The 139,436-nt window shown below is 49.5% G+C and overlaps 6 protein-coding genes and 1 long non-coding RNA gene across 14 annotated transcripts; 3 read left to right on the top strand and 4 right to left on the bottom strand.

Annotated features, from left to right (window-relative positions):
• Positions 1 to 2,724: 2,724 nt before the first annotated feature.
• Fam187b (family with sequence similarity 187 member B) lies at positions 2,725 to 25,626 on the top strand. The gene is given in 5 exon segments (XM_004659913.2): positions 2,725 to 2,904; positions 2,907 to 3,094; positions 3,096 to 3,259; positions 3,262 to 3,433; positions 25,254 to 25,626. Coding segments are annotated over 5 exon segments (1,077 nt in total).
• A 34,295-nt stretch (positions 25,627 to 59,921) lies between these two features.
• Positions 59,922 to 72,299, bottom strand: Fxyd5 (FXYD domain containing ion transport regulator 5). The gene is made up of 10 exons (XM_045154925.1): positions 72,232 to 72,299; positions 71,629 to 71,695; positions 70,289 to 70,357; positions 67,915 to 67,971; positions 66,361 to 66,471; positions 65,044 to 65,124; positions 63,647 to 63,676; positions 63,498 to 63,572; positions 60,182 to 60,227; positions 59,922 to 60,091 (listed from the first exon to the last, which is right to left on the bottom strand). Exons 2-10 carry the CDS (start codon positions 71,693 to 71,695, stop codon positions 60,025 to 60,027), a joined length of 603 nt encoding a protein of 200 aa, XP_045010860.1. The 5' UTR covers positions 72,232 to 72,299; the 3' UTR covers positions 59,922 to 60,024.
• Positions 72,300 to 72,639: 340 nt separating this feature from the next.
• On the bottom strand, positions 72,640 to 82,096 carry Fxyd7 (FXYD domain containing ion transport regulator 7). 2 transcript variants are annotated; one of them, XM_045154797.1, is made up of 6 exons: positions 81,927 to 82,096; positions 77,980 to 78,009; positions 75,194 to 75,268; positions 75,055 to 75,088; positions 74,910 to 74,950; positions 72,640 to 73,035 (listed from the first exon to the last, which is right to left on the bottom strand). In XM_045154797.1, the coding sequence occupies exons 1-6, from the start codon at positions 81,955 to 81,957 to the stop codon at positions 73,013 to 73,015; spliced, it is 234 nt and encodes a 77-aa protein (XP_045010732.1). In that variant the 5' UTR covers positions 81,958 to 82,096; the 3' UTR covers positions 72,640 to 73,012. The 2 variants fall into 2 exon arrangements, with proteins under 2 accessions (XP_045010732.1, XP_004659969.1); XM_004659912.2 differs by having other exon boundaries at positions 75,046 to 75,088; positions 81,927 to 82,089.
• On the top strand, positions 81,668 to 86,651 carry LOC123462178. 2 transcript variants are annotated; one of them, XR_006638143.1, is made up of 4 exons: positions 81,668 to 81,719; positions 82,479 to 82,920; positions 83,191 to 83,527; positions 84,719 to 86,651. It is a non-coding gene; the product is annotated as an uncharacterized LOC123462178 (long non-coding RNA). The 2 variants fall into 2 exon arrangements; XR_006638142.1 differs by having other exon boundaries at positions 82,479 to 83,527.
• Positions 82,250 to 86,261, bottom strand: Fxyd1 (FXYD domain containing ion transport regulator 1). 5 transcript variants are annotated; one of them, XM_045154792.1, is made up of 8 exons: positions 86,142 to 86,261; positions 84,955 to 85,019; positions 84,468 to 84,500; positions 84,050 to 84,124; positions 83,639 to 83,675; positions 82,689 to 82,738; positions 82,490 to 82,544; positions 82,250 to 82,388 (listed from the first exon to the last, which is right to left on the bottom strand). In XM_045154792.1, the coding sequence occupies exons 2-7, from the start codon at positions 85,013 to 85,015 to the stop codon at positions 82,522 to 82,524; spliced, it is 279 nt and encodes a 92-aa protein (XP_045010727.1). In that variant the 5' UTR covers positions 85,016 to 85,019; positions 86,142 to 86,261; the 3' UTR covers positions 82,250 to 82,388; positions 82,490 to 82,521. The 5 variants fall into 5 exon arrangements, with proteins under 5 accessions (XP_045010727.1, XP_045010728.1, XP_045010730.1 ...); XM_045154793.1 differs by lacking the exon at positions 86,142 to 86,261 and adding an exon at positions 85,943 to 86,027; XM_045154795.1 differs by lacking the exon at positions 86,142 to 86,261 and adding an exon at positions 85,893 to 85,979.
• A 5,332-nt stretch (positions 86,652 to 91,983) lies between the features above and the next one.
• On the top strand, positions 91,984 to 105,397 carry Lgi4 (leucine rich repeat LGI family member 4). The gene is made up of 9 exons (XM_004659911.2): positions 91,984 to 92,168; positions 92,528 to 92,599; positions 92,863 to 92,934; positions 95,981 to 96,052; positions 96,163 to 96,234; positions 96,457 to 96,626; positions 101,607 to 101,771; positions 101,855 to 102,360; positions 104,313 to 105,397. Exons 1-9 carry the CDS (start codon positions 91,984 to 91,986, stop codon positions 104,625 to 104,627), a joined length of 1,629 nt encoding a protein of 542 aa, XP_004659968.1. The 3' UTR covers positions 104,628 to 105,397.
• Fxyd3 (FXYD domain containing ion transport regulator 3) lies at positions 105,390 to 115,041 on the bottom strand. Of its 2 annotated transcripts, XM_045155612.1 has the most exons (11): positions 114,985 to 115,041; positions 114,181 to 114,282; positions 113,274 to 113,485; positions 110,480 to 110,533; positions 109,036 to 109,068; positions 108,919 to 108,942; positions 107,715 to 107,789; positions 107,591 to 107,627; positions 106,976 to 107,013; positions 106,783 to 106,844; positions 105,390 to 105,440 (listed from the first exon to the last, which is right to left on the bottom strand). In XM_045155612.1, the coding sequence occupies exons 3-10, from the start codon at positions 113,395 to 113,397 to the stop codon at positions 106,825 to 106,827; spliced, it is 405 nt and encodes a 134-aa protein (XP_045011547.1). In that variant the 5' UTR covers positions 113,398 to 113,485; positions 114,181 to 114,282; positions 114,985 to 115,041; the 3' UTR covers positions 105,390 to 105,440; positions 106,783 to 106,824. The 2 variants fall into 2 exon arrangements, with proteins under 2 accessions (XP_045011547.1, XP_045011548.1); XM_045155613.1 differs by lacking the exons at positions 105,390 to 105,440; positions 113,274 to 113,485 and having other exon boundaries at positions 106,634 to 106,844; positions 114,985 to 115,021.
• Between the last annotated feature and the right edge of the window lie 24,395 nt (positions 115,042 to 139,436).

The raw sequence follows: 139,436 nt of genomic DNA, 5'->3' as shown, positions 1-139,436 counted from the left end.
ACTGGAAAGGTCACAATCTGAGGGTGGGGGCGGTCAGGGAAACATGGGGATGTCCAGGTAATCTCTTTGCCTCGTGACCAATGGTGCTTCCCAGGCTTCGCAGGAAGGGCCTTAACCACTAAGCCATCTCTCCAGCCCACATCCCTTTTTATTTCGGCTCCTGTCTTTACTTTCTCACTGTGGCTAACAGTTTCCTGACAGACCTATCATTTTAGCACCCCCCCCACACACACACTCCATAAGCCCCCAGTCACCCTGGTCCTACCTCTACGGTCATGAACAAACTCCCACTTCTTTGTGCTTGTCTTTGCTCTCTTCTGGAGCCTTTGTCAATGAAATCAAGTGGCGCACACGCGGAGCCTGCATCTGCCCTCCTGGGCTGTGAGGAGGGACATCTGGGAACTAGGGAGGTGGCGGAAGGGGCATCCTGCTGCCAGACTCACTTGAGGAAAGAGCTTGCTTCCCCTCCCTCCCAGAGTGCACATAGGAGGCGATGGAGGAGGCGGCCCTATGTCAAGCAGACTAGCAGACTGGACATCAAGCAGACCAAATAGAGGGATACTTACACTCCTGCAGATGAAGGGAAGATCCTTGACAAGAGGGACCAATAGGAAGACAAGAAACTAAATCCATTATTTGCATAAGGAGAAGGATCCTGGCCCGGGAAGATGGCTGAGTCAGTGAGACACAAGCCCCACAAGCTGCGAGGACCTGAGTGCAGATTCGCAGACCCCACACAAGAGCCGGGCTCAGTGGCTCATGCTGTAACCCCAGTACCTGTCCCAGTGTCACACTCCTTGCGTTCCAGGCAGAAACAAGTGGATCCTTTTTGACTAGCAAGACTAGCTGAATGGTGAGCTCTAGGTTAGGTGGGAGACCCTGTCTCAATAAATAGGTGGAGAACAAGTTAAGATGACACACGACCCTGACCTCTGGCCCCCATGCACATATGCGCACACACCACACACACACTGAGATGGGATGGTACAGACCAGGCAGTTCTGCATGTCTCCCCTTCTTTATAAATTTTTTTTTGCATGTCTCCCCTTCTTGTTTCTCATGGGATGAAGCCACTTTGTTCCCCTCCTTTTATCTGTGTCAGCCATTTGTCACTGTGACACATACTTAGCCAAAACTGTTTGAAAGAATGAGAGATTTGCTTTGGCTCATGGGGTCAGGTTTCCACTACTGGTTGGGTGGCTGCAGCCACATCGTTTCTGGGCTTGCAGTGAGACAGAATCATGGCAGAAGGTGGAGCAAAGCTGCTCACTTCATGGCAGCCAGGAAGCAAAGAAACAGGAGGGTCCAACCCCAGGGACCTGTGCCCAGTACCTACTTCCTCCACCCAGGCCCACCTCTGAAGACTTCTAGTGCTACTAAAAATAGGGTCACTAACTGGGCACCAAGTGACTAACACATGAGCTCATGGGGATCATTTCAGATTCAAATCATAACATTAGTGTATACTGGTTATGTGTAGGGTAAGTGAACTTATTTAGTGTGTGTGTTGTGTTCATATGCGTGTACACGTGCATGTACACGTGTACATGCATGTGGAAACCAGAAGTCAACATTGGGTGTCTTCTTCAGTCACTGTCTTCCTTTTTTTTTTTTTTTGAGGTAGGGTCTCACTGTAGCCAGGCTGACCTGGAATTCACTAAGGAGTCTCAGGGTGGCCTCATACTCATGGCGATCCTCCTACTTCTGCCTCTCGAGTGCTGGGATTAAAGGCTTGTGCCACCACGCCCGGCTTTCTTCCTTATTTTTTAAAAATATATTTTATTTATTTATTTGAGAGAGAGAAAGGGGCAGAGAGAAAGAAAGCAGGAAAGAGAGAATAGGTGTGCCAGAGCCACCAGCCACTGCAAACGAACTCCAGATGCATGTGCCCCCTTGCATCTGGCTTATGTGGGTCCTGGAGAATCAAACTGGGATCCTTTGGCTTTACTGGCAAATGCCTTGACCGCTAAGCCATCTCTCTAGCCCCATCTTTCTTATTTTTTTTGAGATAAGACCTCTCACTAAATTTAGAGCTCACCAATTCTTACATGGGACCTGGAGAGTCGAACATGGGTCCTTAGGCTTTGCAGGCAAATGCCTTAACTGCTAAGCCATCTTTCCAGCCTGTTTTGTTTTTGGAGGTAGGGCCTCACTCTAGCACAGGCTGACCTGGAATTCACTATGTAGTGTCAGGGTGGCCTTGAACTCTCAGTGATCCTCCTACCTCTGCCTCCTGAGTGCTGGGTCTAAAGGTGTGGGCCCCCACGCCAGGCTCAGAGCTCACCAACTCTGTTGAACTAGCTAGCCAACAAGCCCTGGGGACCCTTCTGTGTCCACCTCCCTAGCACTGGAATTTCAGGCACATGCACTACTACATCCATTCTCTTATGGGGGGCTGGGGATCCAAACTCAGGTCCTCATACTCGCACAGCAAGCACTTTACCCCTGAGCCACCTCCCCAGCCTCTTAGGATAAATAACTTACTTGAGTCCACTTATTCGGACTTAAGCCCACTCATTTCGTTTCCTGGGCAGCTCCTGGGTGCATTTGTGGTTTATGCCCTACATAACCAGCCATTTGACAGCATGAACCAAACTGTGTGCTGTCCAGGGAGCACACTGGCCCACAGCTCATCACAGTGCCCAGGGCTGACCCTCGAGTTCTGTGGGTGACTTCACGGTGCCCAGTGAGGTTCTGAGGTTCCTTGTGCTGTCTCGGTCAGCCATGCTGGCCCCTCTGTGGATGGTTAACCTTTCTTTCCCCACTGTGTGGGCCCAGATGCTAATCAGCAGTCCCTACAGGAATGTCTGCAGGCATGCTCTGCTGTCAGACAATGACATTGTCCTGGAGCATAGCTTCCACAGGGCCCACTGGTATTTCTCTTCCTCCTGGAATGGGGGTGGGGGGAAGATCTCTTCCTGCTCAAGTCAACACCTAACATAAAAACCCTGCCTGGGGGCAGCCTGCTGCTGATCAGCCTCAGCCCTCAGCCCTCCCAGACAGGGCTCTATTGCTGTCTGGATGACAACACTGCCCGCATCGCAGAGGATGAGATTGATTTCCAGTATGTCACCACACTGCGCATCACTCACAAAGCCCCTAGAAAATGAGACCCTGAGTCTGAGTGGCAAGGTGCACATCTTTGCTCAGTGGGAACCCTGGCAAGACCGTAACCACTGTGGCAAGCCGGGAGAGCACAGCCGCCTGGGCTACTGCTACATGGAGATGGCCCTGGAAAGACACATGGCCTGCTGGCTCTATCTGAGAAAGTGGCCTATAGCTGCCTGAGACCTGACCTCCAAGTGGAAGCTTATCTGTTCCCCTGTGACTCCGCCAAGGAAACCAACCAGCCATATTTTGTCTATGACTTTCACCAGCTCAGCCAGTTCACCAGGGATAGGTGGCTCATCTGCTCCTTGGCTTCCATTTACAGGTAACAGGACAACCAACCTTCCTGTGGCCTCGCCAAGGTGTTGTTTCTTACGTCCCGCTGTGCTAGGGACCCAGTAGGAAACTGGGCCTTTTCTCCCACCCCATAGACCTTCATGGTTGGTTTGTGCCACCACCGATGAAGAGGGTTATAGTCACAGGCTTGTTTGTATACATTCATGCAGTAATTCCCTCCTAAGTGGGTCCTGGGCAGATGATTTTGAGAACAAAGTTGTGACTTAAAAAGACCCAGCCCTGTCCACACAAGCATCTGTGATTCAAGTGTAAAAGTTCGAGGCCTAGACTTTTAGGCCAAGACTCCTGCCAACATGGCCGATGGGATGGTTCCTGTCTCCTGACTGGACCTGATGGACGTGGTTTGTCCATCTGTCCATGTACCAATTCCATGGTGATTTATACCTTTTCTTTTTTAGTTGAAAGTTATTGACATAAGTTAATTCTATAAAAATAATGGGTCTCGTTATTATGTTCTTCAATGGTGTTCATCTCCCATTCACTTCTCTTGTCCTCTGTCACCTCTTCCCAAATCATCCCTCTTCTATTTCCATGTCACACACATAAAAATCTAGATTCCACATATGAGAGAAAGCATGTTTGTCCTTCTGAGTTTTTATTTTGCTAAATGTGATCTCCATTCCATCTATATCCCTCCAAATGATGTAGTTTTGTACTTCTTTATGACTGAGTAAAATTCCATTGCATATGATACATCATATTTTCTTTATCCATTCATTTGTTGATGGGTACATAGGTTATTACACCCTTTCACTATGTAGTCTCATGGTGGCCTCAAACTCATGGCAATCCTCCTACCTCTACCTCCTGAGTGCTGGGATTAAAGGCATGCACCACCATGCCCAGCTCCTTTTTTTTTTTTTTTTTAAGACATTTTAATTTATTTATTTGCAAGCGGAGAGAGAGAAGAGGGACAAACAGAGAGAATGGAAACACCAAGACCTCTAACTCTGCAAATGAATTCCACATGTATGTGCCCCTTTGTGCATCTGGCTGCCCCAGCCAGCGGGGAGTTGAACAAGGACCCGAGGGAAGTTAACCTGAATGGGAAGAGGCAAACAGACACAAGGAAGGAGACCAAGCCGAGTTTCTGGTCAAGGCCTCGAGAGTTTATTCTTACATGTAGGTTTATATAAGGTTGTAGGGAGAAGGGAATGTAATCAGGCCAAAGATCACAGAGTTACTGGCTAATCTCTCTGTTTCTTTATCAGTTACCAGCAGCACGGCGGGGGTATCATCCAAGCATATGATTTCTTCATTTCTGGTAACTGAGTACTTAGATGAGGAGATAGAAACTTAACTTGCTAGATGCAGCATTCCTTTTTCAAAACAAAGCAAGTCAACAAGACAGTGGAAATAGCTCAGACCCTGCTCACAGAAGCAGACTAACTCCTTGAAGAGAGTAATCCAAGGTTCCTGTGATCATTGAAGGACTCTGCTTCCAATGAGCTGTGTGTTGATATTTGTACGTTTAGATTACCAACCAGAGCAGGACTCTAAATGTCAGAAAACACACCGGCCTTGCAATCTTAAAACTGCAGACTGCCAGGTCAGTCCCTTACTCCCCGGGGGACCTGGGTTAATCATTTAACCCCATTGAGCCATAGGCTTTTCCTATCACACAGAGCTGCCAATCTATAAATAAAAATAAAAACACATGCACCAGGAATTTACAGAAGGATCTGGACCTGAGAAATATTCTGTGTCAATCTTTGGTTTTCTATTTTCTATGAGCAAACTTAAACAAAGGGACATTAATCAAGTTTACCAAGGTCACCTAGTGTTAAATCTCCAGAATTAAATTACAACAAAATTGTAATGTTCTGATGAGTTTGTGGGGTGTATGTGTGTGTGGGGGGGGGTGCGGGCGTGGCTCTTTCAAAAGTTCTCACTCTAGCCCGGACTAAACTGAAACTCACTTGATAGTCCCAAGCTGGCCTTGAACTCACAGCAATACTCCTACTTCAACCTCCTGAGTGCTGGAATTAAAAGCATGTGCTACCATGCCTAGTGGGATAATGTTATGTTATTATCAGTATTTATGTACTTACGTAAATTAAAACAAAGAAATAGCATTCATCCTAATTATACCAAAATCATACACTTGCAATCATATACTATACATAGTAAATTGTATTTATAACATATTTCAAATCTCTCATGATGGTTACCTTACAAGATACTGGCTGAATAAATAATTATGTTTTCTGGAAAAAAAACCAAACTTAACTTGCTATATGGCAGTTTCTGTCAACATGGCCGAGGTTAAGCTCATAGCTCCCAACATCTCCTCCCTTCTTTTATACGAAAAGAGGGGGAGGCCCACAATGCAGCCGTGGGCATTAACCAACTGGGGGAGTAGTGACCTCACTCTTCCCGTGGGATGTCTTTTTCCCACAATCTTGGCCTTGGTACCTTTTGGGGAGGACAGGCAGGGCCTATGTGATAACAGTTATGGTACCAACCTCCATGCAAGTCAGGTTTTTCTCTCAGGGAATCCAGAAGCGGTCAGAAAGGGACCTTCCCCTGCGGTGCTTTGCCTCACACCCATGTTGGTGACCATATCGCACTCACTTTATTGTGAGCTGATATGCATAGGTCTGGATCCTATGCAGCTCCTAAAGGAGGGGTAGCTATTTGGTCATAAGACAGGTAGACCGCAGCAATAGCAGAGGTGTAGAGGACAGTAGCATAGTAAACAAGTACAGAATGCATGATCAAGGGAGAGTGGCCGCTGCAGGTGGTAGATCTTCAGTGGCAATGCCTTGATCCGATAAGGGTAGTGTAATACTATTTGATGGGGCACTCCTTTACATGAAATTCCCACTGAAGAATGAGAGTGGTAGTTAGGGGAATGATGGGCAACAAGGGGCAGAGGAGTAGAAGATGTTGGGGGTCAGTCGTTTTCATCTTGAATCTTGGGTATTGGAAACCTGGAGGAGAAAAGAGGGAGTTGCCTCAGGAGCAGGGTGTTCTTGGGCGTACATTACTGAGAACTTCTAGGCTCACTGATTTGTTTGACCAAACGTTCTGGTAGCCATCATGCAGCATCATTTTGAGTATCGAACACACAAACTGATCCACGACCCCAAATAAGGACTGGGTCTGGGCCTTTCCATTTTAGAGTCAAAGGATCTTTCCACATAGCTTTGGTGAAGGTATTTTTTGTGTTTGTGTGCCAAAAGCGATCAGCAGCTGAATTTCCCTCAGTATCAAGGGTTAAAAAGTTTAGGACATGGGCTAGAGAGATGGCTTAGCTGTTAAGCGCTTGACTGTGAAGCCTAAGGACCCCGGTTCGAGGCTTTATTCCCCAGGACCCACGTTAGCCAGATGCACAAGGGGGCACACGCGTCTGGAGTTCATTTGCAGTGGCTGGAGGCCCTGGTGTGCCCATTCTTTCTCTCTTTCTCTCTCTCTCTCTCTGCCTCTTTCTCTGTCTGTCGCTCTCAAATAAATAAATAAAAATGAACAAAAAATTTAAAAAAAAAGTTTAGGACAAACAAGGCATAATGAAGGATGTTTCTTGGGGAGCCTGTTATGGGACATAAATACCCCGTTTTTAATTTTTGGAGGGTATGTTTAATAGTTTGATGGGCTTGCTCAATAATTCCTTGAGCCTGGGGATTGTATGGTATGCCTGTAATATGTTTAATTTGTAATTAATTACAGAAATTTTGGAATTTTTTTCCAGTATATCCAGGACCATTATCAGTTTTAATAATCTGAGGCTTTCTCATGACACCAAGGCAATTGAGCACATGAGCAATGACATTTTTTGAAGCTTCTCCAGCATGGAGACTGGCAAAAATGAATCCACTAAAGGTATCCACAGTAACATGGAGGTACTTAAGATTACCAAATGAGGGAACATGTGTACATCCATTTGCCAGACCTCATTGGGAATTAAACCTCCAGGGTTTATGCCCAAGTGGGGGGCAAGTAGGAGGGTGACACAGTTTGTGCATTGTTTGACTATCTGGCAAGCTTGTTCCCTAGTGATTTTTTTTTAAATTTTTTAATTTATTTATTTGAGAGCAACAGACACAGAGAGAGAGACAGATAGAGGGAGAGGGAGAGAGAATGGGCGCGCCAGGGCTTCCAGCCTCTGCAAACGAACTCCAGACGCGTGCGCCCCCTTGTGCATCTGGCTAACGTGGGACCTGGGGAGCCGAGCCTCGAACCGGGGTCCTTAGGCTTCACAGGCAAGCGCTTAACCGCTAAGCCATCTCTCCAGCCCTCCCTAGTGATTTTAAAAAGAAGACACAAGGTTTGAGCATTAAGGTGATGTACAGAGTGAGCTGCTTTAGCCTGGGCCACAGGATCGAGCTTAAAAAGAAAGGCAAATTGGGTGGCTTTGTCAGTTATGGCACTGCCTGTGGCTAGAGGCCCAGGGAGTCCAGAATGAGCACAAATATGGCCTATATAAAAAGGGTGTTGCCTAGAATGTATGCATTGCTGGATGGAGAAAAACAGAGGGGTAGCGTTTGTGGTGGGTTTTATGTATGGCACAGTTTCTAACAGGGGGATGGATTGAGCAATATAAGCACTATCATATAAAGGGGGTATTTGGAAGTTGTTGAAAAACTTGTAAAACAGCAAAAAGTTCCATCAGTTGAGCAGAGTGGAATGGGGATTGTAGGGAAGTGGTTTGATTGTTTACAGTGAAGGCTGCCACTCCATTAGAGGAGCCATCAGTGAAAACTAGGGGAGCATGGGAAAGGGGTCAGGGGAGGTCAATGTAGAAAAAACAAATGGTTGAATTCTCAGAAATTGGAGAAGCTTGTCAGCAGGGTAGTGGTTATCAAGGGATCCCTGAAAAGAGGTGCAAGACATTGCCCAGTCGTCATCATTTTGTATTAACCACTGCATTTGGGTAGTGGAATAGGGTAGAAAGATTTTATCAGGGTCTTTATCAAATATTTTTCTGCTTTGGTCACATCCAATTTTTATTAATTCTGCCACCCATGAGGTGTAAGGGGTAAGGACTTTGGGTGGCGAGGCGGGTAAATGGACCCAGAAGAGGGGCCCCTCCTTCCAGAACACCCCAGTGGGTGTAAAGCCAGTGGCACAAATGACCAGGAGAAGAGGCTTCTCATAAGAGATAAAAGTGACCCTTTGGCTCAGAATTGCGGCCTCTACTATCTTCAGAGCCTCTGGGGCGGGGGGGGGGGGCTGTTAATGAGCAGCCTGAGGCAGGGTCGGGGTCTCCTTTGAGGATGTCAAACAAGGGTTTAAGCTCTCCAGTAGTTAGCTTAAGATAAGGCCTGAGCCAATTGATATCTCCTATGAGTTTTTGAAAATCATTTGAAGTTTTTAGATGATTAGTTTTAAGTTGAAATTTTTGTGAAAGAATTTTGTTATGAAAAAGTTCAAAGCCTAAAAATAAGTAAGGGGGTTTTAATTGAATTTTATCAGGAGCTATCTGAAGACCAGCTCCAGTAAGGGCCCTAGAAAGCTCTTGAGAGCAAATAAGGAGTTCAGTGGGATCAGATCCGGCCAGGAGAATGTCATCCATATAATGAATGATGTACAAGGAAGGAAGGCCATCTATGTCTAAATGGATCTATAACTTGGGCCACAAATTTTTGACACAGCATAGGGCTATTGGCTATCCCTCCCTTCTTTCTTTTCTTCCTTTTTTTTTTCTTCTTTGAGATAGAGTCTCAGTAGATGGCCCAGGCTGGCCTCAAACACCATATACCCCAAGCTCAAAGTTACAATCCTCCTGCCTCAGCCTTCTGAGTGCTGGGATTTCAATCTATCACACCTGGCTATATCTTCAGTAAGTAATGATATATCTGATAGTATTTTCCAACTTTAATCCCAGCACTCAGGAGCAGAGACAAGAGGATCACAATGAGTTCAAGGCCAGCCTGAGACAACATAGTGAATTCTGGGGGTCGGTATGGGGTAGAGAAAAACCCTGCCTCAAAAAACCAAAAACAAACAACAAAAAAATCTTGAAGAGCAAAGCTGGGTCTCACTCTGGCCCAGGCTGACCTGGATTTCACTTAGTAGCTTAGGGTGGTCTTGAACGCACAGTGATCCTCCTACCTCTGCCTCCTGGGTGCTGGGATTAAAGGAGTGTGTCACTATACCTGGCTAGCAAGATTTTTTAAGATTTTTTTTTTATTTATATGATGGAGAATGGAATTTCAAAAGGGAAAGTGTTGGGGGGAGGGAGGGAATTACCATGGGATATTTTTTTTATAATCTTGGAAGATGTTAATAAAAATTTAAAAATTATTTGTCAGAGAGATAAAGAGAGAGAGAGAGAGAAAGGGAGGGAGAGAATGAGCACACCAGGGCCTTCAGTTGCTGTAAATGAACTTCAGATGCATGTGTCATTTTGTGCATCTGGTTTATGTGGGTCCTGGGGAATTGAACCTGGGTCCTTTGATTTTGCAGGCAAGTACCTTAATTGCCCAGCCATCTCTCCAGCCTTTTTTTAAAAAAAATTTTTAAAAAGATTTTTTTTGATAAAGTATGTCATCTTTTTTCTTTGCTTGTGTATATGTGGGTGTAGTGTGCATGCATGTTGTGTATGTGTGTTCACATGCATGTGGCTCACGTGTGTGCAGGTGTACATGCCCGTGTGTATGTGTGGAGGCCAGAGGTTGATGTCAGGAGCCTTTCTCAATCACTCTCCACCCTATTTACTGAGGTAGGCTCTCTCACTTGAGGGCTCTTGATTCAGCTAGGCTAGCTAGCCAGCTTGCTCTGAGGAGACTGCCGCCACTTCTCAGGAGCTGGGATTATAGGTGGGTTGCCACATCCACCTGACATTTATGTGGGTGCTTAATCTACTGATCCATCTCCCTGGTCCCCTATTGTTATCTTTTGAAGTTAAAATACTTTGTCTTTTCCATTGTTTCTCTTTTGATACATTGGTTAGCAGACATTATATTGCATGATTTTCAGATATATGGAAATATTATCATTGTCATTTAAAAATTTTTAATCTATTTTCATTTATTTGAGAGAGAGAGACAATGGGCATGGTAAGACCTCCAGGTGCTGCAGACAAACTCCAGATGTAGGCCCCACTTTGTGCATCTGGCTTTACAGGGCACTGGAGAATCAAACTCAGGTCATTAGGCTTTGTAGGCAAATGCCTTAACCACTGAGTTATCTCTCCAGCCCTTGTTTTTTTTAATATTTTATTTTATTATTTTAATTATTTTTAGTTTTTCAAGGTAGAGTCTCACTCTAGCTCAGGCTGACCTGGAATTCACTATGTAGTCTCAGGGTGGCCTTGAACTCTCGGTGATCCTCCTACCTCTGCCTCCTGAGTGCTGGGATTAAAGGTGTGTGCCACCACACCCCGTTAATATTTTTATTTATTTATTTGACACACACAGAGAGAGAGAATGGGCATGCCAGGACCTCCAGCGACTGCAAACAAACTCTAGATGCATGTGCCCCTTTGTGCATCTGGTTAACATGGGTCCTGGAGAATTAACCTGAGTCCTTTGGCTTTGCGGGCAAATGCCTTAACTGCTAAGCCATCCCTCTAGCCTGTTTTATTTTTTTTAATTAGCATGCAGAGGGACAAATATTTTCATATATTATTTCATATATTATTTTCATATATATATTTGCTTCAGTTGGATTTTTTTCTCTTGCTATTTTCTCATGTTGAGGTCATTTATTATTATTACTCCATTCCCTCTCCTTTGCCTTGTTATACATGAATTAACTTGTTTAAATTTGTATTAGTCAGGGTTCTCCAGAACAGGACAGACAGAATGAATCTATGTTACAGAGGACATTTGTTAGATTGGCTTTCACAATGCATGCTGGATGTTCAACAATGGCCGTCTGCAGCTGGGGAGTCAGAACCTGGTGGCTGCTCTGTCTATAGGGTTGGATGCCTTGGCAGTCTGGACGTGGTGCTGCAGGCCTGGAGGACTGATTCCTGCAGAGCCCGCTGTTCTCCAGCAATATTGGAAGACTGAAGAAGTTGGGTTCAATGTCCATGAAGGACTGCACTGACAGGGTAGATGTATGTGCGCCCAAGCAGAAGGGCAGCCAATCAAAGGCCCTGATTCTTCCTGGAACCTCTTGCTGTGTGTAGACTACCACCTAGAAGGGCTGCACACTCTGGGGTAGGACTTCCTCCCTCAGTTCATCCTACCTGGAAAAGCCTTCACAGACCTGCCCAAGAGACAGGAATTAACCATCACAGAATCAACCTTAATTCTTGAGTCAATATTACATAACTGCATTTATGCCATTCCCAACAATGCAGCAGCCTTTTGCTCCACATATTCTCCTATATGGAGCAATCTTCTTGTCAGTTATTTTAATTTTATAGAGATTTTTAAACCCCACAAAAATATTTTCATGGCCGGGCGTGGTGGCTCACACCTTTAATCCCAGCACTCAGGAGGCAGAGGTAGGAGAATTGCTGTGAGTTCGAGGCCACCCTGAGACTACATAGTGAATTCCAGGTCAGCCTCAGCTAGAGTGAGACCTTACCTCAACAAACCAATATATGTATATATATTTCTATGGTGCTCAGGTTAGATAGATCCCAGGACCTTGCACATGCACATACTAGGGAAGTGCTTTATGCCACAAAGCTACATACAATCCCCAATCCTTGGATACTTTTTCTTTTTTAAAACATATTTTATTCATTTATTTATGAGAGAGAAAGAGACAGATAGAGAGAAAGAGAGAATGGGCACACCAGGGCCTCTAGCCACTGCATACTAACTGCAGACACATGTGCCCCCTTGTGCATCTGGCTTATGTAGGTCCTGGGGATTGAACCCAGGTCCTTAGGCTTCACAGGCAAATGCTGTAACCACTAAACTGTTTCCCCAGTCCCCACCTTTTACTTTTTTGTTTGTTTGGTTTCCTAGCCCACACCGACCTGGAACTCACTCTGTGGTCCCAAATTGGCCTTGAACTCACAGTGATCTTCCTACTTCTGCCTCCTGAGTGCTGGGATTAAAGGCATGCGCCACTACACTCAGTGGCTTGTTTTTGTTTTGAAACAGAATCTTTTTTTTTTTTTTGAGGTAGGGTCTCACTCTGGTCCAGGCTGACCTGGAATTAACTCTGTAGTCTCAGGGTGGCCTTGAACTCATGGTGATCCTCCTACCTCTGCCTCCCAAGTGCTGGGATTAAAGGCGTGTGCCACCATGCCCGGCTGAAACAGAATCTTAATACGTGGCCCATGCTGGTCTAGAATTTGCCATCGGCCTGCTTCCCCCTCCTGAGTGTTGGAATTAGAGGTGTGGCCCCAGGCTTCTGGCCACTCCCACGCTCTGCCCCTCTTTCTCGGCTCTTGTGTACATCCTCATCAGTTGTAGTCATTTGTCTGCCCATTGGCACTGATTTGTATAGCTCCAGAGTCCACACCACAGAGCATCTATTGTCATTCACAGATGCACATCAAATGATGAGAGATCAGTCTCCCCAATCGCACATCCCCAGGGAGGTGCCAGCAGCCAGCTAGGGCTTCCAGCTCCAGGGCCTGCACCAGTAACAGGCAGCCTCTGTGTGGTCCAGGCAATGCCGCAGTATGTGGGTTGTTGCCTTGTGTGTGTGTGTGTGTGTGTGTGTGTGTGTGTGTGATGATTTTGCTGCATAAAATGATTTGCACACAGGGTGCTGACAGACTAAAGCTCCTAAGTGCAAGGAAGCACAAAGCAGGAGTTATGGAGCTGGGGGGTGTGAGTTTACCACTCATGAATCATCAGCCTTAGCTTGTGGATTACATGGGTGTCGTACGAAATAAAGTGGTGTTCGGTCGGAGGCTGTGGTACATACTCGTAATCCTAGTATTCAGGAGGCAGAGGCAAGAGGATTGCCAAAATTCGAGTCCAGCCTGGATTACATAGAAAGTTCCAGGCCCGGGCTAGAGGAATATCTTAGTGGTTAAGGCGTTTGCCTGCAAAGCCAAAGACCCAGGTTCGAGTCTCCAGGACCCACATTAGCCAGATGCACAAGGGGCGCATGTGTCTAGTTCATTTGCAGTGGCTGGAGGCCCCGGTGCGCCCATTCTCTCTCTCTCTCCCTCTTTCTCTGCCAAATTAAAAAAAAAAAATGCTCCAAGGCTAGGCCTGCCAGGGTTACATGGTAAGGCCCTGTCCTAGAAAACCAAAATAAACCAAAGAGGTGGAAGTATAAGGTAGCTTTAAACAAACAAACAAACAAAGTCATGTATGAACTAGCCAATAAATATGTAATAACCAGCCAGGCGAGGTGGCCCACACCTTTAATCCCAGCACTCGGGAGGCAGAGGTAGGAGGATTGCCATGAGTTCAAGGCGACCCTGAGACTACATAGTGAATTCCAGGTCAGCCTGGGCTAGAGTGAGACCCTACCTGAAAAAAACAAAACTGTAATAACTGGAGGCTTATAGAATAAGTTGTCAGTAGCCTAGGAAGCCTGTAGGACATAACCCTATGCGGGGCATAAATTGATTATATGTGGCACTGTGTTACATGCTTTTTTACTGTTTGTCTCTTGCCTTCATAATAAATATGTTTACTTATGTATGTGCATGTGAGAGCGAGAATGAGCACTCCAGGGCCTCTTGCTGCTAGAAACAAACTCTAGACACGTGTGCCATTTTGTACATCTGGCTTTACATGGGTCCTGTGGAATTAAACCTAGGCAAGGAGGCTTTGCAAGCAAGCCATCTCCCCAGCCCATCTTGTCTTTTAATTTAACTTTATTATTATTATTATTATTATTATTATTGTTATTTGGGTTTTTGAGGTAGGGTCTCACTGAAGCTTGGGCTGACCTGGAATTCACTGTGTCATCTCAGGGTAGCCTCAAATTCATGGGCGATCCTACCTCTGCCTCCCGAGTGCTGGGATTAAAGGCGTGTGCCACCATGCCCCGTCAGCATTTTTTTTAAAGAGAAATATATTTATTAGGAAAATAAAGATGGTACTATATCTTAGGTTGTAGGATCTCAAAATTCCTCCGTTCATGTTCTGCCCATCTTGGTTCCTCAATTAGATTAACAGTGGTCAGTGAATACTCATGAAATTAGTTAACAACAGAAAATCAAGCCTGAACAATCATTTGAAATCTCATGCCTGAGGAGTTTAGGAAAAGGTTTGGGACTGGGGAAACTGAGAAAAAAAAAATCATTTATATAAGATGAATTGAGTTTTGCAGATACACTTAACCAGAAGTCTAGGAATGGCATTTCTTGTGAGGTTTTGGTATTGGACTCTGGATTGGCCCAGCTTGGGCACCAGACTCCAGCTCTGCTGCTCTTTGACCTGTGCTTACTCTACGGGCTTCCTCTTCCTCTTCCTGGTTTATAGTTGGCATAGGTAAGAAGCGTCCTTCCAAAAGGTGCATTCCTTGAAGCCTTGGCTGCCAGCTGATGGTGCTGTTGGGAAGGGAGTGAATCATGAAATCTCTGACCTCAACAGTGGGGCAGTCCACTAAGGGATTCATAATCTGATGCATTCTTGGAAAGGGGCAGAAACTTTAGGAAGTAGAGGCCTAATTGGAGGAAGGATTTGCTGGGGGAAAGGGGTTCCTTGGGGGCTATGTCTTGACCACAGACCCTTCTCTCTTGCCTGCCATGAGGGGAGCTATTCTGCTCCAGCATGGCCTTCTGTCATGATGCTCTTGCTTCATCATGGGCCCACCATCAGTGTGCCCTGGCTGTACACTGTAAACCCTAAAACCATGAGCTAAAACACCCTTCTCCCCTGTTTTCTCAAGTACTCCGTCACAGCAGTGAGAAGATGGCTGACACAGACCGCTGGTAGCAGGAGTGGGAGGTTGCTGTGACCTCCTGACAGTACAGCTCAGAGTTGCTGGAGCTGGCTGGCGAAAGAAGCGGGGAAAGTCTGGCGAAGCCAGGATTGTTGTAAGCAGAGAGCAGGCGCGGGTAGGACTGTGATGGGCAATGCCAAAGAAGTTGGGGAGCCTCTGAGACACCCCTGATGCATCTAGAAGGAGAAAAATAGGAGACCCCAGAGTTGCCCTCAGGGCTTGCTTCCCAGAGCTCATGCACACAATGACAGTGCTTACGAAGATTCAGGGAGGAGTGAGTGAAGACCCCGTCAGAGACCGGACTGGAGTCCATGTGTGCTACATTCTGGTAAGAAATGGCCACATTTTGTTCATTCTCCAAGACTTTGAGTGAAGCTGAGTTTAAAGGTGATGGTCTGATTCAAAACTAGACAGGGAACTTTAGGATAGGCCAGCACCTGAGCTGTGTGGCAAGAGTCATGCTGGCTGCTTTGAGTCATAAGTGGGAGCAAGGAGCAGGGCAGAACAATTCCTAAAACTTGTGGTTTGGGCAGAAAAGCCTTTTGAAAGGTGGGGCTATAAAAGGCATGGATTTTGAAGAGATTAGCACCATTTGAAAGCAATAGACTTCACTGGGACACTAGGACAGACTCCTGGAGGGCATCGCAGGAGCTGGCCAGACTCTACCCAGCAGCAGACACCGGGTGTGAGATTGTGAGCTCATTTGAAAGACTCCCTTGAAACGAAGCCAGGTTAGGGCGCCCTGCTTGCACAAGGCTGCTAGAAGGTGATTTCCCTGGGACTCATTTCACTATGCTCAGCTGTTTGGGCCTTTCAGTAGCCAATGTGGCTGAAGGTCCAAAGGACCCTGCTAATGCCTCTGTTGTTGGCATCCTGGTCATGTGCTGACTTTGTAGCCACAAAGAGTGCAGGAGTTCTAGAGTGGTAGACGCTTCCACCATGTTTCAAAAGAAAGCCTGGAAGGCCAGGCAATGAGATCATGGCTGGAAACCCTTGAGAGTGAAGCCAGAGATAAGTGGAGACTCCTAGGAAGCTGGAGATGCTCTCAATGGAGTGCTAAGGCCAGAGGGGCCTCTCAAACTCTTGGGAGTTCACATCATGCACCCACGTCCCTTAGATCCCATATGCGGAGCCATTTACCTTCAGCATTTACAGTTTGCCTTGCTGGATTTTGGTTTGCTTTGGTCCTGTCCTTTCTTAGCCTGTATTCCTGTTCTTTGGGATGTAAATACTCTGTGCCACTGTACCTTGGAAGGATGGGACAATTTTTTTTTTTTTTTTTTTTTTTTTGGTTTTTTGAGATAGGGTCTCACTCTAGCTCAGGCTGACCTGCAATTTACTATGTAGTCTCAAGCTGGGCATGGTGATCCTCCTACCTTTGCCTTCCAAGTGCTGGGATTAAAGGCATGTGCCACCACACCCGGATGATTTTTTTAAAAATAATTTTATTTATTTATTTATTTAAGAGAGAGTGAGAGAGGCAGATATAGAGAGCTAATGGGCATACCTGGCTTCCAACCACTGCAAATGAACTCCAGACATATGTGCCACAATGTGTACCTGGCCTCACATGGGTATTGGGGAATCAGACCTGGGTCCTTTGGCTTTGTAGACAAGCACCTTAAGCAGGAAGTTCACAGCTAAGAGTTTGTCCAGTCTCAGAGGAGACATTTATCTATTAGATTTTGGATGGAGGTAGAATCACCAAGACAAGCAGTTTTCTTCAGTTTATCATAATAGGAGGGAAGTGGGGAGAGGAGGAAGAGGAGAGAGTACAGAAAAAGGAGAGAGAGAGAGCATCTGCACCAGGGAGAGAGCAAGAGAGTGAGAGGAAGTGAGAAGGAGAGAGACAGGAAAGGAGAGTGAGAGAAAGGGGGTATTTGCACCTGGGGGGAACGCCAAGAGAAAGGAGGTGTTTGCACCTGGGGGGAACGCCAAGAGAAAGGAAGTGTTTGCACCTGGGGGGAACGCCTAGAGAAAGGAAGTGTTTGCACCTGGGGGGAACGCCAAGAGAAAGGAAGTGTTTGCACCTGGGGGGGAACGCCAAGAGAAAGGAAGTGTTTGCACCTGGTGGGGGAACGCCAAGAGAAAGGAAGTGTTTGCACCTGGGGGGGAACGCCAAGAGAAAGGAAGTGTTTGCACCTGGGGGGGAAACCCAAGAGAAAGGAAGTGTTTGCACCTGGGGGGGAACGCCAAGAGAAAGGAAGTGTTTGCACCTGGGGGGGAACGCCAAGAGAAAGGAAGTGTTTGCACCTGGGGGGAACGCCTAGAGAAAGGAAGTGTTTGCACCTGGGGGGGGGGGAACGCCTAGAGAAAGGAAGTGTTTGCACCTGGGGGGGGGAACGCCAAGAGAAAGGAAGTGTTTGCACCTGGGGGGGAAGCCAAGAGAAAGGAAGTGTTTGCACCTGGGGGGGAACGCCAAGAGAAAGGAAGTGTTTGCACCTGGGGGGGAAACCCAAGAGAAAGGAAGTGTTTGCACCTGGGGGGAACGCCAAGAGAAAGGAAGTGTTTGCACCTGGGGGGGAAACCCAAGAGAAAGGAAGTGTTTGCACCTGGGGGGAACGCCAAGAGAAAGGAAGTGTTTGCACCTGGGGGGGAAACCCAAGAGAAAGGAAGTGTTTGCACCTGGGGGGAACGCCTAGAGAAAGGAAGTGTTTGCACCTGGGGGGGGGGGGAACGCCTAGAGAAAGGAAGTGTTTGCACCTGGGGGGGGGAACGCCAAGAGAAAGGAAGTGTTTGCACCTGGGGGGGAAGCCAAGAGAAAGGAAGTGTTTGCACCTGGGGGGGGGGAACGCCAAGAGAAAGGAAGTGTTTGCACCTGGGGGGGGGGAACGCCTAGAGAAAGGAAGTGTTTGCACCTGGGGGGGGGAACGCCAAGAGAAAGGAAGTGTTTGCACCTGGGGGGGAAGCCAAGAGAAAGGAAGTGTTTGCACCTGGGGGGGAAGCCAAGAGAAAGGAAGTGTTTGCACCTGGGGGGGGGGAACGCCAAGAGAAAGGAAGTGTTTGCACCTGGCGGGGAACGCTAAGAGAAAGGAAGTGTTTGCACCTGGGGGGGAAGCCAAGAGAAAGGAAGTGTTTGCACCTGGGGGGGAAGCCAAGAGAAAGGAAGTGTTTGCACCTGGGGGGGAAGCCAAGAGAAAGGAAGTGTTTGCACCTGGGGGGGGAACGCCAAGAGAAAGGAAGTGTTTGCACCTGGGGGGGAACGCCAAGAGAAAGGAAGTGTTTGCACCTGGGGGGGGACCGCCAAGAGAAAGGAAGTGTTTGCACCTGGGGGGGAACGCCAAGAGAAAGGAAGTGTTTGCACCTGGGGGGGGGAACGCCTAGAGAAAGGAAGTGTTTGCACCTGGGGGGGGGGGGAATGCCAAGAGAAAGGAAGTGTTTGCACCTGGCAGGGAACGCCAAGAGAAAGGAAGTGTTTGCACCTGGGGGGAAGCCAAGAGAAAGGAAGTGTTTGCACCTGGGGGGGAACGCCAAGAGAAAGGAAGTGTTTGCACCTGGGGGGGAAGCCAAGAGAAAGGAAGTGTTTGCACCTGGGGGGGAACGCCTAGAGAAAGGAAGTGTTTGCACCTGGGGGGGAACGCCAAGAGAAAGGAAGTGTTTGCACCTGGGGGGGAAGCCAAGAGAAAGGAAGTGTTTGCACCTGGGGGGGAAGCCAAGAGAAAGGAAGTGTTTGCACCTGGGGGGAAACCCCAGAGAAACGAAGTGTTTGCACCTGGGGGGGGGGAAGACCAAGAGAAAGGAAGTGTTTGCATCTGGGAGGGGAACACCAAGGGAAAGGGGGTGTTTGCACCTGGGGGGGAAACGCCTAGAGAAAGGAAGTGTTTGCACCTGGGGGGAAGACCAAGAGAAAGGAAGTGTTTGCACCTGGGGGGGAAACCCCAGAGAAACGAAGTGTTTGCACCTGGGGGGGGGGAAGACCAAGAGAAAGGAAGTGTTTGCATCTGGGAGGGGAACACCAAGGGAAAGGGGGTGTTTGCACCTGGGGGGGAAACGCCTAGAGAAAGGAAGTGTTTGCACCTGGGGGGGAACGCCTAGAGAAAGGAAGTGTTTGCACCTGGGGGGGAAACCCAAGAGAAAGGAAGTGTTTGCACCTGGGGGGGAAACCCAAGAGAAAGGAAGTGTTTGCACCTGGGGGGGAAACCCAAGAGAAAGGAAGTGTTTGCACCTGGGGGGGAAGCCAAGAGAAAGGAAGTGTTTGCACCTGGGGGGAACGCCAAGAGAAAGGAAGTGTTTGCACCTGGGGGGGAACGCCAAGAGAAAGGAAGTGTTTGCACCTGGGGGGGAAACCCAAGAGAAAGGAAGTGTTTGCACCTGGGGGGAACGCCAAGAGAAAGGAAGTGTTTGCACCTGGGGGGGAACGCCAAGAGAAAGGAAGTGTTTGCACCTGGGGGGAACGCCAAGAGAAAGGAAGTGTTTGCACCTGGGGGGGAAACCCAAGAGAAAGGAAGTGTTTGCACCTGGGGGGAACGCCTAGAGAAAGGAAGTGTTTGCACCTGGGGGGGGGGGAACGCCTAGAGAAAGGAAGTGTTTGCACCTGGGGGGGAACGCCAAGAGAAAGGAAGTGTTTGCACCTGGGGGGGAAGCCAAGAGAAAGGAAGTGTTTGCACCTGGGGGGGAACGCCAAGAGAAAGGAAGTGTTTGCACCTGGGGGGGGGGAACGCCAAGAGAAAGGAAGTGTTTGCACCTGGGGGGGGGAACGCCTAGAGAAAGGAAGTGTTTGCACCTGGGGGGGGAACGCCAAGAGAAAGGAAGTGTTTGCACCTGGGGGGGAAGCCAAGAGAAAGGAAGTGTTTGCACCTGGGGGGGGGGGGAACGCCAAGAGAAAGGAAGTGTTTGCACCTGGCGGGGAACACTAAGAGAAAGGAAGTGTTTGCACCTGGGGGGGAAGCCAAGAGAAAGGAAGTGTTTGCACCTGGGGGGAACGCCAAGAGAAAGGAAGTGTTTGCACCTGGGGGGGAACGCCAAGAGAAAGGAAGTGTTTGCACCTGGGGGGGAACGCCAAGGGAAAGGAAGTGTTTGCACCTGGGGGGGAAGCCAAGAGAAAGGAAGTGTTTGCACCTGGGGGGGAAGCCAAGAGAAAGGAAGTGTTTGCACCTGGGGGGGGGGGGAACGCCAAGAGAAAGGAAGTGTTTGCACCTGGGGGGGGGGAAACGCCTAGAGAAAGGAAGTGTTTGCACCTGGCGGGGAACGCTAAGAGAAAGGAAGTGTTTGCACCTGGGGGGGAAGCCAAGAGAAAGGAAGTGTTTGCACCTGGGGGGGAAGCCAAGAGAAAGGAAGTGTTTGCACCCGGGGGGGAAGCCAAGAGATAGGAAGTGTTTGCACCTGGGGGGGGAACGCCAAGAGAAAGGAAGTGTTTGCACCTGGGGGGGAACGCCAAGGGAAAGGAAGTGTTTGCACCTGGGGGGGGACCGCCAAGAGAAAGGAAGTGTTTGCACCTGGGGGGGAACGCCAAGAGAAAGGAAGTGTTTGCACCTGGGGGGGGAACGCCTAGAGAAAGGAAGTGTTTGCACCTGGGGGGGGGGGGGAATGCCAAGAGAAAGGAAGTGTTTGCACCTGGCAGGGAACGCCAAGAGAAAGGAAGTGTTTGCACCTGGGGGGAAGCCAAGAGAAAGGAAGTGTTTGCACCTGGGGGGGAACGCCAAGAGAAAGGAGGTGTTTGCACCTGGGGGGGAAGCCAAGAGAAAGGAAGTGTTTGCACCTGGGGGGGAACGCCTAGAGAAAGGAAGTGTTTGCACCTGGGGGGGAACGCCAAGAGAAAGGAAGTGTTTGCACCTGGGGGGGAAGCCAAGAGAAAGGAAGTGTTTGCACCTGGGGGGGAAGCCAAGAGAAAGGAAGTGTTTGCACCTGGGGGGGAAGCCAAGAGAAACGAAGTGTTTGCACCTGGGGGGGGGGGAAGACCAAGAGAAAGGAAGTGTTTGCATCTGGGAGGGGAACACCAAGGGAAAGGGGGTGTTTGCACCTGGGGGGGAAACGCCTAGAGAAAGGAAGTGTTTGCACCTGGGGGGGAACGCCTAGAGAAAGGAAGTGTTTGCACCTGGGGGGGAAACCCAAGAGAAAGGAAGTGTTTGCACCTGGGGGGGAAACCCAAGAGAAAGGAAGTGTTTGCACCTGGGGGGGAAACCCAAGAGAAAGGAAGTGTTTGCACCTGGGGGGGAAGCCAAGAGAAAGGAAGTGTTTGCACCTGGGGGGAACGCCAAGAGAAAGGAAGTGTTTGCACCTGGGGGGGGGGAAGACCAAGAGAAAGGAAGTGTTTGCATCTGGGTGGGGAACACCAAGGGAAAGGGGGTGTTTGCACCTGGGGTGGGAACAACAGAGTTCGAGAGGGAAACAGAGTCTTGCTGGAGGAGAGGAACTGCTCCGTGAGGGAGGGGCCTGGGGTGATGGTCTGGGGTACGGCTAGAGTGGCTTCCTATCTCTAGGCCTGTTACTATAACAGGAGATGGCTCCAGAATCCCAGGTCAAGTTATAGCGTTCCCTTGGTGGCGTGGGAGCTAGGGGGATGGGTAGAGCCTCTAGCAGTCTTACAGACTTGAATTTTTGTTTTAGGGGAGGGAAGGGAGAGGGAGAGGGAGGGCCTCAGCCACTGAAATCAAACTCCAGTCGCTTGCACCACCTAGTGGGCACATGCAACTTTGCTCTTGCCTCACCTTTGTGCGTCTGGCGTAGGATCTGGAGAGTCGGACATGGGTCCTTAGGCTTGCAGGCAAGCACCTTAACTGCTAAGCCATCTCTCCAGCCCCAGACTTGAGTGTTTGAGAACACTTGATCTCTTAAGACTATGAGAACCCTTAGAGATGAACTGAGTGTCTTTTGCATTATGAGAGGAATATGAGCCATTGGAAGATGGGCAGAATGTTATAGTTTGGATATAAACAGCGCCCCCCTCCCCCAAGAAGCCCATGTTTTAAAAGCTTGTTACCAGTCAATGAGCTTTTGGAAAGTGACTGGATCCTGAGGTGTCTGACCTAATAAGTGGATTAATCCCTTGATGGATTCATTGTTTTAAAAAGTCTATTTTATTAACAAACTTCCATAAATATAACAAAATATCATGGTCATAATCCTCTCCCACCACTCTCCCTTTTCCCCTTCCCTTAACTCCCCCTCCACTGAATCCCTTCTTTCCATCTAGTCTTCTATTTTGATGCTATCACTTTTTTAATTTACTTATTTATAAGAGAGAGATAGAGAGAGGGATAGAATGAGTGTGAAAGAGCTTCTAGCCATTGCTAACAAAGGCTCCAGACATATGTGCCACCATGTCCATCTGGCTTATAATCAAACCTGGGTCCTTGGGCTTCACAGGCAAGCGCCTTAACTGTGAAGCCATCTCTCCAGCCCACTTGCTTCCTCTTGGGCAGGCCTTGTGTAGGTAGCTTTAGCCACTGTGAGGTTATGGATTCATAAATTGATGGCAATCAAACCCATCCTCCCAAGAAAAACCCTGTGTTCATAATTTGATGGCATTATTGAGAGGTGGTAGAAGGCAGGAGGTTTTGAGTCTAGTTAGTTAGCAGGAAGTACATCCCTGGGGGTGTGCCCTGGAAAGATGGAGTTGTCCTCATCTCCTTCCCTCTTCTCTCTGCTTTGTGGCTTCTCTGAGGAGAGGAGCCTCTGGCACCACATGCTTCCACCACCAAGCTGTTCTATCTTTAAATTTTTTTTGTTTATTTTTATTTATTTGAAAGCGATGGACAGAGAGAGAGAAAGAGGCAGATAGAGAGAGAGACAGAATGGGCACGCCAGGGCCTCTGGCCACTGCAAACAAACTCCAGAGCGTGCGCCCCCTTGTGCATCTGGCTAATGTGGGTCCTGGAGAATCGAGTCTTGAACCGGGGTCCTTAGGCTTCACAGGCAAGTGTTTAACCGCTAAGCCATCTCTCCAGCCCAGCTGTTCTATCTTGTCTCAAGCCCGAAGCAATGGATCTGGTCAACCTTGGGTGGAAACCATGCACTGAGTAACTCCCCCTTCCTGAGGTAATCCTCTCAGGTGGTTTTTACAACAGTGAGAAAGCGGACTTCCACAGGGAACTTCTTGTTTCCTAGAGCTGGCTGCCAGCACAAAGTCCCACAAACTGGGTGTTTAAAATAAATGACAGAACTATGTTTTCTCATCATTCTGGAGGCTGGAAGTCAAGCTGTAGAGAGGGCTACATTTTTTCTCAGGAGCTGGGTAGAACCATTTCCTGCCTTTACCTCGCTTTATAGTAGCCGGAGACTCTCTGCCCTTCCTTTACTTGTAGCTACAGCCCCACCATCGTTACTTGGTTTTCATCTTGTCTTCCTGCCTCTGTCTCTGCTCCATGAGGACACCAGACTATTGGATCTAGGGCCCACCTTAACTCAATGGTGTCAGCATAACATTATATTGGTAATAACCCAGTTTCCAAGCAAGGTTGCATTCTGCAGCACAGAGAAGAATATGAATTTGGAGTGGACATGATCCAAATCAAGACAGAGCTCTGGCCAGCCTGGGCCTCATGGGTTCACTCTGCTGTTGAGGGGGGTTAATAGACATCAAGTTCTGGGCACAGGATCTGGTCTAACGAGCAGTTATGTGTTCTTGGAGGTGTCAGCATTATTTTTGTGATTATTGGCCTTGTTACATGGTGAGAATCCCCTCTGCTCTCACACGAACGTGCTATTGGTCCAATTCACTCAATGGGAAACAGTGAAGGAAAAAAATGACCAGCCCTCCTGCCCATGTAGAACAATACTGTGTGTGTGTGTGTGTGAATATTATGTATTACAGGGAGAGAGAAGAGAACGAATGGGCATACCAGGGCTTCCAGCCACTACAAATAGACTCCTGATGATGTGCCACTTTGTCCATCTGGCTTTTCACATAGGCACTGGGGAATTGAACTCAAGCTGACAGGCTTTGTAAGCAAACACCTTTAACTACTGAACCATCATCTCCCCAGCCAAGAACTGTAGTTTTGTTTGTTTGTTTGTTTTTGCTTTTGAAGGTAGGGTCTCATTCTAGTCCAGGCTGATCTGGAATTCACTATGTAGTCTCAGGCTGGCCTTGAACTCATGGTAATCCTTCTAATTCTGCCTCCCTAGTGCTGGGATTAGAGGCATGCACCACCACACCTGGCTCATGTAGTATTTTTAACTAATGATATTTTTTTTTTCCTGGGAGGGGGTACATGCATGCCCTGACCCTTGTGTGGAGGTCAGAGGACAACCTGGAGAGTTTAAGACAAGGTCTCTGCTCTTCATGTCTGCAAGCACCAGCTCACCAGCTGACTCACGAGCAGCTGAGAATTCTCCTTGTATCTGCCTTCACCTCGCCACAGGAGCACTGGAATTTCAGATGCACAGCACATCGGGCTTTTTGTGGGTCCTGGAGATTCAAACATGGGTCCACATGCCTCACCCACAGCTATGACTCCAGCCCATAAATTTATTTTTCTGAGACAGGACCTCTCTGTGTTGCACAGGTGGCCTCAATATTGTGTTCCTACTTCCTATACTCCTGAGTGATGGGCTCACTGGTGTGTGCCACCACACCTAGCCTGACATTAAGTATTTTGGATGGTGCTAAGGATCAATGGCAAAGGGACTGAAATGATAGAGAGGGAGTCAGGAAAGGCTTCTCTGAGAAGGGGCCATTTGGGCCAAGACTGAATGGAGAGGAGGGAGAGGTGTGGACAGAGAGAACATCCAGGATGGAGGCGTCGAGGCGTAATGGCTGTAGACATACCAGTGTGGCCGAGCAGGGTCAGTAAGGAGCTGAGGCCGTGCAGGAGTGGGCAGGCTCTTCACTGTGGGAGTTTCTTCCTAAATCCTCCTAATAACCTGATGAGGTGGGTGCCACAACTACACTCCCATTTGCAGATGTGGAAAGAACTCTCAAGGAGCGGACAGCCTTAGCCTAGGCCCCCCAGCCAGTAAGGAGCAGGTGGCTGAGAACTCCTGCAGCCCTGCCTTGCCTGCCCTGGAAACTGATGCCCAGAGCTCAGTAGAGGGGACTGCTGCTGTCTGCCCTTGAGGCTTGGCCATGTGCTCTTTCCACCCAGGCCTGTCCACTGGGAAGCCAATAACACTGTTGTGACATGGCAGTGCCAGCTGTCTGGCCGGAATTTCGGCACCTCCCTCGACCCATCCACCAGCGGCCGGCTGCTACGAGTCTTCAGGACGGCCACTTACAGAGGCTTCATGGAACAGGAGCTGTTGGCTCAGTTCAATCCCAGGCCCAATCCAGAGATGCTGTGGACTCAGAATGGGAAGCTTGGGGCCCAGGGGCAGCAGCCAGAGAAGGCCAGCTCTGTCCTCAAGGGGCTGAAACTGATGCTGCTGATGGGCACAGCTCTGGCCCTGGTGGGGCCACTGCTCAAGGTCCTCCATCACGCCCAGGGCAAAAAGAGCAATTGTCTTCTACTGGTGAGATAAACCAAGCTTCTCTATTCAAGGGGACTTGGCCTCTTGGCCCTTTATTGACTGCACTGCTCCACCCCCAATCCCTGGCTCCCCATAGTGGCCTTACACCAGCTTCTGAGGTGTGCCAACCTGGAGCAATACTCAGGGCAACAGCATTCTAAGTCTTCTACTCAGCTCTGTTGATGCACTGGAATGGAGGCAACATTATCTATGTAGTCATGGAGGGTTGGGACCCTCACTCTAGCCTCCACCAAAGAGCCTTTCCCTCTCAATAATTATTTACTGTTTCTATAACCTTGGGGAGCAACCTGTTAGTCTTCATAACTTTCTGAGCTTTGTTTCTTAAGCCTCCCAAGCCTTTTGATCCCCACTCCTGTCCCCCAAGGGGGGATGCTTCAATGTGGAAAAACTACCCACACATACAGGGTCCCTGAGGAAATATCTACCCAGCAGTCTCCACTGTGGTCAAGTGTAGCTTCTTCATTTAGCTCACTCTCCCAGGACAAGGTGCGGTCAACAGTAGACAAGCCTCAGGGCCCCTCGGCTCTTCCCTGGGTGCCACTGCTTTTCCCTGCTTACGCCACCTCCTGCAATTATGTCAAAGCCTCAAACTCTGTTAGAGCCTCTCAAGTTGAACAGCTCAGACACATGTAGCCCTCCTAGCCCTTGCAGTGGGGGCGTGGGGAGGGCTCAGACACTCCTCTGGGACAGATGCCAGCCCCTGCTCAGCTGATCCACAGGAATTGCCAGGCCTGATGTTCCCAGAAACTGTATATTCTGTTAAGCAGAGTGTAAGAGTGAGAAATGAAATATTAATGCCCTTTCAAATTCATTGCCCTAAAACCCTTCTTGAAGCAAATGATAGGGCAGATAGAAAATGCTCCCAGAGCAGAACCTTGGCCTGGAGCACACGGCAGGGCTCCCCCCTGCGTTCTCGGCACTTGAGGCTTCACATCGCTCCTACAGACTCACAAAGGTTCCTGTGGGGCGCAGGGTGTGGATATTTCCTGGAAATTCATGGGGACTCATTGGGAGACAAGCTTGAAATAATGAGAAAAATAGAGAACTCTTTGGGACCTCTTGGTACGGTCAAAACTCAAACCCTTTCATCCTAATGTCCCCACAACCTGTTGCTGGTATTAGCCTGGTTTTGTCATAGCTGGCAACGTTAAGGTACAAAAGGGATAAGCAACAGGCCAGAGGTCACACAGCAAGCTTGGTGAAAGGATGGTAGAAAGAGATCTTAGCATCCTCCCCAGCCCCAGAAGCCCCCAGAGTCCAACATCTGCATTAACCCCTGCTATGTGGCAGCTGGAGGTGTGATAATGAGTGAGACCATCATTCCGTGAATTCAGCTGTGAAGAGCGGCCTGATAAAAGAGTTACAACCCAGGCCTGGCTGGTCCACATGGTACTACTGAAGATCTCACACCAGAGCCAAGGCCGTCAGTGCCCCACAGTGACCTCCAAAGCAGTCCCAGTGCCTTCCCACCTCCTGGGGCCCACACCTTTGCGTGATCCCCTCCACTTCAGTGTAGAATGGGTGTCAGGGCTTACCTTGGTTGTCAACTTGATGGCATTTAGATCCACCAGGAGACACATGACTAGTGTCTGAGATTCCCGAGAGGATAACGGAGAGGGGAAGACCCATCCTGAGTGCGGAAGGCACCATCCCACAGGCAGGTCCCATACTGAATAAAAGAAGAAAGTGAGCTGAGCACCATATTCACCTGTTTCCTGGCATTTGGGTGCAGTGTGACTAGCCATCTCACTCTCCTGCTGTCCCGCCTACCCTGACATGAACTGTTCCCTCAAACTATGAACCGAAATAAGCCAAAACGCAAATTTTGTCACAGAAATTGACCTTCTTTTTTTTTTGAGGTAGAGTCTTGCTTTAGGCTAGGCTGACCTGGAATTCTGGAATTCACTAAGTAGTCTCAGAGTGGCCTTGAACTCACAGTGATCTTCCTACCTCTGCTTCCCAAGTGCTGGGATTAAAGCTGTGCACCAACATGCCGGGCTAGAATTTGACCTTTGACCTTGCTCCTAACCTTCTGGCAAAGGTTCTGGGTCACCAGGTCATTCCCTGGATGAGGAGGCATCATGGGACTATTAGACTACACCAGAGTCTTGCTAGCTTGATGACATACACGGCTGCTCTGTAAAGTCACGATTTATTTTGTCCCTAAATTAAAAATATAATTGTGGGGCTGGAGAGATGGCTTAGTGGTTAAGCACTTGCCTGTGAAGCCTAAGGACCCCGGTTTGAGGCTCGATTCCCCAGGACCCATGTTAACCAGATGCACAAGGGGTCTCACACGTCTGGAGTTTGTTTGCAGTGGCTGGAGGTCTTGGCCTGCCCATTCTCTCTCTCTCTCTGCCTCTTTCTCTCTCTGTCTGTCGCCCTCAAATAAATCAATAAAAATAAACAAAAAAATATATAAAAAATATATAATTGTGTCCTACACACCTGGCATTGCTTTTTAATTTTCTTTATTTTTTTAAAGATATATTTTATTGGGCTGGGGAAAGGGCTTAGTGGTTAAGGCATTTGCCTGAAAAGCCTAAGGATCCCAGTTTGATTCCCCAGAACCCATATAAGCCAGATGTACAGGGGGAGCGCATATGTCTGGAATTCATTTGCAGTGGCTGGAGGCCATGGTGCACCCATTCTCTCTTTCTCTCTCAAATAAATAAATAAATAAATATTAAAAAGATAGATTTTATTTATTTATTTATTAGATACAGAGAGAGGGAGGGAGAGAGAGAGAAATAGAGAGTGAGAATGGGCCAAAGGAAGAGTAGGACTCCTTACAATGTACTCCCTCCAGACACAAAATGGCCTGGATATCCATGACCTCACAGTGCCTGACACTACCTACACAAGACCATCATAATAGGAGGAAAAGATCATGACATCAAAATAAAAGAGAGACTGATCGAGAGGGGGAAGGGATATGATGGAGAATGGAGTTTCAAAGGGGAAAGTGGGGGGAGGGAGGGTATTACCATGGGATATTGTTTATAAGCATGGAAGTTGTTAATACAGTTTTTTTAAAGTTTTCCCTGGCTATTCAGCACAGCTGGAGAGACAAAATTTTTAAAAAATCCCAAACATCAATCACTGATAATATCAAATTTAAACTACAAAAATTTAATGTTTGCTTGATAGTTATTAAGCTTACATTGTTCCAGTCTCTTTTTGTTATGCCTTATAACAGTTAAAAATGTTTACTCTGCGCCTTTATACATTAAAAATTCATAGCTTGTTTTGATTTTATAAGACTCACAGTTATAAAACAATCTTAAATCTGATAAGACTTAAGACTTTAAAACTATCTTAAGTTAGTAAAGACTAAAAACTTTTAAGTTTAGACTAAACATGATATACAACATAAGATGGTTATGAATCTATTGGGGGCCAGAGACAAAATGTGATGGCCTAAATAAATGCCCCCAATAGATTCAAAAGTTTTATTCAAACTTATAACTTGGCTTTAAAAAAGAAATGTTACTGGAGCCAGGCGTGGTGGTGCATGCCTTTAATCCCAGCACTTGGGAGGCAGAGGTAGGAGGATCACTGTGAATTTGAGGCCACCCTGAGACTACATAGTGAATTTCAGGTCAGCCTGAGCTAGAGTGAGAATCTACCTCAAAAAACCAAAAAATAAAAAAATAAAATGTTACTGGGGTGGATCAAATTTCAGCTTCAGATAATACAAAGTGCCTAAATTCTGCCTGGAATTCCTAAAGTGTGCTTGTTATGGTGCTGGTTGCAACTTTTCTCTCTGCTTGGGTCTGGGAAAGGGAACCAACTTCTGCCATTATCAAACTGGGTCTGTAAGCTTCAATTAAAATCCCTTCCTTCACAACTGTGCCTGGTTTAAAAGTTCATCCCAACAACTAAATCTAACGACTACACTCTTTACCTTCCTTCTCCTTTCTATCTATTTCTCTCTCTTTTTAATATTTTGTTTTTATTTATTTATTTAAGAGAGAGGAAGAAGGAGAGAGAGTTAGAGAGAGAGAGAAAAAAAAATGGGCATGCAAGGACTCCAGCCACGGCAAACTCCACATGCATGTGCCACCTTTTGCATCTGGCTTACATGGGTCCTGGGGAATTGAACCGAGGTCCTTTGGCTTTGCAGGCAAATGCTTATCCTCTAAGCCGTCTCTCCAGCCCCGCCCCTTTTTTGAGGTAGAGTCTCACTCTGGCCCAGGTTGACCTTGAACTCATTCTGTAGTCCCAGGCTGGCCTTGAACTCAGGGTGATCCTTCTACCTCAGCCTCCCGAGTGCTCAACTTTCATTTCTAGCCAAATCATTGAACTCCAGGTTCAGTGAGAGACTCCGTCTCAAAATCGAAAGTGGAGAACTATTGAGGAAGACACCACCTCTGGTCTCCATGTGCACACACATGTACCCACACACATATGAAAAGGCATGCATGCACACATGCACACACGCACGCCAAAATAAAAGACAAGACAAGACGAGCAACAGTAGCAAACCTACATGTAGAACAGATGCTCTGGTCAGACCTGCTCTGAGAGCCAGACAGTCATCAGTGCTCTCCCCACAGCCTCTGGGAAAGGTGCTGTTATCTCTGCCCCACAGATCGGGACCCTGAGGCATGTGATGCATCCATAAACGTCAGGTGAGGGCTGGAGAGGTTGCTCCGGGGTTGAAGGAGCTTTCTTGCAAAGCCTTCTGGATGAGGTTTGACTTCCCAGTGTCTACCTAAAGCCAGATGCACAAAGTAGCACATGCATCTGGAACCCTTTCCAGTGAATGGTAAGAGGTCTGCCAATACTCTCTCCTTCAAATAATTAAATAAAAATATTTATATTTTATTAAAAATCAGCCAGGGGCTGGAGGGATGGCTTAGCAGTTAAGGCGTTTGTCTGCAAAGCCAAAGGACCCAGGTTCAATTCCCCAAGACCCACATAAGCCAGAAGCACAAGAGGGCACATGCATCTAGAGTTTGTTTGCAGTGGCTGGAACCCTGGAATGCCCACTCTCTCTCTCTCCCTCTCTTTTGCCCTGTCAAATTAATTAATTCATTCATTTTTAAAAAATCAGCCAGGTATGGTGGTGCATGCCTTTAATCCCAGCATTTGGGAGGCTGAGGCAGAAAGACTGCTGTGAGTTCAAGACCAGCCTGAGACTATATAGTGAAGTCTAGACCCACCTGGGTTAGAGTGAGACCCTAACCTTGAAAAGAAAAAAAAAAAAAAAACAGGTCACATACTCAGGCACTGGGAACCAGAACCTGTCTGTGGTACACTCACCTCCCCTTCCTAAGCCAGGGGCGAGGCCAGCCTGTGAGAGCTCTGTGAAGGGGCTCCAGGACAGCCCTGTCTCAGCTAGCCTCAGGTCTGCCCCATTCTCTGCCCCTCTTCTGCTGCCTGCCCAGCCATCCCTACTCATTTGTACACAAACTTATTAATGCAGACTGGGCCTGGGGTGAATCCAGGCAAACAGGCCAGTGACAGGGCCTGAGTCACTGGGTAGGGCTTGCCAGGGTCCAGAGTGGCTGGCAGGAGCCTGTGCCCAGGAGGGTGGGGGCAGAAGGGAAACCACCTGGCACCTCAGGGCAGCCGAGTCCCGCCTCATGACCTTGACACCCAATGGGCCCCTGTATAACCCTCCTCCACCTCGCCCACCACCCTGACAGGAAGCCTGGGAAAGATGCCAAGTCATATTTAACGCATTTATGAGAAGCCAAGACGCTGCTATTTATAGTCTTTTGATATGTCTGCCAAGGGTGAGCTGGGTGGGTGCACGCAATGGCATCTTCCGAGTGGAAAGTCACTTGCTGCTCCCAGAGACAACAGGCATGTTTAGCTGCACGGAGTCTGACTCTGAAGCCTTCAGACATGGGGACAGAGGTCCCCATTTTGTGGTAGGCAAAGTGAGGCACAGAGAGGCATGGTTTCTTGCTCATAGCAGCAGGTGATGGCTGGGGATAGAAGCCACGGAAGCACCCTGGCCAGGCGAACAGCCTTAGCTGAACCATCCCTGCCTGCTACCGGCTACTTTAGAAACTAAACTGTTGTTTGTAGCACTCTATATTCGTCATCTCTCTTCCCCTTTCATGCCTCTCTCTACCCTCCTTCCACACTTTCCTTCTTCCTCTTTGCTGGTAAAATGATTCCTTTCTTCTTTTTTTCTTTTCTTTCTTTTTTTTTTTTCCTCAAGGTAACATCTCTCTGTAGCCCAGGCTGACCTGGAATTCACTGTGTAATCTCATGGTGGCTTCGAACTCACAGCGATCCTCCTACCTCTGCCTTCTAAATGCTGGGATTAAAGGCGTGCACCACCATGCCCAGCTAAAATGTTTCCTTTCTATCTCATCATTCCTTTCTTTCTCCTCTTCTTCCCCTGCTCCTTGCTTTTTTTTTCTTTCATTTTAAGCCAGGAGACTCACTGGTAGCCCAGTCTGTCCTTGAACTCAGAATTCTCCTGCCTAAGCCTCCAGAATACTGGGATTCTAGGCCTCTGCTACCAGATCTAGCCTTTTGTTTTGTTTTACATTGGGTTTTGGTAAATTGCCTAGGCTGGTTTGGAACTCCTGGGCTCAGATGGCCTTCCCACCTCAACCTCCAGAACTCGCAGAAGCAGGCATGGGTTTCTGTGCCTGCCTTCAAATTTCTTCATTTTAATCAAAGCCATCATCCTATTTCTCCCAGGAGCTCACATGAGGAAGGGCGCCCATGTGCCCCAGCTCCTCCCCACAGATCGGGGCTTCAGCAGGCTCTGTAGTATAAACATCGCTGTTATTTAACCCCGCTTGGCAGGTTGAGACCAGGAGCATTCCCACAGCAGTGAGAAGGTCATGGTGGCCTGCCCATGCTGTCCCCTGTGCCTGAGGGATCTGTGTGGCTCCTGTCCTTGGTACCATCTGCCCTTGACCCATCCCCAGCGGCTCAGTGCCAAAATGAGTCAGGTGGCCCCACCGTGGGAGAACTGGACCCTAGATAGTGGTACCAGCAATCCTTCCTGGAAGATGCCGAGGGACGCGGTGTCACGGGCACTGCCGCCTGCGTTCATCTCATCCTCGTGGGTGGGAGGGCGGGGTAAGGGATGCAGTGTCGTGTTGTAAAGTGTCTCGTGGGTATTTCGTATTGGAGGTCAATGGTCAATCTGGCTTTGGAGACCTCTGCCTGGTCTGATGTCTATGGGTAGAACATTCCAGGTTTTCGGAGTGTGAACCCTCTTTGCAGGCAGTAGGTCTGAGCTCTAAGGCTGGTCCCCAAACCTCTGACTTTATAGCCCGTGATTTCAAATGTCACCATGGAGGTGTGAACATGCGATGGAGGAGATGTGTGTGATGCTCAGCATTGTGTAAGGGGACCTTCTAGATTCCAAGCCTCATGGCTTCCAGCCTTCTGTCCTGACCAGCTTGCCCATTGGTTTTGTCACAGTGCCTGCCACCCCAGCTCTTCCCTGGCCACCCCTTCCTTCCTCTGAGGCAAACAGCAAGCCCAGCTTCTACTGTGAAATGTTTTTCTTAGCAAGATGTTTATGCTACTGGTTTATGATTCATCTCTGTTACCCACAAAGCCTTTCTCTGTCCACTTCCTGTTTTGGAAGGGGAGGTTACCAGGGCCTTCTGCTGGAGGGACAACCATTCACCCCACCTGGGGCTCAGCATCATGGCTAGAGACATCAATACCTACCTCAGAGGTGACTTTAAGAGAAATGTGGTAACTTGTACAGACCACTTAGAGCACAGCTGGACCCAGTCAGACCAGGGCTTGCTTCTCACTGTCACCAAGATGATCACCCTACATTTCTGTACCTGTTATCCTCAGATGTGACGTCACCACTAGCATGCTGGGCTTACCAGAGTCCATCACAGCTGCTGGCTTGTTTTTTTACACGGGGTCTAGATATTGAACTCAGGTACTCAAGTTTGAGTGGCAAACACTTTACCCACTAAGCCATCTCCTCAGCTCTATTTTTTATATCTTTATTGGTTTTTTTGTTTGTTTGTTTGTTTTGGTTTGGCTTTGGTTTTGTTTTTTTGAGATAGGTCTCACTTTAGCCCAGGCTGACCTGGAATTCACTGTGTGGTCTCAGAGTGGCCTTGAACTCACAGCGTTCCTCCTATGTCTACCTCCCAAGTGCTGGGATTAGAGGAGGGTGCCACCTCGCCTGGCTCTATTTTTTCTATCTTTAAATTGTTAGGGTTGATGACAAATACATTCTAGGAGCACTTTAATTAGATTTCATGGTTGGTGCCAGTAAAAAATATTATAGTTTCCTTCTCTGTTATGGGCTCCATTGTCACGCAGAGCAGTGACTGGGCATAGCCGAGGCCCTCGATGGGGATAGCTGGGACAATGGCCAGGGAGGCCGCTGGTCTGAGCCACATTGTTTAACCAGCTTATCCCCTCATGCCAAGATGCCCCCACCCCTCATCACGTAGGATGTGCTTACCTGCAAATGAGTGAAGGAAAAACTCCCAAGACTCTTTAAAAACTAAAGAGCCTTACTGCTTTACCAAAAGATCATCCCACAAAGGTAAAGAGGTTCCACAGGGTCAGAGTACCAATTAAACAGTGTCCTCAAGGACTCAGCTCCCAGGCGTGTTGGCTATGTCATTCCTTGAGGTGGCAAAAAGCTGCCACCAGTCCAGCCACCCTTTTATCTAGGTGAAAAACTGCAAACACAGTCTTTTTGTTGTTGTTGCTAAAAATTCTACTTTGCCTGTTTCTTTTCCTTCTTCTTTTGTTTATATTTTTTATTTATAAATGTTTTATTTATTTATTGAGAGAGAGAGAGAGGGAGAAAGAAGCAGATAGAGAGTGAAAGAATGGGCATGCCAGGGTCTCCAGCCACTGCAAATGAACTCGAACTCCAGACACATGTGCCACCTTATGCATCTGGCTTAGGTGGGTCCTGGGGAGTGGAATCTGGGTCCTTAAGCTTCACAGGTAAGTGCCTTAACCACTAAGGCATCTCTTCTGCCCTCTTTTTCCTCTTTTAAGTGCTTTGAGTTCTTTTGATTTTGGTAACTAATGGGTTCCTGTTCTCAGCACTGGTGAAAGAGACTGCAGAACAACGAGAAGGATATGGAGTCTGTCTTTAGCATTATAAAACTTTCCTTGTATATTATTTGTAGACCACAAGGACTTTAGAGAGCTTAACATACCTTGTGAAAGGGAACTTTAACTTCACAAACCCTATACCTTGGAATTGTCTTATTTAATAATTTATTCCCCCTGAGAATATCAAAATTAGCATATCAACTCTGAAGAGGAGAAATGTTTAACTTTTTCTTTGTTAAACCAGAAGAATGTTACCGCCACTCCTTCTTCTCCCACACGGATGGAGGGAGAAGGAAACATTTGACTGCTATAAGTGAGCTGGAGAAAGTCTAATCTCACACCAACTGACGCTTCCTCATCACCACAGTCTTTGCAAGGTAGAAAAAGAAAACGGTTTGTTTGTTTGTTTTTGTTTCTTTTTCTTTTTTGTGGTGTTGTGAATTGAATTGAGGGCCTTGTTTGTGCTATGCAGCAAACCCTACCACTCAACCCTATCCCTAACCTTCTTTCTTTTTAGTGCTAAGGATTGAACCCAAGGTGCTAAGTATTCTAAGCAAGAGCTCTACCAGTGAGCCACGTCCCCAGCCCCCACTGTGGATTCTAGACAAGTGCTCTACCTCTAAGCCATGCCCCCAGACCCTCACTGTGGATCCTAGACAAGTGCTCTACCTCTGAGCCACGCCCCCAGCCCCTCACTGTGGATTCTAGACAAGTGCTCTACCCCTGAGCCACGCCCCCAGCCCCTCACTGTGGATTCTAGACAAGTGATCTACCTCTGAGCCACGCCCCCAGCCCCTCACTGTGGACTCTAGACAAGTGCTCTACCTCTGAGCCACGCCCCCGCCCTCACTGTGGATTCTAGACAAGTGCTCTACCTCTGAGCCACGCCCCCAGCCCCTCACTGTGGATTCTAGACAAGTGATCTACCTCTGAGCCACACCCCAGCCCTCACTGTGGATTTTAGACAAGTGCTCTACCTCTGAACCACATCCCCAGCCCCTCACTGTGGATTCTAGACAAGTGCTTTACCTCTGAGCCACGCCCCAGCCCCTCACTGTAGATTCTAGACAAGTGCTCTACCACTAAGCCACGCCCCCAGCCCCTCACTGTGGATTCTAGACAAGCACTCTACTCTTGAGTTACATCCTTGGTCCTATTTTTACTTTTTATTTTGAGATAGGGTTTCATTGAGCTGTTCAAGTTGGCCTTGAACTTCCTCCATAGCCCAGGCTGGCCTCAAATTCATGCCCCTCTTAACTCTGACTCCCAAGTGCTAGGATTACAGGTGGGTCCCACCACACACATTCTCTTACATTTTTTTTAAATTTATTTATTTGCAAGAGAGAGAGAGAATGAGAATGGGTGTGCCAGCTGTAGCCACTGTCAACGAACTCCAGACGCATGCCTCACTTTGTGCAGCTGGCTTTACATGGGTATTGGGGAATCAAACCTGGGTCCTTGGGCCTTGCAGTCAAGTGCCTTAACTGCTTAGCCATCTCTCCAGCCCTCTCCTACATTTCTTTTTAAGAACATTTGCCCAGGCTGGGGAGGTGGCTTAGTGGGTAAAGGCATTTGCTTCCAAAGCATACTGGACCAGGTTTGATTTCCCAGTGCCCACATAAAGCCTGATGTCCAACGTGGTAAATGCATGTGGAGTTCATTTGTAGTAGGCCCTGGTGCACCCATATTGTCTCTCTCTTTCTAAGATAAATAAAAATATTTATAAAAAACAAAAGAACATCCCTTCCCCAGGCCCCCTACTCACCAGCTTCCAGCCGACTACCCCTTTTATCTTCTTGCATGGCACACCCTCCTAGGACCGATCTCTACCAAGGAGCCTAGAGGTCTATGAGCAGCTTAGACCATGCAAGGACTGGCCTTGCTTTCCTTGAACACGTGGCCAGAGTTAATAAATAGGCTAATGAAATCAGGGTTCTGCCTACAAAGAAGAGTAAGGAAAATGGCTCTGCTTATTAAAATTGCATGGTTGAGGTCCCTGCCATTGTCTGCCTTGCTGTTTCTGCATTCTTTGGTCCCTGACCTTGCACTTGGATTCCAATTTGCTGCCTCAGGCTAAGGGAACATCAAATACTCAGTCCTCAGGACTGGATCCCCTGAGGCAGAGTGGCTCCTAAAACAAGGAAGACTCTGCCCATATCCCCCCAGGAGAGTGGCTAAACTCAGCCACCTGCATGGCCTTAAGCCTTCATCACTGATCAGGCTTTCCACCAAACACATCACAAAGGCAATTTATTGACTCTTACAATGTAAAGCCCAGGGGAAGCATGGATTTCAGAAAGGGCTTAATCCAGGTGCTTCCATAATTCACTGAGCTCTCTCCTTCCCCTTCCCTCCCCTCCCTGCCCTTCCTTCCCTCATTCTTCTCTCCTCTTTTCTCTTCTTTGTGTGTGTGTGCATGTTCATATGTGTGTGGGTGCACATGTGTGCATGTGTATATGCATACTTTTGTGGTGTGTGAGTCACATGTTTGTATGTGATACGGATTAGAAGCAAGGTAGCTTTTTTTTTTTTTTTTTGGTTTGTCAAGATAGGGTCTTGCTCTAGCCCAGGCTGACCTGAGCTGGAATTCACTATGTAATCTCAGGGTGGCCTCCTACCTCTGTCTCCTGAGTGCTGGGATTAAAGGAGTGTGCCATCACTCCTGGCCTAGCTTTTTCCCTGATAGTTAGCTAGGGGCTGACCCACAGAAACACGGATGTCACCTTGCCTGCCCTGGCAGGACTAGAGCCTAGTCCTGATCCAGTCTCTAACCAACACCTCCTAACATCCCCCTCCCTCGGCAGCAGCAACAGCTTACTGTTTCCTCCTCAATTTCTTGGGCTTAGCCCCAATGAGTGCTAGCCAGTGAACCCCAGGAATCCACCCATCTCCATCTTTCCTATGTTAGGGTTATAGGCATGGGCTGCTTTGCCTGGTTTTTGCACAAGTTCTGGGGATCTGAATTCAGGTCCTCAACTTGTGTGGCAAATGCTTTTCCAACCAAGCCATCTCCTCAGCACCCCCCCCCCTTTCTTTAACATTAATTTTATGTGCCTATAAGTTCTCTCCTCTTAGGACAAAGATGGCTCCAACAGCACTAGCCTGACATTAATACCAGAAGAGTTAACTTCCAAAGAAAAAAAACTGGCAGGTGTCCATCGCCGAGGCCCTTGGTTTCCCACCAGAAATAGCTGGTAAGACCCTATTGCTGAAGACTCCACATACTTGGGCTGCAAGGCCTCTGAGAAGTCCTGCTGGAACTGAGCTGATAACCTCCTCCATGTAGACCAGCTGACAGAAAGCTGGAAGAAGCCATCTGCATGCAGTTCAATGGGAGAAAGAGAAATCACCAGTGAAGATACTCAACAGTGGACACTGCAAGCCTTATATTTGGCCAGCCAGGCCAAATGGGCCAATGGGTGCAATAGTGGCACATCTGTCATGGTGGAAACCAACTGCCCTCCAATTGGACTGGAGGCCTGCTCCATGAGAGGGAATACATCCCTGATACTGAAAACTTAAAACAGGGGTAGTCATGCACCCTAGGGGTGTAACATCTGCTGCTGTCTGGCTAAATGTATATACTATGCTTATCAAACTGCCCAGTAAGCACTTCTCTTAATGTTCACATCCGTATATTACTGCTACTCTCACTTTTGGTAGAGAATCTTCCCTTTTCAGATGGCAGTGGCCAGCTTGCTTCTTCAGCCTCTCAAGTGCTGGGATTACAGATATGCACCACCAGACCTAGTGCCACTCTTGAAGCTGCCAGGCTCCCTGCCACCTCCCAGGTGCAAAGCCTCCTCTCTCCTCCTGTCCTCTCTCCCCCAGCTATTCTCACTTCCTCTTTTCTGTTCCTCCTACTTGACAAGCTTGCTCCCCCCCTCCCCCAGGGCCTTGTACCTGCTCTTTCCCCTCTCCGGAAACTACATGAGGCAAGCTCCTTCCTGGACTTCTAATCAGCCTCACCCTCTCCTCAGAAGAGGTCTGGGACCACCAGCATGGAAACCGGTCTTGCTCCTGCAGCCCCTCCCCTGCACTATAAAACCACTCTGCTGCACTTCCTCCCAGAAACCATTCTGTGTGGGAACCAGTGTGGTCACAGCTGCCTGGGGAGGTAAGAGGGGGGCAGCAAAGTCCTGAGGCAGAGGGGGTTCTCAGACCGTAATCCAGCAGCTCAGAACTCCATTGTGACCACGCGATGACACTCTCTTTGTGCCTCAGTTTCCTCCTTCTATAGCAGGCATTTAGAAGCTGCTTTTTAAATTTTTTTTGTATTGAAGACTTCCATAATTGTAGACAACATCCCATGGTAATTCCCTTCCTCTCCCCACTTTCCCCTTTGAAACTCCATTTGCCATCCTATCCCCTCCCTCTCTCAATCAGTCTCTCTTTTATTTTGATGTCATGATCTTTTCCTCCTATTATGACAGACTTGTGTAGGTAGTGTCAGGCACTGTGGGGTCATGGATATCCAGGCCATTTTGTGTCTGGAGGAGCACATTGTCTTCCTTTGGCCCGTACATTCTTTCCGCCACCTCTTCCGCAATGGACCCTGCGCCTTGGAAGGTGTAATAGAGACGTTTCAGTGCTGAGTACTCCTCTGTCACTTCTCAGCAGCATGGTGCCTAGAAGCTGCTTTTGCTGAAAAACATGAATCCTCACTTGGGCCCACAGGAAATTAGAAGTAAGGTGAAAGCTGGGCTTCCCTGCCTTCATTTTGTGTCTGTCTCATTACTTGAGGTCAGACTCTGGCTGCATTGTTAATCACTCAAGGAGCCTACACACCCTGACGTTCCCTCTTCTATGGCTCCAGGCCGAGATAAGTCACTGCCCTAAGCCTGGAGTCCAGAACGGCAGAGCTCACAGGACAGACTGCCCCAAGTGCCAGTGGCGAGCCAAGGTGGCCGCTGTGTCCTGAAGCAGGGGCAACCACCTCCCTGGGTCCAGCTTGCTCCCTCAAGCAGCAAGGACGTCTTCTAACCACTTTGCAGAACCAGAACTGAGACAGTGATGGCCCAGAGCACACTTTGACCAGGACCTCTTGCCACTCCCCCCAAGTCTTCCTCTGTTTAAACCTAAAGCTCTTGTTAGCATCCTAAAGATGGACCTGGGGTCACTGAAACCCCATATTTCTCTTGGCAGTACGAGGGGGTTGAGCTCAAGGTCTCACACATGCTAGGCAAATGCTTTACCACTGAGCTACAATGCAAGCTCAACTGAAACCCTTTGACCTGCTTCTCTTCCCAACACATTGATGAAGTCTTCATTCTCTGCTCTTCTCCATTATCTGTTGTTGAGGCAGGGTGTCCTGTATCCCAGGCTGCCTGAGCTCACTATGTAGATGAGAATGACCTTAAACATCTGATCCTCCTGTCTCAATCTGCAAAGTGCTGGGAGTACAGATGTGTACCACCATGCCCAGTTTATACAGTGGTGGGGATCAAACCCAGAGCTCCGTGTATGTCAGGAAAGTGCTCTACCAATTGAGCTATAAACAGTCCTTATAGCTTATTTTTATTTTTATTTTTTTGAGACAAGTTCTCATGTAGCCCAGTTTGGCCTTGAACTTCTCATCTCCTACCTATATCTTCCTCCTAGTCTTAATTGGAATACTGGACCAAGTGCCTGAGCCTTGGGGGCTGATGAAGCCTGGACTTTTGCCCTAGTTACAGTTGCACCTTTAAGTGACAGAATAGACAAAGATCACCCACCTGGAGCAGAAGGAGCACATCTGATGTCAGGTGCCTTAAGGAGTCTGCAGGCATGTGACCATCATCACCACTATTATGAGTGTCTGGTTCCCACCCCGTGCTGTGAAGTTCTGGGGTGCTGAGTGGGTAAGTGCCCCTGAGAATGAGTGGACACTGTCCGCGTGGACCTGTGGTCTCCAGACTCCTGGCCATGTGCCGCTCCTTGCACTGGGGCTGTGGTCTCTGCAAAATGGGATTACAGCATCCTCCTGTCCTCCTGTACCTCAACACACACACACACGCGCACACACACACACACACACCCACGCACGCACGCACGCATGCACGCACGCACACACGCATGAGCAGCTGTGGCTCAGCTTTAATGAGCTCATCAGACACTCGTCTAGTGCAGGATTCTGGGCAGAAAATGAAGATGATTTATGATGTAGTCAGTCCAGCCAAATACAATCTGGAGAGGTTTCCCGGCAGGCATGTGGTTTCACAGATGGCCTGAGTCTGGCTTTACCTCCAGTCCTCCACTAAGCTCCACCTCAGTACCAAAGAGTCAGCTACAGGCTGTCCCCTCTCAGTGGAGAGGATGAGGTCAGTGGGCTCCAGCCCGTGTGCTCCCTGGCCCACCACACTGTCCCTAGATGGGGCAGTTGGATTGAAAAGCTTCCACAGGCTAGTTAGGTAGCTCAACAGAACACTTGCCTAGCCTGCCCAAAGTGTTGGTTCGATTCCCAGCACTGCATAAACTGGGCATAGTGGTGTGTGCCTGTAATATCAGCACAGAAGAAGTGGAGGCTAAAGGATCAGTAGTTGAAGGTTGTTCTTAGGTACAAAATAAATTTGAGGCCAGCCTGGGTTATGAGATGAGAGAGAGAGAGAGGCCACTGAATTTAATTAGGGTTGCTTGCATGAGCAAGGGTGAGGGATGACTTACCAGGGCAGCTATGCCACTTCCCAGTGGCTACACCACTGCAGAAAATGCCTTCCCCTCCCCTAGCAATCATCAAATGCCAATTACTCCTTAGGAAGCTTGTCTTTCATCCATGCTCATGTTCTCTTCAGCAGAGGACGTTGGGCCACACCTTTAGTACTCTCTCCTGAAATGCTCTCTCATTATTCTATCACAAGGTATCATGTCCGCGTTTGCAATGTCCCCACAGGCTCATGTGTTGGAATACTTGGTGCCCGGGTGGTGGAGCTACTTGGGGAGGTTGTGGAACCCTTAGGAGGTAGGACCTGTAGGAGGAAGTATGGTCACTGAGGCTGGGACTTGAGGGTTGCAGCCTACTTCCTGCCCAGAGTCTACCTCCGGATCTACTGAGAAGTAAGCAGGCTGCCCCCACTCCTGCCCACTGCCATGACTTCCTGCCCGATGGACTGAATCTCCTCAAATCATGAGACATATTAAGTCCTTCCCCATATTGCTTCTTTCTGGAATCGTGTTAGAGTGATGAGGAAAGTAACTAATACACAAAGCCAAGCTGAGAGCTTTTCATTTTTTTCTTTTTTGCTTTGCATTCAAATCCCCGTTTTTAAGCCAGGTACTCACCTGAGTTTCATCCCTCAAGGAGGCTGAGGCAAGAGGATTACAAATTCCAGGGCAGCCTGGGATTCTTAGTGAATTAAGGACAGCTTGAGCTATAAAACAAAAGAAATAAATAAATCTTTAAGTCATTCCCCGCCCCTGAGAGCTTAATGAAAGTGGCTCAAAGTAGTCACACAGCCTGAGTGCTTTGCCATTTCTTCTACCGAACATTCTGTTTCATTGCTCTTCAAGTCTACCTTCCACCCAGCACGGACACTACACTGCCAAGTTCTCACATGAGTGTAACAACAGTGCCATTCACCCCAGCTCCCACCAAGATTTTCTTCATTTCCATCTGAGGCCTCATGCATATGGTCTGTGCTGGTCACATTTCTCAGTCTCTGGTCAGAACCATCTAGTCATTTCTAAGAAGTTGTAGGTCTGTGTATCAAGCACTCACCAGGATCATCCTTGATGCTTTTGGTCTCTGCCCCCACAGCTCTAAGACCACATCCACATTTCCATGTATTCGTTGTTCTAAACAATGTCACTTCTTGGTACCAATGTTGTTAGTCCATCTTCTGTTGTTGTCCTTGAATAGCATGGACTGAGTAATGGATAAAGAAAAGAGCTTTTTGAAAACCAGGCATAGGCTGGAAAGATGGCTCAGTGGATAAAGTGCTTGTCCAGCAACTCTGAGTATCTGAGTTTGAATCCCCAGACCCCATGTAAAGGCCAGAAGCTTACAGCAAGAAGGGAAGTGGAAAAGTGGGGGATGAACAAGAGATCCTGCCTCAAATGAGGCGGAAGGTAAGGACTGACCTGAAAGTTGTCCTCTGACCACCACACACTTGCCATGGCATGAACATGCCCACACTCACATACACGTGCACACTTACTAAACAAACAAAGGAAACAAGCTTGGCATGGCAGCTCATAGTTGGTTTGTCAGCACTTGGGAGGTAGAAACAGGAGAATTAGGAGTTCAAGGTCAGCAGTGGTTATCTATGGGAGGCTGCCTTCAAGCAAACAGGGGCTGGAGAGATGACTCAGCCGTTAAAGGCAGTAACCTGCTAGTCTGGATTTGTTTCCCCAGTACCCACATAAAGCCAGGTGGACCAAGTGGTTCATGTGTCTGGAGTTTGCAGTGACAAGAGGTCCTGGCATGTCCATTCTCTCTCTCTCTTCTCTCTCAAATAAATAAAAATACTTAAAACAAACAAAAGGCTAAGAAATAAAGGGAGCAGAGGAAAGAAAGAAAGAGAGAGAGAGAAAGTGGGCTGGAGATCTGGCTCAGCTGTTAAGGCACTTGCCTGCAAAGCCTAGCAACCAGGGTTCAATGCCCCAGTACCCACATAAAGCCAGATGCACATGGTGCAGGTGTCTGAAGTTCATTCACAGTGGTTGGAGGCACTAGCATAGCCATATTCTCTCTCTTTCTCTCTGTGTACCTCTCTGCTTACAAATAAATGAAGAAAATATTTTTAAAAAACTGTTGCTATTTAAAAATAAAGAAGAAATAAAAGAAAGAAGAAAGGAAGGAAGGAAGGAAGGAAGGAAGGAAGGAAGATAGAAAGAAAAAAGAAAGAAAGGAAGAAAGAAAGAAAGAAAGAAGAAAGAGTTTTAGCTCAGGTTCTGGAAGTCATCATGTGGCATCTGGTGAAGATCTGCTGCTGGGTCAAGACATGGCAGCACCCAGTAAACAAGCCAGAGACAGCTTCATTTGTTTTTTTATAACTGAGCCTTGAAAATTATACTCCATTAATTCATTAATGTTTATTAATTCATGAGTATATCAATCCATTTCATGACATAATTATTTCTTAATGTCTTACCTGCTCTCACTTTTTTTTTGAGACAGGGTCCCATGCAGCCCAGAATCACTTCAAACTCATTATTGTAGCTGATTCTTTCACCTCCACCTCTAGAATACTAGGATTATAGTATGCCCCAGGTGCCCAGTTTACTCTCGCTACTTCACAATGGTGATTAAATTTTGCCATACTATAAGGATGTTGAAATTACAACTTTTTATAATGGATATATTTTAGTTGGTGAAAAACCATATCTATATTTTTGCTTGAAAAAAAATCAACTGCAGATAGTTTTGTTAGGTAGTTTAGAGTGACTGGGCCCCAAAAGTAAAAAGCAGAAATATCCTTAAGTCTGCCCTTGCAATCTCCACTTTTCTAAGGATCAGAGAAGGATCTCTCCTCTCCTGATCTCTTGACCTGTTTTTCATAAACAACCTGAGCCCCTCTCTGGGAAGGAGTTCCCCTTTCTTAGAACTTAAGTACGATCCTGGCATGGTGGTTGGTTAAGCTCAGTCCCAAAACTTGGTTTCGTGGCTGGTGTCTTCTTGAGCCAGCCCCTAGCCCAGACCAGTCAGCCCTCACTCTGGCTCATCTGAACCTGAAGGTAAGTCCCACCGCGATACGGTTATAAGAAGACACTCACCATGTGGGAAGGCTTCTCTTTTTGCTGGCTGTTCACCTCTCTTGCATTTCTAAGTCCTCTGCTAAGCCTTCCTCCACCTGACCCCTACTCCCACACAGGCTCCCTGCCCCTCCCGCCCTCCACGTGGCAGGAGCTCACTGCGCCTCTCTAAATCCCTTTTCATAGTTTAGGCCCATGCTCACTTCCCACATGGCTTCTCCGGCCACAAGGCTGTGTACCCGTTTCCCCTTATTCTCCCTCATGTCACTGATCTTTTTGAATAAAATGTAATGTTTTATAAATTATCCTTCTCAGTCTGGTCTATCTCAATTCTTTGGGTAAAAACATATGCAAACTCTGTTTGGAGTTCAAAGATCTTCCTGAACCCCATTACACAAGGAAGGGGGCTATGGGTAGGCTCAGGAGGGGAGTCATTCAGCCCTGTCACTCTTTCACTGGCTCAGCAGATCTGTGCCAGCTGCATCAGGACATGCCAGGACTGGTTCATACCAACACAGAAGAACCCATTAGGAAACATTTCAGGAAATTTTGGTTGAAATTACCTTGACAGCATGAAATTGGCCATGGTGGGAAAATAGAAATGCCTCGAGTCAGCATCCCAGCCTGTTGTGGCCAGGTTTAAACATTTGGGAACACACTGTTGGTCAGTAGTGACCACATCCTGGTCCCATGCTGTGGTAGTTTGAATGTGAAATGCCCCCCATAGCCTCGATGCATTTATGAGGAAGTCTTATACTCAACCCCTAGCTGACAGAGCCTTTGGGAGGTGGAGTCTTGCTAGAGGCAGAGTGACCCTGGAGGCGGATCCTGAGGTTTATTGGTCCAGCCCTGCAGGGTATCCACTAGCTAGCTGGCACTTGCTGCTACCTGGCAGGCGATGTGACAAGATGTGATGCCAAGTCTCTGCTCTGCTGTGCTTTCTCTGCCACAGGGAAGCCTCCCTCAAAATTGTGAGCTGAAACAAACTCTTGCCTTCCAAAAGCTGCTCAGGTGTTTTTTCCCAGCAACAAGAAAGTAACTGCTCCACATGCATTCAGCTTATGTGACGAGGGTGAGGTGTTTCCATATTCACACATGTATACACGAGAAAATCTTTAGTCAGGTGGGTGGTGCCGTATGCCCGTAATTTCAGCACTTGGGAGGCTGAGATAGGAGAATTGCTGCTATTGTAGCCTGTGAATTCCAAGCCAGCTTGGGCTATAAAGTGAGTCAAAAAAAATCAAGAAGAAAAAGATGAGGAGAAGAAAAAGAAAAAAATGTAGAAATGCATGAGGGCACATAACATAAAGACCCTAGGAAGGCGTCTTACTGGAAAGATGAGATTTAACTACGTAAAGAATGCAGGGATGAGCCAGGCGTGGTGGCGCACGCCTTTAATCCCAGCACTCGGGAGGCAGAGGTAGGAGGATCGCCATGAGTTTGAGGCCACCCTAAGACTACATAGTGAATTCCAGGTCAGCCTGAGCCAGAGTGAGACCCTACCTCAAACCCCCCCCCCAAAAAAACAAGAATGCAGGGAAGGGAGACACTGTAAGGGATGTCTGTTATTCCAGCACCTAGAAGGCAGAGGCAAGAAGATCAGGAGTTAAAGGTTGGCCTTGGCTACACAGACAGTTTAAGGCCATCCTGGAATGCATGAGTCTTTGCCTCAAAAAACAAAGCATCCAAGGGAAGCCAGCATGGTGGCACACACTTGTAATCCCAAAGCTGAGGTAGGAGGGTCTCAAATTTGAGGCTAGGTTAGACTACATCCCAGTGCAACCTTGTTCCAAAAGAGCAGAATGCAAGCAAGAAACAGTGTTTTGGGGAGGAGCAGAGTGAGCATCAGCGCTGTGCTGAGAGAGGCAAGTCAGCGATGTCATTGGAGGTAGCAGGAGGATAAGTGATGGAGGGACCAGACTACAGGTGTGTGAACGCTTAGGCCAAGCAGACTTGAATTAGCATGAGGCCTGATTCTTATGCTGGGAGCAAAAGCTGAGTCCCATGTTGCATGAGAGATATTTTTGTCAGGGCCCTGGGTTACATCACATTCTATCAGGTCCTTTGAACTGAATTTCTGGTACTGAGTGTCCCTCCTCCTTTATAGCTGCAGGAGAGATGAGAGACCCTGCTGGCTCATGGTGACGACTTGCATGCATTTCAGAGATCAGTCTCTGGAAGTTGCAACATGTGGTGAGCAGCCAAAAGCAGGGCTGGAGAGCGCAGTTCCACGCAGTGAGACAGGCCAGGCTGGATGGCAGCTTTTCTTTTATGGCGGTTCCTGTAGCCCACAGTGAGCGCTGAGTCTTTATCTAGTGGCAGGAGGTGATCAGCCCTTGCAGTGTAGTCCAGGCTGGACTAGAACTGGAGATCCTTCTTGGACTATTAGTCCTGGAATATAGCTTGAAGGCAGCTTGAAAAATCTACAGGGAAGCGTCAAGGGAGTCAGGGAGTGAAGATGAGAGAGACTGGCAGTGATGGCTGCTTCTAGCCTCTGACTTCTGATGTCTGGGTGAAGGTGAGAGAGAGCCATCAGAGGGCAGAAAGAGGATGATAAGGAGGCCTTCAGAAAGGGACAGTTTTCAGGCCCAAATGAGGAAGGTCTTCCTTGCTTGTGTGAGGCACAGCCCTTCCATCCTGTCTTGCAGGGAAAGCCTGGATCTGCAGACTTCAGGAATTTGGGCTTCTCCCTCCCCCATGCCTGGAGAGTCCTCCCAGCAATCAGCATAGGGGAGTGCTCCTTCCCACCAATGCTGCCTAAGCTATCTGAGTTGGCAGTGGGGTGGCCACCCTGAGAGAGCACAGAAGAAACCATTGCCTCCCATGAGACAGATGCTGCTTTTCTTTCTTCCAACTTCGACCACCATGACCATCTCAAAGGAGTGGTGACTGAGCTAGACCTTTCATTTTGTTTTTCACTGTTTTTATTTTTACATGTGTATATGTTTGTGTGGCATGCATGTAGGTGCACATGTGTATGCAGCTTGGGGAGGTCAGAGGTCAACACAGTGTCTTCCTCTGTCTCTCTCCACCTTATTTTCTTCCCTTTTCTTTTGGCTTATAGTTTTGGGGAGAAGCTTCATGATAGCAGGGGAAAGCATGGCATGAGCAAAAGCTGGACATCACCTCTACCATAGCAGGAGGAAAAAAGCATCAGGAGAGTGAGCCAAACTCTAGCAAGGAGGAGGTGGCTAGAACACCCTTAAATCTGCCCCCAACAATGCACCTCCTCCAGCAAGGCTCCACCTCCCAAATTGCCATCAGCTGGGAGCAAGCCTTCAGAGCACATGCATTGTGGGGGCATCTGATTCAAACCACCACATTCTACCCCTGGCCCCCCTAAACTCACAACCGTCCATGATGTAAAATGCAGTACAGTCGATCAAACCTTAAACATCCCCATGGTTTTATCAATCCTAACATCCTCATGGTACAAGGTCTCTTAAGTGTGAGCCTATAACACACAAAAACACATAATGGCACAGGGCTGGAGGGCTTACTAGTTAAGGTGCTTGCCTGCAAAGCCAAAGGACCTCAGTTTGATTCCCCAGGACCCACATAAGTCAGATGCACAAGGTGGCACATGCATCTGGAATTCATTTGCAGTGGCTGGAGGCCCTGTCACGCCCATTCATTCTCTCTCTCTCTCCTCTCTTCTTCTGCCTCATTCTCTCTCTCAAATTAAAAATTATCTCTCCTAAAAACACATAATGGCACAGAGTAATATTTACATTGCAAAAGATGGCATTGCAAGGAAAGATTGAATCAATGTAAGAGCTAAAAGGAACAGGACCGACATCAAATCCTGCAGTTCTGTATTACCCGAGACACACAATGAAGTCTCTGGGGTTCCATCTCTACTTGTCCAGCTGGATGCTCACAGCCCAAGAATAATCCATCCTGAGGCAGAAGCTCTCCTTGGCAGCTGTCACACAGCCCTGGCATCTCAATATTTCTGGGGTCTCCACTGCAACCCATTGTTCATCCTCATGTCTCCACTGGGCCTCCATACAGGACTCCAACAACTCTGCCTCACATCTTAAAAAAAAAAAAAAAAAAGCAGGGCTGGAGAGATGGCTTACTTGTTAAACGCTTGTCTGTGAGGCTTAAGAACCCTGGTTCAAGGCTCGATTCCCTAGGACACACGTTAGCCAGATGCACAAGGGGGTACACGTGTCTGGAGTTCGTTTGCAGTGGCTGGAAGCCCTGGCACACCCATTCTCTCTCTCCCTCTCTCTCTCCTTCTCTCTCTATTTGTCTGTCACTCTCAAATAAATAAATAAATAAATAAACTAAAATAAATTTTTTAAAAAAGCAAACACTGAAGCCAGGCGGTGGTGGTGCACACCTTTAATCCCAGCACTCAGGAGGCAGAGGTAGGAGGATTGCCATGAGTTTAAGGCCACCCTTAGACTCCATAATGAATTCCAGGTCAGCCTAGGCTAGAGTGAGACCCTACCTTGAAAAACAAAAACAAACAAACAAAAAAACACTGAAAACTCAATGAACCCCCCTTTCCTGCATTTGTTTTATTTCCACAGTCCCAGGCAGGCTACCAGATTTGTTAATCCAGTGGGAATAAAGCTGATTTTGAAGAACAGGACCTTCTTGCAGCATTCTGGACCCCTACTTTCAAAAGAATCAGCTTTCTTCCTATTGTTCCAATGCAGAGCAGAAAGGAAACAGTCAAACCAGCTTCATTTACAGATGGTTCTGTACATAAGTGACACTAGACACCCCGCCAATAAACTCATAGAGAGGATAAACACTTTCAGCAAAGTGGAAGGGTATAACATTAACATACAAAATCAGTAAAGTTCTTATATAGTAATGGCAAACATATCGAGAAAGAAAGCAGGGAAATAGTCCGAGTCATAATAGCCACAAAAATTTAAAGTATCTTGGAATATACTTAAAGTAGGAAGTGAAAGAAAAACTCTGCAATGAAAACCATAAACACTGAAGAAACACATATCTTTACACCTATCTTTTCTTTGTGATTTTTTTTTTTATGAAAGAGAGACAGAGAGAGGGAGAGAAAATTGGCGAGCCAGGGCCTCCAGCTACTGCAGTTGAACGCCAGACATGTGTGCCACCTTGTGAACATGTGCAACCTTGCATGCTTGCCTGACCTTGTATGCCTGGCTTACAAAGACCTGGAGAGCCAGGCATGGTGGTGCACGCCTTTAATCCCAGCACTCAGGAGGCAGAGGTAGGAGGATCGCCATGAGTTCAAGGCCACCCTGAGACTACAGAGTTAATTCCAGGTCAGCCTGGATCAGAGTGAGACCCTACCTCGAAAAACCAAAACCAAAAACAAAAAAGGACCTGGAGAGTTGAACATGGGTCCTTAGGATTTGCAGGGAAGTGCCTTAACCACTCAGCCATCTCTCCATCCCTATACTCATCTTTTGTGTTTGCCTTTTTTTCTTTTTACTTTTTTATGAGAGAGCGAATTGGTGCACCAAGCCCTCTAGCCACTGCAATTGAACTTCAGACACATGTGTCACGTTGTGCTCATGCGTGACCTTGTGTGTCTGGCTTATATGGGTTCTGGGGAATCAAACCTGGGTCCTTTGGCTTTACAGGCAAGTGTCTGAACCACTAAGGCATCTCTCCAGCCCATGTTTGCCTTCTTATTGTTTTTGTTTTGTGTTTTTTCAAGGTAGAGTCTTGCTGTAGCCCAGGCTGACCTGGAATTCACTATGTAGTGTCAGGCTGGCTTTGAACTCATAACAATTCTCCTACCTCTGCCTCATGAGTGCTGGGATGAAAGGCATGTTCCACCCCACTTAGCAGTGGTTGCTTTTTTTAAAAAAAAAATTATATATTTATTTGTGAGCAGAGAGAGGGACAGAGAGAGAAAGGGCATGTTGAGGCCTCTTGCCACTGCAAACAAACTAGCTTTACATGGGAACTGGGAAATCAAATGTGGGTCATCAAGCTTTACAAGCAAGTGATTTTAACAGCTGAGCCATCTCACATGTTCCCATTCCAACTTCCATTATCATGTAACTTCCCAGTAACTAACCTAACCTTAACAACAACAACAACAAAGATGCCTGGTAAGGTTGGAAGTTCAATTTTTTTGGTTGTAATTGATCCACTCACAGAATTAGATTTTGAGTTTGCTTTTCAGAACTCATAGCCAAGTGACTCCGAAAAGCAAGAGTTTATTTAAAAGCAAGATTTTGAGCACCTGCTTATACAGAGCTGGGACTTTAAACCTCTGAGCTCAATATTTTATGTTCTCGGCTTTTCCAGCTCAGTTAGAAGCAACAAATCATCCCTATTTATTACCTTATTGCTTATTTTCACTGAAATGTTCTATGAATACAAAAATTAGTCACAGAGAATCTTGTCTTCTGCAGGAACTTAATATAAGAAGCCAGTGGTGGCTGAGTAACCACTTTCATGCCAGGGGCTATCAATGTCCCCTTTATCACTGGAAACAGGGCAATTAATGACTTTAAATGTAACTAGGACAGAGAACCAATTCCAGAAAGCCCAAAACTCATTTGTAAGATGACCCACCACCTCCTCTTCCTCCTCTTTTTTCTTTTGGTGATGCTGTGACTAAAGCCCAGAGCCTTGAGCAGGCTAGGCAAGCACTCTACCTCTGAGCTATAGCCCAGTGGATTTCTCTTCTTCTCAGTCATTCTTTGTATCAGCAAAGCTGAACCTCTAACAGACACGCACACACTTGACCTTGCACAGGGGTGGGGGCTAGTGAAGCAGTTCTTTAAAGCCCTTGTCTCTGTGTCTGGTGCTGGAATTCAAAGTCTACAGGCAGGAAATCAGGAGGGGAGTGTGGAGGTAAGGCCAGGAACAGCAAGGAGCTACCTGGGATGCTCCAGTAGAAGCTGGAGTCCATGTGGATGGACAGAAGCCCTGTCAGATGTAGTCTGTGACCTGTGGTGTTGAAACAAAGATTTAGAGTCTGTTTTTGATGAGAAGCCCTGGCTGTTTATTGGTCCCTGTGGGCAACTAGAAGCAGGATGAAAGCTCAGCATCTTCCCTGCATCCTGACTGATTATTCTCTATTCTGCAATCACGTTTGGTGGGTCCCAGGAGGTCTGACGGATCAACATTTTGTAATAAGAGTAAAAAAAAAAAAAAAAAAAAATCAATCTGGCAGCAATGACTGTCTTGTCATGATAAAGTCAAGCTGAGCAATCCTTAAACAGACCACAGTTTGGGCATACATCTCTCCCTCTTTCCTATAGAACCATGAAACTCCTCTGAGACCACCAAAACAGAGTTGATGTCCTAAAACCGATACACTGAGGACACTTGTTTTCCTGATTTCCACCACTACTTTTTATGCTTGGTGTTTGGAATCAGTGTCTGGGCCTGATTTGTTGAGATGCACAGTTGGACCTTTGGCCCCTAGGCACAGGGAACATGAAGCCAGCATCCTTCATCAGCACACAGACTGCTCCGGAGTTGGAGAAGCTGAAGGAGGGGCCAAGGAAGGAGGACACAGAGTGCTGCCAGCTGCCTTACTCCTGCAAGACCAGCCTGCAGTTAAGCGACAACGTGGCTCCTACAAAATGGCTGCGTTGCTCCTCAGTCCAGCAAACCTCCCGCAAGACTGTCTCCTAGGACCCGCCTTAACCAGAAATGGGCATACAGGGAGGAAACTGGGAAATATAACTCAACCTAGCCAAGTCGACGCTGTGCTTCACTGCTTGCTTCTTTCTCCCTATAGATTGATTGACTGCATGTGTATAGATGGTGTTAGGAAAGAAGACCCCACTTCCCCTGCTGTGATGGAAACAGGCACCTAAGGCCCAAACAGCATGCTTGTCTACACCCATTCTGACAGCCCAGTGGCTCAGGATCTCTGGCTGGGACAGTCCTGAGGCCAAACACCCTCCCCAGGTTGGTTGGAACACAGCACTTTCTAAAAGCTGTACTGCTATTGTGGGTCCCATGGCACTTACAAAGATGGAGCATTTGGCCGGAGCTTTTGAATTTGGATGGATGTGCTGGCTCTTCTGATTGGTCCCCACAATTTCACCTTATTTGCATGCACCAATCAGCCCTCTCCCCCTGGGTCTATATAAGGTCAGCACTTAGCTTCTGGTGAACAGATGGATGGACACTCCCTGCCAAACAGACCAGAGGCCCCCTAATGCTGTACTGCTCCTGACCCAGCTCTGCTTCTAACTTGGCGCCTGGACAGAGGGAACCCACAGGACCTGCTGCCCTGCTGCACAGCCTCAGCCCCTGCCTCCTGATCCTCAGGGACCTGCTTCCTGCTGCACAGCCTCCTGGCTGCTATCTGGAAACCTGTCAGGGACTCAGAGCTGTAGCACTTTTGCACCCTTTCAAGATTGGCAAACTTGCAGCCACCAGAAGTACAGTTTAAGACATAGATAGATAGATAGATAGATAGATAGATATAGATATATGTATGTATATGTATATGCATATGTATATGTATATGTATGTATATGTATATGTATATATATGTATACATATATATATATATTGGTTTTTGAGGTAGGGTCTCACTCTAGCCCAGGCTGACCTGGAATTCACTATGGAGTCTCAGGGTGGCCTCGAACTCACAGCAATCCTCCTACCTCTGCCTCCTGAGTGCTGAGATTAAAGGCATGCGCCACCACGCCCGGCTTTTAAAAATATTTTATTTGTTTATTTATTTATTTAAGACAGAAAGAGGTAGAGAGAATGCCCAACCAGGACCTTCAGCCACTCCAGCAAGCAAACTCCAGACATATGAGCCACCATGTGCATCTGGCTTATGTGAGTTCTGGGGAACCAAACCTGGGTCCTTAGGCTTCGCAGGTAAGCACCTTAACCACTAAGCCATCTCTCCAGCCCAAGAGTCCAGTTTTTGATCAAGTTGTTTTTACACTCCCATGTAGATAAGTCCTTGTTCCTTCAATCTTTGCTGTCTGTCCATTAAATTCTTAAGGCAAATAGACTCTAGAAGAATGGACCATTTCTCTCTCTCTCTCTCTCTCTCTCTCTCTCTGTGTGTGTGTGTGTGTGTGTGTGTGCATGCTTGTTCATATGTGTGTGAGCACATGTGTATGGATGTGTGTGCACATGAATGCACATGCATGTAGAGGCCAGAGGTTGACATCAGGGCCTTCTACACTTGCTCTATATTTTACTTTTTGAGACAGGATTTCACACTGAGCTCACCAGTTTGGCTAGGCTAATTAGCCAGCGAGCCCCAGGGATTATCTGTCTCTGCCTCCCCAGTGCTGGGGTTACAAACGTGCACCACCATGCAGGGCACTTTTATGTGGGTGGTCTCCCCTCCACCCCATGCAGGAGACTCCATTGTGCATATCTCTTTCATAATCCCATTGCTCTGCCTGAGGTCCAGGGTTCCAGGAACCCTCACCAAGAACAAAGCTGCCTTGTAGCTTTCAGTTCTATTGTGGTTTGTGAGGAGGTGTAATCTACACAGAAGAAACTGTATGGGTCTTCAATGTCCAGTTTCATCTACCCTGAACAATACATATGGAGGTGTAATATGCCCATTATTAGGGCACAGAACATCTCAAACCTTCTAGAAATCTGCTTTCTGCCTCTTTCAATTGGCCCCACTCATCACCAAGGACATGATAGAGGCTGATGGTAATAGGGGCATCAATACTGTGACTTCTATTAGCATCAGTTAGTTTTGAGGGTTTTTTTTTTTTTTTTTGAGACAGGTCTCAAACATCTGAGCTCTAACAATCCTCCTGCCTCAGCCTTACACATAGCTAGGACTACAGCCATGTACCATAGCACTCAGCTTCCGTCAATTCTGTTTATTTTTTTATTTATTTGTTGTTTTACTGAGGTAAGGTCTCACTCTAGTCCAAGCTGGCCTAGAATTCACTATATAGTCTCAGGGTGGCCTCAAACTCACTGCGATTCTCCTACCTCTGCCTCCCTAGTACTGGGATTAAAGGCATACGCCAACATACCTGGTAGGTAATTCTGTTTATTATAGAATTTAATATAAGTGAATTGATATAGTCTATTGTCAGGAGCCGCAGGGGAGCTGCAGCTGCTCTTTGACTTCGGGAGCTACAGGTGGTCTTTAATCCCTTACCCTACAGCCTGGGTGAGAGGGCAGCCCAGGTGAAATAACGCCAGGCATCATTTAACACAAGGCATAGGCACCTGATAGAGGGGCGTTACCACATGGCCCTGGGCACGAGCGCATTGTCTTCTGTATATAAGCCTGTGTCTACCTGAATAAACCTGAGCCTTGATCAGAGCTTGTCTTGGCTCCATTCCTTGTGTTCTTGTCTCAGATTCATTCCCACTCCCTCCTTCGGGGTCTGTTTCGACCTTCATGCTGCAGGCCGGCATAGTCTATGCTCCTTACAGCTGGATTCCTTCCTTCAAGTCCAGTTGAGGTTTGTGCACGAGCTCCACTTCCCTGGGCTTATGGACACTTGGGCTCATTCCAGACTTGTTTTTACTAAAACAAAGACCTCTGCAAGCATGGATGTAAAGACTTTGTTTAAGTTACTACACTCCCATGTAAATAAATCTCTGTTTTGTTCACCCCTCGCTGTCTGTCCCTTCATTCTTCCAGTGGATGGGCAAGGCCCAGAGAAGAATCTGTCATTTTAGAGCTTGGCCCTGAGCACTTGGACTTTATGAACTTTATGCCAGTGAGAGTGCAAGCCAGATGTTCTTCACCTCATGATGGACAGGGAGCAGATACATCCTTCAAGGTACACTCTGTGGGAGCCTACTTCCCCCAGTGAGCCATCAACCTCTTAGTGATTCCAGAACCTTCCAACATAGCACTACCAGCAGCTGGAAACCAAACATTCAGCACAAGATCCCATGAGGGACATTTCATATTGAAACCCTAACTGTGGGCAACATTCCACGTGTCCTGCCATGCACCATTGCTTGGAGAAGTGAGCATCCTCCACAGATGACTTCATTAGGAGAGAGCATTCAGATGCTTTGTGGTCAAACCACTTCTGGAGACTTCCCCCAGGCTGCTCTCTCTCTAGCAGGGTTGAATGTTTCTTTTCACTGTAATAAACTGTGACCACGAGGATCATAGGACCCTGTGAGTATCCTCCCAGAGAATTACCAAACCCATGCATGTCGGTGTTCTGTTGCTATGGCAAAAGACCCAAGGGAAACAAGTTATAGGAGGGAAGTTTCATTTTGGCTCCCAGTTTCTGGAGGTTCTGCCTGTGAGCATTTGGCCCCAGCACTGTGGGCAGAATACCAGGAGAGGCTGACCAAGCAAAGCTGCTCACATCCTGGCACCCAGGAAGCCAGGAGCAACAGGAGACCTCCAGGGACAGGTTACACCCATGAAAGGCAGGCCTCAGGGCCTTCTTCCTCTAACTAGGGCCCATGTGCTAACCCTAACCACCAGTTCAGCTACAACCAGCAGTGGATTAGTCCTTCCTTGCTCCTTGGGAGGTCCCGTTACCTCCCAAGAGCACTACTGGGTGAGACCAAGCCTTCAACACATGAGCCTTAGGGGAAGACACTTCATATCCAGATGCAGAGCAATCTTAAAACCTTCAAACTTGGGGCTTGGAGAGATGGCTAATGCGTTCAGGTGCTTGCCTGCATGGCCTAACGACCTGGGTTTGAATCCCCAGTACCCACATAAATCCAGATGCACAGAGCAACACGTGCATCTGGAGTTCATTTGCAGAGGCTGGAGGCTCTGGTGCCCATTTTCTGTCTGTCTCTCTTCTCTCTCATTCTCTGCTTGCAAATAAATAAATGAATATATATATTTTTTAAAACTTCAAACTTACAATTGATGCCAGAAGTGAGGGTGTTGTGGGGGGGGGCTTTCAAACACCAAAGTACCTTTAGCTGGCAGGGTGACAATCATACCCCTGACATTTGATGGTCCCTGTCCAGTAGAGCAGACTGGCCTCCAGTTCAGTCCTTGATCAGCAACTTCTTACTCAGCTACAATGCAACACAACACTGTCTTCATTTGTTTTCAATGCATTTATCTTTATGGCCATCTTCTATTTATATCAAACAGTATCGATTTGCCACACAGTTGTGCCTTTTAAAGTAAATTTATTAAGCTAAAAGGGGGAATTGGTCTTTCAAAAAGAAAGTAATCTTACAGGTGGGATGCAAATGTGTCAAAAACTAGAAGAGGGAAAGTGATGACTGATGTCTGTGAAGTACCCTTGTGGGAAGAGCTTCTGTGCTCTGATGTGGACCCAGCCAGGGGGCAGATACACAACCAGCATTTCCTGTTTTAAGAAGCATTTTTCCAGGCTGGAGGGATGGCTCAGCAGTTAAAGCGTTTGCCTGCTAAGCCAAAGGACCCAGGTTCAATTCCCCAGGACCCACATTAGCCAGATGCACAAGGGGGCACATGTGTCTGGAGTTTGTTTGCAGTAGCTGGAGGCACTGCCACTCCCATTCTCTCTCTCTCTCTCTCTCTCTCTCAGTGCCTCTTTCTCTCTCTCCTTTTTCCTGTCAAATAAATAAATAAATAAAAATTAAATATTTTTTTCAAAAAGAAGTATTTTCCTCCCCATGGTCATCTGTATGCTCGTGTGTGTGTGTGTGTGTGTGTGTGTGTGTGTGTGTGTGTGTGCGTGTGCCCACTCATGTTTGTAGTGCAGGTGTGAGTGTGCCATGGTGTACGTGTGGACATCAGAGGACAACTTTGGGTGTCAGTCCTCATCTTTCACCTATGTGATGCAGGTGAGCTGGCTCACTCAGTTCCTGTGAGTTCTCGTCTCAACCTTCCTTCTTGCTGTGGGCGTGCTGGGGTCACAGATGCTCCACCTTTTTTAGAAATATGGGTTCTGAAGCCAGGAGTGGTGGCGCACACCTTTAATCCCAGCACTTGGGAGGCAGAGGTAGGAGGATCACCACGAGTGCGAGGCCACCCTGAGACTCCACAGTGAATGCCAGGTCAGCCTGGGCTATAGCAAGATCCTAGCTCAAAAAACAAAACCAAAAAAAAAAAAAAATTAAAAAAAAATTGTGGGTTCTGGGCTGGAGAGATGGCTCAGTGGTTAAGGCACTTACTGGCAATGACCAGGGTTTGATTTCCCAGTACCCATGTAAAGCCAGATGCACAATGGCACATGTATCTGGAGAGGCCCTGGTGTACCCATTCTATTTCCTTGCAAATAAATAAAAATATTTGTTTTTTAATCTGGCGATTTAAGAGATATATGTAAGCGTATACATACATACAGATGACGTTCTCTGCTCACTGCTTTGGGTTGAGTTTTCCTAGAGATGTGGACAAATGTCTCTTCACCTCAGAGGAGGCACCAACAGACCAGAGAAATGATTCCACAGCAGTCTAGCCTTGTGAGCCAGTAAGTCAATGAGAGGAGCATGGATGACCCAAAGGCAGCTGCGTCGCCAGAGAGCTCACTCCAGAGTGAGTGAGGACTCACGGAAGCTGCGTTCCTGGAGCTGACTGCACGGCACACACGGGCAGCTTAGCTGGTCCCAGAATCCCTCTTTCCAGTCATTGTAACTGCTTTTATACCCCTGAGAAGGGGCCTTGTGAATCTTGAGTCTCATGAGTCTCCCTCCTTCTTCTAAGAGGAAATGGTTCAATTCAGAGGAAATAACTGTACAACAGGTGGTATTTGTTCTGATCAGTGAGTGGTGGGTCTCAGTAATAAAATTTTTGCTAGTCCCTCCTCTATCTACAGACATAGTCTTCCCTCTATATCCTCAGGGGCTGGTTGCAGGAATCCTCAGGGATACCAAAATACTTGGGTGTTCGAGCTCCATATATGAAATGATGCAGTGCCTGTATATAACCTGTTCATATCCTCCTATACACTTTATACAAGAAGCATTCAAATTAGAGCCCAAAGGCCACGGGTCCCAGGATAGCTATGAATGCAGCCAGACATATTTGTAAATAACATCATGTCACAATGTCCAAACATTTGACCCTGCTTTAAAATCTCTCTACAATACTGAAGAGATCTGATGCAACATGAATGCCACGTAAATAGTGCTTACATTGTATTGTCTTTACATGCTCAGTATAAATGAAAACTTTGCTCCTAAATTTTTAGTCAAGTGCCTTAACTGCTGAGCCATCTCTCTATCCCCCCATAATATTTTCAATTCAAAGTTGTTTAGTCCATGCATGTAGAACCTTTAGGTATAGAGGATCATATATGCATGAATTTCTCAACTATCATTATGAGTATGTGAGTATGTATATATTTCCCTATGTGTGAATATATTATATAATATATGTACACTATGCATGATATAGAAAACATAAAATTCCAATTTATTTTATTTTATTTTTATTTTTGGTTTATTGAGGTAAGGTCTCACTCTAGCTCAGGCAGACCTAGAATTCACTCTGTATTCTCAGGGTGGCTTCGAACCTGGATGATCCTTCGACCTCTACCTTCTGAGCTTCCAAGTGCTGGGATTAAAGGCATGCGCCACCACGCCTGACTAAAATTCCAATTTATTATTTGAAATGCATACTAACATTTTCTTTTTCTTTTCTTTTCTTTTTTTTTTTTTTTTGAGGTATGGTCTCACTCTAGCCCAGGTTGACCTGGAATTCATTATGTAGTCTCAGAGTGGCCTTGAACTCACGGTGATCCTCCTACCTCTGCCTCCTGAGTGCTGGGATTAAAGGTGTGCACCATCATGCCTGGCACATTTTCTTTTTTTAATATTTAATATTTAAGTATTTGGGAACAGAGATTGAGTATGGGCATGTCAGAGCTTCTTACTGCTGCAAACCAACTCCAGTCATGTTTTACTTCATGCATCTGATTTTACATGGTACTGGGGAATCGAACCCAGGCAGGCAGGCTTTGCAGGAAAACATCTGTAACTGCTAAGCCATCCCCCCATCCCACTCTAACCTTTTCTATTTTCTCTTTTTTCTTCTTGTTTTTGGCCAGCTGAGGGGGTTTCATAATCCCAGTGAGCTAAGACCTAAAATTTCTGAAACAATATTGTGCAATCCTCTGTGGCCAGGATTTTGTCTCTTGACTTTGGCATGATCCTGCCTGTAACCCTGGGTGATGCACCTGCCCCCATCCTGTGCCTCTGAGAGCCACTCTGGTCCAACCTATTTGAACCTTCCCCATGGACTATGGAGCCCCTGTGCCCCTAGGAAGCACTTGCTGGATCCTAGGCCCTCCTCCACCATGCTCATGCTGCCTGGAGCCCAGCCCAGGACCACAGGCCTTCCTGGTGGACACAACCTAAGAGGTCACTAGAGGCATCCCTGGTGGCTTGGTATAAGAAAATGGAGTGGTGGCTGGGTGCAGGCTGGGTGCCCACATACATTTGTGAGGGACCTGTGGTATGAAGATAAAGGGGGCATCATGGGCAGGACCCCACTCTGTGTTTGCACACATCCCCCATTGTCAGGGTGTGCTGGCCCTGGGTCCAGGCTCTGAACATGGTCTGGACTGGGAATCTCACATTGCCTTTTCAAGATCTCACACCCATCACCCCTGTCCTCCTGCCCTCACTTCATGCTCACCCTTTGCTTTTGAGTCTGCAACACCCCCAGGAGCCCACCCCCAGCCCTGCCTCTCCCTCCCTCATCACAGATGCACAGAAGCCATGGAAAAACCACCAGTTTTATTTTTCATCTGACAGGGCAGATGGCATGGGGGGCAGTGTCCCAGGAGCCGGGCACCTTCTGAGCATGCAAGGGCGGAAAGGCCATCAGCCTCACACCTGGCTCCCTCCAGCTGCCTCTCCCTTCTCGGTGCTTCTTGTGTTGACCACACTGTAAGCTCTTGGGGTAGAGGAAGAATGTTGGGTGTGGTGAGCTCTCCAGATTGGGGATCAAATCAGGGTGTCAGCCACCCACTTCTGGTGGACTCACCTGTGGTTATTACAGCATAATTGAGACAACTTTCTACACTTGCCACCTGGAGAAAAATGAAAAAGTTCCAGCCTGATTTGGAACAGAATTATCATGTGTGTGCCCTGGGGACTTCCCAGGGGATGGGTAGGCCAATCCCAACCCTCAGGAAGCTCCCAGCTCACTCCATAAATGGGAAGGAGAAACACATCAGAACAGCCTGTGCAGGAGCCCTGAGGAGAAGGGCAGAGATTGGGGAAGGTGAAGTAATGCTAGGATTTGGACCAGTATAAATTGGGTGGGTGGTGATTTTAAGAAGCATTGAGAGGACACTGGGAAGATTGCTCAATGATTAAAGGTGATTGCTTGCAAAGCCTGCCAGCCTGGGTTCAATTTCCGAGCCTCCCACATAAACCAGACTGTATGCATGTGTGCACACAGACACAGAGAATAAATAAAACTTTTTAAAAGAAGCATAGGGGACTTGGGAAAATACCAACCTACCAACATCCCTGGCCTCTTCTGCTCCCCCCTTGGCCCCTGTCACCATCCACAGTTACACCAACAAACTCAACTCTGTTCGGCCCCTAGGCCTTTGTATTTTCTGCTCCTGCATGATCTCAGCTCCACAGATGGGGACACTCTCCCGTGCCTCCTTTTCCTGGCAAACACTCTCCCTGCACCCAACCTGCCATCCTGTTACCCTGTCCATGCCCTGCAGAAACTCCTTGGTCCATGTGTTAGAAGTTGAGTCCTAAGCATGGTAGTGGTAAGGGTTTTAGAGCCTCTAAGTTGTGGGGACTAATGTGAGGTAACTGGGCTTGGGGGCAGGGAGTGAGCATGTTATGGCAACATAAATCAGATTTATGGAACATTCTCTAATTAATTTTTTGAGAATCCACCTGTTGTCTTACATGATCCTAACAGCTATCGACATCTTAGCATCTGGCGATTTTAAAGGAACACAAGTTCTAAGCCAGGCGTGGTGGCGCACGCCTTTAATCCCAGCACTCGGGAGGCAGAGGTAGGAGGATTGCCATGAGTTCAAGGCCACCTTGAGATGACAGAGTTAATTCCAGGTCAGCCTGGACCAGAGTGAGACCCTACCTCAAAAAACCAAAAAAAAAAAAAAAAAAAAAAAAAAAAAAGAAAGAAAGAAGAAAGAAGAAAGAAAAGGAACACAAGTTCTTAAAAGAGCAGCCACTCTGGCATCTCTAGGATCCTATTTTGCTTCACTGACTAGTGAGGCTGCTCCACCTAGATGGAAAATATGGTGCTCACTCACCTCCTCCTTGTACCCCTGGCCTGGGTCACTCCTCACTCCCTGCCAGAGTTGTATGCAGGGAGTTTTGGCCCCTGTTCTGGTATGGTGACTGTCCAAATGACCCCAATTCTCTACCCCTTCCTGTCAGTAGCCATGTTCTTGCATTACAATTTTGTCCCACCCACAGTTTGAAATGTCCCCCATAGGATCATATGTTCAGATAGTGGCTGTCAGTGGTGCTGTTTTGGACAGTTGTGGAAACTTTAAGGAGGTGGAGCCTTGCTGGAGGAAATGGGTTACTGGGAGCAGGTCTTGGGGTTTCCTAGCGCAGCCCCACTTCTGCACTTTCTGAATGCAGACACAATGTGACCAGCTGGCTCATACTCCTGGCACCAAGCCTTCCTCACCATGATAGATGCATCTATCCCTCTGTAAGTGGGTGATCTTAATTGTCAGTTTAATGGGATTAGAACCACCATGCGAGCACCTCTGACCATGTCTGTGAGGGAGTCTCTAGATTAGTTTAATTGAGGTGGGAAGACCCCCTCCTAACTGTGGGCAGCACTGTTTCATGAGCTGGGTCCTGGACTGGATAAAAAGGGGAAAGTGAGCTGAGCACCAGCTTTCATCTCTCTCTGCTTTTGGATTGTGGATGTGATATGACCAGCCATCCCAAGCTACTGCCTCCCCCACCCCTTCATCAATAATGAACTATACCCCCAAACTGTGAGCCAAAGGAAACTCTTTCTCCCTTAAAAGTTGCTTCTTGTCAGCTATCTGATCAGAACAAAAAGAAAAGTAACCCACACATCCCCTATCAAGAAACAAAGTTGGCAGCTTAGGAGATGGCGCAGTGCAGAGCAAGCCTGAGAACAGGTGGTCTGATTCCCCACACCCACGGAAATGTCAGGTAGGTTGACCGCCTGTCATACCAGTGCATGGGAGGAAGAGACAGAGAATCTCTAGGACAAGCTGACTAGATATACTGGGTGAATCAGCAAACTCTAGCCTCAGTAAAATAAAGAGAATCTCTGGTCTACACATACAGAGAGAGAGAGAAGTCAAACCTGGTTGTGGTGGTTCAGACATAATCTCAGCATTCGGGAGACTGAAGCAGGGGGATAGTGAGTTTGCAGGGACAACCCGGGCTACACAGTGAAACCTATCTCAAAAAAAAAAAAAAGTGGCTGGAGGAATGGCTTATCAGTTAAGGTGCTTGCCCGCAAAGCCAAAGGACCCAAGTTCACTTCCTCAGTACCCACATAAGCCAGATGCACAAGGTGTTACATACATCTGGAGTATGTTTGCAGTGGCTATTGGCCCTGGCATGCCCATTTTCTCCCTCCCTCCCTCTCTCTATGCCTCTTTTTTTGGTCAAATTAATAAATAAATGAAAATAGGCTGGAGAGATGGCTTAGCAGTTAAGGCACTTGTCTGAAAAGCCTAAGAACCCAGGTTTGATTGACCAGGTCCCACATAAGCCAGATGCACAAGGTGGCACATGCATTTGGAGTTTGTTTGCAGTGGCTAGAGGCCCTGGCATGCCCACTCTCTCTCTAATAAATAAATAAACTTAAAAAAAAACTTTTTAAAGTAAAATTGAAGTATTTTCTCATTTGTCAGGTGAAGCTGAGCCACCTGGCTTGCACTGACCAGTAGGATAGGGTTGAGGTATCAGTGGTGATTTCTGAGCCTGGGACACTGTCCCTCTGTCTCTGTCACCTGGGCGCCACCATGTGAACAAGTTTAGGGAAGACCAGAGGAGAGGATGATGAGGTAAAGAATGGCAGAACATAGGAACAGCATCCTTGGCTGGCTTGGGTGTATGAGTAACATCCTACCACCAGAAGAACCACCCAACTGAGCCCAGCTACACTTCCAAACTACAGGGGTGGAAGCTGAACTACTGATTATCACCACACACATTGAGTTCTATGGTGGTTTGCAGGGACCCTGAGCTGACAGATATGACTGCTTCATAGCAGCTTTGCCTAGTGGACTTCCCATCCCTGAGCAAGCCCAGACCTACCCCTCCCTGTATTGGCGCCCTTCCTGCCCCAGCCCCTTTCTCACTGGTGAGAATGACGATGCCAGTGATGAACAACACAGCAGCCACCAGCAGCCCCCGTCTCCACAGAGTATCATTGTCTGTAGAGAAACAGAGGTGTCAGATGAGGGTTCCTTCATCTTTCTTCACCCTCTCCTTCCCATGGGTAACTTACCATAGGTAAAGGGGTTGTCCTTGTCATCATCTGGAGGGGACAGATAGCATAAGTCAGAGTTCAGAGCTTTATGGAGTCAGTAGTAGAGTTAGAGAAGAGACACCTGGTCTTAGCCTTCAGAGGTTTACTACTCTTAGAACAAAACCCAGAGTTCTCACTGTGGCACAGACATGGCTCCCATCACCTCTCTAACTCCACCAGCTCTCAACACATGCTGGTCTACCTGCTGTTGAGCCCAATCAGGTACCTACCTTCTCACCTCAGGGCCTTTGCACTGCCATTCTCCCTCCTGGAACAGTCTCCCCAGATAACCCCAAGGCTCCATCTGTCACTTCCTTCATAGGAAAGACTTCCCTGATCTTTATATGAAACTACCCAGTCACGCTCTAGTCCTGGCCCTGCTTTATTTTTCTTGGGAGTAAATTACAAATCACCAGTTAAGACAATGATTCCAATTACTTCCTTCTCCTCTCCCCTACCCCACTGGAGTGTCACTTACATGTGGTGCTGGGATTACAGGCCTGTAGCACCAATCCCAGGGAAAGCAGAAGATTTTAAAAAAATTTTCATGTGGGAGGGCATGTGCAATGGAACACATGTGGAGATCAGAGGACAGGGGGCATATGACACAGCACACACATGGAGAAAGGGCAGAGAATGTGCCATGGCACACATGTACAGGCCATAGGACAATTTTGGGGTTTGTCTTCATCTTCCATGTTTGAGGCAGGGTATCTCTTGTTCATCACTGAGTTTCCCAGGATAGTTAGATCATGAGTTTCTAGGGGTTTTCCTGTCTCTGCCGCCCATCTCACTATACGATTAGACTCTTCTTGCTTTAAGTAGGTTCTGAACTCAGCTCTTTACCCTTCACAGAAAGTACACTTGAGCCATGTCCCCAGCATGGAGGCAGAGGGTTTTATCCTCTATCCTCACTGAGATGGTGCCTGGCTCACACTAGATGCTTGTGAATCTTTGCTGAATGAGCAGATAAATGGGCAACCCATGGGAATGGCATTTTCATCTAGTCATTGGGGGTTGGGTGGGCAAAAAGTGGAGGATTATGTCAGTTGAAGTGGGAATCAAGGTGGCCCTAGAGACAGCCCTGTACTATTCTAACACTGATCTCAGGTGTTTGAGCAAATCCTGTGCAGCCAGAAGAACCCCCCAGAGGAGCCTTGCCTGCTTTTCAAGTTGTAAAGCTTAGAACTCAGACACAATGGCCCTGTTAAACCACTATTGTGGCATGCTTGTAGAGTTGACACACATGTTGTCATGTGCCTTGTCAGACATGACAGCATTTCCCTCTCTGCCAGCCTCCTGGGTCAGGTGCTATGCAGACTCCTCCATGCAGAGCTGGAAATGGCCATGTTCAATCAGGGAAGGGTGGTACCAACCGAGTGGCATGAAGGTCAGGGCCTCTGGCCAGGAGTCTTTGTTTGCACTTGGAGAATCAATCCTGGGGAATGGTGTGGCACCTTTGGAGGGGATAAGCAGAGAAATTTTCCAGAGTTACATAGGGAAGGACAAGAGGAGCCCGGGCAACAACACAAGGTCATCACTGTGAGAGAGAGAGAAGCTCCTCCCCACACCTGTGCATCCCCAACTCTAGCAGTGACCCACACCCCTAATCATGGCCAGCTGTCCCAACCCCTGTCCTCAAGCCCCATTCATTACCTAGCAGGTTTCCTGGACTTTGGCCCAGCCATACTGCCTTGAGATACCTGTTACAAACACTGTAAATATTTCTTTGCCCTGGGGCCAAAAATACCAGAGGATGCTTTTTTAATTTAATTTAATTTTTTTGGGACAAGGCCTCACTTTGTAACCCAGGCTGGCCTTGAACTCACGATCTTCCTGCCTCAGGTTTCTGAGTTCTTGGATCACAGGTACATACTTCTACTCCCAGCTATGGTGCTATTTATTTATTTATGTGTGTTTGGTGTTCATGCATGTGGGTGCATGTACATGCATGTGGAGGCCAAAGGTCAATGTCAGGTGTCTTCCTCAAACATTCTCCATATTATTTTTGGAGACTAATCAGAACAGACCACTTGCCAGGTTCCCATTGATTCAGGCAGAGACCTGTGATCTAAGCTGGGCCAATGAGTCAATTCTAGGCCATGGGCTGTTAGCTATGGCACCATCTTTGCAATGAGAGAGACAAAGAGAATGCAAACAGTAGGAACCAGAGAGGAAGGAACTCAAACACTTAAGTAGGGTGCTTAGGCTTCTTGATCCTGCTGTGCCTGAAACCCTGTCTTTTTACAGAATGTATACAACCCGCAAATCTTTTTTTTTTTTTTTTGTCCCCTAAATTGTGTTTTGTAACTTTAACAGTCAAAGGATGCACTAGGGAAATCCCACAGCTCTGCTTCCCAGCACCAGGCCTGGTGGAGGGAAATAAACAGTCTAACTGCATTGGGGAACACTCCCTACTACAATGCCCGCCCCCTGTGGGACTGCTCGCCACAAAGTCACTTTAGCTTTACCCAGGCTCTGGGAAGTCCCTCTGTAAGGAAACACACAACATTAACACAGAGGCATCCAAACATCTTTACCCACAAACCAAGAATAAATAAATAAAGATTGAAGATGCTAGCAATTCCCCAAGCAGGTGCTTTAAAAAATGGGCTTGGGAGAGTGCTGACCCAAATGGGGAATTAAACAAAAACTAGAGGCCAGGTCATCAGCCTTGGAGGGGGAGGGTTCACCTTCTCCACTGCTCCCATGTGTTCCTGGATCTGTCACCAGAAACATGTCCGTTCCTGTGGGATGCTGGGTCTCCGTCTCCGTTTCGGTCTCTGTCTGGTTTTGTGCTGCTTCTACTTGGGTCAGAAGAGAAAGGAGGAGAGGAGGAAACCGAGGGTACCTGAGACACGCACAGCCATAGTATTGCCAAGACTGCCTCCCTGTGGGTTGGTGGGTTGGCATGCAAGCTCAACACACAGATGGCACTTGTCAGACTTAGGTGGGGGAGTCCTTCCCACAGATGCAGGAGAGCAAATGGTGTAGCTCCTAAGAGGACAACTTTTTAAAGAAATATTTGAGAGAGAGAGAAAGAGGCAAATAGAGAACGGGCGTGCCAGGGCCTCTAGTCACTGCAAATGAACTCCAGATGCATGTGCCACATTGTGCACCTGGCTTACGTGGGTCTTGAGAAATCAAGCTTGGGTCCTTTGGATTTATAGGCAAGCACCTTAATTGCTAAGCCATCTCTCTAGCCTGGGGACCTTTTTAAATGCTGGGTCTCACCATATAGCCTCGGCTGGCCTTGAACTTTCAATACTCTTGCCTCAGCCTCCTGAGTTATAGCAGAAAACTTTATTCTTTATGGTGAGAGGACTCTGGGGATGGAGCACAGGGCTTCACACATATCAGGCAACCACTCTACCACTAAGCCAGGCCCCCAGCCTCTCACTGGTAGATGCTAGGAAAGTGTTCTACCCTACCAAGAGCCACATCTCTTGCCTTACTAATCATTAATCAAAAAAAAAAAAAAAAAAACTGGAAGGGGACACTGAACTATGTTATACCCACAGGAAAACTACAAATATTACTTGAAAATTGGAAAAACAAAAATGAAAATGAGATATTGACATAAATGGAGCAATGGATGGGGAAGTGGCTCACAGCTAGGGTATGGAGTACCTGCAAAGATCTAATCTTCAACCTGGCCATGACACTGAGGTTATTCTGCGGTAAGTCCTACAGCCAAGGCCTTTGAATTTTCCAATGTACATATTATAGTTTACAAACTCAAATTTTTTAAAATATTTATTTATTTAAGAGAGAAAGAGGCAGGTGATGTGTCAGGGCCTCTAGCCACCGCAAATGAACCCCAGATGCATGTGCAACCTTGTACTTCAGGCTTTACGTGGGTACAGGAGATTTGAACTTGGGTCCTTTGCTGGCAAGCTCGTTAGCTGCTAATACATGTCTCCAGCACCTTCGTTTTGTTTTTAAATGAATGGAATTGCAAGCCAGGCTTGGTGGTACATGCCTGAAATGCCAGCACCTAGGAGGCTGAGACTGAAGGATTTCTAGGAGTTTGGAGTTAGCCTGGGCTACATCGTGAGTTCCAGGACAGTTACAGAGTAGAGTCTGTAATTCAGAGAGAGAGAGACACACACAGAGAGAGAGAGGTTGGCTGGCTGCCCACCACCCAGATTCAGAGCTATGTGACTAAAGTGGATGGCCAAATATCTTAAAGTCAGAGGAAGGTGCATGTATCCCCAATGTTCCCACCCCTGCCCGGTCCCACTCACCATCAACAGCCCTAGTGGGAGTTTGAGGGGTGGACTGGACTTCTAGGCTGGTTGTATCTGGAATCAGGGTAAAAGTGTTTGGTTAAGAGAGAGAAGAAGAGCCAGGCACACCTTTAATTCCAGCACTTGGGAGGCAGAGGTAAGTTTGAGGCCACTCTGAGACTACATAGTGAATTCTTGGTCAGCCTGGACTAGAGCAAGACCCTACCTCAAAAAGTCCAAAAAAAGAAAAAGAAAGAGAGAGAAGAAGCTAGAGGGGAGAAGGCCCCCAGGGTTAGTGTGGGGTGGGGGCCACTAGCAACTATATTTTATTTATTTATACTGGGGGAGCACACATGCCACCACACACCTGTGGAAGTCAGAGGACAACCATAAGGTGTCTGTGCTTGTCCTCAACTTTTGTTGAGACAGGGTCTCTCACAAGAGATGCCAGACTAGCTGGCCCACAAGCTTCAGGTTCTCTTAGCTCCACCCACCCCATTTTTGTAGGTGTGTTGGGATCATAGAGGCATGTACCTCTTTTAGTTTGCTGGGTTCTGGGGACTGGCATCAGCAAGCTTTGAAAGTAAGGACCTTTAAGTGCTGAAGCTAAGCTCCATTGTATCTAATGAAAGGACTCCAGGCATCAGCCAGTTTTCCACTCAGCTCAGACAGGGTTCCGGGGTCTTCTGGACCTGAGACTGATTATGAAGAAGGCCGCCTAAAGAAATGTGTTTGACTCAGTTTCCCAAATGCTTCTTATCACAAACCATCACCACTGCTCTGATAAAAGCCCTGAGCCTCAGGTATGGCAGTGGGCACCTGTGCTCCTGGCACTTGGGAGGCTGAGAAAGGAAGGAAGCTCTTGGATTTAAAGGCGGCCTGGGCATATTAGTCACATTAGTCCCTGTCTGAGAAAAAGAAAGGGAGGAAAGGAGGGAGGGAAAGAAGGAAGGAAATGAAGGAAGGAAGAAGTAGAAAGAAAGAATGAGGAAGGGAGGGAAAGAAAGAGAGAGAGAGAGGAAGGAAGGAAGAACAAAAGAAAGGTAGAGCAGGCCAAATTTCCATCCTCCCTTGAGTGGGAATTAGACAGACTGGGGAGGTGGAACTTCTCTTGCCTTTGGTTTCTTCTCAAGAAGCTAAGAATAAAGCCAACACAGAGCAAAGAGTTGGGCTGGAGAGATGGCTCAATGGCTAAAGTCACTTGTTTGAAAGCCTGACGGCCCAAGTTCAGTTTCCTAGCACCCACATAAAGCCAGATGCAAAGTGGTACATGCATCTGGAGATCCTTTGCAGTGCCAGAAGGCCCTGCCATGTCCATATTCTTTCTTTTTTTTTTTAAATTTTTTGTTCATTTTTATTTATTTATTTGACAGTGATAGAGAGAGAAAGAGGCAGATAGAGACAGAGAGAGAGAATGGACGTGCCAGGGCCTCCAGCCACTGCAAACGAAGTCCAGATGTGTGCTCCCCCTGTGCATCTGGGTAACGTGGGTCCTGGGGAATCGAGCCTCGAACCGGGGTCCTTAGGCTTCACCGGCAAGTGCTTAAGTGCTACACCATCTCTCCAGCCCTCCATATTCTTTCATTCATTCATATTCTCTCCCTCCTCCCTCCTTTTGCTTTTTTTTTTTTGAGATAGGGTCTTGTTCTAGCCCAGGCTGATCTGGAATTTACTGGAATTCACTCTGTAGACTCAGGCGCTGGCCTCAAACTCACAGTGATCCTCCTACCACTGCCTCCCGAATATTGGGATTAAAGGCATGTATCACCAAGACCAGCCCTTGCATTTTTAAAAATATTTTATTTCTTTATTTATTTCTTGAGAAAGAGGCAGAGAGAGTGAAAGAGAGAGAGAGAATGAGAATGGGCATGCCAGGGCCTTCAGCCACTGTCAACGAACTCCAGATGCATGTGTCCCCTTGTGCATCTGGCTTACCTGGGTCCTGGAGAGTTGAACCGGGATCCTTTGGCTTTGCAGGCAAAAGCCTTATCTGCTAAGCCATCCCTTCAGCCCCCAGCCCTTGCTTTTTTTTTTTTTTTTTTTGTTTAAGAACTAAGAGCAATAGCATTCAAGCACCTGTATCAAAGCTGTGATGATGCTCTCTCCCTCCCTGCCTTTCCAGCTACACAAATCCATAAATTTCCATTTGGTTCAAGTGTGTTGCTGTTGTCATCTTTGATGAGAGGTCTTTTTTTAGTTTCTTAGTTTTTTTCGAGGTAGGGTCTCACTCTAGCCCAGGTTGACCTGAATCTCAGTCTGTAGTTCTAGGTTGGCCTTAAACTCAGAGCAATCCTGCTACCTCTGCCTCCCTGGTGCAAGGATTAAAGGCATGTGCCACCATGCCTGGCTTTGCAGTGATAGGATCATGACATTCTTGTTCCTCTTTCCTTACCTTGCACATGAATGTTCCCAGGAGTTGTGTTCAGTGCAAAAATGGGTGTAGTTTCCTCCAATGTCTGTCCTAGGGAATCAAGGCTGAAAGTCAGAAGAGACCCTCACCCCCCAAGCAGCATCTTCTCCCCCACCCTGCCTGATCTCCCAAAGCCTAGGGCAGTTGTGAGGTTTCTGCTCATCATTCCATGGTCCCAGGAGTTTTAAGCCTAGCTAGTCTTCTGGGAGCCTTGCATAACCTTGCAGGATGGTCTCTTGAGTCCAGGTTCTAGGTTCTGCCACCACCCTGGTTTCACATTTTGTTCCCAACCATTTCCTCTCTGTATGTCCAGGAGTCCCTGGAGTGCCCTCTCTGAGCCTCATCTGCAAAGTGGGGATAGGTGAGCCTAGTTCACTGTGTTGCATCTGGAGTGGGAGGGGCTTGAGGAGCAGTAAAGCGACTTGTCCACTGCTTCACAGGTACTTGGTGCTAGGAGACATTCCTGACCTTACCCTGTGTCAACCTCTGTCTCCTTCTGCCTGAATGTCCAGAAGCTCTCCACACACACCCAAGGGACTCTGTCAACACCCGGGTCAGGGCAGTTCTCCCAGCTCAGAGGCCGGTGGCAGCTGCACCTCACTCTAGTACAACAGATTTCTCAAATGATCCCCAAGTCGGCTGGCCTCTGGCCCTCCATCTCCTCTGTGACCCCGCCTCTGCGTGCTAAGCTCACCCAAACCCAGCCACTCAGCTTTCCACTGTCCCTCAAACTCAGCATATGACAACCCCACTGTGCACCTAGCTCCTCCCTCCCTCCTCTTCCTGTATCCTCTCCCAGTCCACCACTCTCTGGCCTCTGGCAATGGTCACTTCTCCTCATCTGTACATTGGGCATAAAAACACATATCTGAGGCAGGCATAAGTGCCCATCACTCTGGCGCCTTTGAGAAGTACTTCCCAGACAAAACTGAGGGCTCCCGTCTTCTTTGGGTTAGCCCCAGCTGGACCCCTTTGCCTGACTGTCTGTCCAGAAGACCCAGGTCTGCTTTGTTGAGAGCCTGGGGTTTCCTGGCTGCCGAGGCGAAAATTGACACCAGTCTCCCAGCCAAGCCAAACCCCGCCAGTCCTTCTTGGAAGCAAAAGGGAGGCTACTCAGCAGGACAGGCTCCAGCGGAACCCACTGGAAGGGGCGCCCAGGTTGGAAGTGCTCAAAGAGGGTGTAACCCTGAGCCTGCCTAGCCACCCCCACTTCCTGGTGCCAGCTCATTGAGAGAAAGGAGACTGAAGGGACTAGAACAAAACACTCAAAGTCCCTGGCTGCCCACCCATCTGCCTACTGGGGCTGGGTGGGAGGGTCTTACCTCCACTGGGCAGAATCAGGCTAATAACAGTGATGAGGACACACAGGAGGTGACCAGAGGGCGACATCTGTGGGGTAAGTGGAAATTGGGGTGATATATGCAGGGCCTGCGGTAGCCCCCACACCCAGGAGTTGGCTTCAAGTCCCCTCTGACAGCTGGTTTTGGGGAAGGAAGAGGCTCTCAGAGGTGGAGGTCCCAAGCCACCCTTCTTCTTCCGCTGGTCCCCAAAGAAAGCAAGTAGCATCAGACCAGCTTGGCCTCCTAAGCAGCTGCAAGGGCGCAGCGGCACCTCCAAGCGGTAAGGCGACTCCCTGCTCCTCTAGCCGAGCGCAGGCCCTTTAAACCGAACCCAGGGACTGGCCACGGTCTAGGCTGCTCCCCAGCGACCCAGAGCCCAAGGCAGCCAGGGGGGTGGGGGTTGGGGGTGAGCCAGTGTCCCGCGCCCACGCAGGCTAGATCTCAGAAAGACCGGTCTGCAGGGGATGGAGAGCGCTGGGGGAGACAGAGGCAGGAGAGGATCCCACCCAGGAGCCAGCATGAATGGGAAGCGAAGAGGCACCCAAAGCCCCAGGTGGATGCGGGTAGAGCAGAGGAGGGACTTACGTCCGTCCGAGCCGGGGGTCTGAAGCCCGCAGCCTGGAGCACAGTGGACCGCGTGGGAGCCGCGTCGGAGCGGAGGGTGTGGCCAGGGGCGCGCGGCGGGCGTGGGCGCGGGTGGGTGGGGGACCGAGACCCGCCCAGTCATTTCCTCTTGGGTTTCGCGGCTTCAGAGCCAAGGGTGGGAGCGGAGCAGGAGGGGAAGCCACGGAGGGCAATGGTGCACTGGGGTCGGGGGCCTCCTGGCAGAGGCCAGGGGAGGGCGGGGTGCTGGTGCTGGCCATGGACAGACAGGTACTGGGGGTGAAGGGAGGGGTGAGACAGTGGAGGAGGCCCTGGAGAACGAGAAGGAGAAGGGGACAGTCTCCCCGGCCCTTGGATGCCCACAGAAGACAAGACCCAGACAGAACAGGGGAAGAACCAAATTCACATTTATTAAGCTCAAGACGCGGACCCCGCGAGGGGACAGGACAGCGGGTCTTGGAGGAGGTGACCAGGAAATGCAGGGACACAGGGATCCCAGACAGCTGGGGGGTGGAGTCCCGGGTCCCAGGAGTTGCAGGCCTGAGTCTCTAGGTGTGGGATGCAGACAGGCTCTTTGGGGGTTCCCGTTGCCAAGGCCTGGGGAGGGACGGCGGGGTGCATCGGCTCCGGCCTTGGGGTGGGTGCGGCGGCTCATTCCGGGGAGCGCTCCCCGGCGCCAGGCTGGGGTCCCCACCGCCTTCACCCGGCCCTCAGGCTCCTGTGCCCCGCCAGGGACAGCCGTGAAGAGTAGCTACAGTTGGTCCTACACGCCACCGCCGCCAGGGGCTGGGGACAGGAGAGGGCGCACGTTAGTAGTTAGTGACCTGAATGAAGGATGGGAGCCACACAGGCTAGTCCTGGTATCTGTGGCGTTAGTTCCCATCTGAAGTGGCCAAGGTGGGGACCTGACTATGATGCGACACTGAAAGCACAGAAAGTGCTGGTGTTTCTTAGCACACACCCCTCCCCCCCAGAAGGGAGTCCCCACTTAACTTTTGCACCTCCAGGAGCCCCCTTATACCCGCCCTCCTCTCCTTCATATACCCTGCACACTGGCTATCCACTGCTCTTTCCTCCGCTTCCCACCCACCATTCTTCCTGTGCCCCTTGATACCCCGATCCCTCCCACGCCCCGAAGTGTGCCTTCAGTGTTCTTAAATCTCGTTAAGATGAGATGAAACAAGGGCTGGAGAGATGGCTTAGCGGTAAGCGCTTGCCTGTGAAGCCTGTGGACCCCGGTTCGAGGCTCGATTCCCCAAGATCCACGTTAGCCAGATGCACAAAGGGGCGCAGGCGTCTGGTGTTCGTTTGCAGTGGCTGGAAACCCTGGCGCGCCCATTCTCTCTCTCTCTCTCTCTCTCTCTCGCTCTCGCTCTCGCTCTCTGCTTGCCTGCCTTTCTCTCTCTCTCTCTCTCTCAGATAAATAAATAAAAATGAACAAAAAATTAAAAAGATGATATGAAACAAAATATGTAATTTCTCACCCAGCCCCCCCCACCACCAACTGAGCCCTTCAAGTCCTTTCCCTTTAAAAAGTTGTTGTTGGCTTTGTTTTGTTTTTCGAGTTAGGGTCTCACTCTAGCCCAGGCTGACCTTGAATTCACTCTGTAGTCTCAGAGTGGCCTTGAACTCACAGTGATCCTCCTACTCTGCTTCCCGAGTGCTGGATTTAAAGGTGTGTGCCACCATGCCCAGCTTAAAAAATGCTTTTATTTATTTGCAAGGGGGAGAGAGAGAATGGGCACACTATAGCCACTCAAACAAACTCAGGCATGTGCCACTTTGTGCTTCTGGCTTTACATGGGTACTGGGGAATCAAACCTGGGTCATTAGGCTCTGGATGGAAGCACCTTAACTGCTGAGTCATCTCTCCAGACCCCTAAAAAATATTTTTTAGTTGTAAGAAATTTATAAGAAGTTGGCTATGGTGAGGCCTCCAGCCTGAACTACATAGCAAGTTCCAGTGACCAGTTGAACCATAGTGGGCCTTCCCCATCGCCACAGAGTCCTACTTTTCCCTCTCTCCACCCTGCTTAAAACAGGGCCTCCTAAATTGGAGAGATGGCTCAGCAGTTAAGGCACTTGCCTGTAAAGCCTAACAATGGGGTTCAATTCCCCATTATCCATGTAAAGCCAGATACATAAAGTGGTACATGCATCTGGAGTTCATTTTCAGCAGTTAGTGTGCCCATTTTCATTCATATTCTCTCTCTCTCTCTCTCTCTCTCTCCAAATAAATAAATTTAAAAAGACCAGGGGCTGGAGAGATTGCTCAGTGATTAACGGGCTTGACTGCGAAGCCTAAGAACCCATGTTTGACTCTCCAGATCCCACATTAGTCAGACGCACAAAGGTGAGGCAAGAGCAAGGTCACACATGCCCACTAGGTGGTGCAAGCATCTGGAGCTTGATTGCAGTTGTTGAGGCCCTGGTGCGCCAATTCTCTCTCTCTCCTCTCTCTCTCTGTCTCTCTCTCGCGTTCGCTCACTCTCTCTAAAATAAAATGAAAAATGGCATCCTTGCAGACTCTGGGATCTTGCACATCCCACCTCCTGTGGCCTAGCATCCTCTGTCCCCCTGCACTGCTCCCTCCCAGGAGCCCCCCTTCTAAGGATCCTCCCTTTCCACTATCTTCCAGACTCCCTCAGAACCCCACTCACCTGAGGAGGGCAACTCCGACTTACAAGATTTGCACGTAGGGCTACGAAGGAAAAGAGCAGAGAGGTTAGGAGCATGCCCACCCAGCTCTGGGTCCTTCTGTGAGTGGTTCCCACAGCCCCTGTCCCCATGTCCCACCTCTCAGACCTGGAGTCCGCCTTCCTGCACTTCACCTTCTTGCCTGTTGGGAGAGACAGAGCAATGCTGGACCCCAGCCAGAGGACAAGAGCAGGGCAGAGCTAGTGGGGAGGGGTTATCACACGGTGGGGGGTGGGGGAGAACTTACTGATGATGATGATGATCCCAAGCAGGAACATGATGGTGGCCAGCGTCATACCCACAGTCTGCACGGTGGCATAGTCTAGGGAGACAGGGACCTCAGGGCAGAGTGGCCCCTCAGCCCAGCCCAGCCCAAGCCCCAGGCCAGGGCCAGGACCAGGAAGCAGAGGAGGCTCATAGGAGGATGGAGAGTACAGGCTGGGTCAGCTATGGGCCCCTGGACTTATCCACCCTCAGACCTCCTCCCACCCTTCTTTCCCACAGCCAGGAGAGAACCCCATTAACCCCTGCAGACCAAGGTCCTCCTCAGCCTAGAGCCCTCCACCTAGCTCCCACTGCACCCCGGACAAAAACCAAGGTCAAGCCGGGCGTAGTCACACACGCTTTTAATCCCAGCACTTGGGAGACAGAGGCAGGAGGATTGCCCCAAATTCAAGGCCACCCTGAGACTACATAGTGAATCACAGATCAGCCTGAGCTAGAGTGAAACCCTACCTCAGAAAATGAAGCAAATTGAAAAAAAAAAAAAAAAAAAAAAAAAAAGCAAGGTCCGAGTCGCAGCCCACAGAGAATGATCGGGTCTTCAGTCCTTCTGGGACCTTTCCTCCCATCAGTCTCCTGCTCTAGCCACACAACGCCCTGTGGTCCCTGGGGCATGGCAGCAGGGAGGGAGGCTCATCCTGCCCTGACCCTTGCACGAGCTGCCTGAAAGCACTCCATGAGTGAATTGTCAGTGACACCTCTGGCTGTCCTACAAAAATCTTCCCATCCTGTTCTCACCCCTTTCTTGCCTTTTGTTGTTGTTTTCTGAGGTAGGCTTTCACTTTAGCCCAGGCTGACCTGGAATTCACTCCAACTCACGGCTATCCTCCTACCTTTGCCTCCTGAGTGCTGGGATTAAGGGTTCGCGCCACCATGCCTGGGCCATTCCTTCCTTTCTTTCCTTCATCTTTTTTCTCCTTTTCCTTCTTCTCATTCCTCCTCTTTCTTTTGCGATAGGGTCTCACTATGTAGTCCAAACTGGCACAAACTTATGATTCTCCTGCCTCAGCCTCCTGAACTTGGGGGAAGAATTACTCTTGTAATTGTCCCACAAACAGGAAACAGGGCCAAGAAGGGCAGGAAGGCTGGTCTCAGTTGCTCCTTGAAGTATCTCTGGTGCGTGGTGTAGGGCCTGGCATCCAGCAAGCACATACTGGGCAAATATTTGTAGAAAGGAGACTATGTGAAGCCCTACTGTGTGTCAGCTGTGAGCCAGGTCTTGGCCAGCAGCAAGCAGCTGACTCTCATGTTGAGTATGATTAAGCACTCACCAACAAATTGGCCAAACCAAAGAAATAAAATAAAATAAACCTAAGTCATGGTTGGCTGTGGCATAACTGCTTTTGGCAAGGAGTCAGGGAAAGCCTCCTAGCATGAAATCAGTCAATATTTGACCCAAGGCCAGAAAAAGGGAAGGAGCCTCTGCTCAGTACTGCAAAGGCCCTGAGGTGGGACAGAACAAAGAGTATGCATGAGAAAAGGGCAGAATGGTGTTTAGTGGGGAGATCAAGGCCAGATCTCAGCTCCACCAGACCTAGAACTTCAGTGCCAGGGGGATACTAGAAAGGAACCATCCGATAAATCTTTCCAGAGTCCTCATGGGTGGGAGCCATCACTATTCCTTGTTTCCAGAAAAGCCCACAGCCAGGTGTGGTGGCACACGCCTTTCTCCCAGCACTTGGGTGGCTAAAGTAGGAGTATTGCTATGAGTTTGAGAACACCCTAGAGCTACAAAGTAAATTCCAAGTCAGCCTGGGCTGAAGTGAGACCCTGCTTAAAAAACAAAACTTTGGGGCTGGCTCAGAAGTTAAAGGCATTTGTTTGCAAAGCCTGTCAGCCTGGGTTCAATTCCCCAGTACCCATCTTTTTTTTTTTTTTGAGGTAGAGTCTTACTCTAGCCCAGGCTGACCTGGAATTCACTATGTAGTCTGAAGGGTGACCTCGAACTCATGGCAATCCTCCTACCTCTGCCTCTTAAGAACTGTAATTAAAGGTGTGCACCACGCCTGGCCTCCCAGTACCCAGCTTAAACCAGAGGCATAAAAAAGTGACACATGTGTCAGGAGTTTGTTTGCAGTAGCAAGAATCCCTGGTGTACCCATTCTCTCCTCCTCCTACCGCCCCCCCCCTCACAAACTTTAATAAATTAAATTTAAAAAAGAAGGCCCACCAAGGGAAAGTCATTTGCTCAAGGCCACACAGCTAGGAGTGGATAATTAAAAATTCAAACCTCAGAGTCACTTTAAGGATGTCCCCAAATTAGTCCTCTGATGATTTCACTGCACAAGCCCCAAGTCCTGGTTGGAGTCTGCTGAGACCTTGGGTACTTTCCATTAGGGAGACAGGCAGTACTATAGGAGGCAGCCTGAACTAAACTGACCCGTGTAGCTTGTACATTCTAACTAGCCCTAATGGCATGAATTCATTTCCCTTCTTGGTCACTGTCTAGTCTCCAAAGAAGGAAGGGGGGGGCTGTGTCATCAACACTGTCCAGTTTCTGTTAATCTCCCTGCACTGTGCCCAAGAGCAAGTGGGCCTTATGACCAGAGCCTTCATCAAGAGCTCAGGGGAACTTGAGATTGCCTTCCATCTCCAACATGGCTCTTCCCTCCATGGACTGGCTGAGGTGAGACATATGTGGCCCAGGAGGCATGCAGTCAGACCTGAAGCCACTTCTCACTGGTCCCAATGAGCCACAGCCACCACTCCATCTAACCCTAGGGTGCCCCCCATCATAAGCCCAACACTTACCATAGAAAAATGGGTCATGTTCCTCAGGAACTGTGAGAAGGAAGGCAAAGAGAGAGGGGGGGGGGGACATTTCAACACTGATGGTGCTTCGGGCCCTCATGGAACTCAGAGAAAGAGGCCTTTTGCTGTGGCTGCTACAACCCTGTGACCGAACTCAGGTCTGAAGGGTGGATGTAGAATTGGTTCTAGCCCCCCACCCCTCCTCAGCTGTTGTCATTCCCCTGTTCAGTATTCAACCTACCCAACTGTACATGGTAGTCCTAGCCCTAGACCCCTGATGAAAGCCATGGGTTCATTCTCTGAGACACACACACACACACACACACACACTCTCTCTCTCTCTCTCTCTCTCTCTCTGTACATATAATGACCCTAGTCCTCCTGGTGGGCCACTGAGTCCCTGAAGACTCCCTCAAACTTCCCAGCCATCTGAGCACCCAAGGGCAGGCATGGCAACCACTCTCCCCATCCACTCCTCCCACACAGGGCCTCACTGTGTAGCCCAGGCTGGTCTTGAACTCTCCATCCCACTCAGCTTCCTGAGTGCTGGGACTACAGGTGCATACCACCACATCCAGCTTGCTGAGCCCTGTGAAGGGGTATATGGTTTAGGGCAGGGAGGTGAGAGATGAGAAATAACTAGATGCATGCCCTCACAGATACATACACACATGCATACAGAGAAAGAGAGAGAGAGAGGTCCCACATTAACATCTCTGGAGGCCAGTCTATCTCCTAATGGCCTCCTGCTTCTTATGATGGAGAGGCATGCATGTCCACATACTGAGATGGATAGGAATACTATCACAAAGTGGATTCTGAATCTCTGGGGCTCTAAGTGATGTGATACATCAGCACTACTGTCTTGTGCTAGATTTGGTGGCAGTGGCAAGTGGACTCAGAACATCCCAGTCAAGTTGTCCTCCCTGATAGCTCTTCTCTGTGCCCTGGGATAGTTCTTCTTAAATTCTGCCTTGTCTGCAGGTGGTCACTGGAGAGGGGAGCCAAGTGATGACAGGTGATGTCATTAGTGTTTTTCCCCCTCCTCTTGCCAGGCTCCCCTGAAGTTGGGTGGGCCATGTGGTTAAATCTGGACAGTGAACATTCCAGAAGGTGGCTGCTGCTGACCAGATAACCTACAGCACATGGAGTCTCAAGAGCTAGTGATCACCATCCACAGAGACTTCTGGTATTACTTGTTACCAGAGCTAGCTCTTGCCTACACTGACTGATACAGCCAAGACCATAAGTAACTCTGATTTGTATGATGGGTACGTTTCCAGGCATCTTTCCAGTCTCTCAGGAAGAAGCCTTGGATTGATGCTGATGTGTCTTTGGTGTTTGTCAATTGATTGCTGTTGGTTTGGGGCTTTGGTTCAGTTTTACTTTTTGTAGCCCAGACTGGTCTCAAACTCAGGATACTTCTGCCCCAGCCTCCTGGGATTATAGACATGTACCACCACACTTGCCTCTTGCCTTAAATTTAAGAAAGATACTTGGTAGCAGAGGCCAGTAAGTTAAAAAGGAGACATAAAGGGAAGAGAAAAGAACGGAGGAGGATACTTAATAGGTTGATATTGTATATATGTAAGTACAATGATTGTAATGGGGAGGTAATACGATGGAGAATGTAATTTCAAAGGGGAAAATGTGGGGGTGGGGAGGGAGGGAATTACCATGGGATATTTTTTTATAATCATGGAAAATGTTAATAAAAATTTAAAAAAATTTAAAAAAGAAAGAAAAAAGTACTTTTTCCATTTGTGGTGGTGGTTTTAAAAGCTCATTAGGGTTTTTAAGAAGTTAATCCTTTGAAGGAAAGATATTAAATACATAACAATGTAGGGACCATTTCAACAGGGCAAAACTCTTAAAGGTGTTTCTTAGAAGCATCCAGTGGGTGACACCATGTTTAGAGTCCCCTGTGCTGTGTCTTGGCCTTCACACCAGAGAGTGGCAGATTTGTTGGACTCATCCCTGCTGTCAATTAAACCTGGCATTTATAGATTCTTGAAGACATTTTCTGGAATGAATGAATGAGCCTCCTAGGCTGCAGACAGCTGCATGCAAGGTAGAGCAATGGTTTTTTTCATGAACCCTCATCCAGAGTTCTGGGATACCTCCAGGGAGCGCCTGCCCCAGCATCCTGCAGGTCCCTGCCTGCATCCTCAGGGTGTGGCTGGGGTAAGGTGGAGCCAGAAGGCAGAAGGAACAGTGCACTACTCTTGGCTAGCTGCCAAGGAGAGATCAGGAAAGAGGTGGTTGCTATGGCAACTGGGGCATCTTGAGAGGTGATGGGTCTGGTCGATCCAGGCTGGATGGGGTCTTTGGTGAGGCTTGAGGGATTGGGCCAATCTTGAGCCCCTCACCCCCCATGGCTCCTGCAGAACTGGCTTCTGGCCAACTTCAGGGTACCACCCTCTCAGGATTGGGAGCCCAGGTTTGGTCCCACATCTTTTTTCTCCTCTCCCTGAATTCTCCCTCCTGTTCTCTGAAAAGAGCCCCACCTCCATCCCTCCCCTCCCCACAATTCATTAATCCCTTCCATGCTCTGCAGTGAATGCAGCCATGCTCTTCCTCCCCTGAGGTCGCCCTAGCCCTGCGGTCCCTTCCCAGGCTATGATGGGGAAAAGAGGATTGTCAAGGCGGCTGTCCTCCCACCTCGGCCCGTCTGCTGCCATCGATCCTGCTAACCACCCCCTCTGCAAAAAAAGAAGCCCTGGGCTCCCGCCAGACCTGCTGGCTCAACCCTGCCCCCTCTCCCTAGGGTGGCTTCCAGTCTCTGCAGCCTCCCCCCACCCCGCCCTGCTTGGGATTCTGCAGATAGAGCTCGACACAGCAGCCCCTGACTGCTGGGAAAGGGGGAAGGGGAGGCATCATGGGAGTGGAATTGGGGTTCCCTTCACTTCCAGGGGCTTCTCAGCACCCTCGCCCTGCCCCCAACCCCAAGCAAGCCTTGGTCCCTAGCTCCTCCGCAGAGAAGCGCGCGCGCAGCACCGGGGTTGGCCACAGGGGCGCACGGCCTGGGAGAGGGTGCATATCTGGGTTAATGGGTGTGAAGTGTAAAAGGAGTGCCTGCAAGGGGGCGGGAGGGACACCCAAGTGTATCCCCTGGGCTGTAAACCACAACTGCATGTGGGCTAGGAAGAGGGTCCCCCCACCCCATTCCCACCCATGCAGGTTCACTGCAGTGGTTCGGCCCCACCCGGGCTGCCCCATCCCCCCCTCCTCTCCCCTCCCCTGTGTCAATTCCTCCTCTTCCTCCTCCTCCTCCCTCCCTCCCTCCCTCTCTCTCTCTCTCTCTTTCTCTCGCTCTCCCTCTCTCCCTCTCTCCTTTACTGACTATGTAGTTGTGTCTCTAGCTCTCTGGTCTCTTGGTCTCTCTCTCTTTCAGGCTCCCATAGTCCATCATCACACACACACACACATTTACTTCTTCCTTTAGCGTCTCTACTTCCCTCAGAACCTGTCTGTCAGGAATTCAGGAAATGCCACCCTAGGAGACAGAAAGAGATAGCAAGCCCTTCCCCTGGCCCACCTGACGGTTCTGAAATCCAGAACCTCTCTGGCTGCAGACCCATCAGCTCCCACCCTCAGATCTCCATCTCTTCCCGGTAGGCATCCACTGCTATGCTGGACCAGCCACCCGGTTGCCATAGCAACCAGCCCGAGCATCTTTTCTCCCAGGACTGTCACTCTTACCACAGGTCCCGCGCAAGGAGTCTGTCACCAGGGAGCAGGTACCCAAGAAAACCTCAATCGGGTGTGTGGGGTGGGGAAGGGGGGGTCCAGTAATGCTCTGCAGGGCCTCCACCCATGACAGGGGCAAACATCCCCCTCACCCCTCCACTTCAGCACTGGAATTTCCCCACCTCCCCTAACCCTCTCCCCTATGCTCTTAGATCTTGGTGCACCTCCCCTGCACCCACTCCTCAGACGAAGCTCACCGTTTGTGGGGGTCTGGGTTGGGGTGGCCATGCTGAGCCTGAGCAGGGGGGCTGTAGGAGACTGAGGCGGCGAAGGCACGGCTGTAGCAGCTGGAAGCAGGACAGACTGATGTGAGGGGGGAAATGGGGGGAGCCCTGGAAGGGGGGCTGTAGCCAATGGGGGGCCTGGGAGCCCGCCCCCGTCTAGGCCATCCCCCCGCCTCCGCCCCCGCCCACTGCCGACGTCCCCGCCCCTTCCCAAGGGTGGGGCGCCCCCTATCGGGGCCAAGGGGGTGCCACGGCTTTCGAGCACGCAGCGCCGACAGAGCATCAAGGAAGCGCGGTTGAGAGAGAAAAGCAGGTTTTATTGGAAGTCTGGGCGGCTAGGGGAGTCGCTGGAGCAGGGCCAGGGATGGGGATGGTCCAGGCGGCTGCAGCAGCGCGCAGGTGGGTAGGAGGAGGCGTCAGGCACCCAAGGGGATCCTGTGGGGATAAAAAGGGTGAGAGGCGACGAGGGACGGGCTCCCACCGTGGCACGGCCCCCTTCTCCCCCTTCCCCTGCCCACCCTCCAGGGCTGCAGGACCTGGCCGGGTTCCTTCGCACCACGTAGCGGGTCTACCGTCTGCGGGAGGACAGACCTGAAGGGACCCGGAGAGTTTGCCAGTCAAAGAGGGGTCGCCACCCACCCATCCACCCTCCCTCCACGCTCCCAGAAAGAGGAGTCTTGGAAATATCCACTGCCACCCCCCCCCCAAAAAAAGCTGCAGTCTGTCCAAACTCACGGCGGATGGAGCTGCGGAAAGTTCCCTCCTCTTCGTCAGGTTCTCCAGTTCTGGAAAGGGACAGGCAGAATAGAAGGGGCTTGGGATCGTCCGGGACAGACAGTCGCTTCCCGGACACCCCTCCCAACCCAGCGCAGGCCTCTCGTTTCCCCGCACTGCACCGCTGGACCGCGGGTCTTCCAACCGGGAGCGCCCCAGAGCCGCTAGAGGATGCTGCGGGGGTCGGGGGACCGTGAGTACCGCTGGCGATGCTGTGGGAGGGGCGCAGAGACCCGTGGGGCATGGCTGGAAAACTCAGAAACCTCATCTTCCTATGAGTCCTCCTAAGTGATCCAACAAGCCCTCCGTGCCTCAGTTTCCTTAACTGTAAAATGGGGCGGATAATGGGCACCAGTCCCATGGAGGCAGCAGCGTGAGGGGCAAATGAAATTACATGGAAGGCTGGCGTGAGGTGCATACCCAGTGCACTTAGGATGGCATCTATAACCGTTCTACCTAACAGGCAGGAAGTAGTCATCCCCACGATTCCTGCGCTTTAAACGTTTATTTCGAGACGAATCCAAGTGCCAGGAGCTGGCCTCCGAGCTAAACTGGGCGGCTGTGTGAGGTGATCTCATTTCTGCACCGCCTGCCGCCCAGCGCTTCGCCTGATCTCGCTGTGCGACTCTCCATCTGCGGGGCTGACAGAGCCCCTTGCCGGCAATGCGCGGGATTAGTGGGACCCATGGACAGCGCCCCCCGCAGGCAGGGCGCGGGGCTGGTGGAACCCTCGGCCGCCGGCAGGGCGTGGGCTTTACACATCTCTTTGGCCCAACGCCTGGCTTGGAACGAGGCATACAGTAGGTGCTTAATACATGTTCACCAGGAGTTCTGGATGCGGGATGGGTGGGCCTCCCGCCTCGCCACCCCCCCGTCTCTCCACAGTGGGAGGAGCTAAAGGGACCTCTTACCTCTGCTGCTGGTTGAACTTGCACCGGCATCTCTTGCCTGGGAGGGGGGCAGAAGCTGAGATTGGCACCCTCCCCTCCCCCGCCGCGGGCGGACACTCCTGCTCTCGAGCCTCAGCTCCAGCAGGGAGGCGCCGGGTGGGGTGGCTTAGGGGCGGGGCAATGTAGAAGAGGGCGTGGTTAGAGGATGGGCGTGTCTTAAGGCGGTTCGAGGCCCTGGTCAAGACGTGGATGGAGATGCACCCGGGTGGGGCGTGGTTAGAGGCAGAGTGGGGAATGAGGCGTGGTTATGGACGGGGCGGGGCGTGGGAGCCAGGCTGGAGGCAGGGGTGGACAGGATTTGGTGGGGGTGGGCAGCTCTGGGTAAGGCGAATTCGGGGGTGAATGGACGGAGGGGCAGGTGCTGACACGCACTGAGGATGATGAGGATGCCCAGAACGAAAAGGATCCCAGCGATGGTTAGGCCTCCGATCCTCAGTGACTGATAGTCTGTGGGCAGCAAGGAGAGTGAGTGCCTTGTGGTGGGACAGAGGAGGGGGGAAGAGGGAAAAGACCCATTGGGGAGGAGGATACCAGGCCTGGAGAATGAACGGGGGAGAGAGCGGAGAAAGCAGGGTAGAGGAGCCCGGGAGAAGGAAGGTGATGGAAGGAGGCGGGACCATGCAGGGCAAGGAAGTGGGGAAATACTGGTAGACAAGGATTATCCAAAATAAGCAAGCAAGAGAAAAAGCCAGAGCGTCAGAAATATAAACCACTAGAGAGTCAGAAGAAAGGGAAGGGGGACAGGCCAGCCCAGGCCCTCCACTGAACCCCAAGTAGACGGCCCCCTCACCATAGGTGAATGGGTCGTGTTCCGGTGGTGCTTCTACGAAGAGAGAAAATTCAAGAGTTCAGTGTCCCCCAGGGTTCAAGATAAGGAATAACATAAGAATTTAGGAGGCCCTACCTTCTTTTCTGAGCTGGGAGTTTGGGGGTTGTTGGACAGAAGTCGGGCTGCCCATCTACTCTGGGTGCTCGTGTCCCCCAGCACTGTCATGGGTGAAGTGGGGTCATCTAACTTGTCCACCACCCGATGTCTTATAGGTTGACTACCACTTCAGCAACCAAGGAACCAGCCTCCGTCCACTCCCTGGTCTGGCTGTCCAGAGCATCTTTTCCCCTCCCCTAAATGCCAGCCACGACACAACTCATACAGGAGACCCCCAGTTTCCTGTGCCACTTGGGGGTTCCTTCAGCTTTGGGTCTCGCAGTTGGATTTTTCCTACCTCTGCCATTCTTGGGGCCCGAGGCGGATACCAGGCTGCCTCCCCTGGACTCACCTGTGCTGGCCATGGCAAAGAGACCCACGAGGACAACCGAGATGGGGCTGAGAGACGCCATTGTTCTGAGGAGACAACCAAAGTCAGAAATTGCGTACTTTCCTCCCCTCCCACGCAGGGGCCTGAACTCAGTCACAAACGTGTCAGGCATGTAGCGTAGTTGACTGAGAGACAAGACATCCCGGCTTCACAGGAACCAAGCCACCAAAACAACATGCAGGCCCCCAGAGTTCTCACACCTAGCCTAGCAAGGGAGGCAGGACACCACGGGCAGGTGGAGGCAGACACTTCCAAGCAGGGGGCGCGCCCCAGCCCCGCCTGCCTCCCAGTCCGCAGTGGGACTCCCCGTGTGCTGTGCAGTCCTGGCTCTCCTGCCCCGGGCTGCTTGCCCGCCAGCCCGCTCACTTGCTCTCTGCCTGGCCCTGGGTATAAATATCTCCCATTTCACCCAGGAGGAATTCGCCGCACACAGGCCACCATGGCAACAGCTTTCCTTCGCCTGACTTTGGGGGTCATGTACAACCCTGCTGGGGTGAGGCCCAGGCTGGAGCCACATTGCTACCGCCTTCCCCCCACCCCCCGCAAGGGGTCCAGCCCCCCTTCTCCTCTCCTGGAAGTTAGGAGTAAAGGGGGAAACACCCTCTCTGCCCACTTCTGGATAACATCTTTCATAACAGGACAACACCAGACGAGTGATGAGGGGCCCATGCCAGTGGGCCTGAAAGAAGACAGATGTCTGGTTCAGACACACACACGCATACACACATGTACGCACATACACATGTATGCACACACACACATACACACAGAGCGGATGGGGCTGGCACTGGACAGACAACACCCTCTACCCCCAAATTGCTGGTGGGAGGAAAGTGAGGTGTAGATATGCCCCTCCTCTAGGTCTCCTGTGCCCCAAACAGTGATACAAGCAGACCTACACACTACACACGTGAGTGTCCAAGCCCCACACCCAGCCAGGGGGTCTTACGCAGCAGAGGCAGCAGCAGAAGCAGAGAAGGGGGGAGTCACAGGCTCCCTCCACCCCTGCAACCCAGCTCTCCCCACACACTCCTCCTCCTTGGGTCTGGCCAGCCTGGGAAACCAGGGGCTGGCCACTCCTGTTCCCAAAATAGGCCACCCAGCCAGGGAAGGAGAAAGGTCTAGAGAAAGGGGTGGGGGATGCTCACCGTGTTCAGGCTGTCCCCTGCTGTTAGAAGGCCCCCAAATGTCTGGCTAGGCCCCTGGGGGCTGAGCACTTTGGACCCCCTGGCCCAGAACTGGACGCCCCGCCTCCGCAGGCTCCCCTCCTGGCCCCACCCTGCCCTTACCCTCCCCAACCAGCAGCTGTAACTGGAGCCCAGGCTGGAGGGGGGCCAGGGGGCGGCCCCCAGCCCAGACTGGCCCACTAGGTTAACTCTCTCAGCTCAGCCTGAGGAGCGCCAGGCATGTGGACTGTACTGTGGACACACAGGCATGCAGGGGTGTACACACACACACACACATATTGACTCTTCCTTTGGCCCAGAGCTTTTGGGCTGGGGAGAGAGAATGATTTCAACAGGGCTCCCTGGGAATGGGGCCCAGCTGGGGCCTAAGGTCACTAAGCTCCATCCCTTGGGCACCCACTGACCTCTGACCATAGTGTTCTATGGAGCCCTTGATAGTATGCAGGGGATATTTTTAAAAATTTATTTGTTTTTCTGGTGTTTTTTTTTTTTTTTGTGGTAGGATCTCATTCTGGCCCAGGCTTACCTGGACTTCACTATATAGTCTCAGAGTGGCCTCGAACTCACAGTGATCCTCCTACCTCTGCCTGCCAAGTGCTGGGATTCAAGGCATGAGCCACCATGCCAGCTAGGGGCTAGTATTTTTTTTGTGGGGGTGCTGGGGGACAGTTATTAGTGTGCATATTATGTCATCTGCTGCTGACTGTTAGGTTCACTGTAGACATACTACAAACACACAAATACAGAGAAACCCAACGTCATGGACACACAGCCAAAAACTCTACCACCTGAAACAAAACATGACAAATGCATCTGTGTCCAGGTGTGTACACGCTTGATCAGGGTGATATCTGAAAAGATTCATTCAAGACATAACCATGGCGGGGTGTGGTATCTCAGCCCTCTCACCCCAGTGCTCCTGAAGAAGAGGCAGGAGGACTGAGAGTTCAAGGCCAGCTTGGCCTACCAAGTGAGTCTGAGGCCAGCCTAGGCTACAAAGCTAAGTTCCTGGCCAGTCTGGGCTACATAGCGGAAACCCTATGCTCATAAACAAAATGACATTGTCACACATCTGTCCACTCTCACACACAGAAACAAAGGTGCACACTTTCATAAGGACCCATGACCACACACAGCCATGTAAGAAACTCCTCCTAAGACACACCCCCGACAGCATTCTCACACAGGCTCAAGGAAGTGATTGATGGCCATGCACATCCCATGTCCTTGTGTACACATGAGAACAGATCCTCTTCCAAACGGCCACCAAACCATAGACACACTGTGTGCATACCCCACGTGTGGGTGGGCAGGCACATAGCTGTCTGTACAGTTACGGACATCCAGGCTGGCAAACTCCAAAGCCACAGACCTGTGTTTAACCTTGAACTTTCCTTTCTCTGAGCTCATGTGTCCAGGATTATGCCCTGGGGAGAACCATTCCTGGGGTCCTCATGGTCAGGCTCTATTCACAGGCTTTGGCTGTAGGGAAACCTGGGGTCAGGTGTAGGCTCGGCACTCCCAGCTGTGTGATTATAGGCAGCCCTTGTGCCCTCTCTGCCTTTGGATGTTCTGTGCTATAAAATGCATAAATTAATTATTAAGGCCATCTGCACAACTCCTTGGCTTGGCTTAGAAGTATGTGAACTTGGACTGGAGAGATAGTTTAGCAGTTAAGGTGTTTGCCTGCAAAGCCAAAGGACACAGGTTCAATTCCCCAGGACCCACATAAGCCAAAGGCACAAGGGGCACAGGCATCTGGAGTTCATTTGCAGTGGCTATAGGCTCTGGTGTGCCCATTATCTTGCTGACTGTCTCTTCTCTCTATCTCTCTGTGCTTGCAAATAAATAAATAGAACTAAATAAAAAACAGAAGTCTGTGAACTTGTTGTTGTCATATGATCAACTCCATTTTAGAGATGTGAAAATTGAGGTTTAGCCAAGCAGAATACTGGTAGTTGAGAGCAGAAATGTCTCCAATCTCAAGCAGACAGTGGCTCAGGCACCACCACACTGCAGAAGTTAGGAGTGCTTGTTGGAGCTTGCGTGTAGTCATAGGAGTGGCCCTGTCACACTTACGTGTTTCTGTCTGAGCCCTGTCTCTCAGCCTCTGCCTCTGGTGGCCAACCACCCCAAGATTACCAGTCATCCCTGACTAATGTTAACCCTGTTGTTTAGATAGCATCAAGGAGGGGACAAGGGAAGCAAGGAGGCGAGCAGAGACGAGGCACCTGTCTCAGCTCTGGTCCAACCCAGCTTTCTTTACGTGCAGGGCAACTCTGGAGAGCTCACTGCCCTGGGGTGGAGCCACTCCATCACTCCTTTCTCACCGTGCCATGTTGGGTAGGTGGCACAAACTCTCCTTGACTCTGTTACTCCTTCTGTAAGATGGAGAGTATAACAGCATTCCCCTCAGAGGGAGGTGGTGTGATTGTCTAGAACAATCTATGTAAAGCACTGAGAACCAAGGCTGGCACACAGTTGTTTTTGTCAAGTTGTCTTTCTCAAGATTAAATGGAGTGAGAACCCTGCTGGCTAGGGAGCTGGGAAAGGCTTGAAGCCTCTCATTGTCCATCTGTGTCCCTGGCACCAAGGCTCCCCACCTTTTGTTGTTGATGTTGTTGTTGAAGAAGGGTCTGCCTCAAGCCCAGGCTGACCTGGAATTCACTATGTAGTCTCAGGGTGACCTTCAACTCATAGCAATCCTTCTACCTCTGCCTCCCAAGTGCTGGGAATAAGGGCATGCACCACTACACCCCCCCCCCCTTTTTAAAAAGCAGGGTCTCACTCTAGCCTAGGCTGGCTTCACACTTACTCTGTAGTCTAGGCTGGTCTTGAACTCAAGATCCTCCTGCTTCTGTCTCCTCAGTGCTGGGATTGTAGGCATGTACCACCACATGTGGACTCTAGCTATACATTCAAAGAGGAGGGCTTACTTTTCAGCAGGGAACACAGTGGCAGAAGTAGTTTGCCTGCACTGTTGGGTTCCATTCCTTGGTGAATACCCAGAGGGTTAGCGCTTCAGTGAGCTCACTGAGTCCACTCTTGAAACTGGGTATGGGTGCCCATCTGACATATGGGGAAAACAAGGATCAGAGAAGTTAAATAAGTTGACTGAGGCTACCCAGGACTAGACTAGACCCCAGGTCTGTCCAGCCCCCATCCTCCATTGATCTGTGGATGTGTGTACCTCATTAGCAAGAGGCCATATGTTCCTTGACCTTCTCATCTCAGGCAACAAAGTTGTGGTCAGGGCTAGACCTCACTGGCTCTATGAAAAATCACTCTTTAACTTTCCAGTGCCCACATTTGCCCATCTGTGGAGCAGGGATAGTAACACTATGCACCTATCAGGGTTGCTGTGAGGTCTGAGCCTAGTTGTGTAAAGACTGGTATGCTGCTGGGCACTACTATGCCCAACTGTCATCCTAGCACTTAGGAGTTTGAGTCAGGAGAATCATGAGTTCCAGGCCAGCTTGGGCTACAAAGACCCTGACCTTTTTTTTTTTTTTTTTTCAGAGAGAGACAGAAAGAGAGAGAGAGAGAGAGAATTGGCACACCAGGGCCTCAGCCACTGCAATTGAAAGCCAGATGCTTGCGCCACCTAGTAGGCATGTTCGGCCTTGTACTTGCTGCACTTTCGTGATTCTGGAGAGTCAAACATGGGTCTTTGGGCTTTGCAGACAAGAGCCTTAACTGCTAAGACATCTCTCCAGCCCAAGACCCTGTCTTTTTTTAACTAAGCTTTTTAAAATGTATTTGAGGGAGAGAGACAGAATGGGCATGCCAGGGCATCCAGCCACTGCAAATGAACTCCAGATGCATGCAATACCTCATGCTTTATGTGGGTACTGGGAAATCAAACCTGAGTCCTTTGGCTTTGCAAGCAAGTGCCTTAACCACTAAGCCACCTCTTCATGTTGTTGTTGTTACTGTTGTTTTCTTTTAGAAAATCCTTTTTAAATATTTTATTTTTGTTTATTCATTTATTTGACAGAAAGAGAGAGGGAAGGAGGGAGGGAGGGGGAAAGAGAAAGAATGGGTGTGCCAGGGCCTCCAGCTACTGCAAACAAACTCCAAATGCATGCACCCCTTGTGCATTGGGCTTATGTGGGTCCCAGAGACTCGAACCTGGGTCTTTTGGCTTTGTAGGCAAATGCCTTAACTGCTAAGTCATTCCTCTGGCCCTTGTTGTGGTTTTTTTGAAGAGTCTCACTGTAGTCGTGGCTGACCTGGAACTCACTTTATAGCCCCAGGCTGGCCTCAAACTCATGGTGATTCTCCTCAGCTTCTGGAATGCTACGGTTAAAGGCATGTACAACCATGACCAGCTCTTTAATAAATTTTTAAAAATACTTACTTATTACTTATTTATGAGAGAGAGAAAAAAGAGAGAGATGGATGTGCCAAGGCCTCTTGCTGCTGCCCACAAACTCCAAACGCATGGACCACTTTATGAGTCTGGCTTTACATGGTACTAGGGAATTGGACACAGGGCAGCAGGTTTTGCAAGCAAGTGCCTTTAACGATTGAGCCATCTCCCCAGCCTCAGAGACCCTGCCTTAAACAATAAATAAATTAAAAAAAAACTGGTGCATATGGTACATAGCCCAATAATACTACTAGGATGTCAGGCTGAGTAACATGCCACTTAAATATTTTTCTTAGTGAAATCTATTCAAGTTTCTAAAAGCTTACTTCAAATGAAAGCAACCTGTAAAGCCACAACCCCATCAATTCTGATTCCCAAGGAGTTAGACACAGATGCCCTGGAAGCAGCTGCCTGGGTTTGGATGCTGGGTCTGCCTTCTCTGGGCCACCCACAGTCCCCAGACCTCCCTTCTGCGCTTCCCTAGGGAAATGAGCTACAAGAGCCGTCCCAGCAGAGCTCTAGGGGAGATTGAGTGTCAACAGTTGAGGCTTTCGTACAAAGCTTGGTATAGAGAAGATGCGGAAGGCACAGGCGCCTCCTCACCGACCGGTCCTTGGTTGGGAGTCTCCACCCTCATTGGGTGACGGGCATTCAAGGGGTTAATTTCAAGGTCCGCAAAGGGGGTCTGACTTTGGGGCAAGCAGAGGTCCTCCAAGGGTGGCCACAAGGGGGAGCAGCTGCACCTGCGCTGGAAGCCTTGGTGACAGCAGCCCACCACACCCTCCCGGATGTTCCCCCTCCCCTCGTCCCCCCCTCCGCCTCCATGGCCTCTTGTCCCAGCCCCTCCCACCTACAGTGCGCTGAGCCATCTGGTCCCCACCCTAGGGACGTCTACTTCTTGTACTCCCTGGCTGGGGTTGAATGGGGACTCTGGGGAGGGGGCTGGCTGGGAGTGGCAAGGGTGGCTCTAGCCCGTGGCGACCCCGCCCCTTCCCAAAGGGCCCTTCCTATGGCCTCTGACCCCTCCTCTTTCCTACCCTGCTCTTCTAGGGCATCCTGGTCTTCGCAAGTCCCTTTCCCAAACCTTCAGGGGCAAGGGGTGTGGGAGGACACACAGAAAGTAGTGGGCACTGGGAAGGGGGCAGGGAGGTAGAAATTATAGACACCAAAAGGAGGGGACACACACACACACACCAGAGACCTAACGAGGCTGAACCAGAGACATAGAGAGACAAAGACAGAAATAGAGGTTGCAGTGAGTGGGAAACGGACTCAAGGGAGAGAGAAACAATCAGATACTGGGAGGAGGGTAGGCTGAAAGAGAGGGCACGGCTGCCAGTGCCAGGATGGAGGGGTACCCAGCAGTGGAGATGTAGTGGCCCAGGTCTGGCAGGGTGGAGGTCGGCGGGAGCCTGGGCAGGGGTAAGGGGCATGGGAGGGGCAGGCCTTCTGCTGCGTCTGCGGCTGCTGCTGCTGCTGGCTGGGGCCGGGGCAGGAGTGGCCTGGAGGCCTCCAAAGGGAAAATGTCCGCCACACTGTTCTTGCTCCAAGGACAGTGCCCTGTGTGAGGGCTCCCCGGAGCTGCCCCAGAGCTTCTCCCCGACGCTCCTGTCACTGTGAGTGCCAGCCTTTCTGTGGGCCTGAATGTGAAGTGGGAAGATGGGGGACCTTAGGGACTGGGGTTGGATGCTGGGGTTTCCATCAGGGTCTTGGGATACTGGGGTTGCTAGAATTTGGAAAGGTAGATGGGGGAGTCCCTAAAGGAAGAGGGACCCCAGTAGTGAGATAGCCAGGGGACGGGCTCAGTACTGCCAGGATCGTTGTCCAGGTGTTGAGGGCATGTGCTGGACAGTACTGTACAGGAGACAGAGCCAGACTCAGTGTAGCAGCCAGAGGCTCCAGGGCAGCAGAAGTCTTTGTAGGAACAGAGAATTAGACTGGTTTTGTCCTCACTCACCTCTGTCCACATCTCCAGCTCACTCATCAGGACAGGAGTGCCCCAGGTGAAGGCTGGCAGCTTTCTGAAGATTCCCTCACTGCACCTGCTGTGAGTGGGGCCTGGCTGGGCCCACAACCAGCTGAAGGGAGTGGGTGTTCCTGCATGTATGTAGTGGTTCCTGCATACAGAAGCTTTGGGGGATGTTAGGGCACCTATGAGGGGTATGTATGTTGTCTGTGAGAACATGTGAGTCCATGCATTCAACTACATGCATGTGCATGTATATGTGTCCATGGCTGAGAGTGGAGCAAAGATTATATGTCAGATGCAGTTTTGAAACTCTGGAAAACTCTGTTTTGTCCTTTTGCCAGCCTCTTCTCATCCAATACCTTCTTTGTGATTGAGGATGACGCGTTTGTTGGCCTGTCCCACCTACAGTACCTGTGAGTACAACCAGGAGCTGGGGGAAGTGGCCCAGGAGTGGCTTCAGGCTTCTCTGTAGCTCTCAGAGTTGGAGGAGGAGGAAGGGCGGCTGTCTGGACAAGAGCTGGTCCTGTAGAGACAGATCTGTTTTGTGGGAGGCATGAGGACTATTGGCTGTGAATCATAGCTGCTCACCTTGCCTCACTGGACTTCAAGATTCACAAAGGAAGCCAAGCTCAGTAGTACACACCTACCTATCACCCCAGCCACTTGGGAGGCTGAGGCAGGAGGATTGTAAGTTCCAGGCCTGACAGGGTTATATAGAGAATTCAAGGCCAGTCTGAGCAACTTAGTGAGACCCTGTCTGAATATAAGTAAAAAAAAAAACAAAAAAAAAAACGGGCGTGGTGGTGCACACTTTTAATCCCAGCACTCGGGAGGATTGCCATGAGTTCAAGGCCACCCTGAGATGACAGAGTTAATTCCAGATTAGCCTGGACCAGAGTGAGACCCTACCTTGAAAGACCAAAGAGGAAAAAAAAGAAGTGGGGGGGGGATCTCAGTTGGCAAAATGCTTGTCTTGCATGCATGAAGAGCTGAGTTTGATCCCCACAACCCACTTTTATAAAAAGTAAAAATTGAACTGGAGAATTGGCTTAGCAGTTAATGCACTTGCCTGTGAAGCCTAAGGACCCAGGCTTGATTCCCCAGTACCCACGTAAGCCAGATGCACAAGGGGACACATGTGTTTGTTTGCAGTGGATAGAGTTCCTAGTGCACCCATTCTCTTTCTGTCTGCCTCTTTCCTTCTCTCTCACTCTCTCTCTCTCTCAAAATTTTTTTTTTTTTTTGAGGTAGGATCTCACTCTAGCCCAGGGTGACCTGGAATTAACTATATAATCTCAGGGTGGCTTCAAACCCATGGCAATCCTCCTACCTCTGCCTCCCAAGTGGTGGAATTAAAGGTGTACACCATCATGATCAGCTAAATAAAATACTTTTAACAGTAAAAATGCTGGGCATGGTAATGTGCTTGCAATCCCAGTCCTGGGGAGCAGAAGCAGGCCAATCCCTGGGGCTCACTGGCCAGCTAGTCTAGTCTAATTGGAAAACTCTAGGCCAGTGAGAAACCCTTGCTCACAAAAGGAGGATCCAGGCATGGTGGCACATGCCTTTAATCCCAGCATTGGGGAGGCTGAGTTAGGAGGATCGCCATGAGTTCAAGGCCACCCTGAGACTATATAGTGAATTCCAGGTCAGCCTGGGCTAGAATGAGACTACCTCAACAAAACAACAACAGCAAAAATCCTAGAATAACCAGCGAGCTAGTGAGATGGAGTTGGTCACTGGGAATATTTGGATGGGAATTGGTTATTAGGGTTTGATGATGATGTTGGTCATATCTGTGGATAGAATGCTGGGCATTTTCTTTTTTTTCTTTTGTGGTGTTCAGTATAGAACCCAGAACTTTGTGTATTGCTAGGCAAGTGCTATGCAACTAAGCCACACCCCCAGCCCCTTACTGGTGGATTCTAACAAGTGCTCTACCTCTGAGCCACGCCCCCAGCCCCTCACTGTAGATTCTAGACAAGTGCTCTACCTCTGAGCCACGCCCCCAGCCCCTCACTGTGGATCCTAGACAAGTGCTCTACCACTGAGCCACACCCCCATCCCCTCATTGTAGATTCTAGACAAGTGCTCTACCACTGAGCCCCGCCCCCAGGCCCTCACTGTGGATTCTAGACAAGTGCTCTACCTCTGAGCCACGCCCCCAGCCCCTCACTGTGGATCCTAGACAAGTGCTCTACCACTGAGCCACACCCCCAGCCCCTCACTGTAGGTTCTAGACAAGTGCTCTACCACTGAGCCACTTCCCCAGCCCCTCACTGTAGGTTCTAGACAAGTGCTCTACCACTGAGCCACTTCCCTAGCCCCTCACTGTGGATTCTAGACAAGTGCTCTGCCACTGAGCCACGCCCCCAGCTCCTCACTGTGGATCCTAGACAAGTGCTCTACCTCTGAGCTACACCCCCAGCCCCTCACTGTGGATTCTAGACAAGTGCTCTACCTCTGAGCCACGCCCCCAGCCCCTCACTGTGGATTCTAGACAAGTGCTCTACTGCCGACCCATGTCCCAAGTCCTGGTATTGGCTTTAATGAGGATGGGGCTCTGGAGTTGTTGATGAAGAGAGATACCTGGAATCATGTAAGGTGTGGCGGTACTGATAGTGGAGATGGGCGATGTGACTGCTGGGATAACAGTGATACTGTTGGGATGAGCAATGCTGTGCTGAGGTGTGTGACAATGGTGGCAGCACTGATCACAATGGCAACAGTCTTTATAATATGTTGTGATCTTGTTGTAGCAGACAGCTTCAGGTTCTCTGAGGTAAACTTCCAGACCAGGCACAGTTATGGAGGAAGGGATATTAATTGAAGCTTACAGATCCAGAGGAAGTTCCCTAATGGCAGAAGAAGCTGTCCTGTCTTTACATGTCCAAGCAGAAAGAGAGAGAGAGAAGCACAAGCCAAAAGCCACACAGTACAGCACACTTCAGGAACTCCAGCTAGGCACACTTTTCATATCTTTAGATTGAAATCTCAAACCACCACCACACCACACCCAGTGACACCCCCTCCAGCCAGGTGGCTGCGGATGCAAACTACAAACTAATAAAACACTGAATATATTGGAGCCATCTATTCAAGCTACCACACTTGGTATGGGGTTTGTAATTGGTGTTGATGGAGTGGGTCGTGCTATTAATGACAATGGCAGCATGGTGTTGGGGTTAATGGCAGTTACTGGTACTGTGATTGTTAACAATGAGAAAGGTACCCATGTTGGGATGCCAGCACTAAGTGCTGGTCATGCTGGGAATACTGCTGCGAGTGTGATGTTGGTGAGAATGATGGTATTGGCTGTTGTGGGCGGAGCCCTAGTGAGGAGAGGTTCCTAGGGTTGTCAAGTTGTGGGGGCGGGGAAGGGGCCCCCTTCCAGTGTTTTCCAAGGGGTCAATCCTTCTAGCCCCAAGGGCCTCCGCCTCATGCACTCTCCTTCCACAGCTTCATCGAGGACAACAAGATCGGCTCCATCTCTAAGAACGCCCTCAGAGGACTGCGCTCACTCACGCACCTGTGTGTGCCTCTGCACCCCAGCTCTGCAACAGGCAGCCCCACCCCGTTCCCCAAGGCCGCAGTGTATCCAGCCACTCCTGACCGTTCCTCTCCTTCTCTCCCTCTACCAGAAGCCTGGCCAACAACCACCTCGAGACCCTCCCCAGATACCTGTTCAGAGGCCTGGAGACCCTGACTCACGTGTGAGGATTAGGGAGGGCTGGGCTGGGGATAGGGAATGCTTGTGAGGGAAGGGGCATCTGTGCCCTCTGTGGTTGGCATGCATGTGTGTGGCTATGATGCTTCCTATGCATTTTCCTGTGCCCATGGGCACTGTCCTAAACCCTTGCCTGGGGAGGGTCTGTAGAACTAGGCCTCCAGCAGTGGAAGCCAGGTTGCAGTCCCTTCCTGGCCTCTTGCCCCAGGGACCTCCGTGGGAACCCATTCCAGTGCGACTGCCGAGTCCTTTGGCTGCTACAGTGGATGCCCACCGTGAATGCCAGTGTGGGGACTGGGGCCTGTGCAGGGCCCTCTGCCTTGACCCATATGCAGCTCAGCCATCTGGACCCCAAGACATTCAAGTGCAGAGCCATAGGTGGGGGCTCTCCCCATGGGGTGGGTGGGAGGGGCAGCAAGGGTCCCCAGAAGGCAGGGGTGGAGGGAAATGACCACAGGCTGGGAAGCTGGTCTTCCTCTCTCTGAAGCCTCAGTTACCTGTCTGAAAGTAGGGACTCAAACAATGACCTAGTGTTGCTATGATGACCCAATACTGTGTTCGTGTCTGTATAGCATTCATTTTAGAGACAGGGTCGCCTTTCGTAGACCAGGTTAGTCTTGAACCTCCACCTGCCAAGTGCTGATATTGCAAGTGTGCACCGCCACACCTGGTCTCTGCACAGAATTCAATGCAGGGCCTGGAACAAGGGGCATTTGTTTGTTTGTTGATATAGGATCTCATACGGTTGCCTAGGTTGACTATGAACTTGTGATGATCCTCCTGCCTCAGCCTCCCCAGTGCTGAGGTGACAGGCAGGCACCACTGTGCCCGGCTTATAAAAGGCTTTATTTTATTTGTTTGTTTGTTTGTTTGTTTATGAGAGAGAGAGAGAGAATGGGCAAGCTAGGGCTTCTAGCCTCTGCAAATGAACTCCAGACACATGTACCACCTTGTACATCTGGCTTAGATGGGTAATGGGGAATGATACTGGGTCCTTAGGTGTTGTAGGCAAGTGCTTTAATGGCTGAACCATCTCTCCAACCCTAAAAGGTTTTTTTTGTTGTTGTTTGTTTGTTTTTTTCGAGGTAGGGTCTCACTCTGGTCCAGGCTGATTTGGAATTAACTCTGTAGTCTCAGGGTGGCCTTGAACTCATGGCGATCCTCCTACCTCTGCCTCTCGAGTGCTGGGATTAAAGGCGTGCACCACCACGCCCGGCTATTTTTTTTATTTTATTTTTTTGAGGTAGGGTCTCACTCTAGTGCAGGCTGACCTGGAATTCACTGTGTAGTCTCAAGGTGGCCTTGAATTCATGGCACTCTTCCTACCTCTGCCTCCTGAGTGCTGGGCTAAAGGCGTGTGCCACTACACCCTGCTCCTAAAAGGCTTTTTATGACTGTTCACTCATATTGTTGTGAGCATAAAATTGAACGCTTTTTAAAAACTACCCATGCCCAGATATTGTGCCAGGACCAACTCACCTCACTCGAGTTAACCTCGTTTTGCTTTTCCATGAATATATTGTGGAACCGTTTGGATATGGAGTCATGTAGAAAACTAGCCTGGTTCTTGCCCTCGCTGAGCTCAGAGTGCAGAGGAAGCCAGGCTACTCCAGTCTGTCCAGGAGTAGGCAGAGGGTATGGGGTAAGAGACAGAATGTAGGCAGGGGGTTTGGCCAGGGCAGGGAGAGAAGAGCCTGGGCCAGGGCAGCAGTGGAAGCCAGAACCTGGGCCAGGCCTGCACAGAGCTGGGGATCTACGGGGGCTTCTTAGAGGAGTGGGCTTTGGTGTTCCAACCCGAAGTTTCTTTAAGCAAGTTCTACAAACAGAATATTAGCTATGTGTGAGGCATGATTTTGGTCCATGGGGCTCAAAATAGAGCGGTTTAACCCGGGCATCACTTCTTTTTGCAACACCAAGGACAGACCCCAGCTTAGCACGTGCCAGGAAGTCACTCTACTCCCAGTCACACCCCAGCTGGGGTCCAGCCTTTATTTTGTTATCCACAAACGTTCAGTGATGTCCACTCCGTGCCCAGGCCTGAGAGAGATGGTGGGTGCACCATAGTGACCCAAAGGCCCAAATCTGGACCTCATGGGACTTTAGTACCTGGAAGATTGGGAAGACAGATGCTAATTAAGATACACCACAAATAAGCATGTGTGATTAATACAGGAGTGATGAGAGTTTGAGGGGGGCCTCCTATCTTACATGGGGTTCAGAAAAGGATTCTCTGAAGAGGGGACATTAAATTTGAATTTAGCGAAGTGAGAGAAGGAAGTACCTCTATGGAAAGGGATTAGCATGAGCAAGGGCCCTGAGGCAGCCCAGAACTTGCCTTATTTGTGGATCAAAGGAAGGGCAGGTTGGGGCTGGGAAGGTGCCTTTGTCAGGTAAGTGCTTGCCCACAAGCGTGAGGACTTGAGTTCAGATCCCCATCGCTCGTGTAGAGCCAGGCATGGAGCAAACATCGGTAATCCCAGAGCTGGGGAGGCAGAGGCAGGAAGATCACCAGGGTCTGTTGACTAGCTAGTCTAGCCAAATGGGTCAACTCCAGGCTCAATGGGAGACTGTGTCTCAAAAAAGAAGATGGAGTGCTGGAGAGATTGCTTAGTGGTTAAGGTGCTTGCCTGTGAAGTCTAAGGACCCAGGTTCGACTTTCCAGGTCCCACATAAGCCAGATGCACATGGTGGAGCTCCATGGAGGTCATTTGCAGTGACTAGAGACCCTGGAATACCCATTCTCTCTCTCTCCCTCCTTCTCTCCCTCTGTCTCTAAAAGAAAAACAAATGTGAGCCACCAAGCCCCACCTTAAAATAAAAAGAAGATGGAAGTCGGGCCTGATGGTACATGCCTTTAATCCCAGCACTTGGGAGGCAGAGGTAGGAAGATTGCCATGAGTTCAAGGCCACCCTGAGACTACATAGTGAATTCCAGGTCAGCCTGAGCTAGAATGAGACCCTACGTCAAAAAAACAGAAAAAAAAAAGATGGAGAACAAATGAGGAAGACACCTAATGTCAACCTCTGTCCTCCACATACATGCACACACAGGCATGTACATGCATGGGCATATGGGCATGCATACCCTCACACACTTATGAACACACATACATGGGGCTGGGGGAAGGCAAGTGTGGCTGAGAGTAGTGAGTAAAGTTGACAGTAAAGGTGACAGGACCTCACCATGCAGGACTTTCAAAGCCACAGAGAGGAGACTTTATTCTGAGGGCCAAGGGAAGCCAGGGAGAGGTTCAAACAGGGAGTGATGTGGTATGGTGGATATATTTTTTTAAGATCCTGTTGGGCATAGGTGCACACCTGCTATTCGTCCACTAGAGGCTGAGATGGGAGGATTATGAGTTTGAGATTAGCCTGGACTACATAGCTACATTCCTGTATAAAAAAAAAAAAAAAAAAAGAAAAAAGACCTCTTTTGTGTGGGCACTCCTGGCAGTTTGAGTTACTGTTTCAATCTTGATGCCTAGGAATAAGGCCTGGTATACAGGGTGACATACTACAAGTGGGTCACAGCCTGGACCTTCTACTAACAACTTGGGTAGTTTGCCATGAAAAGCTAAAGTGGCCAGACATGATGGCCTTTAATTCCAGCCCTCTGATGGCAGAGGTAAAAGGATTACTGTGAATGCAAGGGCAGCCTAGGGCTACAGAGTGAGTGCCAGGTCAGCCTGAGCCAGAGTGAGACCCTACTTTGGGGAAAGAAAGAAAGAAAGAAAGAAAGAAAGAAAGAAAGAGAGAGAGAGAGAGAGAGAGAGAGAGAGAGAGAGAAGGAAGGAAGGAAGGAAGGAAAGGAAGGAAGGAAGGAAGGTAGAGGGAGGAGGGAGGGAGGGAGGAAGGAAGGAAGGAAGGAAGGAAGGAAGGAAGGAAGGAAGGAAGGAAGGGGGAAGGGAGGGAGGGGGAGGGAGAGAAGGAAGAAAGGAAGGGAGAGAGAGAGAGGGAAGAAAGGAAGGGAGAGGGAGGGAGGGAGAAAAGGAAGGAAGAAAGGGAGAGAGGGAGGATAGGGAGTGAAGGAAGGAAGGAAAGAAGGAAGGGAGAGGGAGGGAGGAAGGGAAGGAAGGAAGGAAGAAGAAAGAAAATGAAGGAAGGAAGGAAGAAAGGAAGAAGAAAGAAAAGCTAAGCTGCTATAACAGATGCTCCAACAGTGAATCTAAGAGACCAGTAGGCAGGGTGGATGGAGCAGCCCCTGGCACTGCCTTTGTTTTCATGGTTAGAACCAGCCTGTGGGCAATCACATGCCATCTCTTCAGAAGAGGGGCAGGAAGAAGCCAAGCCCAGAGCAAGCTGTTTCACACAAGGAAAGGGGGTGACATAACCATTTGCTCTTGTCCCCTATGAACTTGACCTTGACATAGTTGCTGGGGAGGGTGTTAGTAAGGGTGCTGGGGTACTCTGGCTTCTGGCTGGAGCACATGATGGTCAGCTCCAATCCTGTATGAAGGTGAATTTCTTTTCTTTCTTTCTTTTTTTTGGTTTTGGCCTTTTTCCTCCCTCTCTTTTTTACTTTTCTCCCTCTCCTCCCCTCCAGGTCTTTTTTTCTCTCCCTGTCTTTCTCTTTCTCCCTGTGATACTGAGGATTAATCCCACATGCCAGGCAAGTGCTCCCACTGCTGAGCTATATCCCACTTCATTGATGATTTCTAGGCAGGAGCTCTGCAGCTGAGCCATGTCCCTTGCTCCTCACTGGTAGTCTAGTCAAGTATTCTAACCACTGAAGTACATCCTCCTCTTTTTACTTTTCATTTTGTGACAGGCCTTACAAAGTTACCTAGGCTGGCCTGAACTCTTTCTGTATTCCAGGCAGGCCTTGAATGTAGGAGCGTGCACACGTGTGTGTGTGTGTGTGTGTGTGTGTGTGTGTGTGTGTGTGTGTGTTTGAAGCAGAGTCTCACTCTAGCCCAGGCTGACCTTGAACTCATTGCTATCTCTTGCCTCAGCTTCCTGAGATGGGATGATAGGCGTGTGTCTCTGGCCTGCTGAGAAGGATGGATTTGGTGGGATAGCTGACTGCCTCAGTACATACCCTCAGCTTCCTGGTCATGCCAGAGGGTAACTCACAGGACACTGTTGTGAGGTGAAATGAGTAACTAAGCATGCTATTTGATTTGATTTTTTTTTTTTAATCAGTGCCTCACTCTAGCCAGGCTGACCTGGAACTCACTCTGTAGCCCTAGGATGGCCTCAACTCACCACCATCCTCCTATTTCAGCCTCCAGAGTGCTGAAATGTGTCTCTAAGGGGTGAACACCCAGAGCACTCCTCATTTCAAAGATTCTAACCAAGGCCCAGCAGTGAGGACCTTTGGGGTCCTGTAGGCCTGCCTGACTCTCTTGCCACCTGTAGAGCTGTCCTGGTTCCAGACTGTTGGGGAGTCAGCACTGAGCGTGGAGTCCTTCTCCTACCAGGAGGAACCCCACATGGTCCTGGCACAGCCCTTCGCAGGCCGATGCCTGATCCTCTCCTGGGACTACAGCCTGCAGCGATTCCGGCCTGAGGAAGAGCTGTCCGGTGAGCTACCCTCCTGTCCCGGCCTCCTTTCGCCTGTCCCAAGGCCGCTGATGGCCATCCTTGACTGTGTCCCACCCCCACAGCGCCCTCGGTGGTGTCCTGCAAGCCGCTGGTGCTGGGCCCGCGGCTCTTCGTCCTGGCTGCCCGCCTGTGGGGAGGTTCGCAGCTGTGGGCCCGGCCCAGCCCGGACCTGCGTCTGGCCCCGATGCAGGTCCTGGCCCCGCGACGGCTGTTGCGTCCCAACGATGCGGAGCTGCTGTGGCTGGACAGGGAGCCCTGCTTCGTGGTAGCTGACGCCTCCAAGGCTGGCAGCACCACGCTGCTGTGTCGTGATGGGCCGGGCTTCTACCCGCGCCAGAGCCTGCACGCCTGGCACCGGGACACGGATGCTGAGGCCCTGGAGCTGGACGGCCGTCCGCATCTGCTGCTGGCGTCTGCCTCGCAGAGGCCAGTGCTCTTCCACTGGCTTGGTGGCCGCTTCGAGAGGCGCACGGACATCCCCGAAGCAGAGGACGTCTACGCCACACGTCACTTCCAGGCCGGTGGCGATGTGTTCCTGTGCCTGACACGCTACATCGGGGACTCCATGGTGAGGCTGGGCCCAAGCAGACGGGTTAGGCAGGGGGCACATCAGCCAGGCGGGACCAGAGCAGCTGACCTTCCCTGAGGGCTGCTATGCCAATGTTTGAGTATTGATGCTGACCGTATTGTGTCCACTACAATCTAAACTCTGGCATGGATTTACATGGTGGCTTTTGAACTCTGACCCCAGCCCAGAACTGACTCCAAGCCTGTGTGACCTGGAAAGGCTGGCTGTCAAGCACTACATGTCCCCCAATACTAACACTATGCTCAAGATTTTTTTCAAGGTAGGGTCTCACTCTAGCCCAGGCTGACCTGGAATTCACTATCTAGTCTCAGGGTGGCCTTGAACTCATGGCAATCCTCTTACCTCTGCCTCTGGAATGCTGGGATTAAAGCTGTGGGCCACCATGCCCAGCAAAAAAAAAATTTTTAACGCTAAGGGTGGAACCCAGGCCCTGTCCATTCTGGGCCAGTGCTGTACTGCTGAGCCACACCCCAAACCCTCAGTGATTTAGGCATGCAATCTCCCCCTGGGTTACAATCCCTGCATTTGATTGGTTTTTTTTTTTTTTTTTTTTTTTTTTTTATCATTTGCAATGAGGCTGAGCACAGCAGAACAAACTCCAGATGCATCTGGCTTTAAATGGGTACTGGGGAATTCAACCTGGACCGTTAGGCTTTGCGACTGAGCGCCTTTAACCCCTGAGCCATCTCTCCAGCCCCCTGCATTTGGTTTTTTGAGATGGTCTCAGAGTCTTACTATGGAATCCAGGCTGGTCTCAAATTCTTGATCTTTATGCTGGTTTTACAGGATGTGCCACCACGCCCTTCTCTAAGATTCAGATTCTACCCCTTCAGCCTTAGCTCTGCATTTGACTCCAAGCCACCACCACTACCTCCCCAGATTTCCCTCCAAGGCTGACCCTTTGTTAAGCCCTATCCTCCTCCTCCCTTTCCAGAGTGAAGTGCAGCCAGGGAAAGTGCTTCTCTCTCTCCTCTCCCTTCCACCCCCTCCCTGCACTCTCACTCTCTCTGCCTCTCAGCTGTTCACAGGATCTCTGGTGGAAAACAGAGTGAGGACAAAAATACCATCCAGAGACTAGACAAAGGTCTGGGGAAGGTGGACGCTGAGCCAGGGTGTGGACAGAGGTGGTGGGAGATGCATAAATACTGATAGTTAGATCAACAGACAGTTGCTGAACCTTTCTGTGGGCATGAGGGAGAGCAAGGGTCATGAGCAACTCCAAGCATGTGTTCTGAGCAGCCTAATGGGGAAGTTATGAAGTGAGGAAAGCTCCCAGGCACTGGATTATAAGGCTGTAGTCTCAGTACCAGGCTGAAGCAGAGGGGTTATGAATTTGAGGTCAGTCAGGGATGCATGGTGAATCCAGTGCTACCCAAGAAAGGCTACATACCAAGACACTATCAAAAAAAAAAAAAAAAAAAGTTAAGAAAGCTATGGGAATCCTGCTATGGATCATGCCTGGAATCCCAGCCCTTGGGAGGCTGAGACAGGAGGATTGCCATAAATTTTTGAGGCAATCCTAGGCTACAGAGTTTTCACTTGTCTCAAAAAAAAAAAAAAATACAAAAGGGCCGGGTTTGATCCCAGCACTCAGGAGACTGAGGTAGGAGGATCTCTGAGAGTTTGAAGCCACCCTCATACTACATAGTGAATTCCAGGTCAACCTGGGCCAGAGTGAGACTCTACCTCAAAAAAATCAAAATGTAAAATAATGGGGAAAAAAATGAGAAAGAAAAAAGAGGAAGGAAGGGAGGGAGGAAGGAAAGAAGGAGAAAAGGAAAGCGGGGAGGGAGGGAGAGGATGTAAGAAAGAAAAACAGCTCTGCAGCCCCTCTAACCAGTTTCAAGTCCTCCGGCCTGGGTGGAGGACAGATAGGCATTGTCCTGGCACCTTCAGGGGCCCTGGGACCTAATGAGCCACCCACCCCACAGGTCATGCGCTGGGACGGCTCTATGTTCCGCCTTCTACAGCAGCTCCCTTCTCGAGGGGCTCATGTCTTCCAGCCCTTGCTCATCGCCAGGGACCAGCTAGCCATCCTGGGCAGCGACTTTGCTTTCAGCCAAGTCCTCCGCTTGGAGCCTGACAAGGGGCTCCTGGAGCCGCTGCAGGAGCTGGGGCCCCCTGCCTTGGTGGCTCCCAGGGCCTTTGCCCATGTCACCTTAGCGGGCAGACGCTTCCTGTTTGCAGCATGCTTCAAGGGCCCCACGCAGATCTACCAGCACCACGAGCTGGACCTCAGTGCCTGACACCGGACAGGACCCTGGATATGGCCAGGTGGCGGGCAAGTGCAGTCTGGGACATCTGGATGCCCTCTGGGGGTACTAAGGTCACTGCCGCTCCTGAGATACAGACTACAGGCTAAGTGCATCATCAGCCCCAGTCAAAATACCCCATCCCTTGGATGGTCTGTGACCGCTGTGGACAAATGGAAGGTCCCAGCTCCCTGTGACGTCTGAGCTGTCCTCCCAAGCTGGAGCCACATCTTGGGACAGATGCTCCCAAAGATGACTTGCCTTGGGCATTCATCCAGCAACACCATGCAAGAGACCCCCCCCCCCCAACATAACCCCTCCTGCTCCTGGAGGAAGAACCAGGGAAGCAAGACTTGCCCTCAAACTCAATCTGGCCAATGGCTTCCACGGAGGAGTGCCTGTGTCTATAATGTCACAGTTGCTGGGCAGTTTTTTCTGACCAGGTCATTCCCTCAGCAGCTTGTGCGCCCCGCAGATCTACTGTCAAAGGCTGCCCTCCATCCTTTGCACGTGCGCAAGAGGAGGCTGAGGGAGGGTTGAGTTTAAGAGGTGTCGCGGGAAACTCCGGGCACCCCTTCCTAAAAGTGCGACAGGGGTAAGGACAGAAAGTATGAGTTCAATAAATGCGCTGGGCATCCACCCCACCCTTTTGTGGGATCTTTTATGGGCCAAGCTTGTGAATAGCATGGGGGTGGTTGGAGCCTCTGGAGCTTCATAGGCCGGACGAGATCCTAGGGACGTATTCTGACAGCTGCAGCGGGGTCTTTATGGGGTGTAGGCTAACGGGGTTGGTGGATCGTGGAATGTCTGAGGGATAGAAGGAACAGTTAGGTGACAGGTCAACAGTTCACTGTGGCCAAGGCATGGTGGCACTCGCCTTTAATCCTAGCATCGCACTCGGGAGGCAGAGGCAGGAGGATCGCTGTGAGTTCCAGGCCACCCTGAGACTACATAGTGAATTATTGCAGGTCAGCCTGAGCTAGAGTGAAACCCTATCTCAAAAAAACAAAACAAAACAGTTCATTGAGTGTTTCTTTAGGCCATGTCTTGACTCGGGGCCTCGGCATTGTAGGACCTCTTGGAGAGCGTGTGTGTGCACATGCATTTGTCTGCACACGGAGGCCAGAGCGTTACTTTGTTCTTTGAGGCAGGGTCTGGTTGGCAGGGTCTGGTAGCTCATTATTAGGGTAGACTAGCCAGTGAGCCTGAGGAATTTCCCAGTGTCCACGTCCCCAGCGCTGGGATTTCAGTCAGCAGCACTACACCTGGCATTCAGTGGATCTGGGGATATGAGTTCAGATCTGATGTTATGCAGCAAATGCATGATTATTCATTGACCTATCTCCTCTGCTCTACTTTTAGAGTGCTTTGAAGGGGTTTAGGCATTCTATGGAGTGGTTCATGGGAACATACCGGATGCCTTATTGAGTATTAAGGAGTCTTGGGACAGTCTGGGGTCAGTGGTGGTTTTCACACTGTATGGCCATTGCATTCTATTAGGAGTGTCCTGGGGGAATTAAAGATCTCATAGGATGGGATATTTTTTTATCATTATGGGAGTTGTTAATAAAATTTTGAAAACAAAAAAGATCTCACAGGAGCATAGAGTCTAGGGAAAGGTCTCATAATGAAGTGGGCTCTCAGGTGAGAGATAGTGGGGGTCCTCAACTAGCTGAGTGTCTTCAGCATGGTAGGATGAGCCTATATCCTTGTTTTTCTGGCAGTCCCAATGTCTACCCAAGAGCCGAATACTTCATGAAGTTTCACTCTCAAATGTGTCCCTTGAACATCTTGACACCTTCAATGGCACACATGACTCCTATTCTGTACAGGGGGAGAGCAGGCTCCATGCCCACCAACAGGTCATGACACATAGGCCTAATCCCAACTGAGATGCCCTCCAACACCTAGCTGACTCCAGGACCCACACTTTCCTCCCAGCCCCCAGCTCCTCATCCTGGCACCTGGCCCCACCTAGGCAAGCACACAGAGTTCTGAGGTCATCTGGGCAGGATGCAAAATCATTTTAGATTAAAAACTGAACAAAGAGCCCACTCCCAGGAAAGCTGAGACAAGGCCCTGGCAAGGCAGTGTCAAGAGAGGAAGCAACAGGTGGACCTGGAGCTCAGGCCACCTGCAGAGTCAAGACCTGGGGACAAAGGTACTCCATGCTCTTGCAGCTGGTCCATCCTCAGCAGTTGCGGGCAGAGCCTGGGAGAGGCAACAAACAGGTCAGCTTATGAGGTCAGATCATATTCTTTCTTCCCAATGCAGGCACCTCCCTCCCCTCTCCCTACACTCTCCCCCAGGTTGCCTATGGTCCTGGGCCACCCCTGTCTTACCTGGCATGATGAGAGGTGGTCCATCCCCTGGACGGTGACTAAGGAAACAAAGGTGGTAATAGGACTAGGGAAACCGCTTAACTGGTGAAGTGTTTGCCTACGAGCATCTGCAGCACCCATGTGAAAATGTCTGACCTGGATGGTGTACGCCTATGGTCTCAGCAGAGAGAGAGAGAGTGGAGAGAGAAGGGTCCCTGTGGCTCACTGGCCACCCAGCCTAGCCTAATTGTGGACATCCAAGCCAGTGAGAGTCCCTGTTTCAAAGGAAATGGCCCATATCAGAGAGTAACAGCATTCTATGTTGTCCTCTGGCCTCCACGTGAACCCACACCCACATGTACCCCTCCAAACACACACACATACAAAACAGGGTGGTAATATCCAAAAAAATCCACCCACGTCTGTCCTCTCCCTTCAGGGATTAAGGATTCTCAGCTTGCCCAGACAAGAAAAGCTTCCGGGCTGTTTTCCACCTTAGGTTTCTACAGAGCTAGGGGCCAAGTACCTCAGGATCTGGAGCCATCTGGGGATTCTATATATGCCTGAGTAACAAGCCTGGGGGAATCTCAGTGGCATAGAGACCAGAGGCTGAAGCCTTCCCAGAACCTGGCTCACCTGGGCTTCTGGCTGAACTTGCATTTGCACTTTGAACCTGTTGGAAGGGATCAGAAGTCAGGGGAGGGGGCTCAGAGCCCCACCATCAGCTCCCCACTCCACCCTGGCAGGCTTCTATACTTACTGAAGAGGACGATAATGCCAAGGGCACACAGAATCCCTGCACAGATGAGCCCACCAACCCGGAGGCTGTGCCAGTCTGGGAGAAAAGTAGAGGGGATCTCAAAAGGTCAGCTTGGGGTCCTCTCCATCCATCTCCCAGATACACTGGATGCATATGTCCCGACCTCCTTGTATGTGAGGCACTGGGGATACAGCATTAAGAGGCCCACCCAAACCTCATGCTGGCTGTGCACACATTCTAATTCACACCCAAGCGAACAAGACATGCCACGTCAGTCAGATAGAAGCAATTTGAAGGAAAACTATGTGGTGGGACAGAAATCCAGAAGGTGTGTCTTGAAAGTGATCAAGTAAGGGCTTTCTGCAGAGTCAAGACCTGGGGACAGAGATGCTCTCTGCTCTTTCAGCTGGTGACACAGGAGCAGAAATGTGCAGGAAGTGGGAGGGAGCCACGCAGTCCATGGACAAGGGGCTGAGGAGATTGCTCAGTGGTTATAGATGCTTGCTTGCAAAGTCTGTCTGTCAGTCCCGGTTCAATTTCCCAGTACCCAAGTAAAGCCAGACAAAAGTGGTGTATGCATCTGGAGTTTGTTTGCAACAGTAAGGGCCCTGAAGAGCCCATATTCCCTCATCCCCTGACTTAAGTAAATAAATATATATTTTTTAAGAATGACATGGAGGAAGGTTTCCCAGGCAGGAGGATCAGCAGGTGTAAAGGTCCTGAGGTTGGTAGCTGTGTGCTATGTCCTGGATGAGCAGGAGGTCACTGTGGCTGGAGCACGAGTGACGCAATGGCGGAGGCAAGGCAAGGTGAGGGCAGAGGGGCGAGGAGGGCACTACTTGGTGGAAACTGGAAGCAGAAAGACCTCCACCAGGGAGTTTTTATCTCCAGCCTTCTCCAGGGGTTTGATGTGACCTAGTAGCTTTTTGTGGGCTGATCTCACATCTGGAATGTCTATCTTGAATTTTCCCCAAGGCCAGGTTGTCACCTCTGGTGCCTTCAATCTACCATATTTACGGTTGGATGACCCAACCCCAGTCCTTTCCTATCCTGGCCCCTTTGGGATTATGTAACTGGGGACCCTCAGCCAAAAGGGTATAGGGCCCTTGACACAAGACACCCTGAGTACTTGTTACTTCACTGCCAGGCTTCCAGTTATTTCTGGGAAAACTGGCAGAACAGTTGAGAAACGTGCCATTCTTACCATAATAGAAAGGACTGTTTTTATCTGCAAGGAAAGAAAAAGAAAGTATGTATCCAAGACAAGGAGCTCTGGGAGACCTTTAGGAAGGGAAGGGCCAAGGGACAATTCCCAACTCACCTTCAGGGTCATTGGCGTCCAGGGCAGGTAGGCCTGAAGGGGACAAGGAGGAAGGAAGGGGGCTGGCTATGGTGGCCTCAGCAGAGCCCTTGCTGGGCCCATAGAGCCTTAGGGGCCTCCAAAGAAGGTTCCTTGGGGGAGTTTCACCTTCGGAGGGCACAGGGTCCATCTCAACTGGACACATCCAACTTGGAGATGTGGCTTTGCCCACCAAGCCACAGAGCCCCACATCTTGGGTCAGGTCATTTCACCTCTGGAAACAGATTCCACTCGATGGCGTGTTTTTTTTAATGTGGTTTGGTTTGGGGTTTTTGGCCATTGCTTGATAGAATACTTCAGACCCATGGGTAGCCTGTACCTCCTTCAGGGACTTTTCTTGTCAAGATGACAGATGACTTCAGTTCCCAGGTCTGTTTCCCCAGGTCAGGCATGCTCACAGCCCACCACCCCAACCGCTGCCACGTCTACATGGCACTGGTTGTGGCTGCTCAACATTCCCCTTCAAAATGACTCACTGTTGACAATTTAAGTGTACTTAATATTAAAATGCAACCTTACATCCCTACCCCAAGCAGAATGCCTCTCCTGCCATGGACAGGTAAAAAATACAATGAGCCAGACCCAGTTAGCTCACCACTGTGAATCGCAGAATGGGGTGGGGAGGGGAGGCAGGAGGACCGCCATGAGCTCCTGGCTAATCTGGATTTATATAGTGGGTTCCAGGCCTGCATGGGCTACAGTGTGAGATTCTGTCTCAGGGAGAAGGGGTGGGGGATAAAAGGAGGAAGGAGAATGGAAGAAGGGAGGAGGAAAGAGGAGAAGAAGAATGAAGAAGAATGAGAAGAAGAAGGGAGGGGCTGCAACAAAAGCAAAGGGCGAGGCCTACGTTCTGGCTAAGAGCAGTATGCTGGCTTAGCCTGGGCAGAAGGGAAACTAAGGACACTCAATTATATTTAAGGAACAAACACATGAGGTTGTTCCAACCCAGGCCCTCTTTCACATGCTTTTCACACATGGACTTGTTTAATCCTCACAATGACTCTATGCTGTTCTAGTGTTCACAGGGGGATCCTGAGGCTCTCGGCACTCCCGTCACTGACTACTTCGCTGTTAGACTCTCAGTTGTGTGTGCAAAGACCATGGCAGGGCCAGTGAAGCCTGAATGGCCCTGAGCAAAGCCTTCTCCTTGGGATGGGATTGGAACTACATGACTTTCTAGCTGTGTGAGCTGCCCATGGGAGGCCCTGTCCTTGTGGGTCCCTCCTGATCACATGTGGCATTTCTTACCCTCAAGGAGATGCCACCTCCTTGGAAGAAATGAAAAACACACACACACTTATTCATGTATGCACAGGTGTGTGTGTGCGCGCACATACACACACAGAGCTGGTTGCTGCTAGCTGGAGACCCAGGGCAAAAGGCAGCTTGGAAGCCAGGGACTCACCTGCCAGCAGGACCAGAAGGCTCAAGGTCACTTCTTGCATGGCACAGCACTGACCTAGAGGAATGTGGAGAGGGCCCAGCCTTAGCAGGGCCAGCAAGTTGCAGGACCCTGTGCCTCTGGCTCCCAGCCCTCACCTCTCCCTGACCAGGGAGCATGGCCCAGGGCATACACAGGAAGGCTGGCATGGAGCCTCACTGGGCTGGGAGATAAGAACCCCAAAGTCAGGTGGGGGCTGGGTGAGCCCTTAGGCCTGCTGAGGGAGCAGCGAGTGTCACCTCCCCACCCCGGGCAGACTTTGGACCTTACCAGGAATGAATGGGTCTCTCCTTGGAGTGGGAGGGGGACAGGCTCTCACTATGTAGCCCGTACTAGCCTTGGACTAGAAATCTTCCTGCTTCAGTTCCCTAGAGTTGAGGTTACAGAGCTGGACCACCCTTCCCAGCTAGTTCTTCCCATTTTACAGATGGAGAAACTGAGGCTCCAAGAGGTGAAAGCAGGAGCTCATAGTCACTTGACCAGGAAGCAGGACTGAACCCAGGTCTGGCTCCCCCATGGTTGATCCTAACTCAAGGTTGTCTGGGCCCTGGGGTGTTTGGGGGAATATGGTGTCAGGAGCCAGGTGGCAGGAGGCCCGGATTCTGGGAGTGCCTCCCATAGACAGTTTGGAGCCTGCCCGGCTCTGCCCACACACTGTAGACATCTGGCTGTGGCTTGAGCTGACTCTTTGAGCTGCTGGGCAGGGTGCATGGGGGAGATAATGCCAGGCTGGGGTGGAGTGTGGGTGGTGGAGGTCCAAGCTTCATCTTCTGTCCCACCCAGGCTGTGTCACCCTCAGCCCTCGCTGAGGCCCCTCTACAGTCCCAAGCCATGAGCAGCCTTTGCCTCTCAGCCCAGCCTAGCCTTGGTGCTTACTCCCCACCCCAGCCCCAGGCCCAGGCCCTGCTGAGCTGCTCCTGGCAGCCACCACTTCCTCATTCCCCAGCTAAGCCTGCTTGCACAGAGCCCCTACCCTGGCCTTGCAGCAGTCCTAACCTCCTGCCACCCTGGGTCTGTACCCCACCACCACCTCTGCGCACCTACCACATATAATGACAATCAGGACACATGGTGACAATGCACACATCACGACAGCAAGAACTAACACTTTTCCCATTCCCCAAGCACTGGACACTGCCTAGGGTGGAAGAAAGTCTAGAGCCGGGGAACACCCATGCCCCACAGACTCCTCTATTTCCCCACTTCCGGCCCCAGGTGCCTGAGAATTCCTTCAGCTTCTCTCTCAATCCCAGGCAGGCCAGGCCACTCATCGTAGCTCCTTGAGGCTAAGGCAGGAGGATTGCTGGTCCCAGGCCTGCCTAGGCTAGAGTGAATTCGAGACCAGCCTGAGCAACTTAGCAAGACCCTGGTCTCAACAATTTTTTTGAAACAAAAGGTTAGGCTGAAGATGTAGTTCCATTGGTAGAGTACTTTCCTAGTGTGCAGGAAGTCCTAGCATGACCCCCTAGCATGGCATAAAACCTGGCATGGTGGTACAAGCCTGTCATTCCACACTGAGGAGGTGGAGGCAGGAGGATAAGAAGGGTCAGATATTCAAAGTTATCCTCCTTTGTAGTGAGTTTGATGCCAGCCTGGGCTACATGAGACCCTGTCTCTTTTTTTTTTTTTTTAAAGTGGAATAAGAACCACAAGATAAATACAAGAGAATTGTTGGGTGATGGCATGGCTCAGCAGGAGAGCACTTGCCTAAAATCCACCAATGATGGCTGGGGGTATGCTTCAGTGATAGAGCAATTGTCTAGAATCCACAGTGAGGGGCTGGGGGCGTGGCTCAGAGGTAGAGCACTTGTCTAGAATCCACAGTGAGGGGTTGGGGGCGTGGCTCAGAGGTAGAGCACTTGTCTAGAATCCACAGTGAGGGGCTGGGGGCGTGGCTCAGAGGTAGAGCACTTGTCTAGAATCCACAGTGAGGGGCTGGGGGCATGGCTCAGAGGTAGAGCACTTGTCTAGAATCCACAGTGAGGGGCTGGGGCATGGCTCAGAGTTAGAGCACTTGTCTAGAATCCACAGAGAGGGGCTGGGGCATGGCTCAGAGGTAGAGCACTTGTCTAGAATCCACAGTGAGGGGCTGGGGCATGGCTCAGAGTTAGAGCACTTGTCTAGAATCCACAGAGAGGGGCTAGGGCATGGCTCAGAGGTAGAGCGCTTGCTAGTACCCAAGGAAAGATTGACCTCATTTTAGTTTGGACATTCATTTCTGTAAGAAAAGGTATTTTTCCTTTAGAGAACATTTCTCAGACATCTATGAACTGGTGTGGGAGGTTAGGTGCAGGTCTGAGGGTGCACTGTATGGTGGCCCATGGTCTCCTGCTGCTTCCTGAAGCTCTGTCACTGCTGGCCCATACAAGCACAACAGCAGTGTCAGCTGACTCTTGCTGAGTGGCCTCCATGCCAGTTCTTTTCTCAATTTGGCCTGGACTTGCTCATCTTCACAGCCTGATGAAGTTGGCACTGTCATTATCCCATACCACGATCTCAACCCTGTCACCTCTTCAAACTCAGCTTAATTCCATGTACACTGCTACTGGCTGCTGCTGGGTGTCCTTAAACCTCTCCCCACAGGCTCCTCCAGTGCTTGGAGTAACTCCCAGTCCATAAAGCAGCTCAGCAACCCAGAGACCCAGGCGTACAAATGGATGGATGTCTCAGTGGCACCTAACCTCGGCACAGAGATTCTCACTCTGCGCCTTTTTGGAGACTGTATGGAAACGGCAGCCAGCTGCCTGCTCTCACCTACCTACTGCGTTCAGGCCATTTTCTGGAGCAGTCCTGTCTGCTTCTGAGCTGACCACAGTGAGAGCCTGCTTGGGGAGGCCCTTGTCTGGGTTACTCTCCATCCCTTTCTGTTCCTTCCTGGCCATTGAGGTCGCAAGGCTGGCCCGAGCACTGCTGTCACAATCTGCCTTCTGCTGTCCCCTCCTTCTCCAAGATGGTGAAGGGGGGCCACATCTGCAAGGGTACGTCACATGGACTCTTCCTCTCTGGGTCCCCAGCCCACTCTAACCTTAAGCTCATGTAGCACCACCCCACCTTTCCTAGCACTTGCCAGGACACACATGTCCCCTATACCTGCTTACCCAGACATCCCATTCCCCCATACCCCAATGCTCTGTTTAGATACCCTTAGACATCCTTCTGACCCCATCTGATCAGATAGCCCCAATTTAGATACCTTTAATATAGTCAGTCACCTCCCATCTACCCAAACACCCTCCAGTGCACCAATATACCCCTAATCTACTTGGATACCCTAGACTCTGCCTCCCCACTCCCATCTATCCAGATAGCCCCAATCCAGATTCTTCCAGTCTTCCTATCCACTCAACACTCCCAATGTAGACACCTTTGGTATGTTCCCAGACATTCAGACACCCAGAATACCGCTCTTAGGAGCCTAAGGTGGGTCACCGCAGCTGTCTGGCCCATTCCCTGGTAAGAGAACCAGAGAACCGTGGGAGAGGGTCACCTGGAGTGGGGGAGGGTACTCTTCTGGCTGTCTCCTGCCCTTAGTAATGCCCAAAGATGGAAGATTCTAGGGTCTTCAACCTCAGTTTCTATGTGGCAGAGGCAGTAAGTGACGAGAAAGGGAAAGTTGAGGGACAGAGGCATGGGGTCCTGGGGGTAAGGGGCCCCACGACGCTCACCTGTGTGGCTCTGCAGGCTGAAGGGAGGTTCCGGGAGAAAGCAGAAATCGGGCTGCCAAGCTAGACTTGCCTTTCACCACAACTGCCACGCCCTGAGCAAACCTGGGCAGGCAGAGAACAAGTCAGGTCTCCTAGAGGCGAGGGGCGACCCCACCCCATTGCTCTCTTAAAGAGACAGCTCCACCCCCTCCCCAGCCTCAGCTCCAGGGAGCTTCCTTAGATCACCAAGGCCACAGGTGAGATTGAGGGAGATCTGGGTGGTCTGAAACTTGGTCTCTCAAAGGAAGGGAGGGGTTGCCTTCAATCTGAACCCCCTAAGGAAACCTAGTAGGGGAGAGTTCTGGGGTCCATAATGGCACACTTCCTGATGGTGGGGCTGTGGAAGAAAGCAACCTATCCGTGTCATCCTTTTTTTTACATAGATTAGGGTTTTGTTTGGGGGTGAGAATGCTAGGTGTTTGTAAGGGACTTAAAGTCAGTCCTCTTCTTAGGCCATGGCTCTGTTGACAGCCCTTAAGGGTCAATAGAAGAAACTGTGGCTAAGGTAGTGACATGAAGAAGACCCTGGAACAATGGTAGAGGTGAGGTTTGGGGGTCTAGGGGCTCTTAGACCAGACTGCAACTCCCACCTAGCCCTGGAGGCTGAGAATGTAATTTACCCACAGGCACCTGCTCAAGTCCCCAACCCACACTCCTCTCACGGATGTGGAAGATGACAGTAGATGCTGGGTCTGTGACATGGGGGGGCTGCCTCCCACTCCACATCAGCTCCCCGCCCTTCAGCCAGCAAGTCTCTATCCTTACCCTCCTTCCTCTTCTGCTCCCCCCACTTTGTGGCATTCCTTCCGGATGGGGTCTGCACAGGCCCCTCATGGTCCCAGTTGGGGGTGTCCCCTCCCCCCAATTCCGCCTTCTTACACAGAAGGACTTTTGTCCAGGGGCTGGATGGAGAACAAGGCACCATTGAGTGGTTGGCAGAGGATTGGGGTCACGGGGAGGGGCAGGGGCAGGGCCAGGAAAGGGGTGGCTTTCTGTGGTGGCCACCAGCTAGCTGGACTCCAGACGACCCACAACCCTATCATGGGGGTGTTGGGAGGAGGGCTGGCAAGAATGGGGTGGAGAGGATCCCAGCCCAGCCTAGGGGATCTTTGCACCTACTCACACCTTTTCCTAGGACATTTCAAGCTTGAATGTCACTAGGAAAACAAAAAACAACAATCAAAGCTGGGCATGGTGGTGCAGAGGTAGGAGGATCACTGTGAATTTGAGGCCATCCTGGGACTACAGAGTAAGTTCCAGGTCAGCCTGGGCTAGAGTGAGGCCCTACCTTGGAATAAAACAAAAACAAAAACAAAAACAAAAACAAAAACAAAAACAAAAACAAAGAAAGAAAAGAAAAGCAACAATCAAAACCTTTGGTGGTCTCCTGAATGGGGTGGTTTCTCCCTCTGGTGGACATCTTCGGAACTGCAGGCACCAGGGAGCAGGTTGGGGCTCGGCCCAGTGGCCTACAAGTCATGGAGCTCTGTCCTTCCCTGGGTGCACGCCCAGTGAATGAGTGAAGTGGGACCAGGTGTGAGACCATCCAGCATGTGGCAACTGGGCAAATGGGAGAGCAAGTGCACTGTCGTCTAAGAAGTCTGAAGTGAGCCCTATGGATAGGCACAAGAGCATCTCCAGGCACCTTGCTAAGGGGCACAGCAAGGTGTGCGGACAATGATGGCTGGGTTAGGCTACCGTTGTGAGGAAGAAGTAGTGTGTGTGTCTATACTCATATACATGGCTTCCTCTGGGGAGAGGGTCTAGGAGGCTGGAGAACGTGGTGAGGGGGAGGTTCCTTGTCAAATGCTCTCTTACATTCTGCAAACATACTATCTTAGTACAATTAAACCCATAAGGCCAGGGCAGGGTGACCATACTGGTAATCTAAGCATTCTGGAGGCCAAGGCAGAAAGATCATTAGTTACAGGTTAGCTGGGTATAAATAGCAAGACCCCATCAGGAAAATCTTTTCTCTTTCTGCTTGTGGTGTGTGTGTGTGTGAAAAGGGGGGGGGGATATGCATGTGCCCTCACATTGCCCTTTAAACCAGCCTGCAGCAGGGCCGCTCACCTGCATGGGCAAGAGTGAAACATTGCATGAGCCACTTTATGGCTCTTCCACCTGGTCTTATTTTGAGCCAGAGTCTCCTTTTACTAATTCCAGAGTTTATGGGGCTCCAAAGGTGCTCAAATCTCTGCTTCCCTATGGGACTGGGATTACAAACTTGTGTGACCATGCCCAGCTGTTTTACATGGGACATGCAGATTTGAATTTGTGCAATTCCAGGTCCCCTTAGGCCCTCATGCTTGAGCAGGAAGCACACCTAGTCACTGAAAACCTTTCCAGTCCACAAAGCTGCTTTTTTGTTTGTTTGCTTGCTTGTTTTGTTTTGTTGAGATAGGGTCTCACAGAAGCCCAGGTTGACCTGGGATTCACTATAGTCTCAAGGTGGCCTGGAACTCACAGTGATCCTCCTACCTCTGCCTCCTGAGTGCTGGGATTAAAAAATGCGCCACCACCCCCAGCTGCATTTTTTTTTTAAAGCTGGAAGTAAGTTGGAAGCTTCCTCCTTGTCTAGCTATCATAGAGCTGGTGGGCTGGAGAGATGGCTTAGCAGTTAAGGTGTTTGCCTGCAAAGCCAAAGGACCCAGGTTCAGTTCCCCAGGACCCACGCAAGACAGATGCACAAGGTGGCACACACATCTGGAGTTCATTTGCAGTAGCTAGAGGCCCTGGCGTGCCCACTCTCTTCCCTCCCTCTTTCTGTCTGCCTCTTTCTCTCTTCCCCTCTCTCTCAAATAAAAGTAAACTTTAAAAAATGAGACCCTCCCTCAAAAAAATCAATAAAACATAAAGCTGGAATGTGCTGTTCAGGCTACTGGGGGAGAAAAGTCTTCACCACTCTTACCAGAGGTGGACAGACCCTGTGGTTACACAACCAACTAGCCAGCCAAGCCAGACGCTCTCGATGGAGCAAGAGAGGCCTGCCCATTAGGGGAGGAGCCGACTCCTGTGCAGGTGGGGGAGGGCCATGAGGCCTTCGTGCTTGTGCAGGAAGCACACTTAACTGCTGAGCCATCGAAAACATTTCTAAAATATTAAGTAAAATAAAATTAGATAAAATAAGATGAACATATGGTTGTCTTCAGCACCTGTACATAATACCAGGACCCCCTTGCATAGCAAGATGTTCAGCAGTTCAAATCCCTTATGTCAAGTGGCACAGTGTTAGCCTAGAACCTATGCACTTCCTCTCTAGCCTTGAAACCATCTGCACATTACTTATAATACTTAATACAACATACGTGCTGTGTACATAGCTGTCACGTGGTATTGTTTAGGGAGTGATGGCCAAATAAACAGTCTGCCTGTGTTCAGAGCAAGTACAGTTCTTTTCCAGAGCACTTTTGCTCTGAGGGTTGGTTGAATCCTCAAGGTGTAGGACGGGCAGATGCGGAGGGTTGACTGTCCATGTGACTGACACATTTTTATGTCAATCTGTGCCATTGAGATGATTATTTGAAGTTATCTTCCCAGAAGAGCTTGTTGAAGCTGTGTTAGGTGGTCATTTGTCTGTTCCTTGGGAATTTACCAAATGGGAAAAATAAAACCTTCACAGTTTCTGAACATTACAAGGTCCTCAGGAGCAAAATGGAAGCTCAGAATCCAGGCATCAGGGTGTCAGTTGTGGATTCACACGTCTATTAATCCGGCCCCAATAATTTAGCTGGTCTGTATTAAAGCTGTGTTTTCTTTCTTCCTCCACTTTTTCTTTTCTTCTTTTTACTTGTTTTATCTTTTTTTTTTTTAAATTAGTTTATTTGTGTGTGTGTGTGAGAGAGAGAGAGAACATGTGCATCAGGAACTTTTGTTGCTACAACAAACTGGAGATGTATGTGCCTTTCTGTGCATCTGGCTTTAAATGGGTACTGGGGAATTGAACCTGGGCCAGCAAGCTTTGCAAGCAAATGCTTTTAGCTACTGAGCCACCTCTGCAGCCCTGCATTTAAGTTTGCTGATTTTATTTGCGTAGGTATCTGTGTGTACACATGTATGTATGTATGCAGATGCCACAGCACACACGTTGAGGCCAGAGGAAAACCTCGGGGTGTCTGCTCTTCTCAGTCTTCTTCCTGACCCCATCCCTCACTGTTTTGCCACTGCAGACAAATGCCACTCCGAGTGGCTCACTGGCTTCAGATTCTCCTAGCTCCACCTCCCATTGTTGTAGGCACACTGGGGTCACAAACACGTATACCACGTTGCTCTCAGCCTTACATTATGGAAGGGCCCTCCCAGAATAAAGAGAGGGCAGCTGCATGTCCATGTGCATGTAGCGACCTTAGCATCTGGAATGTGCCTAGTAGGTTAGAATAGTATGTTACTGTAAAGAGGACTAAAAAAATATACAAAGGACACAAAGAAACCAAAGTGTATAACGACCTGCCCTCTGCATTCAGGGCTCAGCCTGTGAACACGAACCCACTGAGTCTGTGGTGACACAAATATACTGCTTCCTGGCATATAGCAGCTTGGGTACCCTATTGTTCTACACTGTAGCATGGGTGCTGGGGAGTCGAACTTGGGTCAGTAGAACTTTCCAAGCAAGCACCATTAACTGAATCATCTACCTAAACTCTCTTTATAGTGCGTGCGCACAGGTGCGTGTGTGTGTGTGTGTGTGTGTGTGTGTGTGTGTGTGACGTATGCTCACACATTATGTGCCCTTGGGTATCCATGTGCTTGATTGCAGTGGTGGACCCTCGCCTGCAGTGGTCAGAGCAGAATGCCAGGTATCTCGCTCCATCACTCTTCTGCCTGTTCTTCCTTGAGCTGAGACCTCACTGAGACCAGAGCTCACCATTTTTCTGCGAGCCCTGGCAACTCCCTGCTCTTTCCTCTCCTTGGCTGGACTGGGATTACAGGTGCATGTAGTTACACCCAACCATTTTACATGGGATCTGGAGATTTGAACTAAGGCAACTTCAGGCCCCCTCAGCCACCTTCAGGCCCCCTCAGCCACCTCAAGCCCCCTCAGCTACCTTCAGACCCCCCTCAGGTCCTCATGTTTGTACAGGAAGTAGATTTAACTGCTATTTATTTATTTATTTAAGAGAAAAATAGGCAAAGAGGGAGAGAGAGAGAGAATGGACACAGTAGGGCCTCTAGCCACTGCAAACAAATTTCAGCCACCTACCCCATCCTGTGCAACTGGCTTACATAGGTACTGTGGAGTCAAATCTTAGGATTTGCAGTCAAGTACCTTAATTGCTAAACCATCTCTCCAGCTGCATTATTTTTTTGTTGTTATTGTTGTTTGTTTTTCGAGGTAGGGTCTTGCTCTAGCCCAGGATGACCTGGAATTCACTATGTAGTCTCAGGGTGGCCTTGAACTCACAGTGATCTTCCTACCTCTGCCTTCTGAGTGCTGGGATTAAAGGCATGCACCACCATACCTGGCTCCATCCTCTGGTTCTTCTGCCCCTCTTCACAATTATCCCTGAGCCTTGGAGGGAGTGGTAGTAGATGTTTCATTTAGGGCCGAGCTGTCCACAGTTAATTATTCTCAGCACTTTGACAAGTTTTGAGTCTGCACTATTTAAAAAAAAAATTATTTTTATTTATTTACTTGAGTGAGAAAGAGAGAGGGGCAGATAGAGAGAGAGAGAGAAAGGGCATGCCAGGGCCTCCAACCACTACAAACAAACACCAGATGCATGCACCACCTGTGCATCTGGCTTACATGGGTACTGGGGAATTGAACCTGGGTCCTTAGGTTTTTCAGGCAAGCACCTTAACTGCTAAGCCACCTCTCCATCCTGAGTGTCTGTGTTATTAACTGCCTACTACAAAAAGAAGCTTCTCTGACCAAAGGTGACAACAACACTAACCTGTGGGCATAAACATAAATATTATAGGGCAGTTTTGTGAGTACAGCATATTGACTTAGACAACAGGAGTGGCTTTTCCCTCCTAGGGCCCGGGGCCATCCCAACCATTGGCTTTTGGCTAGATTTTCGGTACTAGGCATGCATTCCCTCCCACGGAGTGGACCTCAAAGCCAATCACAGAGTAGTTGGTTACTCTCATCATCGCCATGCTGCTATTGCTCCAATGCATACCTCTAGCCTGGCTGGTCATTTGTGTAGCTCACAGGGTCCATCTACCTCTGGGTAAGAGTGTTAATGACTTTTCTCCCCCAACAGTCTGTATAGCACCTTCTAGCTCTGCGGTAGCTAGACAACAAGGAGAAAGTGTCCAGCTTGATAAGCATATAGATTTTGGGGATGCTGAGATTGCTCAGTGGTTCGGTGTGCTTCCTATGTGAGCGTGAGAGCCTGAGACTGCTCAGGTTCAAACCTCTAGACCCCATGTTAAACAGTTTGGCATGTAACCCCAGTCCTGCAGGAGAGCAGAGATCTAAGAATCTTCAGACCCTGGAAAGCTCTGCAGTTAGTAAAAAGAAATTTAGGTTCAAAATAAGGCCAGGCAGAAGAGCGATGGAGTAGCTCATCCAGTGGTCCACCCTTGCCTCCTTGGGCGAGCGACCTCCACCACAGGCAGGCACATGGAGGTGCTCCGAGGGTTCCCCCACCCCCACTGAGACTTGCTCTGCTGGGTCCCTGGCAGCCCCCTTGGAACTCCCAGCAACTGGTCTCCCTTCTGCATGTTGGGATTACAGACACGTGCTATTTGCATCAGGCTTTACGTGGGTGCTGCAGACCCCAGCCTTGGTCATCAGGCTTGGGGGTCAGCACAGCAAGCTGCTTCACCCACTGAGCCCCCAGCCCTTACTTATTCTCATCCTTGCTTGTCCTTCCACCCTATACCATGGGGTAATGTGGCAAGGAGGCCCTCACCAGAGCCTGGCACCATGCTCTTGGACAGCTCTGGGGCCAATAATACCTGTTCGTTATGTGGCCCAGTTTTGGGTATTCATGTTATAACAGGAGAAAACAGACCAAGGCCTCAGACAGGGTTTAAACACCCAGGCATTTCAACACAACAAGTTGTATGTTCTGCTTTTCCTGGAAGATCTGGCCTAACTGGACCCACATTCCCCCCACCAGTCACCCCTGGCAACAAGGGTTGGCATGAGGTCTGACTCCTGGGATACCCTAGTGCCATCTTTGTTTCAGGATGGCTCCTACCATCTCCCATATCAAACACACTTGCCACCAGCCTGGCCACCATGGCAGCATTGACTCAAGTAAGTAACAGCCACGGGGGACAAGGCACTTATAACACGGCAAGGACTCCCAGAACTGAGTCTAGGAAGCAAGGTTTTGTCTGCCCATTATGAGGCAAATTGAGAACGTCTGTGGATGCCCCTCCTCCACAAGGCTTGGTTGAGCAACTGAGAACAAAGGAACCCTCCTGTTGAGTGTGGGGGCTGAGGCTTGACCCTCACAGGATGGCTAGTTTATGGCCATCCTGGGCCACATAGCAATATGTTGCCTCAAGAAAACAAAAACCTTAACACAAAATAAGATATCACAAGATTAACAAACAATGCAAAATGGTGGAGGGAAAATTAAATTTAGAAGGGAGGAAGCTAAAAGTTAAGCAGATGTTAACTGATTCATGTGTGATTTTAAATGGTTATGTGTAAATACTTTATATATCAAATATTATATACATTGGTTTTCCACTAGGTAAAATCCTTGTTTTAATTAATCTATTAATTAATTTTTTATTTTTATTTTTTTTGGTTCTTTGAGGTAGGGTCTTGCTCTAGCCCACACCGACCTGGAATTCACTATGTAGTCTCAAGATGGCCTTGAACTCAAGGTGATCCTTCTACCTCGGCCTTCTAAGTGCTGGGATTAAAGGCATGTGCCACCATGCCCAGCTAATTAATTAATTTTTTATGAGAGAGAGAGAGAGGGAGAGAATGAGAGAGAATTGGCATGCCAGTGCCTCCAGCCACTGCAATCAAACTCCAGATGCATGTACCACCTTGTGTAAATGTGTGACTTTGTGCATGTGTCACCTTGTGCATCTGGCTTACGTGGGATCTGGGGAGTCCAACATGGGTCCTTGGGCTTCGCAGGCATGTGCCCTAACCACTAGGCCATCTCTCCAGCCCCTGTCATTTTTTTTTTAATTTATTTGCAAGCAAGCACGCACAGAGATATAGAGAGAAGACAGAATACGTGTGCTGGGGCCTCTAGCTGGTGCAAACTCTAGATGCATCTGCGTCTTTGTGCACCTGGCTTTATGTGGGTACTAGGGAATTGAACCAAGGTCATTAGACTTTGCAGGCAAGTGCCTTAACCACTGAGCCATCTCTCCAGGCCAAATCTTGTCTTTTTCACTCTCCCATCATGTCTTCTTTTCCTGGCTACAGGACCAGTTCTCAGCTTGTCACCCTGGCTACCAGCCCTTCTTGTACTGGCTCTCAACGACTTAACCCCTCTGAGTTCAAAACCCTGGCCTGGCAGGCCAAGCTGGGCCAACACACGTACATGGTTGCTTGGGAGGTCACGGAGCCTGCACACTCCAATGCATGGCTGGCATTCTGGCATCACTGGCAGCCTGAGCCCTGTCTTGGTGTCCTCCATCCCCCTGTGTCTCAGACACAGCTCCCAGAGGGAAAGCAAGTCTGCACCCGGAGTGTGTCTGGGCCATGCCCTTGGCAATGCTGACAGGCCCACTATTTCCCACTGACCACCTGACACTCACGGCTGCTGGGCAGTCACACAGGAGTCATAGCACAAAGGGTAGGTCAGGGTTCCAAACCTAGGCCCTGTGTAGATACAGTGGGTGACCAAAGGACAACAGAGGCCCACTTAGTTTTGAGATGCCCCAAGAATAGATAGAGGTGTCACAGAGGAGATGAAGCAGCAGGGAATAGTTCTGGACGCCATCATTTCTTCCTCTCCGCTGTTCCTCCTCCCCCACCTGGAGGCCACAGCAGCCTCTCCTGCTCTTCACCACCCCACACCCTGCCCTCACTTGTCCTCACCTGAGTCAGCTGGGCCCTCCAGGCTCATGGTCCTGCCCAGGCTGAATCTTCAGCTACAAGCAAAGGCCTCAGAGGGACTTGAAAGTCCTCCTCTTGCCTGGTTGCCTGTCACCTCTTCACAGGTGATTTCACTAGCTCACTACTCAGCTCCAGCCCTCAGGCCCACCTGCTGTCAAGGCCCTCACCAGCAGTCCTGGCCGCCAAGCCCGTGCACATGCTCTGTTATTCCTCTCCCGCACATTCATCTTTTTCCAGAGAAGCGCGAGGCCCCTCCCTTGTCTGATTTCTTCTCTCCTGCTGGGGCTTTCCCTAACTGCTCACTTTATTTAATATGTTAATTTAATTAATTTACTTATTTACGTGTGTGTGTGTGTGCGTACATGCATGTGCCAGGGTCTCTTGCTGCTGAAAACAAACGCCACATACATGCGTTACTTCACATCCTGCTTCACATGGATACTGAGGAATCAAACCTGTGCTGGCAGGCTTAGCAAGCGTCTTTAACAGCTGAACCATTTCCTCAGCCCCTAACTTTGCTTTTTTTTCTGCATGTGTGGTATGCAGGTTCATAGGTGCACGTGTGTGTGTGTGTGTGTGTGTGTGTGTGTACTCATGTGCATGTACAGGCCAGAAACTGTTGCTGATTTTCATCTATTGCTCTCCACCTTAATTTTTGTGACAGGGTCTCTCACTGAACCCAGAACTCAATGATTTGGCTAGACAAGCTAGTCCGGAAGTCTCAGGATCCTCCTGTCTCCACCGCTCCAGCTCTGGCATTATAGGTATGTGCCACCATGTCCGGCTTGTATGTGGGGGCTGGGGATCTGAACTGAGGTCTTCGTGTTTGCATAGCAAGCACATTATAGACTGACTCATCTCTCCAACTCTGGCCACATTTCCACTTACCATATCATTTCCTGGCATTCATTTTCCTGTATGATATCCAGGTATTGATTAAGTTGCCATCTCTCCCCCTTTTGGAATATCAACTCAGAGAGGTTTGGCTGTCCCATGCCCTCCCTGCTGCCTCTCAGGATGGACCATAGGCACTGCTACATGCCCAGGACTGGATGGCTGGGTGAAAACCATACTTCAGAGTCACCATATCCCCACATCCCATGACACACATACCCTCCCCATCGTCCTTAAAGTAGACATTCAGTGGGTACACAGGAGACCTACAGGAAGAGAGGGAAAGAACTCAGAGCCAGACAGCCAGGGGTTCAAACCTCAGGATTGCCACTTTCTCACTGTGTGACCCCAGGCAAGCCTCACTTAGCACGTTTCCTTCAGGGCTTACTTTGTAGTCAGTGGGCTGTTGTACAGGATGTGACAGCGTGACTAATTCAGAAGGCTCTCTTCCTGGAAGGGGGTGGAGTGGGAGGGCAGGGCTGTGTTTTCAACACCCAACAAAGGAACTCTTGTAGGCTGGGGCCCTCAGGCAAGGAAAATACAGCCACCCCTGTGGGTCCTGGACCAGAGCCTCGGGTCTCCCAGGGGAAGCTCACCAGGGCAGTAACATTCTTTGGAGATTGTGGCAACAAGAAATCCTGGTGTGTGGAAGGCAGGACCCTGGGGAGGGCTGCTTTCCCCCTTCTCCCTGCAAGGAACACCGATGAGGACCGGGAAGGGTCTGCCTGCCTGCAGCTCCTGACGACAGGATTGGATGTCAGCTTAAGACGACGGCTGGTCCACAGTCACTGATCAATTCAGAGGAGTGCAATACAAGTGAAGTCTAATTCTTGGGGTAGAAAAAGATTGGAATTTTGGACAGTGAAGAATGCATATTTAAGGATTGGTAATTCTTCAGTCATTTGGCCACTATGAAAAAAGCCAGCCTGGGGACAAAACTAATATTATAGAAGACCACTATTAAAATGCCAGAAAATCAATTTAGTATCTTTTAAATTTTTTTGTTTATTTTTATTTATTTATTTAGGAGCAACAGACAGAGAGAAAGAGACATACAGACAGAGAGAGAGAGAGAGAATGGGCACGCCAGGGCCACCAGGCACTGCAAACGAACTCCAGAGGTGTGTGGCCCCCTTGTGCATCTGGCTAACATGGGTCCTGGGGAAACGAGCCTTGAACCGAGGTCCTTAGGCTTCACAGGCAAGCGCTTAACCTCTAAGCCATCTCTCCAACCCCAATTTAGTATCTTGATCAAACCATGCCTGAATCCCCATCTGGAATTTTCAATTATGTAGTCTAAAAATTTGTTGCATTAGTATTTTTTTGGTTTTTCGAGGTTGGGTCTTGCTGTAGCCCAGGCTAACCTGGAATTCACTGTGTAATCTCAGAGTGGCCTCAAACTCAAGGCAATCCTCCTACCTCTGCCTCCCAAGTGCTGGGATTAAAGGCGAGCACCATCATGCCCGTCTAATTTTTTATATGATATGTGTGTAGAGTGGAGGTGCACATGCACATGTATGCACATGCACGTGGAAGTTGGAGGCCAACCTTGGGTATTGTTTCTCAGACAGGGTGCCCACCTTCTTTCTTGAGACAGGGTCTCTGATTTACCTGGAGTTCATCAGTTAGGCTAAATGAACTGCCCAGTGAGTCCCAGGGATTCTATTATCTCTGCCTTCCCAGTAGTGGCATTGCAAGCATGTGCCAGCGTTTTCACAGGGGTTCAGAGGACCAAACTCGGGTCCTCATGCATGTGAGGCAAACTCTTTACCAACTGAGCTATCTCTAGCCTCCCTTTTTATTTTGCGTGTTTTATTTATTTATTTATTTATTTGACAGAAAGAGGCAGAGAGAGAGAGAGAGAGAGAGAATGGGTGCTCCAGGGCCTCAAGCCACTGCAAACGAACTCCAGACAAGTGCGCTACCTTGTGCATCTGGCTAACGTGGGTCCTGGGGAATTAAACCTGGATCCTTTTGCTTTGCAGGCTTTGCAGGCAAGTGCCTTAACTGCTAAGCCATCCTTCCAGCCCTTAATTATTTTTTTTAACATAAGTTGTAGTATGTCTCTTCCTCTGCTCCCCATTTTCCTGTGGCCACTCCTCAGTAGGGCTATTATTCTTTGCTGGGAGGTAATTTGGGCCTGTCTCTGGGGGGTGGGAGCTGTGTCTCAGGGTATTTTTACCCTCCTTGTGGTTCTTACAGTTTTCCCAACCCCTCTTCCACCACAGTCCCTGAGCCCTTTGGTTTTGTTTTAATGATGTTTTCTGCTACTTGTAACCCAAAACAACCAAACTGGTATGCAGAAGAATTCTGTGGACCCAGAGTCACCACTTTTTTTTGGTTTTTCAAGGTTGGACTTCACTCTAATCCAGGCTGACCTGGAATTCACTCTATATTCTCAACGTGGCCTTGAACTCACGGTGATCCTCCTACCTCTGCCTCCCGAGTGCTGGCATTAAAGGCGTGCCGCCACGCTCAGCTAAAATCACTACATTTTAACCAGGATATATATTGTGATGTATAAGTCGTTTGGGGAGTTTTCGGATGTTGATAAGTGCTTGTCTCAGCCAGATCAGGGCTCTTTCTACAGACAAATGGGACCCCATTAACACAATGGGGTCTCTGGACCTCTTCTTCCAAAATTCCACGGTGAAGAAAGCAGTGAGGAAGAGAAGCCATGGGACTTGGTGGAGAGAGCCATGCGGGAGCCCAGGACTTCAACTGCTGTCCTGATGAATGTGGCAAGATGGTAGTGCCTGGTTGTCTTACAGGTGCCAGGGGGAGAACAGGTGGCATCAGAAGGTGTCCTTGAGGGTCCCACACCTCTGCGCAGGTCTGCTGGCAGATGGACAGCAGTGGTGCATGGAGTGGCAGAAGCTCTGCAGAGTGGCTCATATGCCCTGTGGCCCAGAAGGCCTCTCTGGGCAAGTAAGGCCTATTCCCCATGGAGCAGCCACACTGGATGGGACCACCCAGATAGTGCTGAGACAGTCCCAAAACCTCACCAGGGGATATTAATAGGTGCCCCTGGCCTTACTTTCTTAGAAGAGAGAGGAATGTAAAGAGATCACTCCCTTTTGAAAAGTTGGCACCTAGACATCTGGCATCCAGGGATAATTACCTCCCCTCCCCCATAAAGACCCAAATCTGGGTTTCTAAATGTAATTTCCCCTTTTCTGGGACCCTCCTCTTGCCTCCTCTTTGAGCAATACCTCTGCATTCCTTACTTCTCTCAAGCTCTATCTCTGTAAGCTACATAATAAAAAGCTTTCTAAACTTTATTCTTTAGTCTGTGGGTTTCATTCACAAAAATTCCTAAGACAAGAGTGGAGAGGCCTCTAATTCAGCAGAAACGCTGTGTGAGTGCGATCACCTGGCGGCCTAGCTCCTGACTTATTGCCCGCCCAGAGCAGAGGAAGGCTGTGACACTCTCGGCTCTCTTATCAGCGCTGCTGGGCACGAAGTTGGAGCCGCACTGGCAGCCCTCCTGGCACAGTGGCAGGCGAGCAGAGCCATGTGGGTGCAGGAGCTGAGGCCTGAGCCAGAACTGGGAGCGGCTGTGGGAAAGGCAGGCTTCCCTGGATGAAGACAGATGGTGTTACGTCGTCTGAGAAGCATTCATTACTCTTCTGGCCAGATTCCCAACAGAGGACAGAGGAGCAGAGAGGGCTTGAAAAGGCTAAGAGCAGGAAGAGGGGAGGCGTCACTGTGGTGTCATGGTGCTGATGGCGGATGGTTGTGGTGGCGGTGGTGAGGGTGATGATGGAGGTGGTAGTAGCGGTAATGGTGGTGGGGGCGGTGCTAACGATAGTGAGTGAAGGGTGCCTTATGGGAGTGTGAACCCCAGAAGAGCCATAGCAACAAAAGGCATCATTTCAAGTTGGGCGTGGTAGTGCATGCCTTTAATCCCAGCACTCTGGAGGCTGAGGTCGAGGCCACCCTGAAAACACATAGTGAATTCCAGGAGAGCCTGAGCTAGAGTGAGACCCTACCTTGAAAAAACAAAAACCAAAAAAAGAAATGTCAACAGGCTCAATCTTGAGGGTCATTAGCTAGTGGTCACAGCTTCTTTTTTTTTTTTTTTTTTTTTGCCTGTGTGTGTATGTGTGGTGGGGGTGGTATGTGTGGTGGTGGGGGTAGTGTGTGTGTGTGGTGGTGTGTGTGTGTGTGCATGTGTATGGTGGGGGTGGAGGTGTGGTGGTGGTGGTGGTGTGTGTGTGTGGTAGGGGTGGTGGGCATGGGGTATGTGTGTGTGTGGTGGTGTGTGTGTGTGTGCATGTGTATGGTGGGGGGTGGAGGTGTGGTGGTGGTGGTGGTGTGTATGTGTGTGGTAGGGGTGGTGGGCATGGGGTATGTGTGTGTGTGGTGGTGGTGTGTGTATGTGTGGTGGGGGTGGCATGTGTGTGTGTGTGTGGTGGGGGTGGCATGTGTGTGTGTGTGTGTGGTGGGGTGGCATGTGTGCGTGTGTGTGTGGTGGGGTGGCGTGTGTGTGTGTGTGGTGGGGGTGGCATGTGTGTGTGTGTGTGGTGGGGGTGGCATGTGTGTGTGTGTGTGTGGTGGGGGTGGCATGTGTGTGTGTGTGTGTGTGGTGGGGTGGCATGTGTGTGTGTGTGTGGTGGGGGTGGCATGTGTGTGTGTGTGTGTGGTGGGGTGGCATGTGTGTGTGTGTGTGGTGGGGTGGCATGTGTGTGTGTGTGTGGTGGGGGTGGCATGTGTGTGTGTGTGTGTGGTGGGGTGGCATGTGTGTGTGTGTGTGTGTGGTGGGGTGGCATGAGTGTGTGTGTGTGTGTGTGTGTGTGTGTGTGGTGGGGTGGCACGTGTGTGTGGTGGTGGTGTGTGTGCGCATGTGTATGGTGGGGGTGGGGTGTGGGTGTTGTGGCACCCTATGAGCTCAGTAGAGGGGCGCTCACTGTGGTGGCTGGAGCAGAACTCCGGGTATCCTGCTCTGTCACTCTTCTTCTGGTCTTGTTTAAAGGGTCTCTTTACCGATTCTAAAGCTTGCAGGACTCCAAAGAGACCCAGGCCTCTACTGCCACGTGGCACTGCGGTTACAGGTGTGCACGTACATGCCCAGCTGTTTGTGTGGGATCTGGAGATTCAAATGGGCAGTCTCGCACCCTCATGATTGTACAGAAAGTACACTACTTATTATGCCACCTCTCTAACGCAGCTGCTTCTGGCAGTGGTTGTGATTCATGGAGGACAGTGTCACACAACACCTGGGGAGGCTTGTTGTGAATCTTGTAATTTTCTGAGCCTCCTGGGCCTTGTAAGTTTCACTACCTTTCTGAGTCTTATGAGCCTCTCCTCTCTCCTCCCTCCCTAGAGAACGGTTCCCTTTAGAGGAAAGAGCTACCTAGCACCCAACAGGGAAAACCTGCTCACTGCCGGCCACTATGTGACTAGAGGTTGCGGGAAGGCCATGTTGCTGGCATGTCTGGGTGTCGCTCCCTAGTCTTCTGTGTCTTACGGTAGGCCGTGTAAGGAAGGCTCTGTGGAAGGCCTTGTCCTGTGTACACAGAGCAGTAAGGCCCATGGAAGAAGTGTGGGAATGAGAGAGACATACACTGTTGGGGCCACCATAGTCATCCAACATGTGCATGCTGAAATCCTGGCCCAGATCACGGAGGGTGTCACTGAGGGTCCTGAGTAATCCACTGTCACCCTGGAAGCCCAGGATTTGTGGAAGGTGACTGACGAAGAGACTGGTCACTTGGACAGTGTCACTAGGCAAAGCTGTGGAGGCCAGATGCGGCCTTCAACTTGGGTCAGGATGGCTGACCTCGGACCCATGCAGCTGGAACAGAGACACCAGGCTGTGACAGGCAGGCAGCTCTACTCAGATGCCAGCCCCTCCCTCCCCTGACATCCACCCATCACATAGCACCAACGAGAACTTTAAAGTTGCAAGTCACATTCTGCCACTCCCTTGTTCAAAATCTTGAGGCTGAGGAGATGGCATCTCTGGGTAAAGTGTTTACCATGCATGCATGTGACCCAAGTTTAGGTCCCCAGAACCCACATCAAAGGCAGGTGTAGTGGTGAATGCTGGGATGGTGGAGACATAAGGATCACCCAGTACCTGCCGGCTACATGGTTAGGGTGAATTGGTGAGCGCCAGGACCAGTGAGAGATCCTATCTCAAAGTGGTGGAGAGACATTGAGGAAGACACCCCACATCAACTCTGGCCTTCATATGCACCTGTACATACACACCCACCCACACACACATGTGCACACAAAGAAAAGAGATCCCAGCACTTGGGAGGCTGACATGGGAGGATCATTGTGAGTTTGAGGCTGGCCTGGGGCTACAGAGTGAGCTCAGAGAGAGTGAGGTCAGCCTGCGTTAGTGTGAGACCCTACCTCAAAACAACCAACCAAACAAAGAGACAAGTCCAACAACAACAACAAATTATGGCACATGTGGGGTGTGGTGACACCTGCTTGAAGTCCCAGGAGACAAAAGGCACGAGGAATGCCACAGGTTTGAGGCAAAAAAGAAAGAGAGAGAGAGAGAGGAAGGAAGGAAGGAAGGAAGGAAGGAAGGAAGGAAGGAAGGAAGGAAGGAAGGAAGGAAGGAAGGAAGGAAGGAAGGAAGGAGAGAAAGAAGGAAGGAAGGAAAGTATCGCAGCATGTGCTGAACATTCCAGCAGCCAGTTCCCAATCAAGTGCAGGGCAGAGGAGGGTGAGGAAGGGGCTGAGGATTCCCTCAGGCTAGAGTCACCAATCCAACCAGCACTTTTGGTGTCTCTGAATGGGTGTTCTTATCAGCCAGGGAAGGTGGGACCCCAGCCAGCCCAGGGGTGACGTCCTCCTTGAAGCTGGGGTGGGTAAAGATGAAGGGCATGAACTGTATCCCAGGCTGGCACATCACCAAGACAGGACACTATAGAGGCCTAAGTATGAACAGAGCATGAGGCTGCCTATGCCCTGGTGGGAGAGTCAGAGATGAAAACCTTCCCTTGGGGTACAGGGTTCTTGAGCCAAGTGCCTGGAATAGTTCCGAGGCACGCTGCAGGTCTGGGGTCATGGTAATTGGGAGTGCACAGAGCTGGCACACCACTGGGGGTCTGAGGGCGTGCCCCAATAGCAGAGCATTTGCCTAGCAGGTACAAGGCCTGGGTTCCATCCTCAGTACTATGAAAATAAAGATTGGCTGGAGAGATGGCTCAGCGGTCAGAAGTACTTGCTCACAAGGCTTGACAGCCTGGGATCAATTCCCCAGTACCCAGGTAAAGCCAGACCAACAAGTGGTGCATGCACCTGGAGTTTGTTTGCAGGGCAGTATTGCTGGTGTGCCCATATTCTCTCTCTCTCTCTCCCTACCTCTTTTTCTTTGTCTCTCAAATAAATAAACAGAAACGTTTTTAAAAGACTGGAGAGACCAAGCTGGGCATGGTGGTTCATACCTTTAATCCCAGCACTTGGGAGGCTGAGGTAGGAGAATTGCTGTGAGCTCGAGGCCAGCCTGGGACCACAGAGTGAGTTCCAGATAAGTCTGGGCTAAAGTGAGACCCTACCTCCAAAAAAAAAATAAGTTATATCTGTTGGTGTGATTAAAAAAAAGATGATGTACTCTGTGGGGTGGCTCCATGTGGGGCCTGTGTCCTTTCACAAGGCTCCAAATGCCCAATCCTGGCAGCAACTGGGGATCACAGGGACTTAGCAAGGCCACCTTCACGACTTGTTTCCTGATTCTTGCCTGGCCAGCTCACCCTCTCAGCCAGTGCGGCCCCTGGTAGTGTGTTAGAAATGTTTAAAAACCTCTAGCCAGAGTCAAAAATGGCTTTATCGGGCTGGAGAGATGGCTTAGCGGTTAAACGCTTGCCTGTGAAGCCTAAGGACCCTGGTTCGAGGCTCGGTTCCCCAGGTCCCACGTTAGCCAGATGCACAAGGGGGCGCATGCGTCTGGAGTTCGTTTGCAGTGGCTGGAAACCCTGGCTCGCCCATTCTCTCTCTCTCCCTCTATCTGTCTTTCTCTCTGTCTGTCACTCTCAAATAAATAAATAAATAAAAAATAAAAATAAATGGCTTTATCCTGTCCTTTAGCCCCAGTGGCCATTAATAAGAATGGGTCTGGAATAAGTCTGGCTGGCTTCAACTTTCAGCTCTGTCACTGGGTGAGTCTCCACATGTGTGCTGCCCTGCAGCGGGCTCACTGACCACCAGTGCCACCTGGCTACCAGTGCCAGGGTAGCATCTGAAATGTGGCTGCAGTGGCACTGAGGAACCACATGAGTATCTGAAGCTATTTACACTTCATGTTCACTTTTTACTGTCTTTTTAAAAATACTATTTATTTGTTTGTTTAAGACAGAAGTGTACTAGCAGGCCAGGGCTTCTTGCCACTGTAAGCAAACTCCAGACAGATGTGCCACTTTGTGAGTCTGGGTTGATGTGGGTACTGGGGACTCCAACCCCAGGCCATCAGGCTTTACAAGCATGCACCTTTAACTACTGAACTCTCTCTCCAGTCCCTTGTTTATTATTATTTATTATTATTATTATTATTATTATTATTATATTTACTTATTTATTTATTTTGGTTTTTCGAGGTAAGGTCTCACTGTAGCCCAGGCTGACCTGGATTTCACTATGTAGTCTCAGGGTGACCTCAAACTCACAGCCATCCTCCTACCTCTGCCTCCCGAGTGCTGGGATTAAAGGTGTGCGCCACCAAACCTGGCTTGTTTTTTATTTTCTTAAAACAAGGTTTCACTCTGTAGCTCACGTTGGCCTAGAACTAACAATATTCCTACCTCAGCCTAAATTCTGGGATTTTAAGGCTATGCCATCACCCTGAGTTTACACTTCAGATTAAAGAGCGATGGTGGGGCTGGGGTAAGTGCTTGCTGCGTGAGTGTGAGGACCCGCAGCGCCTACGTGAGAGTTGGGCGCAGTGGATTAAATCCTGTCACCCCCAAAGCTGAGGAGATAGGAGGGTCTCTGCGTCTTGCTGGCCAGCTAGTCCAACTTATTCAATGAACTCTGAGTTTGTTGTGAGACCATCTCAAAAGTTAGGTGGAGAGAGACTGAGGAAGACATGCAGAGTCGACCCCTGGCCTCCAAACACACACCTGCGCAAGGGCACACTCACGCATGCAATCCACGAGGACCCACACTCACATAAATATGCATACATGCATGCACAGCACATACCCATGCAAAATAATAAAACTAAAACATTTTTTACAGTGGTCTGTGATGGTTGCATCAAACGTGGCAACACTGAGTCCTGGCCGCAGAAGTGTCTCCTGTCCCCTCCCCCATGTGAGCAACAGCAGAGAGGAGCATTTAGGACCCAGGACTCTGGGCCCCCACTGCCTGGGTTCACATCTCTTTTCCACATTTCCTGCTGTGGGAATGTGGGCAAAGCCATCCTTCCTGTGTTTCAGCTTCCCTCCACTGGATCCCTCCTGGTTCTAAAGAGAGCCACGTGTTTGCAACGTGTTTGTCCCCAAAGCACATTCCAGTTTGTCCCCACTCTAGCACATCTCTCGGTTTAGGTCTTAGTGTCTCCATGTGGCCTTCCACCCAGCCAGGTATTGCCAAAGTCAGTGTCTGAGGGAAAGGAGCTGTGCTGGGGAGCCCCTCACCCCTCGCCTTTCACCGGGATCACCAGTGAAGTTACCGAGAGGGCCCCACCTGCTTGGTCGGCTCCTGCCACACTTAGGGTCCAGCTGCATGCCCATGGTGGGCGGGTATGGGGATCTCAGGGTCTGATTTCACCTCAGGCCTTATGCCATTTGATATCACACACACAGAGTTCATGGCCCCTCCACAATTCTGTAACCCATGTGGCTCTAGATCCATGTCACACTTGACTGTCAAACAAGTACCTTGGCCCTCACACTTCCTAAGTTTAACCGGGCCCTTTCTCTGTATTTCCCTCCTGTTGTTTATTTATTATTTATTTATTTGAGAGAGAGAGAGAGGGAGGGAGGGAGAGAATTGCCACTCCAGAGCCTCAGCCACTGTAATCAAACTCCAGAAGTCTGCACCACTTAGTGGGCGTGTGCGACCTTGTGCTTGCCTCACCTTTGTGCATCTGGCTAATGTGGGATCTGAAGAGTAGAACATGAGTCTTTAAGCTTCACAAGCAAGCGCCTTAACTGCTAAGCCATCTCTCCAGCCCTCCCTTCTATTTTTGTCTCATCCTAGTGTATGGCTTTAATCCCTACTAACGTACCTCCAATCCACAGCTTCTGAACTTCGGCTCTTCCTCCCACAGAAGAGGCATCACAAATTCCACATACTCTGGTGATGCTCCAATGCCCACCAGCCCTGTCTCCAGCAGAGGAAGCTCTACCCTTAGGCTGCTGAGGCCAAAACCCAAGTTGCTCTAGAACTTGTCTGCTCTGTCCCCACTGACTGATTCTTCTAGAATATCTCTATAATCTGATGTTTCTCCTCCTTGCTAAGCTTTCTGGATCCCAGCTCCTGCCTCCTCGGTGCTTCCCTGCCAGCCAGTCCTGGGCATGAGTCAGACCAGAGAACTCCCTGAAATATTACCTCACTCTGAGTGAAAGGTAAGAGTCAGACAGTGATCCATAGGGTTTTGCAGGATCTGTCTGCAGAGCCACACCCCCAGCCCCTCACCAGTGCATTCTAGACAAGTTCTCTACCACTGAGCCATGCCTCAGCCTCTCACTGGGGGATTTATTTTATTTTATTTTGTTTTTTTAATTATTTTTTATAATTAGCAACTTCCATGATTGTAAACAATATCCCATGGTAATTCTCTCCCTCCCCCCACTTTCCACTTTGAAACTCCACTCTCCATCATATCCCCTCCCCCTCTCAATCAGTCTCTCTTTTATTTTGATGTCATTATCTTTTCCTCCTATTATGATGGTCTTGTGAAGGTAGTGTCAGGCACTGTGAGGTCATGGATATCCAGGCCATTTTGTGTCTGGAAGAGCACATTGTAAGGAGTCCTACCCTTCCTTTGGCTCTTACATTCTTTCCGCCACCTCTTCTGCAATGGACTCTGAGCCTTGGAAGGTGTGATAGAGACATTTCAGTGTTGAGCACTCCTCTGTCACTTCTTCTCAGCACCATTATGCCTTCTGAGTCATGCCAAGGTCACTGCCATCTGAAAAGAGAAAGTTCTCTAACAAAAAAGTGAGAGTAGCATTAATATATAGGTATGGGAATGGAGAGATGGCTTAGCAGTTAAGCGCTTGCCTGTGAAGCCTAAGGACCCCGGTTCGAGGCTCGGTTCCCCAGGTCCCACATTAGCCAGATGCACAAGGGGGCGCACGCATCTGGAGTTCGTTTGCAGAGGCTGGAAGCCCTGGCGTGCCCATTCTCTCTCTCTCCCTCTCTCTGTCTTTCTCTCTGTGTCTGTCGCTCTCAAATAAAAAAAAAAATTTAAAAAAATATATAAGTATGAACATTAAGAGAAGTGCTTACTGGGCAGTTTGGTGAGCATAGTATATACATTTAGCCAGACAGCAGCAGACGTTACACCCCTAGGGTTCATGACTACCCCTCTTGTAGGTTTTCAGTATCAGGGATGTATTCCCTCCCATGGAGCAGGCCTCCAGTCAAATTAGAGGGCAGTTGGTTTCCCCCATAACAGACATGCCTCTATTGCACCCATTGGCTCATTTGGCCTGTGGAGTATCTTCACTGATGATTTCTCTTTCTCCCATTGAGCTGTATGCAGCGTGGCTTTTTCCAGCTTTCTGTCAGCTGGTCTACATGAAGGAGGTTTTCAGTTCTCAGTGGGGGATTTAAAGTATTTTATTTATTTATTTATTTGACAGAGAAAGAGGGAGAGAGAGAATGGCCATGCCAGAACCATCAGCCACTGTAAATGAACTCCAGACATGTGCACCCCCTTGTGCATCTGGCTAACATGGGTCCTGAGGAATTGAACCTGGGTCATTTGGTTTTGCAGGCAAACACCTTAACTGCTAAGCCATCCCTCCAGCCCCACTGGGGAATTTTAAACATGCTCTACTGATGAGCCCCGCCCCCAGCCCCTCACTGTGGATTCTAGACAAGTGCTCTACCTCTGAGCTTTGCCCCCAGCCCCTCACTATGGATTCTAGACAAGTGCTCTACCTCTGAGCCACGGCCCCAGCCCCTCACTGTGGATTCTAGACAAGTACTCTACCTCTGAGCCACACCCCCAGCCCCTCACTGTGGATTCTAGACAAGTGCTCTACCTCTGAGCCACACCCCCAGCCCCTCACTGTGGATTCTAGACAAGTGCTCTACCTCTGAGCCACACCCCCAGCCCCTCACTGTGGATTCTAGACAAGTGCTCTACCTCTGAGCCACACCCCCAGCTCCTCACTGTGGATTCTAGACAAGTGCTCTACCTCTGAGTCACACCCCCAGCCCCTCACTGTGGATTCTAGACAAGTGCTCTACCTCTGAGCCCGTACCCAGCATACAGGTGTTTCTACAGCTGGACTTTGTAGCTGCTGTCCCCCTTCCTGGACCACTCTTCCCTTGCACATCACAAGCTTCTCCACCCACAGTGCTCAGCCCCAGTGGCACCTCTTCCATGTTTTGTGACTTGATTCTGAAATGTCCTACTTGTGTTTTGAATGTTTTGTCTGAAGCTGGTGGCAGTGTGTTGGGAAGTACTGGAAATTTGGGGAGGTTGGGCCTAGCTAGAAGAAGTAGGTGGCTGAGGGCAGGTCCTGGCAGGGTGGGGACAGGAATCATGTCTGTGCCTTTGCAGTGTCACCTCCTGCCTCCTGTCCTTCAAGTCAGGAATAACAGCCTCCATCACATGCTCCCACCTTCATGTTCCGTCCAAGCACATACGGCCATGTTTGAAACTGTGAGTCAAAAATAAATCCTTCCTCAAGCTGTTTCTTTCAGGTATTTTGTCACAGTGATGAGAATAGTAACTAACACCCCTTGTTTAAAATTATAACCACCCACACAAGGCACTCCCATTCTTTCTAGCTCTATTTTTCTAGAACTTATCATCTCAGATGTTGCAGATTTATTTGTTTATTATGATGTATGTGTGTTCATGCATGTGACTACAGGTGCACATGTGCCATAGCATGTGTGGAGTGTCAGTCCTAGCCTTCTGCCTCGTTTGAGGCACAATCTCCCATCCTTGTTTTTTTTTTAATTTTTTATTTTTGTTGTTGTTCATTTTTATTTCTTTATTTGAGAGTGACAGACAGAGAAAGAGGGAGACAGAGGGCAGGGAGAGAATGCGCCCCCTTGTGCACCTGGCTAACATGGGTCCTGGGGAATCGAGCATTGAACCGGGGTCCTTAAGCTTCACAGGCAAGCGCTTAACTGCTAAGCCATCTCTCCAGTCCCCATCCTTGTTTTTGTTGACTGTGTTTGCCAAGCAAGCTGATCCTGACTCTGCCTCCCATCTTTCCATTAGCATGCTGGGATTATAGAAGCCTGCCACAACTCCTAGCTTTCTTTTTTTTTTTTTCTCTCGATGGGGTTTCACTCTAGCCCAAGCTGAGCTGGAGTTCACTATGTAGTCTCAGGGTGGCTTTGAACTCACAGCTCTCCTCCTAGCTCTGCCTCCCAAGTGCTTGCTGGGATTAAAGGTGTGCGCCACCACGCCCAGCAGCTCCTAGCTTTTAAGTGGGGCCTGGGCACCTGAACCCAGGTAGTCAAGCTTGCATAGCAAGCACTTTATCCACGGGGCCACCTCATTTATTTGTATTGTCTGCCTTCCACTATTATGCTGTGAGGTATAGGAGGGAAAGGACATGTGTGTGTTGTTCTCTTCTGTGTCCCCAAAGTGTGGAACAGGATCTGGCACAAAGCAGAGAGTCAGTAAAGTTCTGTTGATGGATAGTAGATGAATTTAAAGATGGGTGGATGGAGTCAGTCATAGGTGGATGGATGAAAGGATGGATAGACATAAATGGATGGATGAAACTATAAGTAGATGGGTAGATGGCTGAGTTGCATGTAACTGTGATAGATTGATGTAAACACAGATGGATAGATGGAATCATAGATGTATGTATGCATGTATGGATATAATTATAAACATTTGTAATCCTAAGTGGATGAATGGACTGATGAGCAAATTGACAGGTAGATAGAGGAATGGATAAAAGGATGGAAGGAGAGATAGGTAAACTAGATAGAGAAGTGGGTGAATAGATAGACGGAGAGATGGATCATTGTAGTGTTGGAGAGATGACTTGTTACAAAGGATTTTCCATGAAGGGATGGACAACAAGGGCGGGGGTGCAGATCCACTGAAAGGTGGGAGGATGTAGTAAAGGGATGAATAGATAAGTGTAGGGAGAGCTTTATGTCTGCACTGAAGGATGGCTTTGTGGAAGGATGGCTGAACAAGGGATTGGGGCCTGGATGGAGGATGGCTGGATGGACAGACATAGCGTGGGCTGTGACAGATGTGTGTAAGTCGAGGGAGAGGCCTAGACAGGGCTGGGAGTTGGTTAATAGCTGTCCTGCTCTCACCTAAACTTGTTGCTCTTACTCCTAGATTCTGGCTGCACATGTTCCTGTTGACAGCATCCATGCTGCAGAAGAGGGCCCAAGACTGATCTGGTCCACAGAGATGGGCCAGATGGAAGGTGCAGATTCCTGGTTGGTGGGGTGCAGCAGCACTGAAGAAGAAATAAGGGTCTCCATGGCTACCCAGGTGCTGGGCAAGCTCAGGCAGCCTAGCCAGCCACTCTGCAGACCACAGACCTTCCCAGCAGGAATGTGTGCTGGGCTGCAGCAGGAAGACCCAGGTCTGTCACAGTGAATGGCAAGTGTGTCATGTCATCCATACTTGGTCCCTTATCTTGGGAGACAGCCCAGATCAGCATCCCATTTTGGTGGTTTTCTGACGAAGTCTTACTATATAGTCCAGGCTGGCCTCAAACTTGTGATCCTTCTGCCTCAGCCTCCTGAGTGTTGAGGTGACAGGCCTGTACTGGGGTAGAGTTTTCATTCCTTCTTTCCTCCTTCTCTTCTCTCCCTTAATCTTTCTTTTTCCCTTCTTTTCTTTCTTCTTTCCTTTCATTTATATTGGTCACTGCTGTGTTCTCAGCGTGCAGACCACAGCCTGGCATTGACAAGCACTCAGTCACTTTAGTCACTGTCACTGTCACTGTGAGTGAGTAGTGAACCCAGAGCCTTCCTCTGGCCTTGGACTAGTGAAGGTCAGGCAGGACAGAGCCCCTAGGCCTGCTGCTGGCCTTGGAGCCTTCAATGGCTGTCCCTGGACAAAGGGAGGACTTGTTAGAAGGATGCTGAGCTTGCTTCCTATCCTAGCAGGTGCATGGAAGGGAGCTGCTGGGCTGGGGGTCCTGGAGTTAAGAGGCCCCAAGCCTTGGGATGAAAATCCCACTTCTTGACTGCC

The sequence above is a fragment of the Jaculus jaculus genome, chromosome 7, assembly GCF_020740685.1.
Source record: "Jaculus jaculus isolate mJacJac1 chromosome 7, mJacJac1.mat.Y.cur, whole genome shotgun sequence".
NCBI lineage: Eukaryota > Metazoa > Chordata > Mammalia > Rodentia > Dipodidae > Jaculus > Jaculus jaculus.
This window is presented reverse-complemented; position numbering and strand designations above follow the sequence as displayed.

Bases quoted from the DNA above. Each gene is read 5' to 3' on its own strand.
- Fxyd7 (XM_004659912.2), bottom strand. From the start codon at position 81,957: ATGGCCACCCCAACCCAGACCCCCACAAACG. The intron at 74,951-75,045 runs GTGGGACATGGG...TTTCCTTCGTAG, and splicing joins GCGGACTCCAGGTCTGAGAG to CCCTACGTGCAAATCTTGTA. The intron at 73,036-74,909 runs GTGAGTGGGGTT...TCCTGTCCCCAG, and splicing joins GTCGGAGTTGCCCTCCTCAG to CCCCTGGCGGCGGTGGCGTG.
- Fxyd1 (XM_045154792.1), bottom strand. From the start codon at position 85,015: ATGGCGTCTCTCAGCCCCATCTCGGTTGTCCTCGTGGGTCTCTTTGCC. The intron at 84,501-84,954 runs GTGAGTCCAGGG...CTCTCTTCGTAG, and splicing joins CTTTGCCATGGCCAGCACAG to AAGCACCACCGGAACACGAC. The intron at 84,125-84,467 runs GTGAGGGGGCCG...TGCTGCCCACAG, and splicing joins ACACGACCCATTCACCTATG to ACTATCAGTCACTGAGGATC.
- Fxyd3 (XM_045155612.1), bottom strand. From the start codon at position 113,397: ATGGCCAGGAAGGAACAGAAAGGGATGGAGAGTAACCCAGACAAGGGC. The intron at 110,534-113,273 runs GTAGGTGAGAGC...ACATTCCTCTAG, and splicing joins AAATGGCCTGAACGCAGTAG to GTCAGTGCTGTGCCATGCAA. The intron at 108,943-109,035 runs GTGAGTTGGGAA...CTTTCCTTGCAG, and splicing joins GGACGCCAATGACCCTGAAG to ATAAAAACAGTCCTTTCTAT.
- Lgi4 (XM_004659911.2), top strand. From the start codon at position 91,984: ATGGGAGGGGCAGGCCTTCTGCTGCGTCTGCGGCTGCTGCTGCTGCTG. The intron at 92,169-92,527 runs GTGAGTGCCAGC...CCACATCTCCAG, and splicing joins TCCCCGACGCTCCTGTCACT to CTCACTCATCAGGACAGGAG. The intron at 101,772-101,854 runs GTGAGCTACCCT...CCACCCCCACAG, and splicing joins GCCTGAGGAAGAGCTGTCCG to CGCCCTCGGTGGTGTCCTGC.
- Fxyd5 (XM_045154925.1), bottom strand. From the start codon at position 71,695: ATGTCGCCCTCTGGTCACCTCCTGTGTGTCCTCATCACTGTTATTAGC. The intron at 63,573-63,646 runs GTAAGTTACCCA...GTTTCTCTACAG, and splicing joins GGACAACCCCTTTACCTATG to ACAATGATACTCTGTGGAGA. The intron at 60,228-63,497 runs GTGAGAAAGGGG...ATTTTTCTCCAG, and splicing joins TGGCATCGTCATTCTCACCA to GTGGCAAGTGTAGAAAGTTG.